Source organism: Pinus tabuliformis, chromosome 1_1, assembly GCF_031772625.1.
Source record: "Pinus tabuliformis cultivar Carrire ecotype Pingquan chromosome 1_1, CPIR1, whole genome shotgun sequence".
Taxonomy (NCBI): domain Eukaryota; kingdom Viridiplantae; phylum Streptophyta; class Pinopsida; order Pinales; family Pinaceae; genus Pinus; species Pinus tabuliformis.
This window is the reverse complement of record NC_142297.1, coordinates 705,248,498-705,392,676: the sequence shown is the minus strand read 5'-3', so window position 1 is coordinate 705,392,676 and position 144,179 is coordinate 705,248,498. Positions and strand designations below refer to the sequence as shown.

Sequence of the window (144,179 nt, the reverse complement as noted above, 5' to 3'; positions counted from 1 at the left end):
CTCTATCTCACTCAGCTATGGAATTCCGCCCTAGGCCTCTGTGCACTCAGCTATAGAGCCTCTACCTATGCTAAGACTTGAGAACACTTAGACTCCCCCACTCTACATTGCTACTTTCTTTCTTTCTTCTTAACTCTTAGAGCTTACTTACTTAGCTCCCTTTTATACAATCCCATGGTTCGTGGACCATGGTTGGATCGTTACAGTTGAATTGAAACTTTACAAAATATGGGCAGACAACCCTTTATGAATCTTGACACCTTCACACTCTACGACCACAAAATGCAGAGACTTTACAAATTTATTACGAAATTATCCCAAAACATGGGATTTTGGCCCTAAAACTTCTCTTGGGGGAACCTGTTCGCAACAACCATATAGGGAGCACTAGTATTTCCGAAAGAAGGAAAAGGATTAGGATTCATGTCAAAGGGGATTCCTTGACTAGTAGACTCAGGAAATGTTGCCATTGGTATCAACCTAAGATCTACTAACGATTACTTCCACAGGAAGTATGTTATTCCGTGGATAATTAATTTTAAAATTTGAAACAAAAACTTTGCCTTTTCATTTTTTAAGAGTCAATAAAAGGATGAAAAGGTGACTCTAGTCACTTCTGTAGGTTTAGCGAGCTTGAAAGGATAATTTGATCGATGATCTTACCAAATTTAAAGAGTCATAAAATATTGAAATGACTGCTCAGGTGAATATAGGTAAAAGGAATACCAAGTAACCGTGAATTGAAATATACACTTGATCTGAAAATGAGATCTTAGACTAATATTAAGGTATTACAGATTCATGTGCATGGATTTTCCTATATCACTTAGTGCAACGGATCGAAAATATTGTGAATAATATAGACAATGAGCAGTTAGAGGAACATAATAGACATACACACATAACATAGCAAAATAATCAAGGAGTTCACCCAAATCTCCTGGGATATGTCTCCTCGTCCAATCTTCAGTGGTGAACTCTCTATTGTGTCTTCGAGAGTAGAGTTTTTACAAAATTTAGTTCAATTTGAGTCTCAACACAATAGATACAAAACAACAGGAGTTTACTTGAATCCCCCAAGTCTCTCTGAGTACACAAACTCTCCCTCTCACTCTTTGTCCCTGTTTTCTCTTTGTCTCAACACTGCTTGCCTCTATCTCTATCATTCTATGGCTTTTAAGCCAGTCGGCATTGGTTTGTTCATTTTCCCTTTCGGGCTCTCTAGCTTCTGGCCTCTATCTTCTCAAATCCCCTCTGAGTGTTAAATAATCACTGTTAAACATCCTTGGGTATGGTGGCCACCTGTTTTGTAATGGAAGGGACCATTAGTGCCTTTGAAATACCCAAAATAGTTGTTCTCTATTTACACAAAGAAATACACAAAAACACGGGAAAGTCTGCCAAACTGTCGTTTATCTAACCTGAAATATCATTAATTCTGCCCTATAATCCTTTTGGAACCATCTTTAGGTGCTACCATAAGTGATCATTGATCCAACAATTTCTATTGATTTCAGGTGGCTTATGTGCATGGGGATTACCCACCCAAAAAGGTGGTTTTCTCTCTCCAGCGCCGAGCCACATGGTGGCTAGTGTATGGGCTCGGGTGGAGCCCATCCAATACCACTTACTGCCTGAGGCCTGCCCAAAATCCCACTCATTACAAAACTCAAAATATATATTGCTGCATGTGTAAACCATTTCGGGTCCATTTTATCGCTCCATTCACATTTCCTTTGATTTTCATTTATTTAACAAAAATGTGAATTTACATAGGAAAACCGCCTTTTATGGAACTCAAAATATATATATTTCTACGCATAATACCCGTCAGGTTTGGCTTTATCGCAAGTCACATATGTATTGGCCCTGCTCCTTTGCATTGTCGCGATGTGATTTTGTGATGCAATATATCGCAATCGCATATCACAAAGTCCTCGGGCCATAGTAATCCTTCTTTGTGTGTATTGGCCATGCGATCACGCGAGTTGATCTACACCGTTGTTCTACACACATGGATCAATGGCTCTCATTTAATTGCACCAATCGCTATTGTGATTTCCCATAAGGGTGCTTCCAGTGGACTCCGCTTGCCACCGCCGACTGCGCTATGCTAATTAGATCTGGACCGTTGATCGGCTAGATCCAGTGGCTCCTGTGTGAAGTTACTTAAGCCTCTGATAGACTCTTTTTCACCATTTCTTCTTGCTTTTCCTTCCCGATAGTGTTTTCCACCATTTTTAAAGGTTTTTCTCATGCGATAGTTTTTTTTATTTTTGAAGACTTAGAGGGTTTTTAGGATCCTTTTTGGATCACACCTTCACACTGAAAAGGCTTTTGGACCACCAAAAGTTGGTGTTTAAGAATTGATCAAGTGAGGATACAACTTCCTCACTTTTCCAATTTCTATCCATCTTGCACTGCTTACTTTTGAACCTTTGAGTCCGATTCTCAGGTACTCAACATCCCCTTTGTGTGTAGTTCTCACCTTCTTGTTCGGACTGTGTCTTCTCGCAACTCATTGAGATATTCAGGCAACAGATCATCAACAGAAGGCAAATGAGTTTTCTCTTCGAGATCTTCAATCAATGAAGTTTCATATAGTCTCAAGTTCTCTATAATAATGACTGAATAGATATGTATATAAGCTGTCAAATCAAGGCAAAAATCGTTTTCATCAATTTTGACAAGTATCTTTAAAGACCCATACCTTATTTGTTTCAGCTTCTTACCTTCACTGTGCATTCTATCTTTGCTGACGTACAGCCAGACTTGATCACGAACTTGGAAGCTATGCTCAATTCAATGCTTGTCATGCTTTGCCTTGTACTTGGCTTGGCTTCTTTCCAACTGTTCCTGCACTGCCTAGTGAATTTCTTGGATTTGTTCAATGAAATTCATTGCTTTGTCCACATCACTATATCCATCAACTGCTATGTCTTTACTAAAGACAAAATCCAAAGGAGACTTTGGTGTAAAACCAAAACAAGTCTCAAAAGGAGATCTCTATGTAGAAGAGTGCTTGGCATGGTTGTAAGCATGTTGAACATAACATAAATATTCATACCAAAGCTTAGGATGGTTATTGCAATAGCCCCTAAGCAACTGGATCATTGTCCTATTGACGACCTCTGTTTGACCATCTGTTTATCAATGAAATGTTGTGCTCTTCTTCATTCTGGTGTCCATCAACTCCCATAGACTTGACCAAAACATCCCAACAAATTGGGAATCTCGATCAGATACAATAGAAGTGGGTAACCCAAAATGAACCCATACATGCTAAAAGAACAACTTTGCTATTTTTTCAGATTAATCTTCTTGTTAAAAGGTATTAAAATACACATTTTGCTAAACCTATCCACAATAACATATAAATAATCATGGCCTTTTCTAGATTTTGGAAATCCCCCAACAAAGTCCATGGAAACACTTTCCTAAGGACGAGAAGGAACTGGAAGTTGAGTGTACAAGCCTAATCTTCTATTACTAGGCTTGGTTGTAGCACACATGGTACACCCATTAATATATCTAGAAATTGTTTCATGCATCCTTGGCCAATAGCAGAACCTTTGCAGCTGTTTTACTTACACCAAAATGACCTGATATTAGAGAAGTATGTGCTTCTTGGATTATGTTAACTCTTTCAATTGAGGAATGCATAACTTTGCCAAATGATATAAGAGTTGGTCCTTAACATGATAATCCAATTCTTCTACTTGTTTTCCATGTCTTAAAGTTGCATATACATCTTTAAAATCTACATCTTGAGCATATTGTTCAATGTAGCTTTCATGCAATAGTAAGTTATGCTTAAGTATAATAGATGCATTTATGATTGGTCTTGATAGCATATCTGCAACCTTATTGCGTATTCCCTTCTTATATATGATGACAAGATGAAGCTAATGTAGAAAACCCATCCATCTATAGTGTCTTGATTACTGCAACGTAGTTTGTGAGTGTAAATATTCAAGTGGTTGATGATCTATATGTATAATTGTTTCTTTTCCCACTAGGTAATGTTTCCACTTTTTCACACTCTGTACTAATGCATACAATTCTTTATCATATGTCAGATAATTAACTACTGCAGAAGTAAATGTCTCAGAATGATAACATATGGGTTTACTTTGTTGCATCAACGCTGCTCCCATGGCATAGTCACTGGCATATGTTTCAATCTCAAATGGTCGTTGAATATCTGGCAGTGCTAGTACTGGTGTTGTAATATTTTTTTCTTTTAAGGTGTTGAAGGCTTTCTATTGTTTGCCTCCCCACTAAAACACCCTATTCAATCCTGTTAAAGCATGTAAGGGAGCTGCAATCAAGGAAAAGTTCACAATAAAATTTCTCCAATATTATGCTGCTCCTAGGAAACTCCTAACTTCTGTAGTAGATTTGGGTTTAGGCTAATTCATAATGACTTCAACCTTAGAGGGATCTATATTCAGTTCACCACCCCCTACAATATGACCCAAATAATTTAAATATGTTTTGCCAAATTCACATTCTGATAACTTCACATAGATATTTTCTCTTTTCAAAACATCTAAAGTCTATTTTACATGCTTCAAATGTTCTTCCCATGTTTTATTGAAAACAAGAATGTCATCTAAATATACAATTACAAAATCATCAATAAAAGGTTGGAGTACATCATTCATAACTCTCATGAAAGTGGCAGGAGCATAATTTAAGCCAAAAGGCATAACCAACCATTCATATAGCCCTTGCTTTGTTTTGAAAGCAGTCTTCTATGCATCTTCCTCTGTGACTCTGACCTGATGATAGCCACTATGCAAGTCCAACTTGGAAAAGTAAACTGCTTCTTTCAGTTGATCTAATTGATCATCAATGTGAGGCAAAGGATAACGATTCTTGATCGTTATTTTATTCAGTGGTCTGTAATCAATGCACATCCTCCACGAACCATCTTTCTTTCTCACTAGTACGATTGGAGATCCACATGGTGATGTGCTTGGTCTTATAAACCATTTATCGAGTAGCTCCTATACCTACTTCTTGATCTCTGCATTCTCTAAAGCAGATAACCTATACATTCTGATGTTAGGCAATGGAGCATCTTGCTGCAAATGAATATCATGTACTATTCCCCTTTTGGGTGGCAGACCTTTAGGTTCTTGAAATAGGATATCACATTCTGAAAAAACTTTATCGAAATCAACTTTCTGTTTAGCATCACAAACTTCAAATACATTGGTCTTATCAGGGTTCTTTTCCTTTACAACCATTAGTAAAAATTGTGTGCATGAATTTACAAGTATTTTTGAGTAGCAGTTGTAGTCTTCTTCTTATTACCACCGAAATTCTTAGGTTTCACCTCCATATGCAAAGACCAGTAGTTTTCATCATTGTGTCCATCCTTCTTGCAATGAGTGCATGAAGGTCTGTCTTTCTATACAACATTTGTCTTCCTCTCCTTCCATTTCTGCATCTTCTTTTCCTTGTTCTTACTTGTAGAGGGTTTTGATGATCCCCCAATCTTTGGGTTTGCATTCTTGCCTCTAGCCTCTAGATGTGTAGCCTAAACTGATACATCATCTAGGCTAGTGGGATTAAAAATGAGAATGGCATGCCTCAAATAGCTATGCAGACCACCTATATAATTCAACAAAGTTTCAGGTGAGTCTAGTGAAATGCCTAGAGTTAAAACTCTTTTTCTGAATTCCTGGGTATAACTTTGTACACTTTGGCCCTTTAATTGGTGAAGAGTTTGCCAACTCATCATGGCTTGCTACATATAAGCTAGTGGATAGAATTGTTTTCTAATGGTAGAAACAAATCCATTCCAGGTAGAAAGAATTTTACCATGCTTCTTCAAAACAGCTTGTATCTTGCCTTCCCACCACACTAGTGCAGTTCCTCCAACAGGAAGGCTAGCCAGCTGAATCTTTCTCCTCTCTGAATCAATGTTTTGCACCTTGCAATATACATCAATCTATCTAATCTAGAATCTAGCTTTTCTTTATTTAATTCTCCATCATAGAGTGGCAAATCAAATTTCACATCTAATTTAATCAAAGATGTTTTCTTCTTATTCTTTTCAGGGCTACGAGATGGGGATGATGGAGGTGATGGTGGAAGAGATGATGGAGGAGGCTTTTCCCCTTTCACTTTTCCCTCTAGGGGGGCATCTAGAGAAGGTTCCTCTGCTCCTTTGTCTTGTTTGGGTGTCGAAGTACTTTCACCTTGACCCTTCTTGAATTCTCGATACATCTCTTCCACCATGGATCGCATGGCCATAAAAATGTCCATGAATTGAGATTCTGATTCCAATGGGACTTCTCCAACCATTCTCCTCTGAGAATAGACTCTTCCAATCTTTGGGTTAGTCTCAACAAGTTCTCCTTCTCCTAGTTTGAGTTTTGACCTAGTTAGCATTCAAGAATCCAACACAAGATTGTCTAACATTAGCAAACCTAAAGCTCTAATACCACTTGATTTGAAAATGAGATCTTAGACTAATATTAAGGTATTACAGACTCATGTGCATGAATTTTCCTATATCACTTAGTGCAACGGATCAAAAAGATTGTGAATAATATAGACAATGAGCAGTTAGAGAAACATAATAGACATACACACATAACATAGCAAAATAATCAAGGAGTTCACCAAAAACTCCTAGGCTACGTCTTCTGGTCCAGCCTTTAGTGGTGACCTCTCTATTATGTCTTCAAGATTTGAATTTTTACAAAAGTGAGCTCAATTTGAGTCTCAACACAACAGATACAAAACAACATGAGTTTACTTGAATCCCTCAAGTCTCTCTGAGTACACAGACTCTCCCTCTCACTCTCTGTCCCTGTTTTCTCTCTGTCTCTACATTTCTTGCCTCTCTCTCTATCATGTTGTGGCTTTTAAGCCAATCGGTGCTAATCTGTTCATTTTCCCTTTCAGGCTCTCTGGCTTCCGACCTCTGTCTGCTCAAATCCCCTCTGAGCGTTAAACAATCACTGTTAAAAATCTTTGGGTATGGTGGCCACCTGTTTTGTAACAGAAGGGACCATCGACACCTTTGAAATCCCAAAAATAGTCGTTCTTTGCTTACATAGAAAAATACACAAAAACACAGGAAAATCCCCCAAACTACCATTTATCGGACCTAAAATATCATTAATTCTGCCCTATAATCCTTTCAGATCCGTCTTCAGGTGCTATCGTAAGTGATTGTTGATCCAATGGTTTCTATTGATTTCGGGTGGCTTATGTACATGGGGATTACCCGCCCAAAAAGGTGATTTTCTCTCTCTAGTGCTGAGCCACGTGGCGGCCAGTGTATGGGCTCAGACAGAGCCCATCCAATACCGCTTACTGCCTGAGGCCTGCTCGAAATCCCGTTCGTTACGAAACTCAAAATATATATTGCTTCATGTATAAACCCTTTCGGGTCCGTTTTGTTGCTCCATTTGCACATGTCCTTTGATTTTTTATTTAACAAAAATGCGAATTTACATAGGAAAAAACCATTTTACAGAACTCAAAAGATATATATTTCTACCCATAAGACCCGTCGAGCCTGGCTTGATCACAAGTCACATATGTATTGGCCCGCATTCCTCTGTATTGTCGTGATGCGATATATCACAATTGCATATCACATAGTCCACGGGCCCCGGTAGTCCTTCTATGCGTGTATTGGTGATGCGATGGCACGAGTAGATCTGAACCATTGATTTGTGCATATAGATCAACGTCTCTCGTTTAATCACGCTAATTGCTATCACAATTTCCCATAAGGCTACTTCTGATGGACTTCGCTTGCCACCGCTAACTGCTATATTCCAATTAGATCTAAACCATTGATGGGCCAGATCCGACGTCTCTAGCGCAAAGTTGCTTAAGCCACCAATAGACTCAGTTTTCACCATTTCTTCTTGTTTTTCTATCCGATAGCGTTTTCCACAATTTTTAAAGGTTTTTCTCATGTGATAGCTTTTTAATTTTGAAGACTTAAAGGGTTTTTAGGATCCATTTTGGATCAACACCTCAGCAAATAACTTTATCACGGACTTGATGGATGTGCACGCAATCTCCCCGAATGTTGTGTTCAATGTATCACGTTTATAGGGTGGAAGACTTAGTTTCCTACGGATAAAGGTTTGCAACCTATGGGGGTATCCCTTTATATGCACGATGACATGGGGAGCACAAGTCCATTATAGCACTCTCTAATGTCAAATCAAATGACAACTGCTAAGTTTTAAAGAATATGAACATTAATGTTTCAAATGATTTTTATATTAATTGATAGATTTTAAATTTGATATTGAAATTATGTTTTGATTTCAAGGCCTTAACGATATTACCTAAACACCTAAGATGTAGCTATATGAGAAAATAAAAACTTTCGTTTCAATGAAATCTAGACTAATCAAGGGAAGTAATTTCAATCAATAATGCATCAAACAAAATGCATCATGCAAAATGTTTTCCAGTGAATTTCACTTTCATCTTCCAAATGAAAAATGTGAAAATAGAATCTAATCTTTCATTTCACTAAATGAAATGCCAAAAGTAAAAAATATTTTCACTTTTCACTATCCTAAATGCAACTTTTCGAAAGAAAAATGATTTTGACTTTACTAAGATGAATTTATATGAATTTTTCCTTTCTTTTTGTTTTGAATGATTTGATGCACCTAAAATAGTTTTTTAGCTTTCAATCATTTAAAATGTGATCTATTTTCAATGATGAATCTCAAAAAATAACTTTTCAATGCAACTAATCTAATGCATTTTCATGAAAAGAAAATTTCGATACAAGCTAAAACAAATGCAAAATGATGTTTTCAATGATTTCCACATAAAACAGACTGAATCAATCATCAAAATAAGAATCTCAATGACACCAACATGGCGTAAGCAATGACCAATGACTAGAAACCCTAAAACTCAGTTAGATTTCACTTCGAAGCGAATGAGACAATTTTGCAAATTAATCAAGGCAATGAATCAAAACATTGACAAATCTAAGCATATGGGTTAGGAAAACACCTTAGGGGCCAAGACACACTGGATTCTTAGGAAGAAACCTAAAAATTCTCTTATTCAAGGATCATCGTTACTTTACATATCCAAACACGTGATTATCGCTACTTTGCATAGGCAAACTCGTGATGGCATCACTACTTTGTATAGAAAAAGTATTGATGATTTCAGCATGATCAAAAACTGAAGAATTTTTTTTGCATCGTGACTATAAAGGTAAAAACTGCAATCATCGCAATTGTAAAGGTAAAAACCATGACACCATCATGATTATAAATGGTAAACCCGTAGTGGGCGAGGAATATGGGAAAAAACTAAAAATATTCCAAGAAACAATCTAGACTTAACACTCTAAGGCAATAACCAGTGATGGTATAAGCCCAGACTGATACAGACAAGCCGAAAAAGAAACGGTTGGTCAAACTAGTCAAAAGATCAGGGTGAAAGATTGGATGGAAAGGGTCGTAGGCTCCCCAATGGAGTCACCATTTTGTTGACAAGGTTAATCCTCTTTGTGGATAGAGACGATCTATCTATCCCAATGAGTGGGTCTAGTAACTGAAGTGACAATAAACTAGACATCTTCCTAGATTATAATTGAAAAGAAAAACGAGAGAGATGACCTACCTCACTCTGATGCTATTCCGATTTTCTTTGTTAATATCCTTGAACCACTTGTGTCACAGACTTGTTCCTACTTCTTTCAGCACTTATGTACCTTCATAAGTGATCAAGAGACAACAAACCATGCCGAATCTAATAGCAATTCCAATAATAACCTACTTAGCTTATCAAGGAATGACAAGCTAATACATCCATGAACATATATATTTTGGGAAGATGAACCAACAGTGCATATTATTTAAAGAATAAAGGGAAGCTTACAACCATAGCCTTGATGTTGAAAGGATCTCTTTTAGTGGTAATTCATGTCCAAGCCAAGAAACTCTCTAAACACTCCTCCAAATCTAATGAATAGCCTCTAAGCACAAACTCAGCATAGGGGTGCAAATGGACATAGTCCAACCATTTTGGAATGGGAGAGGAGGAATTTATAGGTTGGGAGAGGGAGTTAGGACTCCTCCAAAGATATTGTTAGGCCCACATCTCAATTAGGTATCTCATAGGTATGATACCAAGAGGACAAATTAGGAGGATTCGACGTCATCTATGTGAAACCACCTCCATATCGCCGCTCTAGGAGCTTCTAGATCATGAAGTTGCTCATCTTGTTTGAGAAAACTTAATTTTTGAGACCATCATGGGTATGCAAGAGAACATAGTGATGTCATCGTTGGCCTAACACAGTGCAAGAGGCGATCCTCGCAGTTTTGAGCTTCATAAGGGCGATGACCCTCATTTTAGGGTTTTAAGAGCTATTTATTTAGGGAAAGATCCAAAGATTTTCCAAGAAAATTTAAATGAGGGTCCTGAGCTGTATACATGGATGAGTATACTATATAATGATCATGTTTTGAGAAATTCAAAGTATGTCACAGGGAAGTGCAGGAGGTGTGACAAAATATTTTGTAACAAGGAGTATGAGTTTCATTGTACATCAGGTATAGGTGTACGAGTTTTGTTGTATACTAGGTGTATGTGTATGCATTTTGTGTTTTCACACATTGTGTGTGGATGTATGTCTTACGATGTACATTGTGCACATATAAGTACACTGGGTGTAGGTGTATGTGTTGTATGTTAGGTATAGGTGCATGTGTTGCATGGTGTTGTATGGTACGTGTGGTTGTATGTGGGTGATACACACTATGCATATGTGCACCTGGTGGAGGAGAAGGCACTGGGTGTTTTTTGCATGTGGAAACTAATCTGATGTGTGTACAGAAAGATCCAAGGCAGATGTAAGGATTGATGAAGGATGAGTATCGGTATGGTATTTCAATTTTAGTATGAATGTGATTTATGATTATGGTCTATGATGATTACATGTGATCTATGCTTTTGATTTATGATGGTTACATGTCATTTATGATTTTGATGGTTATATTTTGAGCTAACCTCATGTGAAATTTTTATATATGTTGATTTGGTCATTTATATTAGTTTGACTTGTTGTGACAGGAAGTGAACATGATTGCAAATGTACCTTATTGACGAGCTACCAATGAGGTATGTTGTGAATTTATTTCAATTCATTTCAAAAATAATGGAAGTTATGTGTTTGGTATATGAATGCATGAAATTCTTAGTTGGGTGATTAAAATTGACTACAAGAATTGGCAGCAACAACAAAAGAAATTGGAACATACAACAACATGTTGGTAAAGTATTCAGGAGTAGGGCCATTGTGGGACACTGGTACCCATGAGAATGCTATGACTGGTATAATAGTTTTAAGGTAGGGATATGCCTTGGTTGTTGTATCTTATGATGCGAGGAAGCCTTGCCAAGGGATGGAATACCTAGGATTAGGGTGCCAACAGAACTTGGAAGGTGAGGGACTACACAGAAGGGGTGATAAAATTCACGAGGGACTGTGTAACAGAGAAGGGAAGGTCCCAGGTGGATTTTTTTTTGGTCATTAGCATTGCTAGATGGAATTAGATGCACATTGGGAGTGCGCCCTAGAACAATGAGTCAATAATTGTTTGCTGAAAGGACAAGTGGTGTAGGGTTATAGCACTGGACGTTGGATGTAGATTTGACATTGCAGTGGATTCTGGACTTCTTGGGAAGGAGGTGAATCCTAGTATTACTTTGAGGATGGAGGTGTGAGCCTCTCAATTCCATTTTTTATTGATACAAACATAGTATCCTTTATTTGTTGGTTAAGAAAATTTGTATATGTGTATATGTCTATATAATTATAAATATTGTAATGGGTTGTGTTATAAAGCTTCAATATGCAGTATAGTTTTTAGCTGGTCATGTTGTCATCATATTTTGTTTTTCAGCTGGTCATTCATTGTAAATACTGCAACAAGCTATGTTATAAGGCTCCATGGGCATTATGTTTTATTTTGAGCAGTCATGTTGGTTATAAGTGTCATTGAACACCGAGGATGGTGTTCCCCCAAGGGGGAGGGTTATGTAACAACCTTGGTGAAAATTCCATGTAAAAATATATAAATACCACAAATGATGGGACACATATTCCAAGATGCATGGTGTGTCGAATATCACAGTGGGTGTTCATTTGGTTGTTTATGGTTAAGGAAATTGGCAAAGGTAATGGCTAGGGAATTAAAGAGGAAAAAATGTATTTTGGCACATTTATTTATGAAAATCATAGGAGAAACTGAGGTGAAAGGTCATAGGTTGCATGTGAGGAGGAAAATGAAGGAAAATAATGGAAAATGAAGAAAATAGAGGCCTCATTAATAAAAAGGCTTATGAGGATCAGTTGACAAGCTTGTTCCTTTCAGAGTGAACTTTTTGTCAGTTCAGTTTTGGAGCTCTCTCATTATTCTGTCTCTCTCTCATATTATTGGAGACTTAGAGTTTTCTTGGATCACTTGTGGTGGTTGTGGCATACTTGGATTCTTGGAGCAAGAAGGAAAAGGAAGAGAAGGAAAGGGAAATAAGGCATCGACATCAGCAACTACATCACATTTTCTTGTAGGTACCAATTTGTATGTATGTTTCTTCACTATTTTGGCATGCATGGCACATGCATGTGGCTCCTTCGTTATGATCTGTCATTGGCATGGAGGATTGTCTGGATCGATAGTGGATTGTGTAGCCTTTCCATTTCCTGTATAGCCATGGTGATTGTGGGTTTACTTTCATTATGTTGTTTTGGTTGGTTCTCATTTTTCCTTAGCTTGAGTTGAGTTATTAGTCTTGGAAGCCCTGGTTGAACAAATGCTCTGGAAGCCCTGTAACAACTTGGGTTGAGTTACTAGTCCTGGAAGCCCTACTTGAAAAAACACTCTTGAAGCCCTTAGTGGGTTGAGTTACTAGTCTTGGAGGCCTTGGTTGGACAAATACTCTGGAAGCCATGAATAAGCTATGGGTTGTGTTACTAGTTCTCGAAGCCTTGGTTGGACAAACGCTTTGGAAGCCATGGAAGGGTTTGATGGAGACCAATCTAATGATCGTTATTGTTTGGTGATGTTTGACCATGAGCTGGAATCATTGTTTTATGGGTTGAGGTGGATGGCTTTTAAAAGCCCTGGATGAGTTTTGATTGATGTGTTCTATGAGATCCCACATTTATGCTTGGAATATGACATGGGGGTGAATAGATGAAGAGATACTTGGCTCAACCATTCTACGATTGGGTGGAACGTGGTAGTCGCATCGTCGGTTGGTCCATTGCATTCATTAATGAGAAATCCATTTCCTTCGTTTACATGTGTAAAAGTATTTATGTATTTATGGATTTGATGGCTGATATGTTTATTATATTCCTGTTCCGATTATGCTGGTTATATGAAAATTTTATGATAGCAAGTATGTATAGCTCTTACCATGTTTTTACTTGTATGTGAATGGATAATGTGTCTATGAATTAATGGAGGACAATGAAGAAAATGGCATCAGGGAAAAATGGTTCATAATGATTCTCGGATAAGTATGAGATCCCTACACTTAATTATGTTATTTACACCTGTAGATTACACATCGATGATATATTTGACGAAATGCCTGTCATGGCTAATGGGGTTCTAATTATGATCATGTTCAATTTATTTCTTTTTCAAGTCCATTTCCTTAAAGTCACCAAGGAGGTGGAATCTTATCCATAGTGGCATCTCATTGCATGTTTACCCCGGCTAGCCAGTTGCTTGGGTAGATATGGGAGGAGGTTGTTACATCATCCAAACCCATATCCATTAGGATCAATAAATAAGGATGCACAACTAAAAGTAATAAAACAGTGAAAAATTAGATTTGCTATTAGTGCTGATTTTATTGATCAAGTAGATCTGGATGTTGTTTCGATTAATGTTTATGGAGTCATGTTTGGGAGTCCATATATGTACATGCATGATGCAATATTCATGAGGAGAGATAACCAATACCCACTCATCAAGGATGGAAGATCATTGATCATCAACGTGCACAAAGGCATGTAAAAAATTTCATTGGTAAAAAGTGTCAACCAAGTCAAAAAACTAATCCCTGGAAGGGTTTTATAAGAAACAAAAAAAATGATTGGAGGAGTTTTTATAAGAATGCAAGGATGTGTTCTAAGAGTCTAAAGGGTTACCACCTAAGAGAGAAGTGAAGCAAAAGATCCAGGTATTTCTAGACTCCCCATTGCTAAGTATTGGGTTGTACAAGCAGTCCTTTATAGAAGCAAGTGAGGTGAAGAAACAATTGTAAAAACAATTGGAATAGGGTGTCATTCGACCGAGTACATCACCAAGTGTGTCACCCATCATCATTTTTCCAAAGAAAGATGGGACTTGGCATAACTATATAGATTACAAGGTGTTGAATAAAATCACACTCAAGAACAGATACCCCTTGCCCAAGATAGATGATCTCCTATATTAGTTGCAGCAAGAAAAGTACTTCACCAAGCTGAACTTGAAGTCTAGATATCACCAGGTTCGAGTCAAAGAAGAAGATACATGTAAGACTGCCTTGAAAACTAAACAAGGTTTGTATGAGTGGTTAGATATGCCATTTTTCCTATGTAATGCATTAGCTACATTTATGACATTAATGAATGCTATACTGCACAATTTTATAGATTCATTTGTAATTGTCTATCTAGATGATACACTAGTATATAGTGCTACCTGGTAGTAGCATATTTCACATTTGACACAGGTGTTGGAAACCTTAAAGATGCACCAACTACTAGAAAATCTCAAGAAGTGTGATTTTGCGCAACAGTCTTTGGTGCATCACGGGTATGTGATTGGTGGAAGAGACATGACGATAAGTCCTTCCAAGATGGAGGCCATCATGAAATTCTCAGTGCCTACTAATGTTTCTTAGGTCAAGAGTTTCATTAGAGTAGCACACTACCTGAGGAAATTCATAGCCTCGTTTTCAATAGTAGTAGCACCACTCTGTGCCATAACAAAAAGTGGCAAGAGTTTTCAGTGGGGAAAAGGTCAGCAAAGGTATTTCAAGGATTTAAAGTAGAAGATCATTCAAGCACCAATTATGGAATTACCAAACTTGCAGTGACCTTTCTAAGTGGAGACAAAGTCAAGTGGGTATGCTATGGGAGTTGTCTTGATGTAGGGAGGAAGGCATGTATGCTACCATTCTGAAGTATTTCATGGGGTAATTCTTAACTACCCTACCTATGATAAGGAGCTTTATTCCATGGTGCAAGTTGTGAAGAAGTGAAAGTAATATCTGATGAAAGGGAGACAATAATCCACAAAGATCACCAATCATTACTGTACCTGTAGGCCTAGAGTAAGATACAATAGACCATGCATTACAAGTGGATGGGGGTTTTACAACAATTTCATTTGGTGATAAAGTATCAGAAGGGAAACACAAATAAGTTTTCCAATATTATTTAAATTCCACTCACATCAAAGATTATAACTTCGGGGACTCTTATGCACATGGATCCATTCACTCATGATGCATACAGAGAGGCATATTCAGAGGATGAGGACTTCAAGGAGGTGTATCAATAGTTACAAAGTCGAGGTGATGTACACGATGGTGGAAACACCATTGACTACCATCTCCAGGATGGGTTACTCTATAGGCTAGATAAGCTATATGTTCCTAAAAGTGAGCATTTGTAGCCAATTAGAGAGGCTCATAACTCTAAGATTGCAGGGAACTTTAGTGTAGGGAAGATTTTGGCTAACTTGAAAAGGTATGTGTATTGGCCCAAGATGCAAGAACATGTATGTAGGTTCATAAGAGGGTTCATGCTTTGTTGTACCAACAAGACTAACAACATGAAACATGTTCTATATCATCCCTTACCTGTACCTACTCATCCTTGGGAAAGCATTTCCATGGACTTTGTGGGAGGTTTACTGACAACCAGGAAGGGACATGAATACTTGATCATGGTAGTGGACAGGTTCAACAAGAAATGTTTTATGATGCCCTATAAAAAGACCATCAATAAACAAGAATTAGTGAACTTGTTCTTTGGACGGGTCTGGGTGCACTTTGGGATACCAAGGAGCATCATTTTAGACCGAGAAACAAGATTTCTCAGTGCATTTTGGACTACATTGTGGGAGAAGATGGAAACAAAGTTGAAGAGATCTGCAACATTACACCCACAGTCAGATGGGTAGACTGAAGTAGTCAACAGGGATTTCGTGCAGCTGCTAAGGGGATATAACCAGAAGCATCCAAATACCTGGGATGGAAATTTGGTATATATGTAACATTATTATAATAGAGGAGCCCAAACTTCTATAGGAAAGTCCCCATTTGAGATATATTTTTGATATTTTCCACTTTAGCTTTATATATTACATATGGGCAACAAGGAGGAGTGACGAAAGATCTTACAGGAGATGATTTGAGGGATGAAACATTATAGAGAAGATTAGGTAGAACCATCTATAGGTACATGAAACACTACAAAATTCGCAGGAGAAGTATAAGGCTAGGCATGATCAACATAGAACAAAGAAATCATTGAAGGTGGGAGACATAGTATGGCTATAGTTGAACAAGTTGAGGCTGTAGGGGCCTAATAAAAAAATCAAGGCTCTAAGTTATGGTCCCTTTGAGATACTGGAAAAGGTGGGTGATAATTCCTATCGAATTAGTTTACCACCATATATGATAATTTATTCAGTTGTGAATGTAGATAATTTGAAACTCTATTAGCCTTCCTTAATAGATCACGAAGAGGAACAAGTCTTACCTTCCATGGAGGATTTGGCACGAGATGCTCAAGCTAAGTTGACAGAAGAAGCAGTTTTACAGAACAGGTTCAGAACTATAAGACAGGGTTAGCATGACCTTTGGCTGATTGGATTGAAGGGAAAACTTGTAGGAAAAGGAAAATGGTACACTAGAGAGAAGGTGGAGGAAAAATCTCGTCACCTCATTCAGTAAAAGCTTTTGGGGACATAAATCCTCCCAAAATGGGGAGGTATGATCTGGATTGGATCATTATATTGTTTTTCATCCATTTCAATGTATCTGTAGTGGAAAAAGTGGAGGAATCAACTCACGAGACTGTTTTTACCAGCGGAACCCAGTTTGGTGAAACAAGGTCTAAAACATTCTAAGAGTGTTTTGAGGCATCAAAAAAAGTCTTTTGGGGGTAAAAGTTTTCCACTTTAGCATTGTATCTTTTCATGTTATTCTACACACAAAGGCATTTCCAACAACGCAAGAAGTGCATCAATGAGAGTCATATGCGAAAGTTATGCCACTGAGAAGTTGACCTTCCCGATTTCACACCAATAGTTCGGGAGGATGTTGTGTCAACCCCCATTATTTATGGAAAAGGGGCTAGGCATGTGTTTTTGAGGTAAAATAATCTAGAAGAGACTATATTGTAATTTTAGTTAAGAGTTGATGTAGTCAAAATTAACCACTAATAGGCTATCCAACTGTGTTATAACTGGGAAACTATGAGGAAGAGGAATTCCATTCTTTCGAGAGAATTTTGTTTCATAGATGAGAAAATATAGCTAGGAGAAATAGGAGTTAGGGAACCATAGCATGAGCCAAAGGCATTACAAAGGAAAATTTTAGGGGCTAATATTCGTAGGTGGGCTAATTTTCCATGATTTTTGAAGAAAAAGGATTTTCAGATTTAAATTTTTTTCTAAAATTATTCGCTAAAATTTTAGATTACACCATTATTTAACCTTAAAAATTGCGAAAATATTATATCATCTAATATAAAATCATTGGAAGTCTAAATATTTCTACAAAAATATCAACAAAATTTTTACAATTTGCAAATTAGCGACTAGTTAGACTCGCCAAGGTTTATAAGCGTCCATCCTTAAAATTTTCCATGGGCATTACTTATTTGTAACTGTAACCATATTTATAGATAGAGAAAGAGAGTGAGGGAACCTCTCCTTCCAGCTAGGTTTTCTCCCGAAAGGGTTTCCTAGAGAGCATATCTTGTGTCTCGTGTGTGTGGTTATTTTGTCATTCTCTATTTTTTTGCATAATTTCCATTCACATGCATGCACTAATTACAGTTAAATCCACAGATAGTAAAGTTTAATAAACTATAATAGTGTAGAATTTTCAGAGTTTTATATAATATTATTAGATCTGTTATGAAAAACTACCTAATGCAATATCCAAGACAATTTACGGATAAGAAAGCCCTCCATATTACAGAGATATTGGCTCTTGGCTTATGAAAACTTCTTATCCAATCTTCCATTGAGCTTGGACAAATGTAGTTTTGAGAAACTAATGATGTCCATAAGATATGCAATGAGATCAAACTCCATCCACATTTGGTAGCTAGGGAATTTTCTAATAAGAAAATTTTCTTTAGGCCCCATCCACATAGAAATTTGGGTATGGAAATCTTGTCCCATTTGACCCAAGGAAACACCCCTAGTTCTTGCTTCCTTTCCCAAATAAAGTTTGAGCAAAGCATTTTGATTTTTTCCAATACACATTTAGGGATTAATGCTAGAGATGTATTTATCATTTTTTTTATTCATAGAAAATTATGAAATTAAAATATATTACTTTTAAATTTCATTTTCATTAACATTTTAATTATCATTGCTTAGAGACACGTTTTATAGTGTATTATGAAGAAGATGTATTCAATCTTTAGTTGACATGTGTCCCTTTTAATATGAAAATAAGATATTTTCTAAATAAAAGAACAATGTTTGACTATTAAAAAGTATACAAATAAATATATACATATTTGGTTATTTTTAATTAAGAAATTAAATGGTTGGAAAATGTCCATAGGCTTAGAAACACTCAACTCATAATGCTTCTCATCTTGCCAAGATTAAAAATAATAATAAAAATTAATTAAAATGTAATAATAAGAATAATAAATATAAAAATTAATATATGAGTTATCTCTCTCTCTTTAAAAGAAATACAAATAAAGATAAACATATTTGATTATTTTTAATTAAGAAATTAAATGGCTGGAAAATGCCCATAGGCTTAAAAAAAACTATAATGCTTCTCATCTTGCCAAGATTAAAAATAATAATAAAAGTAAACTAAAATGTAATAATAAGAATAATAAAAATAAAAATTAACATATGAGTTATATATCTATATAACAAAATTTTTAACCTCTATGGAAGTACCATGACTTACTAATAACACATATTAAAAAACCATAACTCATGTTCATATAACATTTTCTATGAATAATTATAGTCTAGCTAGTTCTTAATATTATACTCCAATATGAAGGAGACGTGGTAAACACATTTCATACTTACTCTCAACCATACAATAAAGTATTTTGATGTAACATTATCCATAACTCATGTTCATATAATATTTTATATGAATAATTATACTCTAGCTAGTTCTTGATATTAGAGTCCAAGATGAAGGAGATGTGGTAAAAATATTTCACTCTTACTCTCAACCATATAATAAAGTATTTTGATGTAACATTATTGCACCTAGAGGGCCAGTATAGGGGATATGTGCCAATATGAATGAGATGTGGTAAAAATATTCCACTCTTACTCTTAACCATATAATAAAGTAATTTGATATAACATAATTGCAACAAGAGGGCTAATATAGGGGAGAATAGGAGAGATGTGTACGGGTTAGATGTTAGACACATGTAAACAATTCTTAACCATGAATATTCACCCCCATATTACATGGATATTATTAATTTCTAAATATGCTTTGTTACAATACCATGGGCTAATACAATGGAATATCAATAAAAATGCCCAAAAACCATAACTCATTTAAAAAAAAAGTTTATTTAATTTGATAACATTTAAAAAGTTAAAACTTAATACTTACAATAAACTTATAATATAACAAGATTCTTAACCATGTATATTCACCCCCATTTTACCATGGATATTATCAATGTTAAATAGAGTTTGTGACAATACCATGGTAGAGTACCATGCTTATTAATACCACATTATGGAAAACCATAACTCATTTCAAAATGAAAATAATTTATAAATACTTTATTTTATAACATCTTTTAAATCAAATTTAAAAGATAAATTTATGAAGAGATGTTGTAGTGGTGTAAATGTTGGTTAACATTTCAATAAAAAAAAACCAATGTATATCCATCTTAACTATGGATCCACCAAGTGCTCAAATATATTTTCACTCTAAAAGAGATTTAAATCTCAAGAGATTTGGTCCCTCTTGGTAGATCCAGAATTAATATGGATCTAGGTTGGTTTAATTTATTCCTTTAAATAGGCTATATTCCACCAGAATACCATAGGTCAATGCTATGTGTTCTCATAAACTTGAAGCTCAAAAGCTCAAATACATTTTCACTCTAAAAGAGATCTAAATCTCAAGAGACATGATTCATCTTGGTAGAAGATGGATGTCGGTTGGCTTAATTTCTTCCTTTAAATAGGTTATATTCCACATGAATACCATAGGTGAATACTATGAGTTATCATAAACCTGAAGCTCGAAAACCACAGTAACTTGACAAATTCAAGTTTACCTTATTATTTTAGTTTAAAGTTAATTTTGTTTTAATGAGTTATATTTATTTTTTTCTCTATTTTATTTTTCACCGAGTAAAATTTTTAACATAGTGTTATTTTTATTTTTATGGTATTTGACCAAGTAAAATGTTTACATAACATAACATGATAGGACAAAATATCTTCAACGCCTGTTGGCACAATAATAAATTGTTAAAAGTAATTACTGGTTAAAAGTAGTTTCTTGTAGAGACACTCTCTTATGTAGTATGTAGAGATGTTTTAATATCCTGTAAAATTTTTGACTTAGTCCAAAAAGAATACAATTATAATAAATAATAATCTCCCTAGATTTTCTTTTGAACCTTCGTTCTTTAGCCTTTTGGAGAAAGGTTTAAATTTTTCCCTTGTTCCTAGAAAAATCCATATGGATGATATCAATTTTGACATTGAATATGGAATTAGAGACTTACCGAATTTCACTAAATATATCATCGGACAAGACAATATTGTGATGTTGTCCTCAGAAGCCTTTGAAGAACACACCCTCAGAAGACTTTGAAGAACACATCCCCAAACCTGAGTTTGATGATCTCAAGGCATTGAACAATAACAATGATGTTGTGGTTCTTAAAGCCATCAAGGGTGGTGCGATATTATTGATAGATAATATTACCTTAGTAAGATGTAGGAATTTACAGGGTAAGTTCCTTAGAAAGAACACCAAAAGGACACCGCTCACAACCAGATCTCAAATCAATACACCAATATTTTTGACGTGGTTAAAACCCTCAAAGTGCAAGGAGGGAAACAGTCCATGGCTTGTCCCAACGTGGGTACTACAGGAAATTTATTAATCAAAGAATGAAAATTTACATAAGCTTCTCTCATGCACGGATTGCCCGAACAATGACCCTCCATGCGCTTTAAATAGAACTCATGGACCAATCGGGTGTCAAGCCACGGATCAAGTGTCGGTAATACCGAGGTGAGAGTGAACCGTCGGATCAATACATATCGTGACCGTCGGATTGTAAGTTACAAAATGTACAACGGTAAAGAAACACACTTTACCTAACTCTAACCTAACTCTATACTAGACCAAGTTGAACTTAACTATATCCTATGTGTCGGAATATCCTAACATCCCCCCTTAAGAACAACTTGGGATAGGATTGAAGGATTTACAAATATGACACAATAGGAGAAGGAAGGAGGCACTAGAGCCTATCCCCCCTTAGTGACAACTTCCTGAACTCCAAGCATATATCGAAGTTTAGTGAACTTCGCCTCTGTGAGAGCCTTTGTGAAGATGTCTGCAACCTGATCATCTGTTGGACAATATTGCACTTCAAGAACATGGTCATGAATGAGCTTTCTGATGAAGTGCATGTGTAGTTCAATGTGTTTGCTGCGCTGATGCTGGACTGGATCTTTGCATAGCTGAATGGCACTTTGATTATCACACCAAAGTGTGGTTGGATGCTGCTGCTCAAAGCCAAACTCTGATAGGATCTGACGAAGCCACAAGGCTTCCTTACTAGCTTCCACGGCACCACGATACTCTGCTTCTGCTGACGAAAGAGAAATTGCAGCCTGTTTCTTACAAGCCCATGTAATAGGTCCTGAACCAAGAGTGAAGACATAACCGACAGTAGACTTCCGATCATCAGGGTCACCAGCCCAATCAGAATCAGTGAAACCAACTAATAGAGGAGCTGCTTTGGCACTGTAATGAATCCCAAACTGTACTGTACCTCGAACATAACGAAGTATTCTTTTAGCTGCTTTCCAATGACTTTCACGGGGGTTTTGCATAAAACGAGCAACAAGGCCAACAACAAAGGAAAGATCAGGACGAGTATGGGTTAAATACAAGAGTTTTCCGACAAGTTGACGGTATAAGGTAGCATCAACTTCAGGAGAAGTACAAGAGACTGAAAGTTTGACTCCAGACTGAAAGGGAGAAGGGGCTGGCTTACAGTCTTCCATGTGAAAATGACGAAGAATATCACAAGCATACTTGGACTGGGAAAGGAAAATACCCTCCTGGGATTGCAAGACTTGAAGACCGAGAAAATAGTGTAAGTGTCCTAAGTCTGTCATTTCAAATTTCTTTTTAAGGCTAGACTTCACATGGTTTATAAGGTTGGGATCACTACCAGTAAGAATAAGATCATCAACATAAAGAACAAGGATGATAAGAGAGTTGCCCACTTTCTTGGTGTAGACAGTATTGTCAGAATGACACCTAGAAAAGCCAGATTCTAAAAGAAAGCTATCCATTTTGGCATACCAAGCTCGAGGAGCTTGCTTGAGGCCATAAAGGGATTTCTTAAGTCGACAAACAAGGCTGGAGTCTGTTTGTATGAAGCCAATGGGTTGTTCCATATAGATTTCTTCCTGCAAGTCCCCATGCAAGAAGGCAGATTTAACATCCATCTGATGGACTTCCCATTTTAAAGAGGCAGCAAGGGAAAGAACAAGGCGGATAGAGTTCATTTTGGCAACAGGGGAGAAGGTTTCAGTGTAGTCAATGCCTTCAACCTGTGAAAAGCCCTTAGCAACGAGACGAGCTTTATGTTTATCAACTTTCCCATCTGGTCCATACTTGGTTCTGTAAACCCATTTACATCTAACAAGTTTGCGTCCCTTTGGTAGAGGAACAAGATCCCATGTATCATTTGTCATCAATGAATGATATTCTTCATTCATAGCTGCTTCCCAATGTGGATGGCCTGAAGCTTCTGCAAAAGTGTCAGGATCATGATTTACTGGAGCTTGAGCCAGTAAAGAAGAGGCTCTTTCAAACTGAGAACGTGTACGTCGCTGATCTGTAGGATCACCGGCAAGATCACCTGCTGCATCCCGAGTAGCACGGACCCATCGTGGAAGTTGAGGATCCTGAGAAGGTGGGGGAGGATTATCATCCTCGCTTTTTTTCATCTGAAGCAGAAATGTTTTCAAAAGTAGAAGAGATAGGAAGAGGTGGCACATCTGCCGGACTAGGCTCGCAGGCCGATTTATTTTCATCAAACTTTACATCTCTTCTAATGATAACATTTTTGGACTTAAATGGAATAAGTCTATATCCTTTTACATCTTCAGAATATCCAACAAAAGTACATTTCTCACTCTTAGGTTCTAAAGCTTTATGCTTTTCATCTGGAATATGGGCCCATGCTTCACTTCCAAACACACGAAAGTGACTTACATCTGGTTTAATGGAACTCCAAGCTTCTTCTGGAGTGATATTCTCTAGAACCTTAGTAGGAGTGCGATTGATTATATAATTTGCACAATTAATTGCTTCGGCCCAAAAACTAAGACTGAGTCCTTTAGATTGCAGCATACAATTAGCCATTTCCTTTAAGGTGCGATTTTTCCTTTCAGCTACACCATTTTGTTGTGGAGTGTATGGAACAGTATGTTGCATTTGAATTCCATTTTCGGTGCAAAAGTTGATGAATGTGTTTTTAACATATTCTCCACCATTATCAGTTCTTAGCTTAAGAATTTGATGTCCAGATTGTTTTTCAACAAAGGCTTTGAAGGCCAAAAAGGTGTTAAATACTTCGCTCTTGAGTTTTAAGAAGTATACCCAAGTGCGTCTGGAGAAATCATCAATGAAAGTTAAGAAGTACTTGCAGCCAGAGAATGAAGCAACAGGAAGAGGACCACATAAATCACTGTGCACAAGCTGTAAAGGGGATGAGGCGTGCCAAGAGGCACGTTTGTCAAAACTGTCCCGATGATGTTTTCCGAGTACACATCCGGAACAAACACCATCTCTGCAAGATACCATAGGAAGACCTGTCACCATATTTTCTTTACATAGATGCTGAAGGGAGCGATAGTTTAAGTGACCAAATCGCTCATGCCAAAGTTTGCTCACTTCATCATTATGAGCAACAAATACTGAGGGAAGATTTGATGACCCAAAGTTGTGAAACTTATACAACCTTTTGGAATCATCAGCAAGACCAGTAGCTAGAATCTGTTTAGGATCTTTTAGATCCTTGATTACAACATCATGAGGTGAAAATTCAACAATTTTACCTTCACCTGAATGAGTTATCTGATAGACAGATAGAAGGTTGCAGGATAAGGTTGGAACACATAATACATCATTAAACTGACCATTGTCTAGATGAACAGTTCCAGTCCCTACAACATTAAGAGATCTATCATCACCAACATATATATTTTTGGTGTTACAATCATTTAAAGAAGAAAACATGGCTTGGTTTTTGGCCATGTGACAAGAGGCTCCAGAATCAATGAGCCACTCATGAGAATGAGAAGAAGAAGAAGATACATTTAATGCATAACCAGACTGAGATGATTGACAATGACATGCAGAAAGTGCCATTCCGGAAGTTGAAGTTGAAGTAGGCTCCACATGGATGTTATGTTTCTTCATTGCGGCTTCCAAGGCTTCCATCTTCTTAAAGCATTTAGATTCTAAGTGGCCATCTCGATTACAAAAGTTACAATGTCTATCAGTCTTCTTCCATTTGTTTTTATTGGTCTTATCATTTTGCTGAAATGATCTTTCATTTTGAGGCTGAGATGGTTTAGGACCATTCTTTCGAGGATATGACTTCTTAGGATTCTTTGAATTTGGTTGCTGCTGGGCGGCTAACGCTTTCGTGGAAGAGTTTCCAAGATTAAGAAGACCAAGGTGTAAGAGTTTTTCTTGTTCTCTTATTAAGGAATCACAAAAGGAGTCAAAGGAAGGGGCCTTGTAGTCTTTTCCTTGACAAATGAAAGCTTCCCTTGTAGAATGGAAAGTGGAAACAAATACAGAGTAGGCTGGTCCCAACTTAGTAAGGATGGAATAAATAAGGTTACCATCTTCTTTCTTAACTTTAACACCTTCCAAGAGATATCTAAGGGTCTTGAATTTGGACAAGAAATCTTCAATGCAAGAAAAATTATTAGGATCCAAAGTAAGCAGCTCATTTTCAAGTTGATGGGCTCTAATTTCATTTTTAATCCCAAAAACTTTAGCGAGTTTTTCTAATGCTTCATGAGGAGTCTCAAGGTCTGCAATGTGGAATCTAAGATCAGGAGAAATAGACATCCCTATCAAACCACGTGCTTGATCTTGTCTATTTTCCCATTTTGCAACCTTGTCTTCATCTTTTGGTTTCTTCTCTTGGTCTGTGGCTATTCTGAAGAGACCTTTACTTCTAAGTAAATCTTCCATGTAGGCTACCCATTGGAAGTAGTTAGTGCTGTCAAGAATGACTTGGCATGGACTTTCCATTTTAAAAAAAAACTCAAGCTGAAGATGTTGAAAGTAAGTGTTCCAATGGATAGATCTCGAAAAAATAGGCGGTTTTAAAAAAAACGGCTCTAAAAAAGGCTTCCGGATGAAGAAGTTATGGCTTTTTGAAAAAAAATTGTTGAAGTTGTCGGCAAAGTGCGCGAATGTGCGGGAATGAAAAAATCCGCCCCCACAAAATGGAGACTTGAACCCAAGACCTCTACTCTCTTAAAATAGCTTTGAACCAATTGATCTATATAAAAAATTTGAGAGAGAGAGAGAGAGAGAGAGAGAGAGAGGGGGGGGGGGGGGCGGCCTTGGTTTGCGTGCTTGCCTTGAGAAAGCTCTTTTTCCCTACAAAACACAAAACACAAAACCCAACACGAATATGCAAAGAAAAACGAACCTTGCGGCTCAAAGTTAGCTTTAGCCAAAAAACTAGAAATTTTAAAAAAAATCTCAAAGTTAGCTTTACCCGGAAAACTAAATATTTTTCTCAATGTTTCTGATTTTCCGAGATCACACTAAGGTGCAGGGAAAAGAGCATACGCATAAGAAAAATCCTTCCTTTCTGTTTCTGATTTGCCCAGATCACACAGAGTCGCAGGGCAAAGAGCATACGCAGAAATGAAAGGTATAGATTCGGTTAAAAAAAAGGGCTAAATAAACCGAAACCGAAATAAGCAGAGAGAAAATAACAGTAAACTGCAAAAAAACACTTTATACCTCCCGATATGAAAAATGACGCAGCTAGGGCTACCGGAAACCTTTTCGCGTGAAACGAAAGGGGTTCCTCACTGGAACAGATGCTCCAAACGCAACAGAGCAGTCCTCTCAGCCCGAAAGTAGTCAGAAACAGCAGATCTAGGAAACGACAGCCGCATGCAGTTCTACCGGCTTCAGATTTGGATCACCAACAGACGCGGCCCTCAAATAGCTCCGATACCATGTAGGAATTTACAGGGTAAGTTCCTCAGAAAGAACACCAAAAGGACACCGCTCACAACCAGACCTCAAATCAATACACCGGTATTTTTGACGTGGTTAAAACCCTCAAAGTGCAAGGAGGGAAACAGTCCACGACCTGTCCCAACATGGGTACTACAGGCAATTTATTAATCAAAGAATGAAAATTTACATAAGCTTCTCTCATGCATGGATTGCCCGAACAATGACCCTCCATGCGCTTTAAATAGAACTCATGGACCAATCGCGTGTCAACCCATGGATCAAGTGTCGGTAATACCGAGGTGAGAGTGAACTGTCGGATCACTACATATCGTGACCGTCAGATTGTAAGTTACAAAATGTACAACGGTAAAGAAACACACTTTACCTAACTCTAACCTAACTCTATACTAGACCAAGTTGAACTTAACTATATCCTATGTGTCGGAATATCCTAACATAAGATGTTGGACCACCTCTGTAATACCAGGGGCTACATAAAAATTAATAAGGATCCTTTGAAAAAGATTTCCAAAAGTGTGGCTCTTGTTATAAAATCCAGTAGCTCGATTAGCTCATTCAATCATAATCTTATTAAGAGTAGCCCACTTACCCCCATAATCTATGACCTTCTAAAGATTCATAAGGACATGGCTCCTCTGAGACCCATTGTCAACACAATAGGAGGGCCGACCTACCTTATTGCTAAATGTTTAACCCTAAAGCTTAAGCCTCTTGTTGGCCAAACAAAATCCTTTATCAAGGACTCTACTACATTTTTCAATGAGTTAAAGGCTTTAAGCTTGATCCCAATGACATGCTTATGAGTTTCGATGTGGTCTCCCTCTACAATAATATACGTATCAATGAGGCCATTGAAGTCATCAAGCATATTATGGATCCTGATATGGTTAGATTACTTAATATATGTTTCACCTCTACTTCCTTCTCTTTTGATGGAGAATTCTATGAGCAAACTTGTCGTGCCGCCATGGGTCCCCCCCTCCTGTGGTAGCTAATCTATTCATGGAGGATTTTGAATCAAAATCCTTAAGCTCTTCTCATCTTCTTCCTAAGTTGTGGAAGAGGTTTATGGATGGAACTTGTGTCATCTCGTCCCATGGTAAGGAAGAGTTGGACCATTTCGTCCTTTATCTTAACAACCAGTCTAGTTCAATAAAGTTCACCATGTAATATGAAAGCAATTGTAGTCTGCCCTTTCTTGACATCCTCCTTTCAACGAAGGATGATGACTCTTTTTCTCGTCAAGTATATTGGAAGAAAAATCACACAAAGCGATATCTTCATGCTAAATCTCACCCTTTCCCAACTCAAAAGCTCGATGTTCTCAACACTTTAGCAACTAGATCTTTCATAATTTCTGATGACAACCATCTCAATGATGAGAAAGCACACCTCCTGAAGGTTTTCTTTAATAATCGGTACAATAGACATCAATACACTAAGGATTTTCTCAAAGATGAAAAAGGTCCTAGAGCTAAGAAAGAACCCAAGGATTGATTTTTTGGAGTACATCTCCCTTTTATCCAAGGGACCACTGACAAGATTGCAAAGATCTTAAGGAATCATAAGGTTCCTTCAACTTTTAGGCCTCTAAATACCATTCAGAGTTCCCTAAGATTTGTCAAAGACCCGATGGACCCTAAAAATATGAAATGTGTTTACGTTATTCCTTGCTCTTGTGGGACTCCCTACATAGGTGAGACTGATCGCTCGATTAGTCAAATGATTCATGCACACCACTGACATCAAGCATGGTAGAACCCACTCCTAGTCTTTGGAAGAACATGCAGATAAATCTAAGCATCACATCTACATTGAGGATGCCCAAGTAATTTCCAGAATTAGCCATTTCCATCATCAAAAAGTAATGGAGGCACTAGAAATCAAAAGAAGGCCCAATAACGGGATGATGGTTGGAATATTAGCAGAAGTTAGGTCCCTGCCTTGTCTTCTTAATTATTTAATAAAACAAATTAATTTTTAAAGATTTTCTTTGTTTTTCTTTGTATGTTTCTTATTTATATCATTTGATTTTTACCTATTTTCCATGTTTTCCTTTATTAAGTTTTTATGATTGGTTTTTCATTAATTAAGTTTTTATCATCTTGGTCATTCTTAGCTTTGGAAGTATTTTTTTCATCTTATCTTTCTTTGCTCCTCTAATCTTTTATTTAACCTTGTTTATTTTTATTAATTCCTTGAATTATTTGTAGGGCCTTCACCCCCTCATTTTATGGTTGTCCTTGATTTTTGAGTTCTTTTAATATTATTTTTGGTTTGAAATTTATTAATTTATATTTTGTTTCTAAAAAAAAAATTTTGTTTATTAATAGTGTCTTTGACTCCATTATTTATTAATAGGGTTCTCACTCTTTTTGTTATTATTTTTTTGACTTCCTCTTTTTTTGAAGTTTGACTTTGAAAGATGGATTTTTTTCTAAATTTATTTAATTTATTTTAGATTAGTTTGATCCTAAGGATTAATGTTAAAAATAAAAATTATTATTTATAAACTAGCCGTTTATTATAGAAATTATAAAATATATTATTTATAAACTAGTGGTTTATTATAGCCATTAATTGAACCAAGGGTCCGTACATTTCTTTATATTTAAACTTTTTCTATGATATTCCTCTTCATCTTTAAGCTTTTGCTATGATTTTCCTCTTCATCTTGTCTTGAAGAGGAACCACACTAGATGATTCAAAATGACTCGCAAAATATTCTACTCTTGTGATTCACTAGATGATTCAAAAAGTGTCCCAAAATATTATACTCTTTGATTTCTACACAAATGATTTCTACACAAAATATTCTACTATGTGATTTCTACATGAAAGTTTTTTACTTAATTCATTATGGATTACAGAAGCCTAAAGTCAGAAAATAATGATAATTATGATTAAAGTAATTTGACTTGGTCAAATATAAAATAAAATATAAAATTATTAATTATATTTATAGTTGTTATTATTATTATTATTATTATTATTATTATTATTATTATTATTATTATTATTATTTATAATTAATAATAAACCCGTCTAGATCCATCTTAACTTTGTATTACAGAGGTCCATCTTAACTTTGTATTACAGAGGTCCATCTTAACTTTGTATTATAGAGGTCAGGAGGGATCAAATCTTTTGAGATGCCAACCCGTTTTAGAATGAGAAGATATTTTTAGATCTAGAGTTAAGATAGATCTAAGCTAATTTTATAAGAGATAAAGTAATTAAAAATAAAAAAGTCTTATATGTAAGCAACTTTTATAAGAGATAAATTAATTAAAAATAAAAAATCTTATATTTTCAATTTTGATTGTGGGAAACAAATTCTTATATTTTTAAAAACATTTCAATACAACACTTATTTGAATATTCATGTTAACTAATCTATTTTAATATCAACTTCATATATTTGTGTATAGATGGAAAGAGTGAAAAAAATTATTTTAATGTTGAGCACATTAAAATGAAAATAAAAAATTCAGTGATTTCCTATTGAAAATAATAATAAGGCAATGTGTAATTCATTCAACACATAATACTATATATATATATATATATATATATAATTTAAAAATAAACATAATAAAAAATTCACCTTGAATCATAAATAGAAGTACAATAATAAATAATATTAATATACATTTAAAATTATATTAATATGTTGACAATGTAGTCCATAAATAAAATATTAATGTATTTGAAATAGCTTATTTAATTATATTTGTTTTAAGGAAGAAAAAAACTATGTATATAATATATAAAGCAATTGAAAAATAAATTTTTTTATGGTTAAAATTTTTTAAATATTTTTATTATTCTACATTTTAACTATTTTTCCTGTAATTTTTTTGATAATTTTGTCTAAAATCTAATAAAAATTGATTAGAATGGAAAATTTAACAGATATACTTTATTCAATTCATGTTTCAAAAAATATTTTTCAAAAATTAAATCTATTTATGCATTCAAAATTAACATCAATACACCTTAAAAAAAAAAAAACTATTTACTCTCCTAACTCTACTTAGCATAGGTATGAGAGAAACATGATGCATTTTTACAGAAATACATACTACCCGCAGATATATAAATATGTTCACGAGTACAATATATGGTTACATGTGTTAACATCCCGAGGTTATATCAATTCATAAGGGCACAAGCCTCTAAAATATGTTTAATGCTTTGATTATATTTGATGTGATCACCCATAGCGGAAATGAGTGCCAACCGTTCTACACACCTGGCTACAGTCGGTAATAGGGTTTTCAAATCACGAGCCGAAACAATTGTAACAAGATCCACCGTTGATGTGTTCATTGTTTACAAAATCCCTAGATGAGGCATCTGTGGCATGACCCGCCGTCGCTATTTTTACCAGGTTCTTTTATTCTGGAATGTGTTTATTGTTCAAATTCGAGTTTTGGCTCTGTGAACTTAGACTAGTTTGCCTGGAACTAAACTGGTTCTTGCTCTGTTTATCTTATGGCTATTTCTCACTCGAGGTTCACCCAGTTCTTGCAAAGTTTATCTAGTAGTTTTAAGAACTTAATTAATTTGCTTGTTTTCATAATACAAATTGTTATTTTTCAAGGCTAGAGCTAATCAGCTATATATTGGTTATTTAATGCATGCAGAGCAGCCCACAACTTAGTCTAATAACATGGCAGCGGCAAATATTATTTAATGCCGAATTTACCCGCTCCCGCTCGTGTTATGGCGTTAAGTCGCGTGCTGATCTGACGGCATTAAATACCCAATATATGACTGGTTAGCTCTTACCATTTTTCAGCATTTTTATTGAGAATCTTTTTGTTTATATCTACTCAGTACCGTACCAAAATTTTTCTTTATTATTTTCCTTACAGTTAATTAAAATGATTAAAATCATAGTATTTTAAAGAATTGACACACATTACAAAGTCATCCATCGCATGTACCGAAATACAATAACATAATTATATTACAACAATCTTTTCCTTATCGGATAATTACCTTACAGTAAGAAAACTCTCAAGTATTTCTATTAAAAGAATAACTACAACTCACTAATAAATCAACTAGCCTATTCTTTCAGAAATTGTAACCTGTAGTTCCTAATAATTACTGTAATTTTCTTGTAGGGTTACTTCTAACTTTCAACAATTTGGAAATTTATTTCAAAATACCACACCTCCCAACCTCGAGACTCGCAATTACCTCTTGTCCCCTGAGCCTTTTTCCTCACCTAACAGTTTGAAGAAATAAATTCCAAATTGAGGTAACCTGTATCTGTCACGACGAAAATTCCAAATTGAGGTAACCTGTATCTGGACCTCAGGACGACAACTCCAGTCCAGTATTGTCCGCAAAGGTCCTGGGGACGACAACACCAATCCCGTATTGTACTCACACGAATGAATGAATCAGTTTGAGGGTTCCACTGACTTCCAAGTTTAGCTCAGCGATACCTCTATGAAGCAGAATACTACTCTGTGACAAGTTCTGGTTTTTCTTTCTTTACTACTACTATGACAAGTTCTGTTTTTTCTTTCTTTACTACTACTATAACAAGCTCTGGCTTTTCTTTCTTTCTCCATATGCTCCAGCTTTCTCTTTTCTTGACATCCGAGGATTGCTCTGGCTTTTCTTTCTTTCTCCACATTCTCCAGTTTTCTCTTTTCTTGACATCCCCTGATTTCCACCGAGATAAGCTTTTTAGGGTTTTTTTCTATCTCTAGGAGAGGAGAAGAAAAACCAATAATTGATTCTAACTATTTTCTGGACATCCCAAGATTTCTACCGAGATAGGGTTTTTTCCATGTCTAGGAAAGGAGAAGAAAAATCAATAACTGATTCTAACTTTTTAGGGTTTTTTTCTATCTCTAGGAGAGGAGAAGAAAAACCAATAATTGATTCTAACTATTTTCTTGGCATCCCAAGGTTTCTACCGAGATAGGGGTTTTTTCCATCTCTAGGAAAGGAGAAGAAAAATCAATAACTGATTCTAACTGTTTGAGAAAAATAAAAATACGTTTTCTTAAATTCTTCTTTATTTTTATTTAGTATTCTTTGTTGCAAGTCATAATATCATTTTCTTCATTCTTGATTTTCATACATTTATCTTAATGCAAAGTTTTTCCTTACCACATTTTTAGCAACAAATCATAAATTACTAAGTTATACAAAGTAGAAGTAATTAGTTCTTAATACGATTAGGGTATTACAAAAATAAATGCAATTTAAATAATAAAACATTATATATATATATATATATATATATATATATATATATAACCATAGATTTATTAAGTGTCTAGAGGATGTTGGAAGTTTGACAACGAATTATGTAAAATTGTGTAAAAATGTAACTAGTTAGTTCTCTACCGAAATAGCAGTTATTTGGTATAAAAATTTGGTATAAAACTAGTGAATGCTCGAGAAATGTAATCGTGGAGAATCATTGTTGAATTAATAGAGATCTTGTTAGGGTTCAAGAGAAATAAATATAACAATCAAAAAATACACATTCAAACGATGTAAACCATGATTATTGGGGGAAAAATCAACCAACAATAGATATGTTATTGTCCTTGGCTAAAACACAGCCAAGCCAGTGGAGAATCATTGTTGAATTAATAGAGATCTTGTTAGGGTTCAAGAGAAATAAATATAACAATCAAAAAATACACATTCAAACGATGTAAACCATGATTATTGGGGGAAAAATCAACCAACAATAGATATGTTATTGTCCTTGGCTAAAACACAGCCAAGCCAGCCAACAACCCGAGCTTTCACCACTCAACCATGGCTACCTACAATGGAGAATATACAAGCCTTTTAAGGGCTTCAACTATATGTAATACCATGGGCTCAATACCATGAGTCACCAATACTAGGTGCCCAAAACCACAATTGTTAACCATAAGTGTTGACATAACCTCAACTCCACCATAAGGTCAATTTTATGTAATAATCCCCCCTTTAAACTTAACTTTGGGTTTTCCTTGGCCAAATCTAGCCAAATCTGCCAAGTGAGCCAACCACCACTCACCTTCAGGCCCTACCCAATCAATGTTAGGATATTTGATAATCTCACAAGTTGTCCTAGTTTAGCATGCTTTATCATACCACCACATGCATCCCCATATCACCTAAGTGGACATTAAGACTTTACCAGTGATTTACTGGGGTACGCAGTTTTACAGTCATACACCCATTTATTTTTATTTTGTTGCTATCTTGACCGACACACAACTTGAACCACTACAAGTTTAATCATGCATTTCACCCTATAAGACTCCTATCCCACTATTTAACCCTTCTCTTATAACTGAATTTTTATTTAAGATTTCTGTTACTATTTCAGAATAGAAATTTTTCTTTAACCATAAAAGCTCTACAACTAGTTTCTTAAAAAAAAAGAATTACCCGACTTTCTTGATTTTTTAAATTTCCAAAAAATATTCCGAGGGCTTGCATTTTCTTCTTGCTCCTCATCGAACGAGGTCTTGGCAAAGCCTTCAGACTTCATTTTATTCTTGCTCCTTATTGAACCATCACTCAATGGACATTGCTGGTTGTGCAACGAGCTATTGCTTCAACCAGCACCACCACTTCGTCGATGGGAACATTTCAAACAACTATCGAAGGCCCTTGACAACCAGAGCTCTGATACCACTCGTTAGGGTTCAAGAGAAATAAATATAACAATCAAGAAATACACATTCAAACCATGTACACCATGATTATCTGGAAAACTTCAATTGGGGGAAAAACCATCCAACAATATATCTATTATTGTCCTTGGCTAAAACACAACCAAGCCGGCCAACAACCTGAGCTTTCACCGCTCAACCATGGCTACCTACAATGGAGAATACACAAGCCTTTTAAGGGCTTCAACTACATGTAATACCATGGACTCAATACCATGAGTCACCAATAATGGGTTCCCAAAACCACAACTGTTAACCATAACTGTTGACATAACCTCAAATCCACCATATGGTCAAGTTTATCTAACTTAATGGTATCACAGTGTGTATTTTGTGCTGCGTGAAGGTTTTTCTATGAGGAGAGTCTGTTGAAGAGTCAATGTCTGCATTGAGGAGGCTTGGTGTGAAGGACAAAGTCTGCATATAGAGATAAAGGGGGCAATGTGTGTGGAAAATCGTGAGAGGGCGCTGCGAAACCAGCGTGAGAAGCGTGGAGCAGTTGCAAAAGCATGGAGCAATCCAAACCCTCTGCATGCTATCCCCTCTATGTGTTGGCTATGTGAGAAGCATGGAGCAGTTGCGTGCAACATAAAACCCTGCTTGTTTTTCTCCTGCTGCTAGAGCTTGAAGATTGCCACCCTCTGCGTGTGAAGACCAGAGCAATCTGCTCTCTGCGTGGACCAGAGCACTTTGCGTTGGACTAGAGGTGAAGACCAGAGCGTTGCGTTGCTGCAAGAAGCCCATTTGTTTGCGTGCTGCCTGCATGATTTTTATGCCTTCTACCTGCTAGAACCAAGCAGAGTCTGCATAAGGAGGACTCCACATGTAAGAAAGGAAGGGAGGTCATGAAAACTAGAGCCAGAAACCCTCTGCGTATCAGTGGAAGTGCATTGAACTGGGCGTTGGAGTGCCCGCCGCTGTGTGTGCTAGCGGAGAGAGGAAGACCAAACCCGACATGGTAGAGCAGAGAGGGAGCAGAGAGGGAGTTGTTGCCAGAGCCATCTGCTATCTGAATCCTAGTATTTTTTGAAAGAAATTTTATCTAAGAAATTTTTTTTCAGAAAGTTGTGAAAATAAAGATTTATGTAAATTGAAGAAATTCTGAAGATAAAGGGGTGTATGTGTGAAATTGAAGAAATAAAAGACAGTTATTTTTTTTTTCTATTTAAAAGGAAAGGAGAAAAAGTTTTTTTCAAAAGGGTTTTCTCTATTTAAATTGATTTTTTTTTTATTTTTTTGGAGAAATAAGGAAACATACAACCTAGTTGAAGAAAAAAAACTTTCATTGGAAAAATAAGGAAATATAAACCCTAGCTGAAAAGACTGAAACCCTAAGAGAAGAACAAAATGGCCAAGATGTCGAATGCGAAATTCAAGGTGGAGAAATCCACTGGAAAGAGCAATTTTACTCTTTGGAAACTGAAGGTTAGGGATCTGCTTGTGCAACAAGGGTTGCACAAGGCATTAGATGGGGCAACTAAGAAATCTGCAACCATGACTACTTCAGAATGGGAGGACTTGGATGCCTGAGCTCTTACTACCATCCGATTATGCCTGGCGGATGAAATTCTCTTCAATATTGTTGAAGAGACTACAAATTCAAGATTGTGGGGAAAACTGGAAAAACTCTATATGGCAAAGTGATTAACCAACATAATTTATCTGAAAAGACAATTATATAGTCTTCGAATGAAAGAAGATTTGAACGTTGTAGAACATTTGAATGTTTTTAATACACTTATATGTCAATTAACAAATATGGAAGTTAAAATTCAGGAAGAAGATAAAGCCATAACCTTGATGTGTTCTCTGCCCGAATCATGGGATCACTTTGTAACTTCAATTAGCTTCAGCACTGCTGATTCTTTGAAGTTTGAATCAGTCATGGGAGCTCTCCTTTTTGAAGAAGTACAAAGGAAAACTAGTACTGAAACAACTGCATCAGAAGCCATGGTAGCTAGCGGACACTCAAAGGAAAGAGGAGAAAAACCAAGGGGTCCTTCGAGATCGAAATCAAAGGGAAAGAATTGTAAGGAAAAATGTTGGCACTACAATAAAATTGGACACTTGAAGAAAGACTGTTGGAAACGAAAGGAATCCGATAACCCGAAGAAGGAGTCGAATTAGGTCGATTCAGATATGATAGAAGAAGTTTTATCTGCTGAAGAATTATGTATGATAGATGAAACTTCACCTGAATGTAATGTCTCTCAGGGTTTAGATAGCTGGCTATTAGACTCTGGTGCTCCTCATCACATGTGCCCACATAGAAATTGGTTTACTTCGTATGAAAATGTAAATAGTAGTTCTGTGTTTATGGGTAATAATGTGTCATGTCAGAATGTTAGGATGGGAAATACTAGGATTAAGATGTATGATAACATAGTTAGAACATTAACTAGTGTTAGACATGTACCTAATCTGAAAAAAATAAAAAAAATTGATTTCTTTGGGAGTGCTGGATTCAGATAGTTATAAGTTTAGAGGTGAGGATGGCGTCTTGAAGGTCTCTAAAGGAGCCCTAGTGGTTATGAAAGCAGAAAAGGTCAGAAATATTTATAGGTGAAAAGGAAGTACTCAGGTCAATGAAGTAGTGGTTGCGTCAGAAAAGGAAGAAGCAGGTACTTGTCTATGGCATCAGCGATTTGGTCATATGAGCGAGAAAGGTCTTCAGATACTGATGAAACATAAATCTCTTCCCGATTTGAAATCCTTGAAGTTAGATTTCTATAAACATTGTGAGTATGGAAAACAATGTAAACAGAGATTTAAAGTTGGAAATCATAATAGTAAAGATATTTTAGACTATATTCATTCTAATATGTGGGGACCATCCCCTGTTCTGTCATATGGAGGTGCTCTATATTTTTTAACATTTATTGATGATTTCTACCGTAAAGTTTGCGTCTTTATCCTAAAAAAGAAAGCTGATGTATTTAGTGTCTTTAAACAATTTAAAGCAATGGTAGAGAAAAGAATAGGCAAATCTATTAAATGTTTAAGAACTGACAGTGGTGGTGAGTTCACTTCAATTGAATTTGAACAATACTGTAAGGATGAGGGAATTATTAGACACAAAACTGCTGTTTATACTCCTCAAAAAAATGGTGTCACTGAGCGTACGAATCAGACTCTTATGGAAAGATCTAGAAGCATGTTCAGTGATGCTAACTTGCAAAAGGAGTTGTGGGAAGAAGCAATATCTACTACTTGTTATTTAGTTAACAGATCACCTTCGGTAGCAATTAATTGTAAAATTCCTGAAGAAGTTTGGACAGGTCAGTCTTGTGATTATTCACATTTGAGGATATTTGGTTGTGATGCTTATTCTCTTATTTCAAAAAATAAGCGTTCAAAATTAGATCCAAAGTTGAAATGTTATGTCTTTTTTGGGTATGACTATGCAGTGAAAGGATATAGGTTGTGGGATCCTACATTGCGGAAGATAGTCCTTAGTAGAGATGTAACATTTGATGAATCTTCTCTTTTAAAATCAAATGTTGAAAGAATTGAACAGGAACAGGTATCGCCAAATCAACGAGTTCAGTTGGAGGCTAGACCTTTCAGTGATAGTCGAAAGGAAGGAGAGACTTCTGGAGAAAAAGGTGTTGAAGACACAAAGGAAGCCGTTGAAGTTTCTGAACCAGTTCAAGTTTCTAAACCAGTTTAGCAACCAGTTGCTCTAAGAAGGTCTACAAGGGAAAGAAAAACTCCCAAAAGGTATGAAGATTCTACTTTATCTTTTGCTTTGATTACTGAAGATGGGGAACCTTCTTGTTATCAAGAAGCAGTAGACGATACAGATAGCGAAAAATGGAAAATAGCTATGGAAGAAGAAATGGATTCCTTAGCCAAGAATAATACCTGGGATCTTGTAGAGCTTCCTGAAGGGAGAAGTGTTGTTGGATGGAAGTGGGTCTTCAAACTGAAAAAGAAAGTTGATGGAAGTATCAAAAGGTATAAGGCAAGACTGGTAGCAAAAGGATATTCTCAGGTTGAAGGTATAGACTTTCATGAGATTTTTTCTTCAGTTGTAAGACTTATTTCTATTTGTACTGTGTTGGCACTAACTGCGTTACTTAATCTTGAGTTAGAACAGTTAGATGTTAAAACAACTTTTCTACATGGTGATTTCAATGAAGAGATATATGGAACAACCAGAAGGTTTTGTACAAGGTCGCAGCAGAAGATTAGCTTGCAAGCTTAGGAAATCATTGTATGGTCTGAGGCAGTCTCACAGACAATGATACAAGAAGTTTGATTCCTTCATGGTGAGCCAGAAATTTATAAGAAGTGAGTATGATCATTGTGTATACTTCAAAAGTTTTAATGGGATATTCATTATCTTAGCTTTATATGTTGATGATATGCTTATTGCAAGCAAAAGCATGGAAGAGATCAACAGGTTAAAGGCTCAACTCTCTAGGACGTTTGGTATGAAGGATCTTGGAGCAGCAAAACATATCTTGGGCATGGAGGTACATAGAGATAGGAGAAATGGTAAGCTTTGGTTATCACAGCAGAATTATGTGGAGAAATTACTTGAAAAGTTCTCTATGAACAATGTGAAACCTGTTAATGTTCCACTAGCTTCCCATTTTAAGCTTTCTTCGGTTTTGAGTCCTAGAGCTCATGAAGAAAAGGAGTATATGTCTCATGTACCAAATGAAAATGCTGTAGGAAAATTAATGTATGCGATGGTATCTACAAGACCTGACATTTCACATGCAGTTGGAGTTGTCAGCAAGTTCATGGCAAACCCAGGTAAAGAAAATTGGCAAGCAGTGAAATGGGTGCTTCGATATCTAAGAGGCACAAGTGACCATTGCATCGTCTTTAATGGTAGTGAAGGATCAGTCTGCGGATATGTAGATGCTGACTATGCATGTGATTTGGACAAAAGAAGATCTACTACAGGTTATGTCTTTACTCTTGCAGGTGGAGAAATTAGTTGGATGTCAAAGCTTCAAGAAACAGCTGCGTTGTCCACTATCGAAGCTGAATATATAGCTGCCTCAGATGCCAGTAAAGAAGCAATCTCGTTAAAGGGTCTGCTTGATGAGATTGGAAGGACGCAGGAGAAAGTGAATGTACTTTGTGATAGTCAAAGTGCTATTCACTTGGCTACAAATCCTACTTATCACAGCAGAACCAAGCACATTGATGTAAGGTATCATTTTCTGAGACATGTGATCGATGGCGGAAAAGTAGCTCTTCAAAAGGTCCATACACGAGAGAATTGTGCAGACATATTCACAAAGCCAGTTACAGTAGAGAAGCTGCGATGGTGTTTAGCTTCTCTTGGCTTATAGAAAAGATGATGAATGGGCATGGGCAAGGGATTAGGAAAATTGTTATCAAGGTGGAGTTTGTTGGAAGTTTGACAGCAAATTATGTAAAATTGTGTAAAAATGTAACTAGTTAGTTCTATACCGAAATAGTAGTTATGTAACGGAGGAGGCTGGTATAAAACTGGTGAATGCTCGAGAAATGTAATCGTGGAGAATCATTATTGAATCAATAGAGATTCCAATCCCTTGCCCCGTGGATGTTTCCTTGACACCCTGTCAAGGTTTTACCATGTAAATCCCGTGCGTTTATGCGTGTGTTTGAATTCAGTTTTTCAAATTTGTTATATGCTTTTCTTAGTCAATTTTATAACTAAATGTGTGTAGTTTCCTTCTTCATTATTTCCCCTATTCAAACAACTATGTTTGGTGCTATGTGAAGGTTTTTCTTTGAGGAGAGGCTGTTGAAGAGCCAACGTCTGCATTGAGGAGGCTCTATGTGAAGGACAAAGCCTACGTATAGAGATAAAGGGGGAAATCTGTGTGGAAAATCGTGATAGGACGCTACCAAACCAACGTGAGGCCACGTGTGTGAGTGTGTTTCCTGCGTGGAAGATTTGCCAAACGCTCTGCCGCGTATTGTCTTTGCGTGTTGGCTATGGGAGAAGCATGGAGCAGTTGCAGAAGCATGGGGCAATCCAAACCCTCTGCGTGTTGGCTGTGTGAGAAGTGTGGAGCCGTTGCGTGCCGCATAAAACCCTGCGTGTTTTTCTCCTACCGCCGGAGCTTGAAGATTGCCGCCCTCTGCATATGAAGACCAGAGAAATGTGCTCTCTGCGTGGACCAGAGCACTTTGCGTTGGACCAGAGGTGAAGACCAAAGCTTTTTGTGGTTGTAAGAAGCCCATTTTTCTGCGTGTTGCCTGCATGATTTGCCTGCATGCTGCCTGCTAGAACCAGGCAGAGTTTGCGTAAGGTGGACTGCACGTGTAAGAAAGGAAGGGAGGCCATGAAGACTAGAGGCAGAAACCCTCTGTGTATCAGTGGAAGTGCGTTGAACTAGGTGCTGGAGTGCCTGCCACTGTGTGTGTTGGAGCAGAGAGAAGGACCAGACCCTGCGTGGTAGAGAAGAGAGGGAGTTGCTGCCAGAGCCATCCGCTATCTGAATCCTAGTATTTTTTGAAAGAAATTTTGTCTCAGAATTTTTTTATTCAAAAAGTTGTGAAAATAAAGATTTATGTAAATTGAAGAAATTCTGAAGATAAAGGGGTGGATGTGTGAAATTGAAGGAAAAAAGACAATTTTTTTTCTATTTAAAAGGAAAGGGGAAAAAGTTTTTTTTCAAAGGGCTTTTTCTATTTAAATAGATTTTTTTATTCTTATTTTGGAGAAATAAGGAAATATACACCCTAGTTGAAGGAAAAAAAAACTTTCATTGGAAAAAATAAGGAAATATAAACCCTAGCTGAAAGGATTGAAACCCTAGGAGAATAACAAAATGGCCAAGATGTCGAATGCGAAATTCGAGGTGGAGAAATTCATCGGAAAGAGCAATTTTGGTCTTTGGAAACTGAAGGTTAGGGATCTTCTTGTGCAACAAAGGTTGCATAAGCCATTGGATGGGGCAAATAAGAAACCTACAACCATGACTATTTCAGACTGGGAGGACTTGGATGCTCGAGCTCTTAGTTCCATCTGGTTATGCCTGGCGGTTGAAGTTCTCTTCAATATTGTTGAAGAGACTACAGCTTCAAGATTATGGGGAAAAATGGATAAACTCTATATGACAAAGTCATTAACCAACATAATTTATCAGAAAAGACAGTTATACAGTCTTCAAATGAAATAAGGTTCAAACGTTGCAGAACATTTGAATGTTTTTAATACACTTATATGTTAATTAACATATATGGAAGTTGAAATTCAGGAAAAAGATAAAGCCATAACCTTGTTGTGTTCTCTGTCCGAATCATGGGATCACTTCGTAATTTCAATAAGCTTGAGCACTGCTGATTCTTTGAAGTTTGAATCAGTCGTGGGAGCTCTCCTGTCTGAAGAAGTACGAAGGAAATCTAGTACTGAAATGGCTGCATCAGAAGCCATGGTAGCTAGAGGACGCTCAAAGGAAAGAGGAGAAAAACGAAGGGGGGTCTTCTAGATCGAAATCGAAGGGAAAGAAGTGTAAAACAAAATGTTGGCACTGCAATAAAATTGGACACTTGAAGAAAGACTGTTGGAAACGAAAGGAATCCGATAACCTAAAGAAGGAAGCGAATCAGGTAGATTCAGGTATGCTAGACGAAGTTTTATCTGCAGAAGAATTATGTATGATAGATGAAACTTCACCTGAATGTAATGTCTCTCAGGGTTTAGATAGCTGGCTGTTAGACTCCAGTGCTTCTCATCACATGTGCTCACATATAAATTGGTTTACCTCGTATGAAAATGTAAACAATATTTCTATGTTTATGGGTAATAATGTGTCATGTCAAACTGTAGGGATGGGAAATATCAAGATTAAGATGTATGATAACACAGTTAGAACATTAACTAGTGTTAGACATGTACTTGATCTGAAGAAAAATTTGATTTTTTTGAGAGTGTTGTATTCAAATGGTTAGAAGTTTACAGGTCAGGATGGTGTCTTGAAGGTATCTAAAGGAACCTTAGTGGTTATGAAAGCAGAAAAGGTCGGAAATCTTTACAGGTTAAAAGGAAGTACTCAGGTCAGTGAAGCAGCGGTTGCATTAGAAAAGGAAGAAGCAAGTACTCGTCTATGGCATCAACGATTAGGTCATATGAGCGAGAAAGGTCTTCGGATACTGACGAAATGTAAATCTCTTCCCAATCTAAAACCCTTGAAGTTAGATTTCTGTAAACGTTGTGTGTATGGAAAACAATGTAAACAGAGATTTAAAGATGGAAATCATAATAGTAAAGATATTTTAGACTATATTCATTCTGATCTATGGGTACCATCCCCTGTTGTGTCATATGGAGGTGCTCTATATTTTTTAACGTTTATTGATGATTTCTCCTGTAAAGTTTGGGTCTTTATGCTAAAAAAGAAAGCTAATGTATTCAATGTCTTTAAACAATTTAAAGCAATGGTAGAGAAAAGCACAGGCAAATCTTTTAAATGTTTAAGAACTGACAATGGTGGTGAGTTCACTTCAATTGAATTTGAACAATACTAGAAGGATGAGGGAATTATTAAACACAAAACTGCTGTTTATGCTCCTCAGAAAAATGGTGTTGCTGAGCGTATGAATCAGACTCTTATGGAAAGAGCCAGAAGCATGATCAGCAATGCTAACTTGCTAAAGGAGTTGGGGGTAGAAGCAGTATCTACTGCTTGTTATTTAGTTAACAGATCACCTTCAGTAGCAATTAATTGTAAAATTCCTGAAGAAGTTTGGACACGTCAGTCTTGTGATTATTCACATTTGAGGATATTTGGCTGTGATGCTTATACTCTTATTCCAAAAAATTAGCGTTCAAAATTAGATCCAAAGTCGAAATGTTATGTCTTTGTTGGGTATGACTAATGCAGTGAAAGGATATAGGTTGTGGGATCCTAAATTGCAAAAGATAGTCGTTAGTATAGATGTAACATTTGATGAATCTTCTCTTTTAAAATCAAATGTTGAAAGAATTGAATAAGAACACGTATTGCCAGATCAACGAGTTTAGTTGGAGGCTAGACCTTTCAGTGATAGTCAAAAGGAAGGAGAGACTTCTGGAGAAAAAGGTGTTGAAGACAAAAAAGGAAGCTGTTGAAGTTTATGAACTAGTTCAACAACGAGTCGCTCTAAGAAGGTCTACAAGGGAAAGAAAAACTCCCAAAAGGTATGAAGATTCTGCTTCATCTTTTGCTTTGATTACTGAAGATGGGGAACCTTCTTGTTATCGGGAAGCAGTAGATGATACAAATAGCGAAAAATGGAAAATGACTATGGAAGAAGAAATGGATTCCTTAGCCAAGAACAATATCTGGGATCTTGTAGAGCTTGTTTAAGGGAGAAGTGTTGTTGGATGCAAGTGGGTCTTCAAACTGAAATGGAAAGTTGATAGAAGTATCGAAAGGTATAAAGCGAGACTGGTAGCAAAAGGATATTCTCAGGTTGAAGGTACAGACTTTCATGAGATTTTTTCTCCAGTTGTAAAACTTGTTTCTATTCGTATTGTGTTGGCACTAATTGCGTTACTTAATCTTGAGTTAGAATAGTTAGATGTTAAAACAACTTTTCTACATGGTGATTTGAATGAAGAGATATATATGGAACAACCACAAGGTTTTGTACAAGGTCGCAGCAGAATATTAGTTTGCAAGCTCAAGAAATCATTGTATGGTCTGAGGTAGTCTTCTAGACAATGGTACAAGAAGTTTGATTCCTTCATAGTGAGCCAGAACTTTATAAGAAGTGAGTATGATCATTGTGTATACTTCAAAAGTTTCAATGGCATATTCATTATCTTAGCTTTGTATGTTGTAAATATGCTTATTGCAAGCAAAAGCATGGAAGAGATCAACAGGTTAAAGGCTCAACTCTCTAGGACGTTTGGTATGAAGGATCTTGAAGTAGCAAAACATATCTTGGGCATGGAGATACATAGAGACAGGAAAAATGGTAAGCTTTGGTTATCACAATAGAAGTATGTGGAGAAAGTACTTGAAAAGTTCTCTATGAACAATGTGAAACCTGTTAATGTTCCACTAGCTTCCCATTTTAAGATTTCTTCGGTTTTGAGTCCTAGAGTTGATGAAGAAAAGCAGTATATCTCTCATGTACCATATGCAAATGCTGCAGGCAACTTAATGTATGCGATGGTATCTACAAGACCTGACATTTCACATGCAGTTGGAGTTGTCAGTAGGTTCATGGAAAATCTAGGTAAAGAACATTGACAAGCACTGAAATGGGTGCTCCGATATCTAAGAGGCACAAGTGACCATTGCATCGTCTTTAATGGTAGTGAAGGATTAGTCTGCGGATATGTAGATGCTGACTATGCTGGTGATTTGGACAAAAGAAGATCTACTACAGGTTATGTCTTTACTCTTGCAGGTGGAGCAATTAGTTGGATGTCAAAGCTTCAAGAAACAGTTGTGTTGTCCACTACCAAAGCTGAATATATAGCTGCTTCAGATGCCAGTAAAGAAGCAATCTTGTTAAAGGGTCTGCTCGATGAGATTGGAAGGACACAGAAGAAAGTGAATGTACTTTGTGACAGTGAAAGTGCTATTAACTTGGCTAGAAATCCTGCTTATCATAGCAGAACCAAGCACATTGATGTAAGCCATCATTTTTTGAGACATGTGATTGATGGCGGAAAAGTAGCTCTTCAAAAGGTCTATACGTGAGAGAATTGTGCAGACATATTCACAAATCCAAGTTACAGTAGAGAAGCTGTGATGGTTTTTAACTTCTCTTGGCTTACAGAAAAGATGATGAATGGGCATGGGCAAGGGATTAGGAAAATTGTTGTCAAGGTAGAGTTTGTTGGAAGTTTGACAACAAATTATGTAAAATTGTGTAAACATGTAACTAGTTAGTTCTATATCGAAATAGCAGTTATGTAACGGAGGAGGTTGGTATAAAACTAGTGAATGCCCAAGAAATGTAATCGTGGAGAATCATTGTGACACTCTGTCAAGGTTTTACCACGTAAATCCTGTGCGTTTATGCGTTTGTTTGAATTTAGTTTTTCAAATTATATGCTTTTCTTGGTCAATTTTTTAACTGAATGTATGTAGTTTCTTTCTTCATTATTTCCCCTATTCAAACAACATAGGATTGAAAATTTTAAGTTGTAATTTCCCTTTTTTTCATTATTAAATAAATGATTTAACAAATTATGTTTAATATTGAATCTATATCGAATATAAAAATAAAATCACAACCTAGATTATATATATATATATATATATATATATATATATATATATATATATATATAATTATAGAAAATAACTTTTAAAGTGTTTAGATAATCTTCGGCAAAATCACATAACCAATCTTTTGTCGACGCGTTTCGAACCAACCAGTGTGGTTCATGTCAGGACAAGTTGACAATGCTCACGATGAACCACACTGGTTAGTTCGAAACGCGTCGACAAAAGATTGGTTATGTGATTTTGCCGAAGATTATCTAAACTTTTAAAGTTTTTAAATTTACAGCCATCTACACATTTATATTTTTTCCATCTTTCTCGAAAAATACATATATTTTCAACAATTTTAAAAAATCATATAAAAATAGTAAACAAAATTCAAATAAAATCATTTTAATTGTAATATATAAAATTATAATTAACAACGTCGTTATGAAATTTCAACTTCAACATTTTTATTATATATACATATATCCTCTGGATCAAATTAACTGCTATTATAACTTAGCCACTTCCAAAATAAAATGGTCTGGAATTCGAGTTTTGAAGTGCATATCGTTCTCTCACCACCTTCCGGATTTCCCAAAGACAATTTTTATTTAAATAATAAAGTATCATAAACACGTTTTTTATTTTATATAAATTTGAAAAATAACATCAAATTGAATATTCCCATCAACAATTTTTTCTTTCCCTAAGAAGTGGAACCATAAGGGTGGGGACCGTCTGAAGCAATATACTTGACAACACCGCGATTGAAAAACCAATCACCAACAGCTTCTGCAATGGTCTGTCACAAAACAAAAACATACACACATCTATATCAACTTGAACTGTGAACATAACTTGTTTAGAACATTTATCTAGAAAAAGTCAAATAACGATGTACCTTCGAATTCAATTTTGGAGAATTCGCTGAGTGCCACAAATCTTGTACTTTTGTTTGACAATGTGAATAACATGAATCGATAAACAACCCTCCGTCGCATGAGTCAAACATGGGTGTTAATGCACTGATCGTCTTGTCCCTGTATCCTGTGATTGCTAACAGTATGTTAGCGCACTGATTATAACATTCCTTAGTCCTGTGACTGATAACAGTATCCAAAAATATATGAATAATCCCTTCACAAAGTTGGGTTCTTGAAAGAAAAAATGGGTAGTGTTACTGGAAAGAAAAGCCGTAGGTTTAGGTTTCGGTCATGATGGATAGCCTAGTTGGTTAAAGCCATATGGGTTTGGGCCGGGTAGACCAGTTAATTGAAACCCACAAAATCATTGGCCCTTTATGAAACTCTCAATGATTAATTCATTAGAATCAAACTCTCAATGATAAAGCTGGCTAGGCGGGTGTCATTACACCCGTAAGTGTTTCAATAGAGGAAAAGAAAAACTCTGGGTATTTATGCAGAAAGTAACCTTTCATTGTTTTCAATTGCCAGGGAGCGCAGGCCGTGATATTCGCCTTGCACTTGTCCCAAATACCATGGGGATCTGCTGAAACAGGCACCCAAATATTTGCAACCTGTAGAAAACAAATTGACAGCCATAGAATATACGAAATCGCATTCGATTGTTCTATGATGTATAATAAACAGTGAAAAACTTTCCAACTATTTTATCTACCTGTGCCGGATCATATGCAGAGTTTACAACAAAAAGTGGTGGTTTGATGAACGGTAAAAGATATTGGGGAAACCGACACTGCCAATATGTATAATCACGGTTAGTAACAACTCTTATAGGTAATTTCTATTCTAACTTAATTTAGAATGGAAATAATTGGTATTATGTTTATTGCAGATTTGTAGAATATTTAAGAATCTGATTATCAAAACAAAAGTGAATTGATTAACTTCTTCTAATAGTCATATTCCAAAATATTTGGGCAATTATCACAATTGTTATACTGAATAGAAAATAACTATTAAACATCAGAGTACCAGACTTCCAGGATGCATTTTCGATGTGCAGGCAGCTGGCAAGTGTTTTAAAGAACCCTGAAATACAATATCATATTCAATAAAACCATGACAATGAAAAATATATATCATGGAAGCAAACATGAGAAATAGAGATGAGGAAAACCAAGAAAACAATTCAATTAGCTTAGAATATCAATATATGTAGAAAAAATGGAAATGAAAACATTCAATTAGCTTAGAATATATACGTAGAAAATAGTCGAGGTATATACCTGAAATCTGACTTCTTCATTAGTGTCAAGTCTAAATAGATTTCGACCTGCTACGTCCTCTCTGCAATGCAACAGACGTATGTAATCGAATTATCAAAATATGCATTAAACTATGGAATACAGACAAAATATCCGTGTACATAAAATATATTTTAAAATATTAGAAGATATGCAGGTAGGTTGTAGATTAAGGCATAGATCCAGTTTACAATACTAAACTTGTGTAATTTTCAATTATAAATCCCACGGTTCCTTTTATAAAAAGATAAATAATTCCTTTCAAATAAATGATAAACAGAAATCATTTTAACATATTCTAAGTAATTGTCAGTGAACATACAAATCCATGAAAAATCCAGCATCGGCCATGCATTTGACATGAACACTCTTTGGAAGAAGATCACGAAATTCATTGCAGTGAATAAATGTTGCGACCCGGCCTGCTGAGCAGCCAGTGAGTAGGACCTGCCCTATAAAATTTTATTACATTTTCTCATTTCAACCATGTTAATTTAATATTAAAATCCCCAATAGACCCACATAATGAATTTAATATACCAACTGTAAATGTTTAAGAATATTATACTAGAAGTACAAACAAAATGAGCACATAAAAATAAAACACTATTTGCTGACAATGAAGAACCGTGATATTGCATCCCTTGAGAGGCTTGTGTTCATAGAAAGTCCTTGACCCAATCAATTAATCATAATGTAACTCAATGTAAAGTTTCTTCATTTATACTACCCCAAACATAGGATTGCATTTACTACAGAAATTGCATTGAATAACTAAAATAAATCAAGGAATCCAAGCAATGATCATAAGAAATGCCTGACATTTTCCTCTTCTTTATATGAGAAGGAAAGAAAAATTGTTGGGCAGTGGATCCGCCCACGCCATGTTTTTGGGGGTTAAAGCCTTAGTTTTGATCAATATAATGTCTAGGATGAATTATAAGGTTGTCCATCCTAAGAATTATAAAATGATGTAAAGTTGTATCGGCCTACCCTTGGTTTGAAGACCATGGGATTGTATAAATAGAGTGAGGCTCTAAGTGTAAATATAGTTTTTTGGGAAAATAAGAAATAAATAGATGCGAAGGCATGGTTAGAGGATAGGAGTGGATCTCAAGTGTATTAGGTTGTAGTAGTCGGAAATGTTGAAAATATAATTTCAATTGTGCAACAGTTGACCCATGCGGCAACATGAGGACAATAAACCATGCCTATCACCAAGGATGGGGAGAAAAATCGCTTCAAAAATAAATTTGCAGGCTTAAAGATCCGCTTTAACCTCAGCCGTCAGATCTAACTTATCAACGGTCTAGATCATATCGGCGTATCGGCAAGTCGGCATATCGGCGGGATCGGAGGCACGTAGCGGAACCGATATGAAATATCGCCGATGAGTGATCGCGGCGAAGTTGCAGCGGAGGAATTACAAAATGGTTTTGTTATTGTGCGATGATCGATCGCCGATATCGCATCGGCACATCGCTATTGGCAATGTCATAGGGTCGGGGCTTTTAACATGAGTAATGTTGCGATGCGATGGAGCGGACCCGACAACATTACAAATAGTCTTTGATAAACTTACAAGTCTACGCTCAGAGCATTTTCAATGTATTTTATGTATGTTTTCAAATATATGGAGAAACAGAGAATTGGTGCGGAGGCAGTTAAAGTGAGCATGGAACAGTACAACATAGCAGGTAAAAGCTTTCAATTTACAACATGGTTGAGAAGGAAGCAGGTTGCGTTCAAGCTCCTGCACATTGAATTTCCAGCGACCACAGTCAATGCTCAATTCAGCCGAGGATGAGAAGGACAACCTCGAGCAGTTCCCAGTATGGGACTCCATTTTTGTTCATTAAAACTATTCTGATTTTGTATGTAAGTTAGGTGTGTGCATTGTAGTTTTTAGTTGTAATAGTGTGTGACACACGTGTAGCGCAACAGCGCAAGTGAATGTTTTACGCAGCAGGACTGTAATGTAGGGTGTGTGTTTTTCTTTTGGTGAATTCCTCTGAGCAGAAGAGGAAGAATATTGTATCAGGCTTTTCATTTTTTTATGAATACAGATCCCTGTTTATGCATGTTATACTCTGTTCTCAGAAACAATCTTTAAAAAAAAAAAACTTCTTCCGCTGTGTTAAAGATCCTGTGTGTGAAGAACAGAGCATTGTTCTCTCTTCTGTGATTTTATATTGTGTTTTTGGGATTTTGACAGAAAAATCCCCAACAGTGGTATCGGAGCTAATCTAGGCTCTTTGAAGGGTTCAAAGAAGCTGAAGGAAGGATTCTTATTGCAACAACTTCTCCAACAGTGTCAAGGCTTAGGCAAAAGAATCCAAGTAAAGTATTTGAAGCATAGTCAAGTAGTGCAAGAATGGCTAGCACGAGCACCAGCAATAGCATGGGTATGAAGATCCCATTATTTGATGGTAAAAATTACAACTATTGGGCAATAACAATGAAAGCCTTGTTTGCTTCCCAAGACTTATGGGAAATAGTTGAGGATGGTTTTGAACAACCAGCAGATGAAAATGAGTTTAATGCATTAACTCAGGGAGAGAAGGATCTGTTAAAGATCCACAAGAAGAAGGACTCAAAAGTCCTCTTCTTCCTGTATCAGGCAGTGCATGGAAGCGTGTTTCCAAGGTTAGCAGCAGCTAAGACATCCAAAGAAGCATGGCAGACTCTCAAGACAGCCTATCAAGGCATGGAGAAAGTGAAGACAGCAAAACTACAGTTGCTGAGGAAAGATTTTGAGAATCTGTGCATGAAGGAGTCAGACAATATTGACTTATTCTTCACTCATGTAATTAGCCTGGTCACACAAATAAGATCTCATGGAGAGATACTTGAAGAAAGGAGGATTGTGGAGAAACTATTGAGGTGCCTACCCTCAAGGTTCCATGTGATTGTCACCACCATAGAAGAGACAAAGGATCTCTCAAACTTTTCAGTTGATGAGCTTCATGCATCACTGATCACACATGAGCAGAAGTTGAGTAGAAATGAAAACTCATCTCTAGAGCAAGCCTTTAAGACCCAGATGTCCTTTGGAAGAGGAAGAGGTCAAGGCAGAGGAAACAAGAGAGGAAGAGGTGGAAGGAACAGTCCAGCAAATGCTCAAGGAAGAGGCAGCAATCCAAATCAGAACCAAGGCCAAGGCAGCAGCCAGCAAGGAGGACAACATCATGCTCAAGGACAAAGGTATGAAAAATCCAATGTCCAATGTTATTATTGTAAAAAATATGGGAATTATGCCAGTGAATGTAGAAAGAAGTAGCATGATGTGAGTAATAGCTCTAGTGCAAATATTACTAGAGAAAATGTCAGCCAAGATAATGTGTTGTTAGCTTGTAACATGGCTGAAACAAATAGTGAATATATATGGTTTCTAGACTCCGGTTGCAGCAACCATATGACAGGAAACATAGCTTTGCTTTCTGCTTTAGATCAAAGTGTGAAGTCACAAGTCACACTTGGGACTGATAGCAAAATTTCTTTTATGGGTAAAGGAGAAGTTAAAATATTTACAAAGCAAGGTGAAAAGAAAACCATAACATATGTCTATTATGTTCCTGGAATGAGATGTAACCTCTTAAGTACTGGACAGCTTGTACAAAAGGGTTACAATGTTTTCTTTGAGAATGATGTATGCACCATCATGGATATTCCACCTAGTAAGCGATGCATTGTTGAAGTGAGGATGACGAGGAACAGAATGTTCCCTCTCAGAATAAGGGCAGATTTGAAAAACAAATATGCAATGGCAGCAGTTACCCAAGAGGCTCTCCAAAGTGTGCCAAAGGATGAAAATTGTTTGTGGCACTTGAGATTTGGACATCTCAACTTTGGAGGTCTTAACTTGTTGAGCAGAAAAGGAATGGTAAGAGGATTACCATTGATAGAAAAACCGGACAGCCTTTGTGAAGGCTGCATATTAGGAAAACAACACAGAGAAAGTTTTCCAAGCGGGAAAAGCATAAGGGCAAAAGCACCCTTAGAGATTGTCCACTCAGAGTTATATGGGCCGATGCAAAGTTCATCTTTAGCAGGCAACCCGCATTTCCTAACATTTATTGATGATTTTACAAGGAAGACTTGGGTTTATTTCTTGAAGAACAAATCGGAAGTGTTTGAAAAATTCTGAAATTTCAAAGCACTTGTGGAAAATCAAAGTCGGCTGCGTATTAAAGTTTTGAGAACAGACAGAGGAGGTGAGTATATCTCCAAAGAATTTTTATGTTTTTGCAGAGAAAATGGAATACATAAGCAGTTTACAGCAAGGTACACCCCACAGCAAAATGGAGTTGCTGAAAGGAAGAACATAACCATTATGGATATGGCGAGGAGCATGTTGAAGGCAAAGCATTTGCCAAATGATTATTGGGCTGAAGCCGTAAATTGTGTTGTATATATTTTGAATAGGTGTCCTACAAAAGCTGTGATGAACAAAGTGCCGGAAGAAACATGGAGTGGGAGAAAGCAAGGAGTCACCCACATGAAAGTTTTTGGATGTGTGGCCTATGCACACATTCCCGATCAGCTAAGGAGGAAGTTGGACAGCAAAGGGGAGAAATGTATCTTCATTGGATACAGTGAAGAATCCAAGGCTTACAGGTTGTATATCCCATCCACCAAGAAATTCTTTGTGAGCAGAGATGTTCAGTTTATTGAGGAGGAAGCTTGGGATGGAAGCATAGAGAAAACAGTTAATGTTAAAAACTGTTTGTCTCATGATGAAGATGATGAGGAAATGGTAGAAATACATCCCCAAACAGCAGCGCCAACACAAGGACAACAAGGAACACCCTTGAGGAGAAATGAGAGTGCTTCTCCAAGCACACCACAAGGAGGAAATTCAAGTGCATCTTCAAGCACTTGCACACCAAGTGAAAGAGGTAAGAAATTCAGAAACTTGAGTGACATTTATAATGAAGGAATGAATTCCTTATTTGCCTTGTATTGTCATGTTGATCATCCTATTCATTTTGAAGATGCAATTAAAGATAAGAAATGGATAGAAGCTATGGATGAGGAGATGAATGCCATAGAAAGGAACAAGACATGGGATTTGGCTGAGCTACCAAAAGGTAAAGAAGTCATTGGAGTCAAAGGGGTTTACAAGACTAAGAGCAATGCTGAAGGTAAAATAGAAAGACACAAGGTAAGGTTGGTTGTCAAAGGGTACAAGCAGCAGTATGGAAGAGATTATGAGGAGACTTTCGCACCGGTTGCAAGAATGGAAACCGTGAGAGAAGTGTTGTCCATAGCAGCACAAAACAAATGGAAAGTCTACCAAATGGATGTGAAGTCGGCATTCCTAAATGGAGTGTTAAAGGAAGAGGTCTACATTGAGCAGCCTCTAGGCTATGAGAAGAAAGGCCAAGAACACAAGGTTTGCAAATTGAAGAAAGCTCTTTATGGGCTGAAGCAAGCGCCAAGAGCGTGGTACAGCAGGATAGATTCTTATCTATTGGATAATGAATTTGACAAGTGTGAAGGAGAACCCATCGTCTACATCAAAGAAAAGGATGGTAAAATTTTAATTGTTGTCTTGTATGTTGATGATGTAATTTTTACAGGTAATGATGACTACCTCATTGAAAACTTCAAATCAATCATGAAAGAGGAATTTGAGATGACTGACATGGGTTTCTTGAGATACTTCTTAGGCATAGAAGTAGATCAAAATGAAAAAGGAATCTTTATCTCACAAGCTAGATATGTAAATCAAGTATTAAGCAGATTTAACATGCAAGAGTGCAAGGCAGCAATCACTCCCACAGTAATGGGATTAAAACTCAGCAGAGAGGACAGCAACAAGGATTTTGATCCTAGTTTGTAAAAGAGCATAGTTGGCAGCCTTATGTATTTAACTGCAACTAGGCCTGACATAATGTTTGTTGTTAGTTTGATTTCCAGATTCATGGAGAAGCCAAAAGAGGCACATTTGCAAGCAGCAAAAAGAATTCTGAGGTATGTCAAAGGTACAAAAAGATTTGGCATTTTCTATACTTTTTCAAAAAGCTCAGAGTTAGTTGGCTACATCGATAGCGATTGGGTTGGAAGTGTGGATGATCGGAAAAGCACATCCGGTTATGTCTTTCACATGGGTTCAGGAGCAATTTCATGGTCTTCCAAGAAACAACCCATTGTGGCGTTGTCTACAGCAGAAGCAGAGTACGTGGCAGCTACAGCAGCAGCATGTCAAGCAGTGTGGATGAGAAGAATGTTGAGGAGCTTAGGCCAAGAGCAGGCAACAACAACAATGATTTTCTGCGACAATAGCTCAGCTATTGCATTGTCCAAGAATTCTGTGTTTCACAAGCGAACAAAACACATTGATACAAGGTTCCATTACATCAGAGAATTGGTAAGCAATGGAGAAATTAATTTGCAACATTGCAGGACTCAGGAACAGGTAGCAGATATTTTGACAAAGCCTTTGGATCAGAAAAGCTTCGAATTTTTGAGGAAGTGTTTGGGTAAGATTGAATGCCCAACAATTTAAATTAAAGGGGAGTGTTGAAAATATAATTTCAATTGTGCAACAGTTGAGCCATGCGGCAGCATGAGGACAATAAACCATGCGTATCACCAAGGATCGGGAGAAAAATCGCTTCAAAAATAAATTTGCAGGCTTAAAGATCCGCTTTAACCTCAGCCGTCAGATCTAACTGATCAACGGTTTAGATCGTATCGGCGTATCGGCAAGTCGGCATATCGGCAGGTTGGAGCATCGGAGGCAGGCAGCGGCAGCGATATGAAATATCGCTGATGAGCGATCGCCGATATCACATCGGCGAAGTCGCAGCGGAGGACTTACAAAGTGGTTTTGTTATTGTGCGATGAGCGATCACCGATATCGCATCGGCACATCGCTATCGGCAATGTCATAGGGTCGGGGCTTTTAACATGAGTAATGTTGCGATGCGATGGAGCGGACCCGACAACATTACAAATAGTCTTTGATAAACTTACAAGTCTGCGCTCAGAGCATTTTCAATGTACTTTATGTATGTTTTCAAATATATGGAGAAACAGAGAATTGGCGCGGAGGCAGTTAAAGTGAGCATGGAACAGTACATCATAGCAGGCAGAAGCTTTCAATTTACAACATGGCTGAGAAGGAAGCAGGTTGCGTTCAAGCTCCTGCACATTGAATTTCCAGCGACCACAGTTAATGCTCAATTCAGCCGAGGACGAGAAGGACAACCTCGAGCAGTTCCTAGTACGGGACTCCAATTTTGTTCATTAAAACTATTCAGATTTTGTATGTAAGTTAGGTTTGTGCATTGTAGTTTTTAGTTGTAATAGTGTGTGACACAGGTGTAGCGCAACAGCGCAAGTGAATGTTTTACGCAGCAGCGTAGACTGTAATGTAGGGTGTGTGTTTTTCTTTTGGTGAATCCCTCTGAGCAGAAGAGGAAGAATATTGTATCAGGCTTTTCATTTTTTTATGAATACAGATCCCTGTTTATGCATGTTATACTCTTTTCTCAGAAACAATCTTTTAAAAAAAAAAACTTCCGCTGTGTTAAAGATCTTGCGTGTGAAGAACAGAGCATTGTTCTCTGTTCTGTGATTTTATATTGTGTTTTTTGGATTTTGACAAAAAAATCGCCAACAGGAAAAGGCTCTGCAGTTGAGTGCACAGATGCCTAGTAGAGTCTGCAGTTGAGTGTGCGGACCCCTATAGTTGAGTGTGCAGGACGGAGTCGGGTCTATAATTAAAATAAACTTGAAAAGGTTTATTAATAAAGATAAGTTTGATTTGGAATATTGTGCATCTACGGTTTTGTTTATCTCTATGCGTTTATATTGTTTTTGATTATGCACATTTACTTGAAAGTTGAATAAGCAATAAGAGTATTGGGCCCACACAAACTAAGTCAAAGAACTAATATAATAGCATAGTAAGGATTGAGATCAAGATAGTACTATATTCATGCCCACACGCTGCGCAGAATAGTGCAAGCACCCAAGTTCAGATTGCGAACCTCAAGAACCTTTATCAAGACATGCCTAGGGTGTGGAAACATGGTTACAACACCCTCCCATACTACTTTGGGTGAGATCTCAGTCCACGCTTCACGGACTGTTACTGAAAAAGGCCAGTAGTACCAGGATTTTCTTGGCTAAATCACTTATGAGCCTGGGTGAGGCCCCACGTAACCAACAAATGGTTCCATTGCAGGGACCAAGATCTGCCTAAGGGATGTCAGATGTCGTGCCACTGGAACCCAATAAAGAATGAAATTTAAGAGTGGTTGGAAAAAAAGATTCACGAGTTCGCGACACAAGAAAACAGAACTCCACAAGTCTTTGAGAAAAAGTGGCTGGATTGCTATGTGTATATGGAAATCCATAATATTTTCTTTGCATCCTTTCCTTCTGAACTGTATGAGTGGATCGCAAGGTTAGCTGACAACCAGGGAAGGTGTAGGCTTGACCAACCGATAGTGTTGACTCTGGAATTAGTGTGCAGACTAGAGGCATCCGAAGATAAGCTCGTGTGAGCAGTGGACCATTGGCTCTACTAATAGGGTGATTTATCACTGAGTTTGCAACAGCCACAACAGTGAGCTACAGTGAAGCAGAACGACGCTTTCTCAAACGACCTTGGGGTAAGTATATTAAGTCTTTGAATACTTGGATTAAGATGCTATTGTGTGAAAAAGGGGTCATGGGAATACATTAATGTTTGTGACAACGCAGAGCAGGAAGATCTATGAAAATAGTGAAGAATTAGAAAACAATCCCTTAATTTCACCTTCGCGAGAGAGAAAGGAAGAGCTCGCTAAGGTCTCTCCGAGAATCGTGGTTAGTTTGATAAGGCAGCGCATTCCGCGGCTACCACCCCCACCCACACCACTACCCGCTTCACCTCCCTCACCTCCATCTCCACCCACTCCACCTCCACCACCTCCACAGTTCAGTATGGCGAGCGCGATCAAACTACCAGTATTCATAGGAGTAGGGAATGAAGAATTAGACCAATTTTGGTTCATGGTAAGAGAAGTATGGGAAGTGCAAGGTGTCACGGACGACAATATTAAGAAGGCTACGTTGGTGAGTGCACTGCAGGATCATGCGTTGACATGGTATATCAAGCACTCTAACAACCACCCAAATGCAGTGATAGCAGAGATCCAAAATGTGTTGAACAGAGAACTTAGCAGGCCGAAATCAGAGACACAGTTAATCATCGAGTTTAAAGAGATCACCATGCTCCTAGGTGAGACTCCCTGGGATCTAGATCAACGAATGAAGAGTATGATCTGCGAAGCCAATATGACGCTGACAGATGGACAACATCGTGCATGGTTTATGGCATCTCTAACACCACACTTGATGACGGCGTTGTCACAACAGAAGCTTTCCACCAAGGTCGAAGCATTGGAAATGGCGATGAGGTTTCATGAGATCCTGATACAAGAACCTGGGTTGGGATTTTGACAAATCCATGTGCAACTATAGAATCTATGCCTAGAAATGCAAAGTTTGAAGTAAGATAGGGCACTATGGCCAGAGGCATGTGAGAAAGTATGGTGCATAAAATTCAAAGGTCAGGGCCATGACAAGGATCACTGTCTAGTGTTCGCGAACTACTTAGCAGGAGGGGGCCAATTCTGTTGAGACCAGAGGCACAGGCACGGCCGAGTACAACACCCACGTTATGGTGTGTGATCTGTCAGATAGGAGGAAAACACACGACGGATAATTTCCATTTGTTATAGAAGTACACACAAAATCCTAGTAGTTGTTTTGTAATTTTTGCAGGTCAGTAGGTCACGACTAGAACATGTGTCACGGCTACGAGCTAATGATGCATCAGACCCTAACATAAAGGATGCAGACATAAACATGAGCCATCGACCTAGCTACAGAGCTGGCGCATGTTGGATTTCAGGGGCGAGGTCGAGGACGAGGAGGAATGGGACCAGGAAGGAGCCGCAACAGTTAATTTGCTACAATTACGGAGGACCAAGGCACTATGCCTACAATTGTACCAACCTAACGAGGATATCCTATTCGTATTGTGATCAGTTTGATCATGAAACAATAAATTGTCCTACATTGATCACACAAATGCACGAAAAAGGGGTATTCCAGCTTCCTCCAACTCAATATACAAATGATGACGTCTGAACTGTGCGAAGAAGACCAATTGTGAACGTGATGCTCAGAAGTGGTGCGACCATGGGAGAGGATAAGGGGAAGCAACCAAAGGAAGATAGCTGGGTTCACAAGGCTCCTGCAAAGGAACCTGATTTTGACTTAGAACACGCAAAGGAGATGTTCATGGATGCTAAGAAGAGCTTCACAGAGGCCTCCACTTTAGGTAGTAAGGATCAACTAGATCCAAGAATGGATCCTTCAATGCTTACTACCTTTTTGGAGACATGCATGAAACTACTGCATGATAACAAGGTGGTTAAAGGACTACAAGAACTGATCACTAGGTGCACGGGGTAACGGAAACTGCACGTCATCCAAAAGTTGGGGAAGCATGCATTGCGTACTAGAAGAGAAATGAGGTTGAATGCACAGATTGAGAATATGAAATGAATCAGGTAATCCTAGATTTGGGTTCAGATGCAAATGTATTACCAAATAAAACATGGGAATGTATGGGTAGGAAAATGTTATAGTGGTCCCCTATTCAATTACAAATAGCAAACCAACATAAAATTTTGCTCATGGGAAGGTTGCAAGGAGTAACAGTTGATATTGAAGGCGCGATCACTTAGACGGATTTTGAAGTGACAGAGATTGTCAATGACAAAAATCCATATCCCACATTGTTAGGAATAGACTGAGGCACCGATATGAATGCAGTCATGAACCTAAAGAAGCGAAAGATGATATTTGAGAAAAAATCACTACGCGTAGTAGTCCCACTAGACCCAGCCGAAGGAGCATGCTACACTGAACTAGTGCGTGATGATGAGCTGGATTGTATTTACAAGATAACTGCACGAGACCAGGATTGGGTGAGTCTGACTGCAGATGGGAGAATCTCGTGGGAGCGCGAAAGCTCCTGCACTTCGAATTCAGATGAAGAAGTAGAGCATTGGTAGAATCAGTTGCACAAAGTGACAATGCTGAATTACAACATGATGATAAGATCACTGTGTTGCGTGACAATAAAGGTTGATAGTGGTGGATGAATTCTTGAGAAAATTTGAAAGCACAGTACCGGAATAGCAGTCGTTTGATGCATTAAAGTGGGCACTGCGCGTAACACCCGCACAATGGTGGGGTACACATCAGGAAAACATTAAACACTGGTGTGGATATAGAAGGATGATGCACCTACAGTTTGGAAGCCCCTAGCTTCGAATGAAAGTCAAGCAGCCAGGATGAATCAGCCTGCACGCCCACCTATGTTGATGGGTACAAATGTGTGTTGTGCATTCCACACAAACACACCCAAAACTACGGATAAAAAATTGGAACAGGACGCAGCAACAGGAAAAGTGACACGCACCACAAACATTCCATGTAGAAGCATTCAAGAAGATATTCAGAATCCATAACAGGGTTCACCAGGCGATACGAACTAATTGAGACCTACACGTACCAGTGGTCTGATGGGCCTATAGGGCCATGTGCAAAGCCCTGAGCTAGGAGATGATTCTAAAGCTAAATTTCAAAGAGGAGACCATAATTTTGGAGGAAAGGAACCCTTACGCATTATCCCCCACAAATGGGATAGCACGCGAGGACTAGGACGAAGGAATTATGTAGTTACAGGAAGCCATTCGATGAGGGAACCTTAAACTTCACGAAATCAAAAAAGATCAGGTACAGTTCAGGAAGAAAAGCATGTTAATGGCCACAAAAATCCACAAACTGGGAACCGACATCGCACAAGCATGTTGTGTTGAGAAAATAAGAATGAAAAGACAAGATATGGGCAGCCATACTACTACATTAGAAGATGGCCACCGAGAATTTGTGGCTCTGCTACCGTGGCTGTGACTGCACCTCACTAGGCAAAGTAACCAGGGGAGCACAACACATAAGGAAGAATTCTAGGCACTAACTGTCGTGAGGGTAATTGAGGAGTACCTGTGGACCAGGCTGGAAAGTGAATTGGAGCCTCGCACAGGTAGTGCAACCAATTGCCTATCTGTACGAAGCACAGTCTCAACGCTCCAAGAAGTTGAAAGAGAGAGTGAGACTATAAAAGAGTATGTATGGGAGCTTCACAATAAGGAGGTTGCATTAGTATGTCACAGGGGTTGTGCCTATGAATAGAGAGCTGCTGTACTTTGTGGGTAGGCTAGGAGGTGACTGTTGGTGTCACTGTTCATGACAAGATGTCCAATTTAAGGCAAAAAGGAGTAGGTGGTGGGCAATTAAGACACGAATTAAGAGCTAGATTTGGGATGATGTGCCACCTAGAAGGAATTAATGGCTCAGAAGTGGAGAAAATGGTCGAATTCAAATTCAAACGATACTAAAAAATCCCTAGGGTTAACATCAAGGTAACACTTGGTTGTGTGAGAATTGAGTAGTTACAGAGCAGTGAGAACCACGTACTCTTACCAACTTTGACTATAGACATGATGACTGCTACTAGAAAAAGAGTGTGATTCGCCGAAGATAGTACGGAGCCCCATATGACCCATGAGGAGCTTGGAGAGCCATCTGTTGCACCAGAATTTCCAAAACCACCACGAACGCCATGACCGCAGAAAGATAATCAGACTATGGGGCCAGTCCATGTATCCCGAAGAAACCCATGGTTTGGCAAATTGTCAATGACAGAAAAGGGAAAAGCTGTCACCGTTGAATCAAAGGAGGAGGAGGAAGACTTTCTAGCTCTAATTGCTCAAATTGATGAGCAAGACGATGAGGAAGAGGATGTATCACCAATGCCTTCCACAACAAAGATACCTCTGTACATCCCCCCATGGAAAGGGAAAGCAGAGATAGCGAAAGACCTGGAGGCCACGAAAAGTACGATCTGGAGCCCGCTCCTCCCCAATGGTATAATGTTTGAAGGTCCACCTTTAGGACGAAAACAGACCATGATGTTTGAGGATTGGGACCTCATAGACAGCGTGAAGTTCCCACACCTGGCCACAGAAAGGTTAATGAAGTAGAAATGGTTGCGCGGTGTGGAGAAGGTTGGGTTACTTCATCTACGATGGATACCCCACTACCACCACATGCCCATCACCATTTTCATCATCAAGCAGCTGCTATGCATGGTGCATGATGAGTATCTCTAGCTGGAGGAGCCTATTCCCATCACAACCAACCTAATCCATAGAATTTCTCGACTGCCCTTCAAAGGACATGACCGTAGGGCCATAACAGGAAAAAGCAGCGACTTGGCCCTTGCAGAAGCCATGAAGGCCAAGTATAAACTAGAGAAGAAAAAGCAGGGGTACGTAATAGCAAGCATTAAGGACAAAGGGGTGCGCATAGCCACCCAGCTGCTAGCCAGGAAGATAATGAGGAAACATTGCGCCGATGAAGTACCAATGTCTGTGATTACGTTGGAAGAGCAGTGTGCAGATGGGGTACAGTTCACCTGGGCGTAGTTCCTCTGCGAGGAGTTTCTGATGAACTACAAGGAGGCCTAAGACAGGGTAAGACTTTTGACTACGTGTGGTTTCTCATATCCATCTTACTAGTTGCAGGGGAATTGTCAGAGGATAACTAGTTTCCCAATATTGCGGGTGATCTGCCTGAAGCCGCGAGGTGCACCTCGCTTTGGGCTACAAAAGACGCGAAGATGATTCGCAAGACGAAGGTGTCAAGGGTGTTCATGGAGGAGAGCATCAGAATGTGGATCAATTGAAGGCCATGCCTGTCTCCTATGGTTCATAACAACTTGTAGAGCATGGAAGAGTTCAAGGCGGATACGCATAACCTATATATCTAGGCGCACAAGGATCCAGCACAGAAATGGGTGAAGCTTCCGTTCATCGTAATGGATGATGCGATCTTCGCAGTAATGGAGGCATGGTCTTTGGAGTGGCGCACCCTGGACTTGGCAGAAATAGAGAAGGCCGCAACCCAGCAAAGAAAAAAGGACACTAAGTTGCACATCACACAACTAGCTGAAAAGAGGCGCAAGGGACATGAAGTAGCCATATAGTAGAAGACGACTGATGCAGCAACAATGGCATAGATGGTAGAAACCACAACAACACCAACAAGAGAGCCTGATGAAGGCCAGGAGATGCCCACAGGGCAGTAGACTGGGGAAGTGGATAGGACAGAAGAACACATAGACCCTGGTTCAGCATCCACCCAACTCAGGTGGCCATGCAGCCTTGAGAAAACAGCTCCCACGAAGAAGGTAAAAAAGACAAAGATGTTTGTCAAGCCGATCACACTCACAGAAGGTGATCTGTTTGACATTGGTGAAACGATTCGCGAGGTCATGAAGGACACACTCCAGGAACTGTGGATGGAGAAAAACATTGTGTTGAGGGCACTCAGTGCACAGCTACAAGGCATACAGGTACAATGTTGCCAAATAGGCACAATGGCTTTGTACGTCACATTAGGAACCGCGGATGCTGAAAAGACGTTGTGTACCCATAAGGACAACCCTTTCGTGTTGCTCGAAGGCGCCCTAGTAGTAGCAAGCAAGGTTGATCAGGCTACGATGAGCAGCATGTGAGGTGTTGGCTTAAGCTTGGCAGCCCTATCGCTTGAAACCCTATACCAGTTACAGGATGGGGTTATCGCCGAGCTCCGCGCTAGGGAAGGCCGTGCAATCCAAGTCTTGAACAAGCAAAAACTAAACATGGATCATCTCAACCTCTATCACGATGAGCTGGTTGCGCAGGCTCATGGACTGGAGCAGGCAGTAGAGGATGCATGTAGGAGCATCCCAAAGTTGTCTGTGCCAGCATAACTAGCAGCAGCAGAGCAGGTCCATAGATTGGCGGCCAGAGTTTGTGAGGCTAGGGAGGAAATGAGAAAGGTTCAGTTGGAATTGAACCTGCAGATCGCCAAGCTACGACTGAAGGCACGACCCTCCACGCCCCCAGAAGTTAGAGAGCAACGTTCCCATGCTATCTAGATGGGGCTGGAGAAAATTGGCCAGGCGACACAGGATTGTACCAGGATGCTAGAGTAAGAACTAACCATGCTTACGCACCTGTAGGAAGACCCAAACCTATAGCGCCTAGAGACAGAGGCGCACGAGTTGTAATAGGAGTATGATAGTGTCCGAGCCACCATGCAAATGGCTGTCCTTACTCAACAACTCGCCAGACTACAACAGGCAAGGGCACTGAAGGACCAATTAGACGTCGTGTGCTAAAACGAACCCCTGCTTGAAGCACGCATCCAACCATGGATCGATGAAGCTTTCACAATTACAGCTACCATTGAAGGGAAGCTGGAACAAATGCAGGAGCTTTATGCAGTTAGATAGGAATGTGACCCCACTCACGAAGGTTAAGAGATACGTGTGCAACAAGTACGACAGACATTGGAATAGTGTGTTGCAGACACCCAAGCTCTGCGAGACTTGCTAGATGGACTTCACACAAAGATTGCCACACCAGCAGAGTGACTCAGGATGAGTCACAATGAATGTGTTGGGGGGCTGTTGGGTAGTAGATCCCCCCAAAGCATGTTTTTGAGGCTTATAGCCCAATTTTTGGTCAATGCAATGTAAAGACTCTATGAAGTACGGGCGTGGAGTATGGAAGTTTAGGATGAGTCATAGGGTTGTCCACCCTAAGAATTTTAAAATAATGTAAAGTTGTGTCAGCCTACCCATGGTCCGCGAGCCATGGGATTGTATAAATAGAGCGAGGATCTAAGTGTAAAGACAGCTTTTTGGGAAAAGAAGAAATAGATAGATGCAAAGGTAAGGTTAGAGGATAGGAGTGGGTATGAAGTGTATTAGGTTGTAGTAGTCAGAAGAGGCTCTACAACTAAGTGCGTAGAGGCTTAGTAGAGTCCGCAGCTGAGTGCGCGGACCTCTACAGCTAAGTGCGCAGGGCAGAGTCAGCTCTGTAATTGAACTGAAATTGAAAAGTATTATTAATAGAGATAACTTTGATTCAGAATATTGTGCATCTATGGTTCTGCTTATCTTTATGCATTTATATTGTTTTTTATTATGTACACTTACCTGAAAGTTGAATAAATAATAAGAATATTAGGCCCACACAAGCTAAGTCAAAGCACTAATATAATAGCGTAGTAAGGATTGAGATTAGGATAGTATTGTATTCGTGCCCCTTACAGAGGTGCGCACAGGCTGATGCGCAGAACAATGCAAGCGCGTAGGTTCGGACCGCGAACCTCTAGAACCTTCATTACGACATCCCTACGGTGCATAAACCTAGTTCCAACACCCTCCCATACTACTTCGGGTGAGACCTCAGTCCTTGCTTCGCAGACTGTTGCTGAAAAGGGCTAGTAATACAAAGATTTTCTTGGCTAAATCACTTATGAACCTAGGTCAGGCCCCACGTAGTGAACAAAAACCAAGATTCACTTTATTAGGAGCTAGGGAAAATATGACACCTTTAAGTAGGATTAAAACAATCACATGGATAATAAATGCATGAATGTAATGTACTAAAAAAATTAGTGGTTCTTAATGGAATTGGTAATAAAACCACTCTAAAATAGACTATCAACAAATCACCACCTCTCTAGATTAATATGGTACTTTCTCTTGTACGAGGAGCTATCGAACTAGGTGGTGATGCATGAGTGTTTTGTATCCAATGGGAAAAGATAGGTTGTAGTTGTATAATATGAGAACATATCTTTAGGAGGTCCCAGAGAACTCATAGTCTCATTATGAATATACTAACCAAAACCATGGAAGCCTAGAAATAAAAGTATCAGTTGAGGTGTGAAACAATTTCATCACAATGTTTAAGAATGAGATCTAATAAATTGTTGTATTGAGTAATTGTGTCTCTTGCCATAAAAATCATTGCATGTGTAAGGATGCCAACTATGATAAACCCACCAATCCACATATGATGGGTGAACAAAGAAAGTTGGGTACCATAGTCAATAACTACTTATGGATGGGGGGGCATTAAATGCATGTGGTGATCTATGATGATGTAGGAGCATGAGGCTTGAAGGAAAAAGGCTTCGAATTTATTCCAAAAACACAAAAAGAAGGTTACAAGCAAAAGAGTGGGATCCTTTAGCTATCACTCTACAAAGCTTTCTAGGTTTGAGCTAGAATTAAGAGATTTGAGTTATCTTGTAATTAATTCAAGTAGTTAGGATTAGTTGAGATTCTTGAGGATAATATCATGCAGAGTAGATATTATCTAGGATTAAGCAGATTCGATCCATTGATTGAGGATCTGATTATTGTATGTAATGGTATCTACGTAAGTTTTGAATTAGTGTAATGGGATTTGGTTGGATTTTACTGAGGAGTATTTGACTGTAAAAATTGAAATATCTGTGTGTCTCTGTGTATTATGTGTATGAATGGTCAATCGCAGAGGTTTTAATGTCCATCGAAATATTTTGAGTTGTTGATTTCCAGTTTGGCCCTTAGAATTATAATTTTGTATAATCTTGTGTTATCACGTTTAAATATTCATTCCCTGTGTATTCCAATAATTTGAATGTATTTCGAACCGACAAAGTTTAGTTAGCGATATCCTCAATATAACACAGAGATGGACAAAAATTCGCAGAAGGGAAAATACTTGGCGGAATGGAGGAAACCCCGAAAAAAGTTGTAAGAAGTCGAGGAGAAGATCTAAACCATTTGATCGACACGCAACATATCTAACGGTGATTGCATGATAATAAGCGCAGACGATAATTCCAAAAACAGACGCGATATATTATAAATCTGAGTTATCACTTAGTTAATCATGACCGTCCACTTGAAGGGTTTAGATCCAACGGTAAACGAGTGGATAAAAAGCACGGGGTTTAATCCAGGAAATAGACATGATGGTTTATGGAATGTGATTTAGTCTAGCTGAGTTCCGGGTCGATCATAGATATTTGCTATGAGGTGACGAAGTTCGACGGATATCACGTCAAAAGGTGCAAAGGTTTTATTATAAATTTTGGACCGAGAAGTTTATGAACTGCAGTGTTATTTCCTTTGATTTCCGTGGTAAGTGAAGTTCTACCATATTTTGAGTAAAATAAATAGCTCTGCTATTTTATCAGAATTTCCAAAACTAGAGGTTGATGACTGATAATCCAAAGGAAATACGAGAAGAGGTGCCACCCACGCTTGAAGAGATTGTTTTTGGTTTTGAACAATTATCCCTTACACCTGCAACTAGCCACCATTAGTGGTATCAGATCAGCCTACTGACACTGAATAGGATCTCAAAGATTAGAAGACAAATCCAACATGGATTTCAGAGTTGGAAGATGACGTGGTAGAAGAGGAGAACTGGTTGCAAATGTTGAAGTGTTGGAAGCTATGCAACAGATGTAAGCTAGATTAGAAGCAGTGGAAATGGGAAGAGATGCAGATGTTGGAGATGTCAGTGAGACTGAAATTGAAGCTGTAGAAGAAGAGAAACCTGCAGATGTTATTCCTGAAATGAGATTCTTTAAATCAGTGTTGAGATCCACATCTAAACCCAGACTTGAGCTTTTAGTTTATATAGGGGGTTTAAACCCTGAGGAGTTGATAGACAAGATTAATGACATGGAAAAAATATTTGATTATGAATAAATAGAAGAAGGAAAGAGAGTGAAATTTGATGTCACAAAATTGAAAGGACATGCAACACTTTGGTGGGATGGAGTGTAGGTAGAAAGAAGGAGAATTGGTAAGTAGCCAATTAAAAATTGGAACAGGATGGTGGAAAAGTTGATAGGTAAGTTTTTTCCAAGTGATTATCAATAGACATTATTTAGAAAGATCTATAATCTTAGACATAGGTCTTTGATAGTGAAAGAATACATAGAGGAATTCTACAAAGTGAGCATAAGCGCTTGACAAATTCAAGATACATATGACAAGGTTGCAAGATATGTAAATGGTCTCAGAATGGAGATTCAAGATGAGATAAGTGTGATGTCTCCTAAAACAGTAGAAGAGGGTTATGAAATGGTATTGAAGGCTGAAGAAAAACTCATGAGGAAGAAATCTACCAGAAATAGAGGTACTTTCTAAGGAAGAGGAAGTCAAGGTGGTAGAGGAAGAACTACAACACCTAGAGATGGAGCTAGCAATAACTCGAGTCAACATACACCCACAGGAGGTGATGAAAGTGGCAGAGGGAGCTCTTTTAGAGGAAGAGGAGGTAGAGGTAGAGGAAGAGAAATTAGATGTTACAGATGTAACAAGCTGGGACATAGAGCCTATGAGTGCCCAAAAAACATAGGGACAAATCAAAGAAATGTGATTATTGCTTAGACTGAAGAGGAAGTAGCAAAGGTGACAAAAGAAGAAAATGTACCAAAGAAAGGGGAATCTTTGGTAGTTAACAAATTTTTGATAAAGCCAACAAAGGAAGTTGTTGAACCAGCACCAAGAAAGACTTTTCAGGACTGTGTGCAAGGTTCAAGGAAAATGTTGTCAAATGATAATTGATAGTTGCAACAATCATAATTTGGTCTCTACTGAAGTGGTGGAGAAGTTGAAATTGAAGACAAAAAAAACATCCAACACCTTGTAAGGTGTCATGGATTCAAAAAGGACATCAATTGTTAGTGAATGAAAAGTGTGAAGTGGAGTTGCAAATGGGTAGATACAAAGACAAAATTCTATGTGATGTGATGCTTACGGATGTGTGTCACATATTGCAGGGAAGACCTTGGCAGTAAGAGAAGTTATGCATGATGGGAAAAAGAACACATATAACTTTGGTAAAGATGGTGTTAATCAGACATTGCTGCCAATGGAAGAAGAGGATGCATCAAGGAAGTCTGATCCAAAGACTCTATTACTGAGTCGAAAAGAATACTTGCATCAGATTAGAGAGGATGAGGTAAATTTTGCAATGATTTGCAAACCCAAGGTAATAATTACTTCCACTAAAATTTCTGGTTTTCCAACTGAAATTCAAGAGATGCTGGAAAATTATTGTAATATCATGTAGATGATTTTCCTAATGAGTTACCACCCATTAGAAAAATGAATCATCATATAGGTTTGATTCCAGGGAAAAATATGCAAAATAAAGTAGATTATAGGATGGATCCCATAGAGAATGAAGATATTAGAAAATGGATTCAGGAATTGTTAGATAAAGGATTGATTATAGAGAGTTTGATTCCTTGTGCAATGCCAACAATGTTGAGTTGAAAGAAAGATGGAGGCTAGAGAATGTGCACCGATTCAAGAGAAACAAACAAAATAACAATGAGGTATATATTTCCTTTACCTAGAATTGAAGATTTGATGGATATTTTAAGTGGATCAAGATATTTTACAAAACTAGATTTAAAAAGTGGTTATCATCAAATAAGGATTAGAGAAGGAGATGAATGGAAAACTACTTTTAAAATAAATGAAGGACTATATGAATGGATGGTAATGCCTTTTGGGTTATCAAATGCTCCTAGTACATTTATGAGGCTTATGAATGAAGTTCTAAAATAATTTATTGGTAAATCTGTAATATCATATTTGGATGATATATTAGTTTACAACAGATCTAAAGAGGAACATATGAGACACCTGAATTATGTCTTACAGAAGCTACAACAAGAAAAGTTACTGTTAAATTTAAAGAAATGTTCATTTATGAAGGAAGAACTAGTATATTTGGGATTTGTTGTTTCTGCTGATAGATTAAATATGGATCCAGAGAAGATAAAGAAAATCATAGAGTGGTCTTCACCAAAAAGTGTTTTTGAGCTAAGAAGTTTTCATGGTCTTGCTAGTTTTTATAGGAAATTCATAAGGAATTTTAGTAATATCAATGCTTCTATTATTGACACTATAAAGAAGGATAAGTAGCTATTTAAATGGACTATTGAAGTAGAAAAGAACTTCCAGCTGTTGAAAAGAAAGATCAATAAAAAACCTATTTTAATTTTTCTTAATTTTAATAAAAATTTTCAAGTGAAATGTGATGCCAGTGGAGAAGTTACTAGCATTGTTTAAGTCAGGAGGAAAAACCTGTAGCTTATTTCAGTGAAAAACTGAATGAATCAAAGAAGAAATATTCTTCTTAAGGTTAGGAATTTTATGCAGTGGTGCAGTCATTGAAAAAGTGGAGACATTACTTGATGTCTAAGGAGTTTATACTTTATTCAGACAATCATGAATTGCAATACATTAGGCAACAACCAAAGCTTAGTTAGAACCATGTAAAATGGGTAGAATATCTTCAAGGTTTTAATTTTGTATTGAAGCATATAACTGGCCAATCAAAGAAGGTGGCAGATGCCTTAAGTAGGAAAAGCATTTTAGTTCAAGAAAGTCAAATTCAAGTGTTGGGTTTTGATTTTCTCAAGGAATTATATGATGAAAATTTAGATTTTAAAGACGCATTTGAAGCTTGTAAAAATCTTGTTTTTTAGATAGAAGTAAGTGGTTGGACTTTTTCTTGCAAGAAGGCTTGTTGCTTAAAAGAAATCAACTATGCATACCAAATTGCTCTATGAGGGAAAATTTGACGGAGGAGAAACATAGTGGTGGACTTGGAGGAAATTTTGGTGTAGACAAGGCTTATGAGCAGTTGAACCGGTTTTATTTCTGGCCAAATATGGGATCTGAAGTGGAGAAGTAAGTGAAAAAATGTAAAGTTTGTCAATATGCAAAGGGAAGGAGCCAAAGCATAGGTTTGTATGTTCTATTACCTATTCTAGATAGTCCTTGGGATATGGTAAGTATGGATTTTGTTTTGGGTTTACCAAAAACACAAAGAGGAAATGATCCAATTTATGTTGTGGTTGACAGATTTTCTAAAATGGCACATTTTATTCCATGTTATAAAACTAGTGATGCTACTCATATTGCTAATATGTTTTTTAAAGAGATTGTAAGGTTACATGGGTTACCTAAGAGCGTTGTTTCAGATGGAGATGCCAGATTTGTTGGTCATTTCTGGAGGACCTTGTGGAAGAAACTTGGTACTAAACAGAGTTTCAGTTTAGCTTATCATCATGAGACTGGTGGACAGACTGAAGTTGTAAACAAAAGCTTGGGTAATCTTCATAGAAGTGTTGCAGGTGAAAATCCAAAACAATGGGATCAAATTTTGGAACAAGATGAATATGCTTATAATGATTCTCTTAACAGGAGTACAGGAAAAAGTCCATTCCATATAGTTTATGGGATGCACCCGAGAGGAGTTTCTGAATTAAGGGACTTGGGAAAAGATAAAATGAGAAGTGATAAAGGAGAATATTTTGCTTCAAATATTCGAGCAATACATGAAAAGGTAAAACACCTGTTACAACATAGCAACATAAAGTACAAGAGCAACGCAGATTTGAAGAAGGGAGAAGTTAACTTTGAGGTTTTAGATTTGGTTTTAGCACACCTGAGGAAGGAAATAATTCCAAAAAGTGAGTATAACAAGTTACTTTAATAAAATTGGACCATGCAGAGCCTTGAGCAAATTTTCTGCAAATGCACATGAAATTGAATTACCCCCTGATATTGGAATATCTCCAATTTTCAATGTTGCTGATTTGTATAGGTATGAAAGTGGAAATGCAAAGGATAAAAAAAAAGCTAAATAAGAACAAGAGGTTGATTGGGTAAAACAGTTACATACAGGAAAGGCATTGCAGCCAGAAAGGATTTTAGACAAGAGATTGTTTAAAAAGACAAGGGGACAGGAGTATTTTCAGTATTTGGTCAAGTGGAAGGATCAACCAATTGCTGATGCTACCTGGATGATATATGCCATGCTACAGAAGTTGGGAATTTTTGTAGAAGATCTCGTGCACAGGATCCCATGAAGAATTTTGTCCTCATGAGTTTGATGCAAGAGCATGAGGCTTGAAGGAAAAAGGCTTCGAATTTATTCCAAAAATACAAAAAAAAGTTACAAGAAAAGGAGTGGGATCCTTTAGCTGTCACTTTGAAAAGCTTTCTAGATAGAGTTTGAGCTAGAATTCAGAGATTTGAGTTATCTTGTAATCAAGTCAGTTAGTTAGGCTTAGTTGAGATCCTTGAGGAGAATATCATGCAGAGTAGATATTGTCCAGGATTAGTCAGATTCGATCCATTGATTGAGGATCTGATTTTTGTAAGTAAAGGTATTTATGTAAGTTTTGAATTAGTGTAATGGGATTTGGCTAGATTTGGCTGAGGAGGATTTTACTGTAAAAAATGAAATATCTTTGTGTCTCTGCGTATTATGTGTATGAATGATCAATCCTAGAGGTTTTAATGTCCTTCAAAATATTCTGAGTTGTCAATTTCTAGGTTGGCCCTTAGAATTAGAGTTTTGTATAATCCTATGTTACCACGTTGAAATATTCATTCCCTGTGTATTTAAATAATTTGAATGTATTTCGAACCCACAAAGTTTAGTTAGAAATATCCTGAATATAATGCAGAGAAGGACTAAACTTGGCAGAAGGGCAAATACTTTGTGGAACATAGGATACCCCAACAAAATTCATAAGAAGCCCAGGAGAAGATCTGAGCTGTCTGATCGACAGGAAACAAATATAAGGATGATCTTGTGCTAATAAGTGTGGACAATAATTACAAAAACAGACGCGATATATTATAAAACTGAGTTAATTGCTCAGTTAATCGTGACCATCTGCTTAAAGGGTTTAGATTTGACAGTAATCACATGGTTAAAAAGCACAAGTTTTAATCCAGGAAACATACACGATGGTTTATGGAATGTGATTTAGTCCAATTGAGTTCCCGGTCGATCATAGCCATTCACTATGAATTGACGAGATCTGATGGATATCGCGTCAAAAGGTGCATAGGTTTTATTATTTATTTTAGACCCAAGAAGTTTATGAGCTGCCGTGTTATTTCCTTTCGATTCCATGGTAAGTGAAGTTCTACCATATTTCAGGTAAAATAAATAGTTCTTCTATTTTAGTAGAATTTCCAAAAATGGACGTTGATGATTGATAATCTAAGGGAAATCCAAGAAGACGTCCCACCCGCACCTGAAGAGATCATTTCTGGTTTGGAACAATTATCCCTTACACTTGCAACCAACCACCATATGATAATAGTTAAATATCCTAATATAACTAGGTTAATAGCTGATTAAGCTTGTCATGAGGTAGTTACTATCTAATAAAGGCCTTTATGCCCCTCCCCATAAATTGACCTTTATAAGCTTCTAAAATTCCCTTGAGGTTATAACCAATGATCTAGCTGGTCTTATACATATGAATGAATATAAGAAAAGATCTACAATAGCCAAATGATGAAGAACTGCAATAGTGAAATGATGATGAGTAGTCTTGATCAACCATATTAGATGTAATCATCCACTAAAGGTCAAGAAGTATGAGTATTCTAACCAATTTAGGGTGAAAAATATGCTCAATCCCTCAACAAAACGGGTATAAACTTGAGCGAAAACATTCTGAATCAAAATAAATTCAAAAGGAAGTGGTGTATCTTTAGGATCCACTCCAGCTTGTATAAGTTGGTTAATGGGTAGAAGGACATGTGCCTGATGTGTTACCCAAGATAGAGACACAAGTCCTAGTAACCCTAGTAAATGATGGTTCAACATGGATTCTACATCCTAAAACCAAGCCAATTTTGGGGTAGCCTTCTCTTAATGGAAATAACTAGAAAGAAACACTAAATTTGTAAATATCAATACACCAATTACAGTTTAGTAAAGTTATAATTCACTAGTTATTCCAAATGCTATCCAAATGTGGAATAACCTAGAGGTTATTTATATCCCTTGAAAACCTCTACCTACATCCCCATTCGATATTTATTGGCCTACTATTGTAAAAAATACTTAGGCATTGGGCTTGATGTGAGTGGGATCAACCAACCATGCTTCATAATTAAACAAACAAGTGTTGTGAAAGTACATTGAACCGAGCCATATAAATATGATGTCTAGATGACCAAAATGATTGCTACATAATTTGTGAGACATATTTTCCAAATCATTAGTATTACTATAAAAACTGTGAGCATGAACATGTAAATTCTAGATCCAAGTGGAAGTATTATGGCCTCTAGCTAGAATCTTTAAGAAATGCCTAGGTTTGGCTTATTTCTAAAAAATATTTTTATAGAATCTCTCTCTATTGTGATCTTTACTTTTGAATTCTACACTTTCAAGAAAGGGCATTAATAAGAACAAAACCTTCGAAAAATAATTACATAACTTCCTAGAGATATATCAAAACTTGTTTCCCCCCTTATTTTCCATTTTATGACAAGAGTGACTATGATACTAGACCTAATGCAAGGCAGGTGTTCAATTTTGTTATCACATATCCCCTAGGTGCTCAATGGACTGTGGACTATTAACAATTAGAAAAAAAGTATTTCTAAATGTGATGGAAAACACATTTTCAATTATTATTATACCACACACACACACACACACACACACATATATAAGGAGGAAGAGAGAGAGAGAGAGAGAGATCCATCTATTCATACTCCTCTATATGTCCCATATCAAAGGCCATTCATTATAAATCATTATTCGTACACCATTAATGAAAGGTATATTTGGACGGATTTTACCCCTATTAAGAAGATCCATTAACAATCAAGATGTTAAGTAAACTTGACTCAGGATAGAGTCAAAGTTGACCAGGTTAAACAGTGATGGTTTTAGGGCACATGGTATTGTGCACCCATAGTATTCTACCCGTGGTATTATATGTAATGGAGCTTATAAAAGGCTGGAAGGACTTAATTGTAATGTAATACCTGGAGGTGAGTGGTGAAGGCTCACTTGGTCGGATTGGCCAGGGTTTTGGCCAAGGATAATGAAATTTCATTATGGTTGGGTTTTTCCCCGGATTTGGGGTTTTCCGAGATAAACATTTGTGTTTATGTCTTTATGGTTGTTGCTGGTTATTTTCTTATATATATTCCTCCCGGTAATTATTTGTGTTCTCGAGTAAATTTCTTAAAAAATGGTATCAGAGCTAGATATTGGCTTCAAAGGGATTCTTTGATGCCAGGGGTTTATAGTGCCTGATGAGATCAATGCAGCCTTTCTTTTACAGATTTGGGTCTAAAAATAATGGTGGAACAATCTTACGTAGAAGAACCTCAAGGAGAATGTGCGCAAGATAGTGCCGGCTAGGGATCGCAGTGCATTTGCGATATTTACTGGTGCTGGAATCTACGAGGGCTCGCAGTTGGAACAATTTGATAGAAGTTTCTGAGAAAATCAAATTGAGAGAGGATGGATCAGAATTGCAGCAGCAATAAACAAAAAATAATTAATGAAGTCAAAATTATTGCATGTAAATGGGCATACTACTGTAAGACCTGGTAAGGTATGTGTACCTCTGGGTGATCACTGGTAAAGTCTGGATTAGACCTAGGTGATAGGGGGGATGTTGGGTTAACAATAGCCCAAGTAAAAACTCTGAAGGGGCTAAGAGCTAGAGTGAGTGGGATTGTCTCACTTAGCAGGTTTGGCTGGAGTTAGTCAAGGAACCCCAAGTCAAGTTTAAGGGGGGAATTGTTAGGTAAACTTGACTCAGGATAGAGTCAAAGTTGACTAGGTTAAACAATCATGGTTTTATGGCACATGGTATTGTGCACCCATAGTATTCTGCCTGTGGTATTATATGTAATGGAGCTTATAAAAGGCTGGAAGGACTTCATTGTAATGTAAGACTTGGAGGTAAGCGATGAAGGCTCACTTGGTCGGATTGGCCAGGGTTTTGGCCAAGGATAATGAAATTTCATTATGGTTTGGTTTTTCCCCGGATTTGGGGTTTTCCTAGATAAACATTTGTGTTTATGTCTTTATGGTTGTTGCAGGTTATATTCTTATATATATTCCTCTCGGTAATTATTTGTGTTCTCGAGTAAATTTCTTAACACTAGAATCATAAAATATATTATTTTCTATATTTTCAATATATTCCTATTAGATGTCGATAGAATAGAATTTAAATTTGGGGAATATTAAAGAATAATTCCATTGATTATGAGAAAAATAGATATTCAATAATTAAAATGATTTCCCCATAACATAAATTTTCATTCTCCAAGCATGCTATAACATTTATCCAAAATTGTGCTTCAATGTAATTTATTGTAGCAAGTGCTATCTCTTTTTCCCAATACTCAACAATTTGATTAAACTAAGCCTCTTTACTTTCAAGATCTTCCTGTAGAATGATATGTTCTCCTCGGTCATGATAGGTCAACTTGGAAATGTTTTCATTCCCTCATAAACTTACTTGAGTGTTTCCCACTTAATGTGGCTCAAACAACTATTCTTTAGTTCTCTACCAAAATTTCCAAAATATTCCTGAATTAGAGATGATTCACGAGGGGTTTAGATTAACCAAAGGGCCAAAAATGTTCAATGACATGAGTTTCTGATTTCACTTCTAATAAATTCAATGATTAGGTTCTATTTTTTATCCGACCCTAAAAAAGATGAAGTATAAAAGAGATATACTTCAAATTGATTGTCCAAATGAAAGTAATTTTGAAAGATAATTAACTCATTTCTATAAAGAATTTTTGGTGAGTACTTACTAGTTGGAGTGCCTCACACCTTTAGGATCTAACGATGCACTTCTGCTCAATAGCTTAGTAGATCAACTCTATTACAAAAGTTGCTTTATATTTTGGTTAATGAGAGAATTTGATCATGTCCGAACCTTTCTTCAATAATTTATCTTTATGGTTCTTTCGTAATCAATTATATTTCTTATCCATGGAATATTTAGGCTCTATCTATTCATATTCAATGTCCTATGAGAGATGTTTTTCTTTTTGTTCACTCTTGCTGATAAAACCATTATTTGGGATGATGGATACGTAGAAATAATTTTCTTTTTTCCTTACTTGTATTAGTTCTTAACTATGTTATTCTATGATACAGATAGTTGCACTTAATGATAGATCAATACCATATTATTAAGACCTTGTGGTAATGATGGGTTTCTTTCTAATTCATCAAAGTAATAGTCCAAAGCCTTGGTATCTTCCCCATTACTTGTATGCACAAGACCTATATTATACAACATATAACTTTGATCATAATGGTTAGCTTTTAGTCACATAAATTCATAATAATTTTTTAAATCTTCCACATATTTCCCTTCCAATTCAGTTGAAAGCCATTATGGGTGTTCATTCCACTGAAATGATTTTTTCTTAAAAAATAGACATGATACTACCAACTGACAGTGCTTCTCTTTTCTTTATATTAGATAATAGGAGAATGATTTGTGGAGAAGAAAAAAAAAATTATGACCCAATATTATGCATTAATAGAGCCTATTGTATTTCCAGTGAATCTCTAGCTATCCTTCTTGCAAAGATTCTTTTCTCAATACAAGGATCTTAGTACTAGGAATGGAACCTCTAACAATTTCCTTGTCCTTAATGCTTGTTGGTAAAATTATTTGTTTGTTAAAATCAATTCATTCACTCTAACATAAAATTTCAACCAAGGTTTTCATAACCTTCGAGACGCTACACTATATGTGCAGAGTTCAAGGCAATGAAAAGCTTTTAAATCCTATTCCTATATTATTACTATAGAATGGAAACCAAAGTAGGAAACTCATAGCTATCAAAAGGAATTAATGTGGAAAGTAAATGAGCCATGTGCTAATTAAATCACTCAACAATCAAAAATTTCATTAAAGATAAATCCTCAACAATGCATATCTAGTAGCTCCAGTGATCAACAATCTCTTCATTATAGAGAGGTGAATGATCTAGCAATCCTAGTTACTCTGTCTACATTTGGAAACATCCCTATTACTCTACTACAACCTTTTTCTTTAACTAAATTACTAAATAACTATTCTCCTATACTTTTACCATTTGCTTTTTACAATGAAGCAAGGGGCAAATTAGAACCGACTCCCCTAAATTTGGTTTGTCAAAGCTATGGACATATTACAAAATGTTGTATTTACTTGTTTTTGGTAGATCTCAGTGAGAGAAAAACTCAATATATGATAACATACTATCCATATAACATAAAATCAACTAATAATAGGTTTGATTCAATTCATTTTCTAACTAGTCAGACTGTGTGGATTGTAGTTTGCCAACAACCACAACAAGAAATATCTACATGAAATAAAAACGAAGTTCTCTCAAATAACATATTATTTGGAGAACTAGTCACATGTCACTTATTTAGGTATGTTCTAAAAAAACTCATGTTGTGGAATTTTCATATTCATAATTTTTTCTAGAAATCACGCTTGACTTTAGCTACCGAGTTGTTCCTAGCACGAGTTATTTGAACTGTATGTCATGCATTGGAGTCTTACGGAGTCTACCTGGGTATGAATTAAGTAACATAAAATGATGTCAAAGTCCCTAGAAACAGAACTCATGTTATTAAATTTATCTTAGATATTTGTAGATATGTCGACGATGGAGGCTGGTTACAGTAACTGCCTAGGAGCCACAAGAACAACACTAGGAAAACCATCATTAGTCAAACCAACAATAATCATTTATAATTCATCAATAATACATTTAAATAAAAATAATTACCTACTTTAACATTCGTAATATTATTGTGGCACATTCGTGAAGAAACAAAGAAAGACATTTAATAGATGGCCAAATTATTGTAATAAAATGACTAAAATTAGGTGTTTAGAATTGTGAAAAAGGTGATAATTCGATGACTCAACAACTCTCCATGACTAAAAATTTTCATTTCCTCATAAGAAAAAGATAGATTTGACAATAGATAACTAACTAAATTTTCAAAATTTTCAAATGCGCCTAACTTGCACGGTTATACCAGACATCTCACTCAATGCAAGTGCAGTGGAATGCAATTTTCTATCTTACTCTATTTTGGTTAGTTTCATAAACACCATCTGCCATGGAACTCTCACCATTTTTCATTCTACCCCTAGAAGAGATTTTTGTTCAAGTTTCTTTAGGACTACTAGCTAGGAATGCATCAAACTTTCCTATTTATTGCAAAGATTGCCACTTTGATGCAACCCAATACCTATACCAATACTTTCCCTTTACCTTAAATGACTTTCTTGTTTTTTTTGCACTATCCTTCCAAAAAATATTCCATCGAAATAATTCTAATGACCATTTATCATTTCTCTTATGCTCACAATACGTTCTCGTGGAGCAACTTTCACTTTCATATCCAATGTCGGTTCTTGTGTGGCAACATTGATTCATTTTGTGCTATGTTCAACAATATTTCTTGTGTGGTAGTGTTGATGTTGCCTTGGGAATCAACTACATTTGTTGGGTATACATACATGCTATTATAATTGCATTCTTGTGTTGATCTATAATTTCCCTCATAAGATACAATGTGTTGAGCACAAAGGTTAAGAATGGTTGATGTTTACACTTTTTAATGCATAACAACCAATGCCACTTGTTAACACCTTTATTCTTACTTTAATAATAAAAAAGAAATTTTGCGTAATAACACCTTGAAACTTTTTTGAACAATGGTTATCCCATTTTTTCAAAATTGTATTTCTCATAAAAAGGCATTCTTACAACACAACCTTCATTATCCAAACATGAATTAAAGCAAGTGATTTAACTTACGATATTTAAATCCATAGTTACCTAGATCAACCTATCAGTCTTATGTTCAATTCCCACTACCATCATGCCTCTAAAAGTAGCCTTTGAACAATTCTAGTGGGGTTATAAATCTGAATGGTAGCAATTTGTGCATGGAGTTGCAACAGATTCAAAAAAATTGACATTTCATGGAAACAACACTTCAAATTGAGGTGATTTTTGTGGGAATGTTTAACCATTTAATGTCCATATATACAAAAAATTACAACAAAGCTTTTCATAGATCTTGATATATAAAAAATAAGTTTCTGTAAGAATTATAACCAATTGTTATAGGTGTAGCAACAAATTCTTATAGATGTCGCAACAAACCTTGTTAACCAATTTCTCACAAAGTACAAACTAGATTTCGTTGAAATTTTGTGAGAAGTTTTATACTATTTTAATGCGTCTCCACACAAAAAATTAGATCCATCCAATCCATATATATGTAAATATAACAAATAAGGTGCTACCATTGTTGTAGCAAACTGCTACAAGTATAGCAACAAACTTTGTTAACCAATTTCTCATAGAGTACGAAGTGGATTTCGATGATTTTTTTTTTGTGGTTTTTTAATATTTTGATTCTTATCCAAAACAAAAATTAGAGCCATCTGATGCACATATATCAAGATATAAGAAAAATGATTGTACATTATGATGCTCAATTTCTAAAAAATTATAAAGCAATTTTTCTTGAAATTTTGCAAATTTTTTGATCTTACCTTCATGCTCCCTCATCCAAATTTTGTGGCCATCTCACACATGGTTTGGAAGATATCTTCAAGTCAATTTTTTCATAATGTGAAATTACCAAAATTATTTTTCTTTTCCTTGAGAACTTGATCTAGAACTCTAACTTTCTCTTAACCTTCTTCATCTTAGATTTGTTTTCAGCATACCAAGCTAGAGTAGGAGCATACTCTATATTTTGCAAGCATTCTCACCCATGCCTATACTTTTAAATGTCCTCATCCATACAATGTGGAGTTGTCAACATGAGAGTTGACTAACCTACACACCCCTATTCCATCGTCCATGCCTAACACATGCTTAGATTGCCATCATTACCAATCCTCCATGTAGAGGTGTACCCACAAATGCTAAAAGCCTTGTACAAGTCAGAATGTTGCCACCAAAGTTTACCTAAGTACTAGCTTCAATTTCCTTCCCATGTATTTTTATCATTATGGCATAAACGTTTGTTGTAGTAGCTAACAAGTGACCATTCAACAACTACTATAAAATTATGAGTTGCTACTCAAAGTTTTTTTGTTGTAACTGTTGTCAATTTTCACACATGGCCCTCTGCATAAGTCAAACTGTGAAAAATCATTGTACATATATATTTCTGATAGTGGTTAATTTTTTATATCTTCATACATCTTTCTTTAAAAAGAACCAATTGTTATTAACACCAATAATTGTAGCCTCAAAGGTATTAATCAGTCCCTAAAACATAGTAAGGGAATAAAATCTTTCCTAGCTCCTTGGCACAGATTTTTGTGCCTTCAACTATAACATTTCTCAATAACGCTTACTCCACTAATAATCACTTCATGTCGATCAATTACATTGCCAAAAAAATTTGAATGAGTGATGCATACCAATAGGTTAAGGAAATGGTAGGAGATGAGGGTTGAAATAGATTTGAAAGGGAGAGACAAGATGAAAAAAATATAATGCCAAGATTAAAGTAGTATATTATCACTATTCCCTAAAGTTTCAACAAATCAAAAAGTTCGAAGGTAGTTTTACCTTAAGTTTTACCCCTTGAAGTTACTAGGCATGTTGTTGAGGAGAATTGTTTCTAAGACTTATGTTCTATTAAATTGATCCAAAATAGAGTGATGATTTATTTCAAATGTTGTTTTGAGATTCCAGTGACTATTGACTATTGACTCCTAACTGTTGAGTTGGATTTGAGACAAAAATGACGAAGAATACTAATAAATATTATTTTGTGGGGTATATTTGAATAAGTGCATTGTTGATAAACCTACAATAGCACTTGGAAACGATGAAGTAACAACACATGCGGAGTAACAACACATGAAGAGTAACAACAATTGAGGACTAACAATATTTGAAGAGTAACAACACCTGCAAAGTAACAACATCTATAAATGGTTATTGAAACTTTTGCGAACATGAAGGCTAAACTTGCTACTTCCTTGGGTGTTCATCCATCAACCTACCTTTATTATTTAAAAATTAAAGGGTCACAACTATTGTTGAGTTATTTTAGAGGACCAAAAACATAATACAAATATTATTGATAATTTTGTCAACCAATAACCTGGTTTTCAAGAAGAGTCCTTGTCTAACTATGCTAGTGTCCTAGTTTTCACCGTTAGGCTTTTTTTTACTTTTACTATTTTTATTATTTATTTATTTAATTATTTATACCATTTATTTAGACTTATTTTTATATTTCCAATGAAGCCATGTGCACAACAAAGTTAAAAATATACTCGTACCAAATTTGGAAGATATGCTTTGATGAATACCAAAATAAGAGGATATGGCTACTTTGGATGATATGATCCTAGGGGATGATGGATGATGGAGGAATTTTGTGTTCTATGAATCATTTAGAACCAATATTCAATGTAATTTATCTATCCTTGACTATCTGCTTCACTAGCAATTGTTGGCATGTCCTCCTTTATCATGCTAAGAATATCTTCTGAGGCTTGTTTATTCCCATTTTAAATGCATAGAGGATCTAGTGATATGCATGAAATAAATTTGTCGATATTAGGTTCCATTATATGCCCTACCTTGATGGTTTCTTATGACCCTTTGGTTTCTTCCATAGTCTGGCAAGGACGATCAAGGAAAATTCATAAATATTCTCCTTGATATTTCATGAACTTCAAGATTTTATTCTTGTTGTTGTTCATGAACTCCTTGCTCTACTCTTCCTCCCTGAGATAAAAATATATTTCCAATCACAACCAGCACTTGTTCCACCTAAGAAGCGGGTAGGTATTTGATTGCAGTTACAATTTGCTCCACTTGAGATATAGGTAGGTATATACTTGTTGCCAAGACTTAAGATACTTCTTGGAGTGCCATTTCTTCCTTTGACCAATAAAATCCTTCTACTAGCTAGTAGGATCTATTATCATATAGATTAATGCATGCGGGAATAAAAACTTTTCTACTTTGAACAGAATTTTCTAGAGCAAAAACTATCAAAAACCTTATCTATTTAAACACCTCCTTGACATTGACGCAAAAATGTTGGGAAAATTAATTGTCTATTAAAAATAATTCATTCACTTTAACATAAATTGCTAACCACGGTGTTTGTAAACTTTGCAATGCTACATTATACATGTGGAATTCAAGTAATTGATAGTATTCCTATCCTATTACTACATAATGGAAACCCAAGTAGGAAACACATAGTTTTCTAAGGAAACTCATGTAGAAAGTAAATCACTCATGCATAAATTAGATGCACACCAATCCAAGTAAAAGGTAGGGGAAAGGGATAGGAGCTTAAATCTATTCACACAAAACCATAAAATTGTAAGCATTGAAAGGAAATTAAACTAAACTATTCTACATTTTGAGAAGGACAATAAAATGCATCGTTCCACCCATGACTTGTAAATAACAACAATCAATAATTTCATTATATATAAATCTTCAGCAATACATACCTAAGAGCTGGAATGGTCAACAATCTCTTCATTGGAGAGAGATGAATGCTCCAACAATATTAGATACTCTCTCTAAAATATTTGTAAACGTCTCTGCTAGTCTACTCTAACCCTTCCCTCTATTGACTTACCAACTACTCTCCTCTATTCTTCCCATTCATTTTACACAAATAAATAAGGGGTGAATTTGAACCAATTGTCCAATATATTATAAAATATTGTATTTACTTATTTTTGGTAGATCTAGGTCAGAGAAAAAATCAAGATCTAATTACATGTAATCCATCTAACATACAATCAACTAAGAATATATTTGACTCAGTTTATTTCTAACTTATCAATACGTTTGGATTGTAGTTTGATAACAATCACAACAAGAAATACATATATATGAAAGGAACCTCCAGGAGCTCTCAAATCATGCACTTTTTGGAGAAACCATTTATAGATTATATGGAAAATACCCATGTCATGGATTTTCTAGGTTCTTCTTCTTTTTATCCAGAAATAATACCCAAATTTCAGTACCTAATTCTGACTGGCACAAGTTTTCCAAATTGTATATCATGAGTTGGAGACTCATAGAGTCAACCTAGGTATGAATTAGGTAACATAATTCCATGTCAACATTTTTAAATCTTCTAATACCAACCCAAATTTATTTCCTCATGATAATTATTTATTCGCAACAATTTATTTAATTAACCAAATAAATTTTGAATTAAGGAAAAATAAAATCATTGGTAGTTTAACTTCTAAAAATATATGCAGTAGAAAATAAAATTTTGGAGAGGTACATCACACATTACAACAAATAAATACCCATAACAATGCTTCATCATTCATTAACATGAAAAATTAGGGTTTTCAACCCATAAAGTATTATAAGAAAAAGTACAATTGTTGGAACTTATAACTTGGCCCCCACTGCATGAATTTGGCCGAAGGAAATTCAACCTCCTTGATACGCACTCAAATCCTTTTATAATATTTCTCCTTTGCACTTTAGTATTTTTAACCATTTGGACTAAAGAAATTTTCTTTCTCTTGTTGTGTCTCCTCTCTTGTGTCTTCACCTCTTCCTTAGGTTTCTTTTTATAATATTCATTAAGCCCAAATTCCTAACCCTAATCTCCTTTTTAGAATATTTTTGAGATCAATGGTTGACATAATTCCTAAGTCACTTAAATAATTAGATTATTTATCCTTAGAAAATTATTTAACAGTCCACAATAACTAACTGACTTTAATTATTGTACTTTTCATAAGTTATATTTAGAAAAGAGGACATACATCACCTACTCCACCAAACATACACCTAAAGCAGAAATAATTCATCTTCCACATGCTAAGACAGGAAGCCTATGCATAAGACCTTTTGAATCTACTATAAGCTTCATCACTCCCTCATATGAAAGAAGGGATTCTCCACAACCCGTAAGTTATCTCAGTACTTGAAAGCCTCCCTTTCATTAGAGGCTTAGTGAGAATATCTAGCACCTTCTCCTCTGTCGAAATGTACTGCAATCTCACAGCACCTCTTTGGACCTTGTCTTTGATGAAGTTATATCTAATCTCAATATGCTTGGACCTGTCATGAAACAAATGATTCTCAGAGAGATTAATGCAACATTGATTATCACAGTGAATCACTTATGACCCCATCTCAAGATAAAATACTCCTAAAAGAATATTATGAATCCATACTACCTCAAAACTTACCATACTTGCTACCATATACTCTACCTTTTTTGAGCTAAGTGCCATTGATTGTTACTTTCTACTATACCATGAGATCATGGTTGATCCCAAGCTGAAACAACATCCAAATGTCAATTTTCTATCCATAAAATTCCCATCCCAATCATAATTTGTGTACCCATACAATTTGAATCCATCAAATCTGACATATCTCAATCCAAAGTCCATCATAACTAGTAGGTACCATCATACTTGTGTACCATGCATGTGGAGCCTGTTTCAACCCATAAATGGCCTTCTTCAATCTACATACATGAGATTCTCTCCCATGCACTTCAAAGCCCTGAGGATGCTCAATATACAGCTCTTCCTCAATCACCCCATTGAGGAAAGCAATATTTACATCCATATAATGTATCCTCCACCTCATCTTGGAAGCAACATATATAACTACTCTAATGGATGCATATTTAATTATAGGTGTGAATGTCTCCTCTTATTTCACTCCCTCCTGCTAAGAGAACCCTCTCACCATGAATCTCTCTTTGTACTTCTTGACACTAAAATAAATTGCATGTTTGATCTTGTAGATCCATCAAGAAGTGATCATTGAATTTCCCTTCAGCTTCAATACTATGCCAACTACATCATTCCTAATGATGGAGCTATACTACTCCACCATGGCATCCCTCTAGACCTACTCATCTTCAACCTCCTCATAAGTCGAAGGCTTAGAATCACTGATGTTATTCTCCTCAATGTCCTTAAAGGTATGCTTAGCCTAACTTGGCCTTCTCTTTGCAGATCTCAAAGGAATATCTCACTCCTCCTCGAGATCTATAGGTTGTTTTCCTACTACTAGTGTTGCTAGTCCCTACCTAGCCTTAGGAGCCTCTCACTCCTAATCGTCTACCCCTGTTGGATCTTTACCATGATCCTCCTAAAGGTCCTACACTCATTGAGCTTAGCATATCGACTAACTATTGTTTTCCTCGATCATGGAATGTAGACTTAGTAGGCCTTTGAGACCTCACAGTAACCCAAAAATACACTCCTTTCTAAAAATGGATCCAGTTTATTCCTCTTCTTAGTGGGAACATGGAAATATATTTGACTATCAAAGATGTGCAAATGTATCACATCTAGTTTCAATCTTGTAAACATCTCCTCGGGAGTCACATCCTCCAATATCCTCTGGGGACTCCTGTTTTGCACATTTAATAATGTATTACAAGTCTCTTCCCACAAAAACATAGGAAATTCTAGATTTTATGTAATTTCCCTTGATGGCTCCATTATGATCTTATTATTCCCCTTAGAAATTCCATTCTGTTGAGGATAGTAAGGTATTGTGAGCTTCTTATTGATCCATACTAGTCTACAAAAATATTGGAACTCATTAGAGGTATATTGAACCCCATTATCTGATATCAACACCTTAATCTTCTTCCTAGTCTAGTTCTCTACAAGAGCTTTGAACTTTTGAAACCAACCAAAGACCTCACCCTTTGTCTTTAGGAAGTAGACCCAAGTCTTCCAGGAAAAATCATCTATGAATGTAACAAAGTACAGAGAAACTGTAATCAACTCCACAAACATAGAACCACAAATATATGAGTACACCAAGTGAAGAACTCACTTAGACCTAGTCTCATTGTGAGGAAATGTATCCTTGTCTAGATTTCCAAGCACACACCCTTTACATATTCCATCCTTCTCCCCCCTTACCTCCAAAAAATATTTAACCATTCTTTGTAACATAGGAAGAGCCCTATAGTGTAGCTGTCCCATCATCCTATACTATACCTCACTCTAGCTATCACTGTCATGTATGAGAGCCTTCACTAGTTTTCCTCTTAATAGATATATATTTTTCTCCCTTCTCCCAAATTCTAATTACTCACGTCTTGCTAGGATTAATTACTTTTGGCCTAACAAATGTGTAACCTCCTATGAAGGTAACTTCTATTCCTCTATCTTATATGGTAGAAAATAAAAGAATATTCTTCACTAAACCAAGCACAAATAACACTCCATTCACCTCTATAATACCACCCGAGTCCATATAAAACTCAATGCCACCAATTCCTTCTACTTCATACTTGGAATTATCACCAAGCTCTACATGTATATCCCTAGGCTCGATGGTCATGCTAGTGAAAATGTCAGAAGATCTCATCATGTGGTAAGATGCTTCATTGTCCACAAACTAGACACCTCACATGACAATTCTTTAAAATCATAAGTTATTCTCAAAATTTTCAACCATCTCATCTATCTATGCAATGGTTGTTATGGATATATTTCCCTTTCCTTCGTTCCTATTTAGACTCTGAATAGAAAAATTGCTTAAGTTGTGACATGAAAAACACTTCACATTGCTCATGTCCTTCTCCTTTTTACTTTGTGAAGGTCCACCTCCACTTTGGTTCTTCTTGGCCTTCACTTTTCCCTTTATTTCTTGTGTAACATGACCAGATAATTTTCCTCCTCACTCTCTTTTCATTATCCTTCGGTCAATGAGTTCTCCCATATATCCTTCTAGATAAAGTCATCCCACAAATGACCCCAATTACGAATATATTCCTATCAAGTATCCCATCCACAAAGGTGGTCTAATGTTTAACACATCCTTTAGAGAAACCTTCACAAGCTCTAAATAAATCACAGTTCCCCCAATAGTTGCAAGCTCATCAATAGCATGTTGGATCCTTGTAAGATAAGATGTTATGTTATCAAATATGTTAATCCTAATGTTGTTTAATTTCTCTTGGATCACCATATTCCTATTTAAATGTTTGATCTAATAAATATCAGTTAGGACTACCCACATATGATTTCTTGTGTCCCTCCTTGATATGTGCGGAATTATGGGATCCCTCACACCATCCAAAATTATACACCTCACTTTCATATTCTTGAGATTATGATCTACTACAAGGTATGGATTTAAAGGAATTTGAATGTATCTATTCAAAAGTTCCCATAAATCATACATTTTTATAATCATAGTACTTTTCTTATTCCAGGGACTAAAGTTAATGGCTCCATCCAAATTGTCTTCATATCACAAACTACTCAGTGATGCCATCTTCAAAAATCAACCTTAGCCATAAAGCCCTGGTTGTAAAATTAGAAATAATTTTGTTGTCGTAAAAGAAGAAACTCATTGTTGCAAACCCTAGCAATCTCTCCCTCTCAGATTTATCTAAAATGTTATGATACCATCTTAAATATCCTAATGCCAACATATATTTATTTTTTCATGATAACTATTTATTCTAAACAATTTATTTAACTAACCAAATAAATTTTGATTTACCGAAAAATAAAATCACTTGTATTTTAACTCCTAGAAATATATGTAGCAAAAAATTATCCAGAGAGATCAATCACACATTACAATAAATAAATACCCACAACAATTCTCTTTCATTCATTAATGTGGAAAATCAAGGTTTTCGACCCACAAAGTATTACAATGAAGAATACAATTGTTGTAGCATGTAACTCGGCCCCCACTAGATGAATTCAACCTGCTAGATACACACTTGAATCCTCATATAGTCTTCCTTCTCTATGCTTCAATATTATAAGCCACTAGCACTAAATTGTTTTCTCTTATTGTGTCTCCTCTGTTATGTCTTCACCTCTTCTAATCCAAAATTAAACAAAAACGAAACAAATTATAGATATAACAATAAATACAAAGATGGACCAGAAATTACACTTCATATCATTAATATAAAATACTAAAATATTCTTACAAACAGAATGGAAATAAACTAGCTTGAGCGATGGTAGCTTATCTCTGAGAAGAGATGTGGTGGCTACATGTCTCTGAACCATGTTACAATGAGGATCGAAGGTATATTTATTATTGAGAAATAATGGAAAACCATAAACATCAAAAAACCTAACCCTAGGAGATGAAGCACCAAAATTATGGGCCCCGTTTGGGTAATTTGGCACATCAACTTCCATGGGTCGTAACTTTGGCATACGATCTCTATTTGACGTGCACAATACCTCGTTAGAAAGATCAATCTAATGAATAAAAATTTCTAATGAAAACATATATCATAGCCTCATATTTTCCCATTTTTTCACAAAAAAAAAATCGTTTAGGGCCTCAAAATAGCTCTGGAAGTTCAAGACCCGAAAAACTGCCAAAAATAGCAAACTATGCTACAATTAAGGAAACTGAAACCCTGAAAGAGACAATGGTTGGGGTCCAAGTGGAATAGGTGGGTGGAAAAAATATCCATATGGATTAGTCCTCTCCCCTTAGAAGGCAATGGTCCCCATTGCATTGAGTGTCTCCATGAGATGGGGAAACTTATGTTGAACTTGGTCCCCAATGAGCCACTTGCCTTGGTGTAGGAGTTAGCCACCTTTGACAATCTGACATAGTTGGATCTTTTGATGAAGAGTGTTATTGATTTGTGTGTCCATGATCCAATCAGTTGTGGCATGTTCCATGCAGTTTGGGTTTAACTCTATTAGTGTCACATGTTCTGCAATGTCTGATGTGTCCAATAATGGTGGAAAGTATGGCCGAAGGCGGTCTACATTGAAAAATGGGTGCAAACCAAGGAAAGGTAGAATTTTTAGCTCAAAGGAATTCTCCCCTAGAACCTTGATGATGGTTTATAGCCCATAAAGGAGCATGAGATGATTTTGGTGGGGTTCAACGAGACAATCCTACAAATTTATCCAAACTTTGTCACCCACCTGGAACTTGTGTGGAAACTCATGTTGATCATGGAATTTCTTGTACTTAGCATTGGTTTTGTCCAATATATCATAGACCTACTAGCATATGTGTTGAATGCTCTCAATGAAGTTGTTATCCCTATCAACTTTGAACTAGACGCGGGACAAATATTCATGAGTAGCTGCAAATAGTATGGCCACATCAATGGGATATAATGGCTGAAATTCCATCCCTACTTGAAAGAGGCTATGGCCCATTAAGCTATGGATAACTCTGTTGTAGTTGTGCTAGACATAGGTGAGGCTTTCATCCCAAGTGTGTGGATTCTTCGCATTGTACATGCACAGAATGTGTACGATCATGTTGTTCACAACCTATGATTCGCCATCAATTTGGGGGTAGAAATTCATGGACTTAGTATGTTTGGTATCCATCATCGACCACAGACTTGACCAAAATGCACTTAGGAATTTGTTGTCTTGATCAGAGACAATAAAGTGTGGGATCCAAAAGTGTACCCACACTCTCTCAAAGAAGAGCCTAGCAGTGGCCTCTACTATGATACTCTTCTTGTAGGTCACCATAATGGCCATCTTAGAGAATTTTTCGATGACCAAAAAAACACAGTCATTGTTCTTCTTAGTAGAAGGAAGGACCGAAATGTAATCCATGGAGATGGATTACCTAGGTTGACTAGGAGTAGACAAAGGAGTATATAGTCCTTACTTCTTGATGGTTGGTTTGAGAATGGCGTGGGGAGTGCAGGATCTAATTTACTTCCCAACATCTTGACGAAGCTTCAACCAATAAAAATACTTCTCCAATACTGTCACTTTTTTCTCTACTCCAAAATGTCCAATGGCTCAACTATAGTGCGCCTCCCAAATCATCTTGGCATGCTTGCTTGAAGGAACATAGATGTGTCCTAGGTGGCATAAAAATGCATCTTGAGGGTGAAAATTTGGAACCTACTTACCTTCCAAGAGTGTCTAGTATGTGCTCTCGAATTCTAGATCGCTGTTGTAAATATGTCACCACCTTGACGTCTCGTTCCCATAAGAGTCGATCATAGTGATCGGCGCCATGACTCGTGGTTGCAGGTCTCGTAATGTGACCATTGGTACAGAACAGAGTTGATGCTTCAACTCATCAAATTCCTTCTATTTGGTTTCAAACCATTTTTTTTTTTCAGTCTGACCTTGGTGATTTGACTTAAAGGCCAAGTGATGTGAGAGAACCCCCACACGAACCTGTGGCAGAAATTGGCAGGACCTAGAAAGATGCAAAGCTTTATTAGAGTGGTTGGGGCTAAACAATCCTGAATGACTTGTATCTTGATTGGGTCCACATGCAAACCCTTGTCATCAATGATGCACCCCATATTTTGAACCAGGGTCATGCCAAAAGTGAATTTCTCAAAATTGGCACACAACTTGTATTGTCGCTGGGTTTAGAGAACTTGTCAAATATGGTGGAGGTTCTCTTCCCAACTCTGACTAAAGATAAATAATTCATCTAAATAAACCACCATAGATGCATTGGTGAAGGGTTGCAAGATTTCTTTCATCAATATCATGAAGGTTGTGGGGGCATTCGTCAACCCAAAATGCATGACCAACCATTCGAAAAGGACTTCCTTGGATTTGAATGCAGTCTTCCACAGATCATAAGGTTTGATAGGAACCTAGTGATAACTGGACTTCAAGTCAATCTTACTAAAATATCTTTCCCCTTGAGCTGGTCCAGAAGGTCATTAATCAATGGGATTGGGTATCTATTCCAGACAGTGATCTTGTTCAGCACCTGATAGCTAATACAAAGTCTCCAGGTCCCACCCTAGTTCTGTATGAATACAATCGAGCTCTCGTAGAGTGATGAGCTTGGCATGATGTGCCCTTTCTGCGACAAATCCTCAATCTGCCTCTTAATCTCATCATTCTCCCAAACAAAGAATCGATATATCAGTCCATAGGGTAGGAGTGCACATGGAGCGAGATCGATGGAGTTATTGAACTAATGGTCAATAGGTAACCCCATAGGTGAGGTGAAAATGTCCCTGTACACCTCCACAACCTTCTCCATTTGCTACTGTTCTATGGAGGATCCTTATCTATAAGTTGTGGCCACAATCTTCTTCTTTCTCTTAGGGCGAATCATAATGAAAATAAATTTCCTAGTCTGTGAAATGATCCTATTGCATTTCTTTGAAGAGATCAAAGAGATGGCAGTGAGCGGGGCTACCTATGGTAATCTATACAACTTAGTTCCTAAAGTAATAATCGTAGAGTGGGGTTTAGACTCGTTTACAACGTGCCACTTCCACAAGTATGGTTGTTATAATAATACATTACAAACTTCAAGAGGAGCAACATCAAACAATACCTCATCTGTGAAGGGCTTCATGTTGTAGGGAAGGAAACATTGTTGGCTAACGTGGAGATTCCGTCCTTGGTGAAGCCACCTAATGGTGTATGGATGCAGATGCATTGTATCTGGTAGGCTCATTTGCTTCACGACCTCTACTAAAATGAGGTTCTTTCGGCTCCCACTGTCGGCACTGAACTACAACAGAGAACCCTTCACCCATATCTATGAGTGGGAGAGTTGCCCCCCCTCATCTAGATCTTCAGGCTCACTAGGCTCCACATCAATGATCTTTTTCCCTTTTTCATTTCCCTTGTTGGGTTCTGATTCAAAGTCGGAGCATGCATCTGATTTGGAAGCCTTCAACTCGGTGACTAGTGAGTACTTAGCATGACACTCAATTGCGTTGTGAGTGGAGCTCTTATGGAACTCACAACATTTTCCCGTGTCGTTCTTTATCTTCTTGGTGTCTTTCTTTGCTTGTGGCTTTCATGGGTTGTCCTAGGTTACTCCGCCTTGCCTTTTTCCATTACTCTATAGTTTTTGGGCACCTTTCCGTTTCTTTGGATTCATAGATGTGAAGTCTCGCTTCTTCTATTTAGAGTTTTGCTCAATGTTGGCAGTAAATTGATACATCGTGTAGAGGGAGGAGATGTCCAGGAATTCCATCTCGTCCTAGGTGTACCTATGTAAACAACCATGGTACTAGAGTACCAAAAGTCGCTTATAATCCTTAATACCTAAGTTCATGTGAAGGGTATGAAAAACATTGGTAAACTCTAACATGTTTGATCCCTTCCCTGCTGCAGCATGGGCCACTTTGTGTATTTATCCTCGTAGATTCCTACAGGGTAGTACTACTCCTTCACGGCATCCCAGAGTGAATTCCAAGTGGGTTTTTTTTTCCTAAAAATAGTTAGGGTGTACTTTCATCGTTCTTCTCATAGTAGGTTTCCCACATGTCCTTGAAGTGGGGGCGCCTTTGAGAAGTGAAAAGGTAATATTTTCCCAGCTCGAAAAATCATGAGCCAAAAAATATCCTTCTAGTAGATTTAACCATATATCTATGGCGTTCACATCTATCTGAACTTCAAATATGGGGATGTAAAAGTTAACCTGTACCTTAAAGGGTGTGGCACTTCCAAAGTGGCTGTTGGAAGGATATGCGTCACCTTTGGGCAGCCACTGAAGGACCTAGGCTAATTTGTCCATCATCGTGTTCCACTATCACTTGAAGGCTTCTTTGAGCAATATTTATAAAGGAGCTCCTACACCCTCGTCTTTCTTCTCTTCTGCCATGGGAGGTCGTTGGGATTTGTGAGGCTATTCTTGCAAAGTTTTGACTAGTTTGCGCCCTAACTCCTTATATCCCAACCTTGTTGGGTAGATGCAAAGAAAAACAAAGAAAGAGCATACCAATCTGATACCATTGATCCAAACTTAAATATAAATGAAAAAAATTATAGATATAACCATAAATACAGATATGCAGTTGAAATAACACTTCATTTAATTAATATCAAATATCGAGATATGCTTACAAACAAAAAGGAAATAAATGAGCTCAGGCAGTTGTAGCTTATCTCAAAGAAGAGATGCACACACAATACCTAGTTATAAATATCTCTATGATTACTACAATTTCAAATTCAAACTTTAAACAAAGGCTTATGTTTTCATGTTTTTCCCAAAATACGTCATTTAGGGCCTCAAAACTGCTTCGGAAGTTCACGGCCCGAAAAACTGCCAAAAATAGTAAATTGTGCTACAATTAAGGAAACTGAAAAACTAAAAGAGATAATGTTTGGTGTCCAAGTGGAATAGGTGGGTGGCCACTAATATCTACCTAGGTCATCTTCCTTAAAATTCTATTTATAATCTTCATGCAGCCGAAATCCCTAACGCTAATCCCCCTTCTATAAGATCTTGGAGATCAATGTTCGATATTTATGATTACTTAAATAGTTAAATTATTTATTGTTATAAATGACTTAATATTCCACAATATTTAACTCTCTTTAATTATTGTACTTTTCATGAATTAGATTTAGGAAAGAAGACACCAAAACCTACTCTAGCAAGAAAGCACCTAATGCTGAAATAAGTCATCTTCCACATGATAAGACACCAAGGCTATGCAAAAAATATTTTGAAGCTACTATAAACTTCAACAAACATCCTTAGGAACAAAACCCATGTTCTATAATTTGTCTTCGATCTACGCATATTTTCCAACCATGGAGGCTAGTTACACTAACTAAATAAGAGCCACACGAACAACACTAGGTGGACCATCATTAGTAAACCAAAAAAATAGTTCTTTCTAACTCATAAAGAGTAAGAGAAAATAAGGATAATTAAATACTTTAACATTCATAATCTTATTTTTGAACCTTCATGAAGAAACACCACAATATGGGTAAAAGATAGACAAACAATTGTGACAAATGACTGAAAATGGGTGTTTAAATTGGTGAACAATGTGGAAATTTGGTGACTTAACAACACATTGTATTTTTCAATGACCTATCACTTCAAAATTGTTCAATGGTTTCTTGATAGGGATAGTCAAAGTACACACGAGATGGATGTTGGTTGTCCCAACCATTCTCAGTAGTCTTCAAAAAAGGGTAATGCATATGGGATATAATGAAGCTTTTGTGTTGTTGATTTCCATATGTAGTGCTTTCTCCCCTCATGCATGCCTACCAAATAGGTTCAACCACTTAAGAAAAACCTAATGCATAGGTATAACTTTTGGCTCGGTACTAAAACCCTCCTGAGATGAGACCATTTAAGGGTGCATTGACTAGGGTTACATGCGTGAGGGAATTGTTTTATCTCTACAACTCACCTTCACTGAGTGTAAGTTCTATTTTACCTAATTTGTATTCCCAATTACATTTTTTTCCCAAAAAATATATACGAAAGGATTATCAAATCACACCATCTATGTAATAGGTAAACACTTCTTTCTCGCTCAAAACATTGGGATTATTCACAATTTCTGCTGAAATTGTGAAGGTATTATCAATAAAATTGTCATTTCTCTAAGATCTAAGCATAGTAGATTACATATTTGATAATTCCATTCATTCCATTATGAAAATGGTTCCATGAATGAATTTTTTTTGGTGCACAATACCATAAAATGGATTTCCTTACAGTCATATAATATGTTCTCATTCTATCAATTTCAAAAGATTCTTTAAAATGGGAATATATAAGGAATTTTTCGAATAGTTTTTTATTATTAATATAATTAAAAATGGAAAAAAGATTATATTAAAAGTATACTATATTAGGTACACTCAAGATATCCATTTTGATCACGATTTAGACAAAGAAATAGTTAAACAATCAAGTATTACATAATGAAAATGAGATTGCCACCCAACAATTATGTGCTTTATCCATATAGATAAAGGAATATTAGGAAAAGTATAGTTATCATCACATAAGATCATTTTCCAAAGAATTACTTCTTATATAATTGACAAGATGATCAATACATATCCATATGTGATCATAATATGGAATGCATCAATTAGTCTAGCTTAAATTATCGATTACGAGATTTTAATACATATGATAAACGTGGATTATTGAGGATTTCATAAAATGAGAGGAAGTTGGAGAAAAGGTCATTTTGTCCTTCCTAGGGGTATTGAATCATTACCTTATTTAATATCTATTTGTTTCTAAAATATTGAATTTTTCGTGCCCGAACAAAAGGAATTTGTTAGGAAGTTTGTACTGAGTAATTTGGTTAATTAGAACTAAGAGATATCATAAAAAAGATGGCCAAGCAGTTCAAGGCATAACATTGGAATTGCTATGTATGATTCCTCTTACTAAGCCTTCAAAGACCTCTCTTTCTATATCTCCGCACTACTATATTTTTCTCATCCATTATTTTTCAAATCTATTTAATCCCAATATGACAAGTTCCTAATTTGGAATCAATCTCCCTCTATTTGTCATAGATAAACTAGAATGAACATTGGTTTGTAGTATGTGAAGGGAAAGACTAATTTAAGAAGTAATAAAAGAAAAGTATCATAGATAACAAGTAATGCATAAAAGGATTATAAAATGTCCCTTTTTGGGAGGGGAAAAGGAAGGGAGAAGAAAACAATTTCCAGATGCCTAACAACCAACACCTCTTTTTCGTTCATTCTTAATTCAAGATTGATGGGAATAATACTCTATGATCATCAATTATTTAATATACAAATTGATCCATCTAGTAAAGCTATTATTTGATTGATGAATCCTTTATATTGTAAATAATGAAGAGTCAAATGATTTATCCCTCCGAAACACACACACACACACACACATATATTCTTCTTAATAATTTCTCTCAATCTTTATTGATCTCTTATAGTAATCACACCTTGATATTTTCAAGGGTAACTTGGTATATCTGCCATATGGTCATTGACTCAAATATGTCCATGATTAACTAATTGTCTAGCTCTAGAAATGGTGGGAGCCATACCCAATCAAAAAAGAATATTATTCAAATATATTTAAAGTAATTTCAACCAAACATGGTCATTAATCCTTTAATGACTCTTCTATCAATGAGAACAAATTTCAGTAATTGTCACTCTGTTAGTACATAGTGAGAACATAATTCTATTTTTCTTCTAGTTGGATACAATATTTAGAGATTTTCTTGGAATAATATTGGTTCATATAATCCTTTTTGTTTTTGGGTGTTCTACTAAGGAGCTGTGGTAAAATTTTCGAATGACATACTATTTTTAAATAAGGCCCCAATAACGAGACATAGAAACTCCTTATTCAATTAAAAAAACTCATTGAAAAGAAGAAAGAATAACATAACCCATATGAGTAATACTAGAATCTTTTATGTAGATAACTAAGATCTTTCTCCAGAATTTGTTATAGATCTTAATAGCTCCAATCATTTCAGTCATTCCATTTGTAGTTGGTAGTAAGTGATGATGGCATGAAAAACGTGACAAATAATCATAAAAGTATTCCCCATTCCATCTTGATCCTAACAAAAATGTGTGGATTATTGAAATGACAGGAATGGAAGAGAACAGGCTATCAAGATTAAATCGATGGCCATTGCATTACAACTATGATGCTCTAACCTCTAAGCTAAGTAGGCTAGATGGAATATAACTCCTCATTCATTGGTGTGAGATCCATAGATTATTTTGGAATCTCAATGATCATAGTGCATATTAGATTTAATGACATAATCTAGATTACAATTACAAGGGAACATTTCGTGAATTTAGGTTCCTTCAAGGGAAAGAAAAGGGAAGTAAGGGTCAATTGATATGGACCATTCTACTTAGCCTTCCAAATAAAATAGGGGAGGATAAAAACAGTTTTTTTCAAATGGAGAAATAAGATAATGATTCCCCTTAATATTCTATTGGGATAGATATAATCATGACGAGAGAAGGGGAGTAAGCGGGATATTTCTCCCACCTAATGGTGAACAATTATCTAATCAATGACGTTAATGGATATGACATAATAGGATTAGATCAAGGTATGATATCATTCTTTGAGAATGGTATATTGTGGAATTGGTGGATGCTACACACTTGATCAAATTGAGCCTAGGTACGGAAACCTACAGAGCTATAACTTACGAATCGAGGGAATCTTAGGATAATTTTAATGGTTATTGTTTAGCCAAATCTGGTTCATGGAGACAACATTTCTTCTCCTAAGATATAAATGGGACATGTGTAGAGACTCAATGGAAACAATTCTAAGTAATGAATCTCATTTGGTCCATGTTGTATTTATAGAGCACTTTGTTTACTCCTCAAAAGTTGGAAAGTTATATAATATATGAAACTAGTGATCAAAACTTCAATTGTTCCAAGAATTTTATTCATAAGATAGATCCAAGATTTGAGAAAAAATTGATTTGACATTAAGTAATACAATTATGAACTTGATTACTCTAGATAGATAATTGAATTAGTTTTTGAAATAAATGGTTGAATGAGGATAAAGATAGAGTGCAATTTTAGGTGTTTAGCTCAATAAAAATGAAAATTACAATAGGAAAAAAATCCATTGGATTTGTAAACCATGAGGGTTAAGTACCTTTATCCCTATGGATGTTCATTCCTAAAGGGGCTCATTTATTTTCTCTAATGCCATCATTTTTAGTCCATTCTCATTTTCCAAGTCTTTTACCTAGCTATTTTTTTATGAAGAAAAGAAATTAGAATATGAATCTTTTGACCCATATAGTGACAAATTGAGTTGATTAGTTAATCATTTGATCATATGATTAATTCATTTTCTGATATATGATCTACATAGATTAGATCATTTGGAAATTATTAGATTGGAATCCATTTTTTCTCATATTAATGACTTCGAGATAAAAAATAATAAAGATCTTTTTGAAAACTAGAGAAAATCTCTTTTTTCCTTATTTTTAGTTAACACAAGTTAAAAACATGTACCAAGATGATCCACAAAGAAGAGCTAGGATAACTTATTTGGTAGAGAATAGGATTGAAAATCCTTATGCCACCAATTCAAATAAGAGCTAGAATAACTCATTTTGTGGAGCTAGGATAACTCATTTGGTAGATAAGAATAGGATTGAAAGTCCTTATGTCACCAATTCAAATAAGAGCTAGAATAACTCATTTGGTGGAGCTAGGATAACTCATTTGGTAGAGAATAAGGCTGAGAACAACTCATTCCGTAGAGCTAGGATAACTCGTTTGGTAGAGAATAAGAGTGAAAATCCTTATGCTACCAGTTCAAATATGGCTCTCGAAAGATGCCAATATTCATGTCTCCATATCCATCTATCTAAATCTTCATCTATATAAATCTATTTGATCTAGATAAATATAGATACATGAATATATACATATACCTATATATATATAAGGACACCCTAATGAAATAGATAAATCAACTTATCTATTCCCCCTCTTCATGTAAAAAAAACAACAAATAGCAAATAAAATTAAATAATAAATTAAAATACTCTAATTAAATAATATATAATTTTTTTTAACAAACAAAGAAACAAAGCAAACTTTTATAACCTTTTTTAAATACTAAATATTCTATTCGAATTACACTTCTTAACCAATTTACCAATATACTTTACATGGTAAGTCAGATATCCAAAATGGCAGGGCATTTAAATATATACTTCAAGAAAAAAGTGAATTTGGAAAACGTACATGTTCTGCTTTATCCATTTCCTGAGACAAAAGATCTTCCATTACAGCTTCCCATATCCTTTGTCCTCTCGAATAAAGTTTTTTACCCTGAAATACTGTTCATTAGATACAAGAGTTTCCGTTGGTATAGGATTATGAGAATTATAATTCCTTTTACCTGTGTATTGAAATTAACATACCGGCTCTAGTACTTCCACATCTCCGGTGAATGAAGACCCATCACAGTATCGAACCATAACGCGGTTCCAACTATAAAAATCTGTTCAATCAGTTTTCTCTAGTTTCAATAAATCCTTGGAAAAGCCTATTTATCATCACATTGCTTTAGAATATAAACTTGAAATACCCGGATTTTGTGATTCAACATCACTTAAAATGCCTGTAAATGCTATTGATTTCCCCATGTACAGAGATGAACTTAGAGCAGGATGGTATGTCGATACACCTTCCTCCACCCTGCATAATAATTTGCACTGTAAGACAGATGGGTTGTAAACCAGAAGTTAAGGTATATAATTGCCTTACTAATCAAGTTACTAATCAAATTGCAGACAAATATGTTATAGTATCAAATTACAGAAAAACATGCTCTAGCATGAAATTTTAATCAAGGAAGACAATAAATTACAAATATATTATAAGATTAAATTACAGACAAACGTGTTATGGCATGAAATTCCAATCATAGTGAAGAGGAAGAGAACAAATTATCCCCACAACACAACCTACACTAGCTTGACTAACAGAAAATATCAATGTTAATGTGACAATAACAACCTCAATAAATAAATAAATAAATATAAAAAGAACGCGAGCTTACCTCCATGAAAACAAGGCAGTTGTTTCCTCCAGATCCAAATCCTCGGTCTAAATGGTAAGCTGGGGGGCTTCCATCTAAACAGACTGCAATAAGCAATGACCGTTTTTATTAGTTCTTTTCAGAAATCAACTTAAAATTTTGAGACAAACAAATACACTTACCAGCTCCTTTGGCTACAGCATTCTCCAACACAGTGATGTTTACAAAGGGCGTCAAATTGGACGAATCGGCAAGTGACAACTCTTCTTTTGTCACAAATTCCCCACCATGGAGTTTGTCTGCATCCATTCTTGGTGCCATTGCCATGACAAATACTGCAAGAAAAAACTTTGGATTTTTGATAGATCCCTCATTTGCAGGCCGTCTGTTAACCATCTTGGATAGCGAAATATGTTACAGTAAGCCAAATATGATCATATAGCGCTGTGGGAAAGTTCAGTGGATGCTTCTTAAAAGCTTAAACCAACACGAATTTTGTTGTTATTGTTGTTTTTTTTTTAAATCTTGGACGTGCACAATCATTTCATCATGGACGTGCACAATCATAAACATTTTCCTCCATGCCTAATATGTTATTGGTTCCCAATCACGACTTAGTCGCTGTATTAGTTTTTTGATATCAACGTGTTCTTCTCCTAGAATAATAATGCAACATGTTCGAATTTTCAAATTTGTCGCAGCTGTGGAGTTTACCTTCCATGAAGGTTATTCATTTTTTGAGTCCATCATTTAGATTCATGAGTGTTGAAATTATTTCTTCCAAGCGACATCTCATATTCAGTTATATTGCTTGGGGATTTGCCATGAATTTCTGATAATTAAAAATTTCCAATTTGAAATCCTGCAATTAGGAAAACTGTGGTGTGAGGAGCAAATTAAATATAGATTGACATGTAAAAATGGAATATAAAGAATTAATTAAATACAGTTTAAAATTTATGTTTAAAAAATCTAGATTGATATCTGAAAGTGTTAGATGTGAGATTAAATTGAAATATATAATATTTTAATTTTTCAATGTCATTTAAATGTTTTGGAAGCAGTTAAAATTTTAGGTTATTTTGGATAGAGGGTGTTCATAATTCATGGTTAGTTATTATAATTGTGACAAAGCCAATTTATAAGTTAAGAATGATCTATAAAAAAAAATGATTGTGTGTACCATGAAAGTGAGTGGATGTATGTATTTTGGTTTGTTCATTTATTATCTTAAATTTTATTTTTACTTCATATTTATTTTTGATTTTATTTTTTAATTTTATTTAGTCTTATTTTTCCAAGTGTTAGGTTTTCCATGTAAATCTATTTTATTGTGATAAATTTTATATTTACTTCTTATTTATTTTTAAGCTTATTTATATCATTTGATGTTTTGTTATTAACAACAATATGAGAGCTTTGTGAAGCAATATGAAGACCACTATAGGGACTTCAAAAAATATTATTTTACTTACTATTTTAGTAGAAGAAGTATTTTCATATATTGGTTACTTGGTTAGATGTGAGACTAAATCAAATTAAATATGTGTTGCATTATGATAGCTACAGCCTTATTCATTTAGGCAAAAAAAACCATCATATCATTTTAAGAAAATAATATTGATGTGAGATAACATTGGATTCATGAAGTCTTAGATAATTGACTACTATAGTTTGAGAAAATACACAGTAAAGATCATCTGAATGATATGTTAACAAATATTTTACTACAGGTAAAGGAGTTTTGCAAAACTTTGGTTGGGTAATGTAAATGTGATGAAAGACATCTTGAGAAATGATTAGTAGAAGGAAATAGAAGCAATAGTAAAAATATTCAATCAAGCTTTTGTTTGGTATCAAGTAGATTGTGAGATATGAGACACAATCAAATCAAATTGAAGTATATAATATTTTAACTTTTTCATGCTTCTAGAATGTCATACAATAAGTAAAATATAATAAGTAAAATGAATTACCATTATTTTGGGCACATAATGTTGATAATCCATAGTATTAGCTCATGATATTGTAACAAAACCTATTTACTGACTAGGAATCATTTAAGGTAAAATAGGTGTGTGTGAGCCATAAGTGAGTGGATGTATGTATTTTCATCTGTAGATTAAATAAAGTTCTAATCCTTTCCTTGTGATTTTTCTATTACTAGCCCATGGATTTCTCTTTGCGAAGTTTTCCATATGAATGTGTATTGTGGTAGATTTTAATTTTTACTATTTATTTATTTTTAAATTTATTTTTCTCATTTATTATTGAAAAAAAGATTTGTCATTATTATTCAAGAGATGTTTCTCCATTTTCTTGGTAGCAGTTGATGAACAAATCCTACGAATAGAAGAAGTCGCCAAGAAGATAGTAGGCCATCCTCATGGACAACTCATTGCTATCCCGAGAAAAAATTCTTAGCTAATGTGAGGAGAGAAGAGTTGTTTGGTCATTTTTTTATTATTATACATACAACTAGATACTTAATGAACTACCATTAATAGATGGGAATTATCTTTGTTTCTTTCAAACGTTAGCTTTTTTTGGCGATGCAAATTCAATTCAAGCCTCATGTCAAACCTATTAGAATTAATCAATGGTAAAGAGCTAACTCTTGCTTCCTCTATTCACAGTGAATGAATGGCTCTCAACTGAATTCAATTCCAGCCTCATGTCAAACCTGGTTAAGAGTTAGTCAATGGTAAAGGGTTAACTCTTGCTTCCTCTATTCATAGTGAACGAATGGCTCTCAACTGAATCGATGGTAAACTCACAACTTTGAAAAAAAGTGGGCTGCTCATTGCTATCCCGAGAAAAATTTCTTAGCTAATGTCAGGAGAGGAGAGTTGTTTGGTCATTTTTTTATTATTATACATACAACTAGATACTTAATGAACTACCATTAATAGATGGGAATTATCATGTTTCTTTCGAACTTTAGGTTTCTTTGGCGATGCAAATTCAATTCAAGCCTCATGTCAAACCTATTAGAATTAATCAGTGGTAAAGAGCTAACTCTCGCTTCCTCTATTCACAGTGAACGAATGGCTCTCAACTGAATCGATGGTAAATTCACAACTTTGAAAAGAGGTGGGCTGATTTCTCAACGACTATCATACTTTCCTTTTTGCTCATTCACAATTTTCATCAAAAAAGTGAGATAATTACTCAACCACTGTGGTACCTTGCTTTTTGCTCATTCTATCTGAGACAATTAATCCATTAAGTCATAGCAATGATGATGTAGAATAGTGAATGTCTAAATTGTAAGAGTTGAGTCATAAAAAAAAAGAAAGGAGGAAATGACTTATGGTAAAAGTGAGAGGAGATTTTTTTTATACGAACTTACAAGTACATTATCGATGAATTCAATTCAACCTACCTACTCACAACGAACCATTAAAATTTACAGCAATTAATTTAAATATGTACAAATCCAATTTATAACATAGATTTTCGTTTACCGGCTGGATTGCAACCCTCAATACCAACATAATAATGAAACATATAATTAACAAAACAAAGTACATTTTATTAATAATAATACCGCATCACAACCTCCTAAATAAATGTAAAAAAACACATCATATCGTGCTGAATAGATATAGGAAAACAGATCACCTCCTGCTGATAAACAATTAGAAATTCAATTAATATTAGTCTAGAACTGCATTAATCTCGTGTTTGTTATGGATAAATATAAGACACGGCATCATGTCGTGCATAACATGCTTTCATAAAATACAAAGCAGAAAATTTAGAAAATTTCGCAATGCGTTGTTCTTAGCGACCTGTCGAGAAGTTAAATGGAATTGTTGGTCTTACTTTAATATCTGAGTATTGGAATCGTTTAAATCTTCATTATTTATCATAAATTTTAATGCATTATGAAAATTTTAATGTTTTTCTATGAGTCCCAATGAAGTAAGTGGGCAAACTTTGCTGTCGTGCCTTCTCCCATAAATTTTAATGCATTTTGAAATTTTTTAGTATTTTTCTACGAGTCCCAATGAAGACATGCGTTTTCACTTACAAGTAATCAGACATAATACGACCTTTGGGATAATACCGTGTTTTAGGTCGTTGCAGTTTCAATACTTTTAAAGTTTATTTTTATTTCGAAAGCTTTATTTAGAAAGTGAAGTGGTGGGGATATTTTCTGTCCTGCCTTCTCACATTAAAAAAAAATCATGCAAAATATGACTTTTGTGATAATATGAATGTGATTTCATGTTTGTTAATCCTTCCGAGTTTTATTTTCAATGGGGAGATTTTATGATAAGAAAGTGGAAGCTGTAATCTAGATAATACTAAGTATTATGTAAGGTTTGGATGAGAAAATGTATAGATTGTGCATTAGAATTTGACCATTGAGGGGTATTTTTTTTAAATAGTTATTACTAACAGAAATTTGGCGGATTTTATTGGTGTATATGTTTAGGTTATTAAATTGAATTTTGTTGTTTGGCTATTTAAACAATGAGTCAATTTTAGATGTATTTTTAAATTAAGCTTAGAGTTAAGCGCAACGATAAATATGAAATAAGTCTAAATGATACTAATAGTGATTTACTCAAAATTTCACCATTCATGAATGGATTGGGCTAGATGTACTTTTGAGTTAAGTCCAGAGTTAAGCAAAAAAATAAGTATGAAATAAGTCTAAGAAAAATTTCTCACTAGAGGAGAGCCACCAATAGTGGTCTAGCCAAAATTTTACCATTCACTATTGAATTGGGCATATTCATGAATTAATATAGCATATGGAAAGAACCTCATCATTCAAAGACTATGTGTATGTTAGTGTAGCATTCAATGCACATTGAGTAGCATCATGGAGGGTGTCTTGCAATTGTTTTGTTGAAGTGTCTCCTTATCTCATTCATTTTCTATTGAGCCCAAAAGTGGAGCATTCTCTCCACCTTGAAGTGGGTTGACCCTAACCCATTAAATACTCATAAGTTGTTTATCATTCAACTTAGTGTGGTTTCTTATTTGGACAGACTCCATTTGGTGCTAACTTTTGCATTTCCTAGAGCATTTCCAATTGGTGAAAGCTCACTCCCTCACTCTTGGGTTGATTTGAAGATCAAAAATAGGCTCAGAAACAAAAGTACTTGGAATCTCCCAAACCAATGTCAAATCATAGTGTTCATCATCTTGATTCCAACGTTTCTTGAATCACCTCAATTTGGCATCGTATGAATAAGTTATGACGTTGTGAAGTTTTGGCCAAACATAAAAAAAGTCAACCTGTAGGGTTGACTAGAATGTTGATTGGGTAGATCGTACAACTGACGTCATCAGTTGACTGTACAAGGTGCAGATGATGGTAGACCAATCTGGGCTTCACATGTGGCCCAGTTATACAAGTGTAGGTGGCGTGATTTGGTTGGTTGAAGGGTTTGAAGTGGCCTAATGAGAGGGTTCCACGTGGTCCTCTATAATTAGATTAAAAATTTATAAGCAACCCAAGGACCTTGATGGGGTTTGACCCCTCGACCTCTAGTAGACCAACCTCCAACCTTATTTCTATGCCACCACATTAGTTCTTAACTAATATGGGACCCCGATTCTATTTAAATTTCAAAAGGTTTCAGCATTGAGGGTAGGGGCAGGCGCTTGGCCCCAACCCCCGATTTTTGTTGCCACCATATGACCCCTCGTAGAAAGCAGAGGCGCTACGATAGAGAGGGTGGGGCACTTGGCCCTAGCCCTAGTCACTTGGCTCACAATACGATCCGCAACGAAAGGGAGTGGGTGGGGTGGATAAGAACCAACCCCCAATTCTCGGTGATAATTGTGACCATGGCAAAGATTCCGACGGAGGGGGTGGGAAGTTGGCCTCGGTCCTCAATCCTAGTAATTGCCACATGACCATTCTGAATGTTATAAAGGACTAAACATGTGGGGGCATGTAGTTAGCTCTGACCCCTTGCCACATGGTGCACTGCGTGATCCTCACTTGGAGCTTAGGGATTATGACACATTTTGATGAGGCGAAAATTTACCCTTTTTGTGTTGGGAATCTTGTCGACAGCAAGAAAATTTGTCGCTTTCTGAACTTTTGTAAAGCGAAAATTCATTGCACAGTTAGCAAGTTTTGCCAATTTTTAGGACAAATAACACAACCTGGTTCCAAGAGGCACATCTTGCTCAATTTTTAACCTTTTCGAGCTGAAGAAGAGCCCAAATAGGGGTTTTTGAGTGTCTAAAATCAATGACAACTTCAAATTTCTGATTTGAGCATTATATGATGTAATTTTTGCAGATTCAAGTCCTTTAGTGCTAAAGACAAAGAGAGTTTTTAGACTCTAGCCTTCCAGTTTCATTTGCAGTAGTTTTTACTTCAGTAGAGAAACTATTTTCAGTATTTTCTCAGTGTGCTTATGAGATAAGCCCTTTTCAACACTTCACTGTGAAGTAGTTATATGTTTATGCTTCTTGATTTCAGGTGGAGTATAAGGACCTGTTGTGAGAGAGTGCTTTTTTTGTTGGAAGTAATGACTTGCTGTAGGGAGACATATTTTTTAGTGAGAATTATTTGTAGCAGAATGTTTCTTTGTAGGAGAAATAAGCCACTCCAGAGTCGACAAGTTGTAATGTTCTTATTTTCTATTGAAAACAATAAAGAAACCAAGCCTTTGGAGCAGGGCCTAGAGATGTAACCAGGAGGGGTGAACTTCGTTATCACTTGTTTGTTTCTTCTCTTCATGTTTATCATATTGAGTTTCATATGAATTATTTCAATTTTAAGTTCATGTGAAAACTTAAGTCATCATCTTTGAAGAGGTTATGAAATCGATTTTATATTTAAATACCTAACATTAACAAGATTGCAAAGTGTCAGAGGACGATCAAAGTTTTTTTTCCATTTCCATATCATGGGTAATCCTCTATTGGGTAAGACAATCTTTTGTTTTAGCCTTCCATTTGACTTAATAATAAAATAACGATCTATGGTATAGAATCATTTGCTATGAACAACCAATGGACTTTGTGAGATGGATCTTCTCATCCCCTATCAAAAAAATGAAGGTAAGGTGAAACCATGGAGGATTTGATTGTATTGTTTTCAATTTTCTTCAAGTTTTTATTCATTATTATTGTGAGATAATGAAATTGTATTTGACAATTGGATGTAGTCTGTAGCATGCCATGTTTATTAAAAATTAAAATGTATGTTTATAACCAAATTAAAGATAAAGAATGACAATATATAGAAGTTTATATATAATTTCTTTGTTATGGTGTCGTCATTCTATTTAGCTCCCAATTCATTAGATTACCTTATTGAGATGGGGTTATCAAACTTCCTTTTCTTTTAATCACCTTAAAATTCCTTTATGAGATCACCATCGTCTTGTGCTCATCAAGAGATTTATAATTATATAAATGTTTCTTTGGACATACGGTCATGGTCCTCAAAAGCTTTCACATCCTAAGCCATGTTAGCATATGATTCCATTGACACATGAAAGCTTGGTCCACTTGTTACCACAACATACTATGATATATGTAAGCTTGACACCTCAATGTGCCATGTCATATTTGGATTCAATTCTTTTTCCTTGTGACATTTTCTATTTTTTTTTTCGAATTCATTTGGATCCAAATAAGGTGTTCAATCAATGAATCAACCTTATGAAAATATTGATCTCCAAATATATGGAAAATATTGAAAGTCCATTTCATTAGAAGAGCTAGACTTAGATATCTATATTTCTAAGTATCTAAAACTTTCTCTTATTGAACTTTCATAAAATACTATTTAAATAAAATAATAGACTTCCAAACTCCTAGATTCCATGTCACCTCTTGCATGGCATGCACCACAATTGTGGCTATGTCATCTCTTTTGCGCACATGTTCCATGTTATCATGCCACATTATTAGTGACACATCGAAAACCACATCAATTGCCATATAACATGCCACCTCACACTCCATGTTACATGCGGTTCATCCAACATGGATCCTTGTATCCACCACTTATTCTATCCTGGTAGAATCCACATCCAAGAATTTTCCAAAAGAGATGGTTTAAAAAGGTTCCAAATTCTCAGGCTTTTGGATTTGAATAATCAAAGATTTGTTGGATCCTCTAGATGTCTTAATTCTATCAAAGGACAAGAAGAATCTTGACCATTCACGAAAAGGTAAATTCTTGAATTATAGATCTTCCAAATATCTATATTTTGTCATATGATTGGGAAATTATCAGCAATCGATGGAAAAGTAACTATCAAAATTTCAAAGGACCTATATGTCTAGATACCTAGATACTCTAAGTATCCATGACATATACACATTGTGTCCTCCCTTTATTCCCTTTCAACTAATCCTATGGCCACAACCCCCCTGTAGGCACTCATGTTTGCTAAATTCAGTTATCATCATTTTATTAACTGCAAAAGTAGAAGAACTTAAAATGCTTACAACACTATGGTATATCTACCTCATGGTGACTAGCATAACAGAAAATAAAAATATCCATTTATAGTTTTAGACAAATTTAGTTACAAATTTTCCAAGGGGATAAATTAGGATGTTACATAATCCCATGTTGCTTCCATTGCTATCGTGGTAGGGACTCCATGGAGTGTTTTCTCAAGAAAATGTGAGGAGACTATGTATTATGGTGAAGAAATCATATGAAATCCTACAACACTATGAAGCTTTTTTCAACAGATTCAACTCCTCATGGAAATTTATTTGACACTTTTCTTCATGCCCATTTTTTTGCATTCAAGTTTAAAAAACTATGGGTTTTTAAAGTTGGGGTTTTCTTTCATGCTATTACTTGAGGTCATGCCTCTCTCCAATCTAAATCAACCAAAATAAAATCTAGGGATTTCAATTGTAATTTTCATTCATGGTTGAACTATCATTTAGGTTTGGTTGTGATGATGCCTCTATCTAGTCCTAAAGTACCTAAATCAATATCCACTGTGAAGCTTGCATTTTTCCTTTCACGTATATTCTAAAATTACTCATTTTACTATCTCATAATACTCCTAATAAATGTGATGAGGAGGCTATGCAATTGAAACAATGATGGTACAAAGTGCTCTCAAATGGAGGAAGTAGATGGAAAGGTCTTTTTCCATTAATAGTAATCAGTTTTTTCCTCTCAATTAATTGGGACCTATTATGTCAAAATCTATGAGAAAATGTGATTTAGGATTATATATAGGTCCAAGGTCAAAAATATCCCAAGAATTAGATATCCCCTCTTGAAATATTATAGATGGTGAAAAATATGGAGGTAGAGATGTTGGAAACTAGTGATATTTGTTATGCAATTTTGATTTTTTTTGGAGTATTTTAATTTGGGTTTTGTTTTTTGTGCTCATTTTATATCAACCTTAAAAAAACTCAATATGAGAATTTCTATTACTCTAAAAAACCTCAATTAGATAAAAGGAAATGTGTTTAATTCAATGGTGACATTTTTTATATGTTTTCCATAATTTACAGATGGTTTGCCTAATGCTACAACTTCCATATTCGCTTAGGCTGCTTCATCATCTAATTAAGTAGCACTAACATTCTCACCGTTGTAACTTAATGGATATAAGTTTCTTTAAGGGGGACTAAACATGTTCATCATAGAATATATATCTTCCTCACTATGCGTCTCAAAAGATTGGCTACAATCCATATCACTGATAAGGGAATCATAATGTTGTCGCTAGATTTGAGTTTTCTTAAATCCAACCCTGATATGTGAGGGTGAGAGCCTTTCAAAAAGTTGTATTGTAATTTTTTTCTAATTCAAACCTTTTAATCTCTATCCATGTCTTCTTTACCACCTGTAATTCTCTCCTATACATAAAATCATTCTTAAATGGTGCACACACACTCACATCTAAGGGTTGCAACCTATGAATAGTGTGTGTAGAAAAAGTCAACAAGTCCTTCCCATTTTGTTTTCCTCATGTATGGTTTTTGAATTTATGCACCTTCCATGGCGATAAAAAATCAACAAGTGTTTGTTCATGGGTGAGGCACCAACAAGTACAGGTATAACAAAATGATGAATCCAATTCATAAAAAAATCATTAGTCATCCAAGCATTAGAATGAGTATCCATGCATGCTCATAGCTCCTAATTTATATTATAATTCATGAGATGAATACTTCACTTCGTAAATATAATGAAGGGACTGATAGGCCACTTGCATTTTCACAACGCAATATAGTTATCCACTCCCTCCTCTTGGGAAACACTTAGCATATTCTAATTTCCTCTCATGGAAATTACCTACATACCATAACTTGCCATCTTCTAAAATAGTCTCATCACAATGTTATATATGTTATGGATTATAGAAAAAAAAAATATATTCATTGGATAGAGTGTCATAAAATTTGGTCACAACCACTAGGCATAAGTTCCAAGCTCTATCTCTATCTAGGAGCTTCAATTTTTATAATAAAAAATTTGGATTTTTTTTATTAAATCCTACCCACTATGATTTCCTAAATGAGGCATCTTTGAATGGGCTTGATATCCACAAATAGATTTGGACAACATTGGCATTCATTTGTATCAACTCTAGTCCATGGCATATTTTAGTCATTTATTTACACCAACCAACTACTTATTGATCCTCTTATTCAATTATCACTCTAAGGAGCCCTGTCTTCTTTGTATGTGTACTGATACCACTCAGAAATAATGCTATCGTGTTTGTGCAATTGCATTTTTTTCTTGTACTATCTCTTACTGATTATCCATCAAATTCAAAATCATGAATTTTCTACAACATATCCTATTTTATCTATCCTCTAGTGGCATTGATCCTTTTGGTTGAACTTGCAACTTGCAATATAGTTGATGGTGAAGTAGTTTCTTTAACCTTTATGTCATAATGCTCTTCAACATTTTCATTTATATTATCTTCATCAACAACTTGGTTTACATCGTCATTTGAGGCATGTTATTCCTATTCTTGGGTACGGGCTATATTCTTTGATGAATACCCCCATATGAAATGTGTTGCATCAAGCCACAATAGGGTGGATATGAAAGGGTCGCATCAAGTATTTTTTTCCCCATGCATGAGGGTTTAGGTGAAATGTTCCCGAAAAAAAGTATCTTCATTTCTTTTTCATTTAGTTTTAGCATTTTTTAACACATATTTTTTTCTTTTCGGGGTTCCATGGTCCATGGTGGTTAGTCCCATGGTTTTCTTATCCAGGTTTAGAAGCTACAATTGTATTCTAATCCAAGGTAAATGGATTAGTATTCAATGGATGCCACTAAATATAAATATTGTATTGTAATACTACAAACAAAATATATACTGAAAAATATTTCTGGTTTTCTCAGTTTGGGTTTCCATTGGTAAAATATGTATGTTAATGTGTCTATTTGTGCCAATTCATGTTTTCTATTTTCATTAACAATTCCTTTGTAGAAATTAACAATACAATGTTAAAACCTACATTTGGTATCACGTAAATTTTGAGTTCAAGAGGATGTTTTTATGCCTAAGAATTTTTTTGGGGGTTGTGGTATGCCCTATTATTGTGGGATGTCTGCAAAATCAACTCTTGTGGTGACAGGAAATGACGAGCAGTTCGGGTTTAGAGATTGGGAAATTAATGGGTAGAGTTTTGAATTGTGGAAGTTCAAAATGGAAGATATGTTAGTGGATAAAGATCAATGGATTGTTTTGGACTTAGGTTTTACATCGATTGAACTATATTGGATCATTATTTTAATTTTCATCTATATTGATGCTTTTAGATTAGAAAAATTGGAGGAATAAGGTCACAAGATTGGTTTTACTAGTGGGTCCCATTTTAGCAAATTGGGGTCTCAAACCTTCTTGAAGCATTTTGAGGCATTAAATGGATTCTTTTGGGGGTAAATTTTTTCTTTCTAAGTACTCCATCCATTAGTGCACTTATACACATAAATACCTTCCTAGTAACATAAGAAACACCTCAAATAAAGTTCATATGCAAAAGTTATGCCATTCGAATGTTGACCCTCTTGGTTTGAACACCATGATTCTAGAGGATGCCATGTCAGTCCCATTACTCATGAAAAATGGGCTAATCACATTACCATGAGGAATAAAAATCTAGAAGGGTCAATATTGTAACTCCAGTTAAGAGTTGTAGGAGTTTGAATTAACCACTAGTTGACTATCAATTTGTGTTATAATTGGGACACTAAGAGGAAAAGGAGTTCCATTTTATTGGAGTGTATTTTTTTCATAGATGAGAGTGGATAAAGAGAGAGAAAATTGAGAGGGTTGTCTATTTTAGTATCCCATGGGCCACAGGTCTCACTCTTTTGTACTTGCATCCATTTCCATTTAGAGAAAGAGAGGGCAAATCAACCTCACCTTCAAACTAGGTTTTCTCTCAAAAGGATTTCCCAAAGAATATACTGTGTCATTAAAGTTTTTGAGTGCTTATTTGCATTGTTCAATGTTTTCCATATTTCATATATTGCATGCATAAGAAGAAAAATAATTTAATTAATCCATGAACTTAAGGAACATTAACTGTCATAATATACAATTCAAATTTCATGTATATCTATCAAAGCTATTTTGACAAAATATCTAGTGGATATCCATGGAATTTAATGGATCATATTGGTATCATAGAAAGTGCCTTTGGAAAATCTGTGAAATTTTTCAAGGGATCCAAATCCTTCTAAGAAGAAACTCATGTAACCCTAGAAATGGCTCACAAATCTATTAATAACCCTCGATACTTGATAGAGGCGAGATTCTCAAGGTTAGAAAAGAAAGTAACATATATAATATGTGATATGAACCTCCTTATGATCTGTCTGGTGAATAAGCTTGTAATTGAAGAAGAAGGAGGTTCGAACTTAGAGGTCATATTAGTGGGAAAATTGTGTAGATTCAAAACTGCTCATGAAATTTTCTAAATCACAAGACTAGAAGCTACTCTACTGATCTGTGGAGGTAAATTAATGATAGAAAACACAAAATATTAACATGCATCAATATTCAACACATAGACACAGAGATTTATCTAGGGGAAAGAAACTGTTCAAAACCACTTACTATTTGTATTACATTAATCAATGAATATGGATGAATATAATATGCTTTGCTCAATATTGAGCTCAACCTATTCATGTATCTTCTATCCTTTGCTTGACTGAATGGACTTGGCCAATACTTAACCAATTTTCAATCCCTCCAAGCTCCTAATTCTTTGCATTGTTCCTATGGGAATTAGGTTCCTATTAATTAGGAAACTCCCTCATCTAGATTGCACAATTATTCTAGGTCCTTCCTCTAACTACATCCACCATCTATACACATCAGAATATGCTACAACTGATAGTACACAGCCTCAGAATCTCCATCTCAACTTGGTAAATCAAATTCTCTCTATGGATGAGCTAATTTAGGTTGATTTATTAGTTATCTGGTTGATCGCTGAGTGTGGTTGAATTCCACTTCCACAACTTGACCTTCCACTAGTTCCTCTAACAGTTATAACTAGTTTAACTGGCCATAACTCAATTTAACCGAGTTTAATTGTTATAAATAAAATTAACTCAACCTATGCTCCTAAAATTTAGGAACCCACTACACAAAATTGAAATTCATGCCCCTAACTCAAATTAACTAAGCTAAATGAGTGATAAAAACCATCTCACCTCAGTTAAATCATCCAAACTATTTGTTGATATGGAATTTCAAAATTCCTCAATTTAATTAAGGAAGAAATCAAATTGAGATTTTTTTTATTGCATTTTCAACACTCCCTCTCGGCAAGAAAGGGATTTGTAGCTACCCTGATATAGAACCTTTGAAATGTACTTCATGCAACAACTCTCATTATTTTTGCTTCTCCTACAACACTTGCAACTAAGAAGCATCCAAAAGAAATAAACCCAATCAACTATGTGTGTAATTGTCTATTAGAAAAAATGTGTTACTACTGATTATGCTACTGAGCCTCCTACTTTGTTATCAACACTCCTCTTCACTCCTCAGTTTATGACTGACACAAGTCCTTCTGCTATTGAATACTATGGGCACATGTAGTAAGGTAATTATCCATGAGGAGAACATCTCAATGGACCATGCCCAAATTTCTACAACTCTTCAACTAGGGATCTACATTGATCCACCTTGCTCCTGGAGGTGTAGTTACATGAATGGTGAAATATGATATACTCATATTGTTGTTGTTTTGTTTCTTCTACACTGTTGTTGTAACCACTACAATGATGAGTCTGATCTCCCCTTAGTTTGAATTCTGACACTGACTTCTACATTGAATGGTCCTATATGGTGTTATTATCATTGATCTAGATCATGAAGATAGGAACATATCGTTGTGCTAACTATTATCCACTTGCCCATATGTCTTATTCCTCAGCTAGAGTTTTGGAACCTGTCAAACCTTTGAATTTGTTGCAAAATCAATCATTAGCTGTAGAATTGGTGCAATTCAGTAGGTCATGCAAATATTAAGTTAAATAATAAAGAAAAATGAAACTTATGAAAAAAAAATATGTTTAAGTACCTGCTATTTCCATGAACATTGTAGACTGATGCTCAATTAGAGTTATTGGAGTCAAAAAGTAGGATGGAGTGTAAGAAGGTGGTGAAAAAGCGACAATTTTTGGCTTCAACTTTCCCACACATAGAAGACATTGGATGTCCTCATGCACACAATTTCAAAATTTTTAATATTTCTTTGTCACTGAGCATCTTCAGAAATTTGAAAAAGAACATCTAAGTTAGTCTTTCTTTCTTTCCTGACACTGACTACTGCCATACTTGGTTTCTTCATCAATATTATGTTTTGCATACTTGTGACCTTTTCTTAAGAAATTGTTTTTTAGCTTTTATTTTCTTATTTTTATCATACCATAAACCAATATGTAACAATATGTTATCATTTTGAGCTCTCTAGATTTCATTTTGGGCCTTTACGGTTTCATGTTGTTGCGCCAAATGTCTATTTAGCACCTCCAATTCATATATTTCCTACTTTATAGTGTTTACAACTTGGGTTTCTTCCGTAGGATCAAAACGAATAATTTCTTCCTGGTTTGAAGATGGTTCAACAATTTTTCCCGTAGCTCTTTGTTCCAAAGACTCTATTTAGTCGTATATTTCTTGCTAGACAGGATCAATTTCTGGAGTTCTCCTAGTTGAACCTGCAATTGGTGATGAAACTCTTGGTTCCTCTTCTTCTTCTATATTGACAAATTCTCTAGATTGTTGAGACTATGCATGTATTGGTTTATTAAGCCTTTCACTTCTTCTTACAGTTGATTGTGCATTTTTAGTAGTACGAGCACACTTTTCAACTTCTTCTTGTTATGTTTCTCCTTTTGATGTACTTTCCCTTTTATTGATGGCTATCTTTCCTCTAACATTTTTCTTCTTAAGGGTTTCCAACACATTTATAAGTGTTTTTTCATCATTAGAATACTGATCTTGTTGTGTTTCTTGTGCAGGTAAGTTTTCCTTGAGGTTTGAGGGAAATTTTCTTCTACTATTTCTAGTCTTATCACTAGGCTCTTCTTGTTTAACTTCTTTAAAATGATTTCTATTCAGAAAATCCTCCTAGTCATCCCCTTTTCTTTTCAGATGGGCTTCAACTAAAATTTTCACTAACCCACGATGGTATAAGTAATTATCTACAGATTGTATCTTCTTTTGAATATTTCCAGCCATTTTTCTTGAACTATTAAGCAGGAAGTAGGGTAGGTTGATTTCATTATCATCAAGAAAATTCATCATAATGCAAGCATGGTAAAAGGAAATGTTTCCAAACCTACCTTCACAAGTTATGATTTTTTGAATAATCAACAAAAAATTCCTTCATTTATTCTTTAAGGCTATGACTCAATTCTCTTCCTAAAAATAGAGATATCCATGCCTAGGATTTTAAGGAAGACTTCCCACTCTTTCTCCTTAATCTTTTAGTTTTTGAACCAACTTTCCTTAATTATTGGTAATCTGGTAGCTTTTGATACAAATGAATTTGTTAAAACCAATCTAATGTCTGCAATCTATGCTTATATACCATCATATTCCTTAGAGAATTATGTTGTCACTTCTTTCTCATGCCCATCAAATTTTTCCACAAACACTAACCACTGCACTTGCTATAGTTGTTATTTCACCTTTCGGTATCCTTCAAGGAATTTAGCCCCATTCAGCTCTCAATGTACAATGACTCCCATGTTGAAGAATTATTAGCCCTTAATTCCTCTCTTTGATAGGGTTATGGAAGGAATTTGGTTATGGAGGATGAAATTTGGGTAATATGTGAGGTGTTTTCAGCAACGAAATAGGGTCCTATGGAATATATATGATTCAAGAAACTATGATGATATGCGAAGGAAGTGGAATGTTATACGGAAGGAAGGGAGCGACTTTAAATGATATCAAGTTTTCGTAGCAGAGCTCAACCTTTTGAAAAGATAGTTTCAGTAGAACTAAAGTTATATCGTAATGAAATTAATCATTACTCAAAATGGCAGTAGAAAAAGGCATACATTTGTTTAATTTCATAATTCAATGCTTTTTCCATTTGTTTTTTAATTAATATTTACATACATTTTGTTTTTCCTTACTGATTTTGGATTTGTCCTTTTGCAGGTTGTACTCATGTTTCTTTAGCTGTAATCTCCATCCAATTTGTTTTTTCCATGATCTTCATTTTCCTAGGTTGCAATCTATCAAGTCAGTTGCAGAATTCCATAAGAGATGCAGATTATTGAAAATTTTGTAGTTGTCTTATTTTAGAAAAGACGAAAAAAGAAATGGGACAAGAATAGGGAATTCAAAAGAAAATCCATGATGCCAATGGTTCTTGGTTTTCATCTTAGATTTTTTGTATAAACATGCTAACAATGTTGGTTTTCATGTTTATACAAAACTTTATTTTCATTTTGTTATTATTATTATTATTATTATTGAAAGAGAAAGTAGAAGGCTAATTTGGAGCGGAAGAAGAATCTTCCTTGACCAACTTCAAATCAGGATTATCTTGCATATTTATTATGAACTCTTCCTTTGTTAATGGTTTATGATATATTCGTAATCTATGACCATTTGCAAGGAAAGTTACTTTTTCTTCATCAATGGTTTTGATTCTAACCACTCTATTATCAAAGGTAGTTTCAATCTTATAAGGAATAAGCCAATGATTTTGAATTTTTCCTTGAAAATCTTTAAAATTTGAATAAAAAAACAATGCCCAATCACCAGGCTGGAATTGTCTTTCTTTGATAAACTTATCATGCCACCTGGATCTTTATTGTTGGACTATATCGGTTCTATGAATATCATGTTTTTGTATCTCATAAAACTCGTTCAATTGCCTCATTCTTTGTGTTTTGGCTTTTGATAGATCAAGACCCAATTTGGATGTTGTTTTAAATGTCGTTATCTAGAACTCAATAGGAAATAGGAATTGCTTTCCATAAACAAATTCGTAAGGAGCGTGTCATGTTGTGTTTCTCCATGTGATATGATATGCCCATAAATATCCTAGAAGATTTTCTACCAAATCCCTTCTATGAAAATGCACATTCTTGGTAAGAATTGCTTCAACTACTTTATTGGTAGATTCAACTTGTCCATTGGCTTGTTGATGATATGGAGTAGACTTCTGATGTTTGATTTTGTACTCCTCCATTATCTTTTGTACCAACTTGGATGTAAATTGAGTACCTTGATGTGTCATAATTTCTCTTGGGAAACCAAAACTAGTAAAAATATCCTCAAAAAGAAATGAAACTACAACATTTTCAGTAGCAAAAGGAAGTGCTTTAGCTTCTACCCATTTTGTGACATAATTTGTACAAACAAGAATCTACCTTTTTTGTCTTGACGGTGGTTGTTTGGACCAACAAAATCCAAAGACCATTTCTCAAAAGGTTCAATAAGTACCTGAGGTTGTAGAGGAATTTCTTATCAAGGAACATGTTTCCCCATTCTTTGACAATTGTCGCATCTCTTAACATATTCCTTGGCATCCTTAAAAATAGAAGGCCAATAATATCCTAAGAGAAGGACTTTATAGGAAGTTTTTTTATCAGCAAACTGTCCTCCACAAGGTTCATCATGACAAGCTTTTAATATCTTTGATACTTCATTTTATATAACACACCTTCGAATGATTAAGTCAGGTCATGTCTTTCACAATTCTTCATTTATCCATGAATAAGATGCACTAGTTTGAAAAATCTTCATTTTCTCTCGAGGAGACAAGTATGATGATAACTTCCTTGTAGCAAAATAATTAGAAATACCTGAAAACCAAGGAGATTTAATAGATACTACAAAAAAATATTCATCAGCAAAATTATCTTCTACAAGAGCATCATTATTATCATTTTAGATTCAAGACAAAAAATCAGCAATTGTGTTTTTCTTCCTAGGTCTATCCAAAATAGTAATATTGAATTCTTGTAATAACAATAGACATCTTGTAATTCTTCCATTATTAATTGATTTACTCATTAAATATCTAATTCCGAAATGATCTGTGTGAATGAAGGTTTCATAACCAATGGTATAATGTCTAAATTTATTGATGCAATGCATAAGAGCTAAAAACTCCTTTTCTGTTATTGTGTAATTTAACTTTGCAGGGGTCAAATTTTGTTTGTGTAATAAATGACATAAGGATTTAAATATTTCTATCTTAATATAGCTCCTAAATTTGTATTTGAGGCATCAGTCAAAATGTGAAAAGGTAGTTTCCTGTTGGTCCTCTTAAAATGGGTGCTTTAAAAATATTTTCTTTCAATGTTTCAAAATTTTTTTGGCAGTCAAAATTCCAGATGAATTCACAATATTTTGTAAGAAATTTGAGAAGTGGAGAGGTTATCTTTGTAAAGTTTTCTATAAATCTTCTGTAATAGCCAACAAAGGCAAGAAAAATTCTAACATCTCTTTGACAAGTTGGAACTGAAAGTTTAGAAATGACTTCTACCTTAGATGCATCCACTTTAATTCCATTTTCTAAAATATGGTAGTCTAAAATAATTCCCTCAGTGAACATCATAAAAAAATTTCATGGCTTAATGAGATATTTTCTTCCTTACACCTAATGAGAATTTTTTCCAAATTTTTTAGAGCTTCTTTAAAATATTTTCAATAGACAAAAAAATCATCCATGTAAACTTCCACACAATCATGAATTAGATCAGAAAAAATGCCTAAAATTTCCCTTTTGGAATGTTGTAGGTGCATTACATAATCCAAAAGGAAGTACTCAATAAGTATAATTTCCCCATGGAAAGGTAAATGTTATTTTATCTTGATCTTCTGAAGCTACTTGGATTTGGTTATATACATTAAAACTATCCAGGAATGAAAAATACTTTTTCCCAGCCAATGTATCAAGGACTTGATCTATAAAAGGAAATGGAAAATGATATTTTAAAGAAGTTTTATTCAATTCCATATAATCAATACATACTCTCCATTTTCCATTTTTTTTGGAACAATTACCAATGGTGAAACCCGCTGGTTGTGTTGGGTCTTGAAATTGTCATTCATTTCCATTACACTTTCATTATCATGTCCATTATATCACCTCCATTTCACCTTCATTTCACTAACATGTCACTACATTCATCTCACTTTCATCATTATTGGGTCACATTTATGTTTTTCCAAACTTTATTGATTCTTAGCATTTTTAAGTGAATTTGTGGTTAAAAATTAGAAAATAATGTGCATATGCTTATACCTAACAAGTGGGATGAGATTGTTGACATGTGTTGGTCAAAAGGAAGCTTCTAGAAGACCTTTATGTGGCATCTTAAGGCCAAATTCGAATTTGAGTGGAGAGGATCATGGGATCATGAGGATATGTGTTACATTTCCTATTTGTATTGAAACTCCAAGAAAACATGTGTCTTATCGTCTCCTATTTTGATTATAACTCTAGAGGTATAGGTAGAGATTCATGGACTCTCGCTAATGAGATGACTTCTCATCTTTTTTGTATAAATAGGAGATCTCTCTCCTTCATTTGAAAGCTTGGTAAACTTTGTTAGCTCATCTTGTCATTTATTTGTACTTTGTAATTTTGAAGAATTTGATTAAAGCTTTGAAGTTCCCAACATGGAAGGATATGTGAAGTGGATGCCATGGAGCATATTAGAATGCAAGATAGAGTATATTTTCTTTTGTAGTTTTGCTTTGATTTCATTCAAGTATGTCTTTTGATTGTTTTCAAGTTTAATAGTTTAGATTTTCCATTCATGCAAGTTTAATTCATGCAGGTGTGTTCAACCAGTTGATTGTAGATCTATCTAACTATGTAAGCTATGCTTAGAAAAATAGTCCAAGAAAGTATTTTCCAATTGGTGCTTGGAGCATTAGAGCACACAGTAGATTAGTTTTCCTTTACATGTTTTATATTTTCTTTCCATTTCAAATTAGCATAACTTATTGTGTCTTTCTTTGCATTTTTTTATGTTTTCCTTTTCTTAGAACAATGAAGTATTGGATCTCTCCAAATGCTATCACAAGGAGGTAGTTCTCCCAAAATTGTGTAGCAAAGTGATAAAACACTTCATTTAGCTGTTATAGTAGATTAGATACAATTTCACGTTTATTCTTAGTCTTTCATTTAAAACTCATTTTTAGTTTTAGAATAATGAAGTATTGAGTCTCTCAAGTCTCTCAAAATGCTATCACAAGGAGGTAGTTCTCCCAAAATTGTGTAGAAAAGTGATAAAACACTTCATTTAGCTGTTATAGTAGATTAAATGCAATTTCACATTCAGTCTTAGTATTTCATTTAAACCTGATTTTCAATTTTAGAACAATGAAGTATGGAGTCTCTCAAGTCTCTCAAAATGCTATCACAAGGAGGTAGTTCTCCCAAAATTGTGTATCAACGTGATAAAACACTTCATTTAGATGTTATCATTTTTTCTTTTATTTCATAGACATTTTGCCGACTTAGATTAATCTAACTATTCACAGTTTTGATTTGTTTGTATCTAATGTTCATTTCCTTTTCTCCCTTCTTTATAAATTAGATTTTAACATTAAAAGTCATTAGATTTAGTTGACCATTAATATTTAGAGATTTTCTTTCTTAGATTAATTCACTTAAGCATAAGAAACAAAACCCCAAAAAACAACATAAACTATAAAACAAAGAAGTAAGAAAAAGGTTAACTAAGCACATAGTGCACCACACTTCATCAGTTTACAATACCCGGATTGATAATTTATGTAGAGAAATTTAGAACACTAAATTGACTAGACATTTTGGCACCGTTGCCAGAGAAGTGTAATTAGGAGACCTTATTTCTTACATCTAAAAAAATTAATAATTTCTCAAGTATGCTCTCCTCCTGCACTTTCTGTGATCTAGAGGATTAGAAAAAAGAATTTTTTATGTTAAAAAAAAAAAAAAAATCGTTATTTCATTTGATTGAATGAAAAAAAAAAAAACAAAAAAAAATCCAACTTCTTTGATAGTTTCAGCTATCCAGATTGACTGGTTATGGTTTGAAGTGACCCTCAAAACACTATGTCATGTTTAATAAGATTTTACAAATTAACTATGAAACGCAGTCCTGTTCTGCAGCTAACTATGTGTTCCATAACTATTTCCAAGGTTTAGTAGGTTACAGGTGCCAAATGAAGAAACCGACCACATAGGCATATCTAGAATCGTCTCGACATGAATTCTATCGTAGTCACCAAACCCAGATTGATAAAAAAATCAGCTTAAGACCATAGTCAAAGTCTTGTTTTTAGGGTGTAGAACATTCATTTTGAAGCCTTAGTTGCCTAAAATTAAGAACCAGTAATCATTTCTATAAAAATTCACAATCTAAAAAAAAAACCAACGGCTATCTCCAATCCTAGTTTCTACTGCAGCCTTAATAGAAAACCTGCATTCCTATTTCCACTTTGGCCTTGAAGAAAACCTAAAAATAAAACATATATCGATGAGATTTCAGGCTTGGCTCACTGATATTTTCGATTTTCCAGTCAATATTGTGCCAAGGGATGATTTGAAGGAGGATCAGTTTATCAATCTTGGAACCCCTACAACCTCTCTCTCAGTTGGAAGTAGCAGTTCTAATGCTGGTAGTCTTAATTCTTTCCCTTTTTATTATCTACCCAACCAGCATTCTGTACCCCATGGATTCATTGTTCAGAAACCTATGGATCCCGCTATTTATATGCAAAATCCACGGTCTCCTGTGGCCCATATGCGCAATATGTTGCAGCGGGGATACATGCACATAGACAAATCAAAATCACCCAACTCTGGATCATGATTTGGTTGAGGGTTGCATCTTCATTTTATCTTCCTTTTGGCCTTTCTCTTCTCTGTATGTCTTCAATATTACCATGGATTTTAGAACACACCACTGGCTGGTTCATGTCTGTGTTGTAATTACATCTGATGTTAAATTCGAAATTGATTTTACAGAAGACACATTTTCCAGAAAAACCCAGAACTGAAAAAATGTCAAATTGTAAATGCACATTTCGACCAAATTAAAATGAATTAGGAAAACAAAAAACATGGGTTTTTTCGGGGACAGGGTCAATTAGATAACCCAGAAATGGTTTGGATAATTTCGTAATGGTTTGGGAGATTTTTTTGGTTCTCTGAAGCTCCATTTAGCATGTTTCGTGAGAAAAAACAAATTTTATTAAATGAACAGAGTGTTGTTTGAACATGGCACGCTTCAGGAAAAATGTTTGAACATGGCACGTTTGAGGAAGAAAAATTTGGTTTGAAAACTAAGCATGCTATGGCATTCAATTTAAAGAGTCCAATTCGATTCAGACTGATTATGCTATGCCTCCCATATTTAATGCCAAACGGTCTCATGATGAATGATGAATATCTGTTTTTGACTCAACCGAACTTCTCCAACACACCTATCAAACAATTTCCCTTGCATACACTCTGTTACCTCATACTAACACTCATTCTGTTTTCATAATCTTGTGTATAACAGTTACTCTGTTTTCCACATATTTTACGCGTACAACCATTCCTTATACACCCTAAAATACACTCTCTTTCCATGAATTTGATGCATATATCTACTCCATTTTTTTTATATACCTTAAATGTACAACCACTCTGTCTCATAGTCATTTTACTTCCATTTCACAGTCATTTTTGTTTCTATTGCTGTATACACAATTGTCTTTATCTCAGACAATGAAGAAATTTTTTAAAATTAGCAGAGAACAGAGGCTCATGAATGATTGATCTAAGTGCACCATCTATGGTCTTGGACTTTCTTCCTAGCACTTGGTTGCATAAAATTTCTTTTCCAATAACTTATATTAAAAAACTGATGGCTTGGTTGTCTTTTAACTACGGAATGCAGCCTTGTTCCGCAACTAAATCCACACTCTTGCAAGTTCCACGTGTCAAGAGAGGAAAAGGACTACATGGGTAGCTTGGAAAACATTAGGGCACGGATCATATCCTATTCATCTGGCTTAGATCGATGAAGAAGACCCTGGTTAAGAGAAAGTCAAACAAAGAAACCTATGGCAAACAGGACTCTGTTCTGCACATGTTTCTCAGAGATAGGGATCCGAAAAGGTTTCCTGAGGGCACAAATTTTATCTGCCACCTACACAAATATAATCCAACAGACACTACTATAAGATTTATGTTTCCAAGCAACCGAGGACAAGAAAAAAAGAAAAAAAATAATAATTAAAAAAATGAATCAATGAAATGAGTAGATTATTTGCTCACTTTTTTGGAAGGTATTGATTAATTTTTTACTCATGATGAAAAATAAATAGCTAACTTTCTATTCAAGATTTTTAGCTACAGAAACTATCAAGAATGTAGAAATTTTCCAAAAGATATAACAATTAACTTGAGGCACTAATTCCGAAGTAGGTATAAATTATTTTGGGTTTCGTTTGTAAACTTGTTTCATTAATACAAATTCTTAGTTTCGTGTGTAAATATCATAACTAGAGAGATTGCTCACCTCTCCCTTTTGATAGTCTTACATTCCATTGCAGAAGAAGTATTAGTTTTTTTCAGGTTCCAGGAGGAAGGACAAATGACTACAAGTGAATAGTGTCTCTCTAAGAGACCAACTTGTTGCATAAGAGGATGATCAGCAACAAAGAAGAAACATGCTAATGCAAAATCAGATCCAAACACTTGCAAAACTTTCAGATACTACTATCTCCATTACATCCATACTTCATAATAAACCATTCACGTCGTTTCCCTTAATATTTTCCATTTACATTCACATACACTTTCCATTTACTTTTTGTCCACTCCTAACCCACAAATAAAAGCAAGAGGCTCAGTCAAATGCTTATTTCCCATTGCCATTACTAATTTCCATTGCCATCTTCCATTTTCATTTTCCCTTTCCTATCATTTTGATTTCGCAAATAAACCCTGCTTCAATGCAAATTATTGAGTCCATATTTATTTGGGTCTAAATTCCTTGGAAAAACACCTTGAGGCTTGCATGCCTTAATGGCAAGTCCTCATGCTGATGAACAATGGGAAACATTAATGTCCCTTGTTCATTCGATCTTCTGGGTGACTCGACATCATCAAATTTATTCATACCTAGCAATATGTGTTTGGGCATCTTGGCTCTCATTGTCATCAATGGTGAGAGTTCTTGTGCTGACTAGTGGCATCCATTAATGGCCACTAAATCAACAATTTCCTGCTATGTTTGACATCGGAATATCTATTCACATAGTAGGAATTGTGCCAATGAGTTTTTGAGACATGAAGACTATTATTTTCAGCATTTTGGAGTAGATTCAACAAGTTTTAGTAGAAGCAATAAAAAGTCATCTTGACTCTTTTATCCATGACTCTTTTTGTCCAACCACTCGAAGAATATTATGATTAGAATTTTGTAGCCACCACACATACAACTCATCCATTTCTAAAGGGTAAATTAAGGTACATCATTTTTTAACTTTTTACCATAGAATTCCGTAAAAATCTAGAATGATAATTGTTCGAAAAACATTTCTCTTCCTCATTTCATAAAATTGCCAATACCATCAGTTTGGGGGGGGGGATACATTCATATTCATATCTTTCCATGTTCATATCATATTCAGAACCCCGCATACTTCCAAAATATACTAACTATTACATTATTATTATGAGCATACAATGGCTTTTCAAAAGTGTTTAAAGGATATAATTGAATAAAAACACAATCATGGTTGTCACACAAGAACCAACCATGATGCAATTCAATAAAGATATATTTTGCAACAATAATAAAATTATCATTATGCAAAGCTCAAAGATCAAAATATAATGCAACAACAAAATATGGTTGTAACAAAAAAACCAACCATGTTTCAATTCAAGTAAAACACTTTGCAGAAGTATGAAGTTATCAAATGATATCATGCAAAGTTAAGCCAAAGCTCAAGGATCAAAAGAATTCGTGTAATATATATTGCATGAGGACATGCAATGGCTTCAGTTGGGGGGTATGTTGGGTCTTGAAATTGTCATTCACTTCCATTACACTTTCACTATCATGTCCATTATATCATCTCCATTTCACCTTCATTTCACTACCATGTCACTACATTCATCTCACTTTCATCATTATTGGGTCACATTTATGTTTTTCCAAGCTTTATTAATTCTTAGCATTTTTAAGTGAATTTGTGGTTAATAATTAGGAAATAATATTCATATGCTTATACCTAACAAGTGGGATGAGATTGTTGACATGTGTAGGTCAAAAGGAAGCTTTTAGAAGACCTTTATGTGGCATCCTAAGGCCAAATTCGAATTTAAGTGGAGAGGATCATGTGATCATGAGGATATGTGTCACATTTCCTATTTGTATTGAAACTCTAAGAAGACATGTGTCTTATCATCTCCTATTTTGATTATAACTCTAGATGTATAGGGAGAGATTCATGGACTCTCATTAATGAGATGACTTCTCATCTTTTTTGTATAAATAGGAGATCTCTCTCCTTCAATTGGAAGATTGGTAAACTTTGTTAGCTCATCTTTTCATTTCATTGTACTTTGTAATTTTGAAGAATTTGAATAAATCTTTGAGGTTCTCAACATGGAAGGAGATGTGAAGTAGATGTCATGGAGCATATTAGAATTTAAGATAGAGTAGATTTTATTTTCTAGTTTTGCTTTGATTTCATTCATGTCATTTATTGTTTTCAAATTTTCAAGTTTAGATTTTCCATTCATTCATGTTTAATTCATGCAAGTGTGTTCAATTGGTTGATTGTAGATCTATCTAATTGTGTAATCTATGCTTAGCAAAATATTCCAAGAAAGTACTTTCCAATTGGTGCTTAGAGCATTAGAGCACATAGTAGATTAGTTTTCCTTTACATGTTTTGTATTTGCTTTCCATTTCAAATTAGAATAACTTATTGTGTCTTTCTCTGCATTTTTTTATGTTTACATTCTCTTAGAACAAGAAGCATGGGATCTCTCCAAATGTTATCACAAGAAGGTAGCTCTCCCAAAATTGTGTAGCAAAGTGATAAAACACTTCATTTAGCTGTTATAGTAGATTAGTTGCAATTTCACTTGTAGTCTTAGTCTTTCACTTAAATCTAATTTTCAGTTTTAGAAAAATGAAGTATGGAGTCTCTCAAAATACTATCACAAGGAGGTAGTTCTCCTAAAATTGTGTAGAAAAGTGATAAAACACTTCATTTAGCTGTTATCATTTTTTCTTTCATTTCATAGACATCTTGTCGGCTTAGATTAATCTAACTGTTCAAAGTTTTGATTTGTTTTTATCTAATGTTCATTTCCTTTTCTCCCTTCTTTAGAAATTAGATTTTAACATTAAAAGTCATTAGATTTAGTTGACTAGTAACATTTAGAGAATTTCGTCTAGAAGCATATTTTTTCTTCCTTAGATTAATTTCCTTAAGCATAAGAAACAAAACCCCCCCAAAAAACATAAACTATAAGAGAACGAAGTACGAAAAAGGTTAACTAAGCACATATAGTGCACCACACTTCATTAGTTTACGATACCCAGATTCATAATTTATGTAGAGCAATTATAACACTAAATTGACTAGACAGGTTGTCTGATATTGGATAAATGAAATTCACATTTAACAATTTTTGTAATTCCTTATTAAAAATTTCCCGTAGATTTGGATTCATCCTTCTCTAGGGTTGTCGAATTGGTCTAGAATTTTCTTCAATATAGATATGATGCATACAAGTGTTAGGATCAATTCCTTTCATATTGGTATATTTCCATGCATAAACATAGGAATGTTCTTGTAACATCTTCGCTAAGTTTTTATTTTCATATTCTTCCAAATTATCATTAATATTTAACGTTTTCCCTCGAAAAAATTCTATTAAAGAATTTCCAAATTTATCCATAGTATATAAAGCCATTTGACGAGATGATAGATATTCAATATTAAATTGTTCTTGAAAATTTTGATATTTTTCACAATATGAGGAAGATTCATTATTTTCCATTAAATTCAAAATATGATCTTCTTCATCTATTTTTGAAGTAGAAAAATTGATCGTATATCAAAGTTTTCATTGTCATCATCTATCCATGCTTCAATTTCTACTTCTATCATTTTTTTTGCAGGAGGATATAATGTGAATTTATTTGTTGAACTTCCATCAGATAAAAACATATCACCAGATCTACAACTTATAAAAGAATAAGCTCTAGCTAAACATGATCTACCTAAAATCAATGGGTGTCCTCCTAGATTATTTTCGGGTGTTAACATCATGAAGTCAACAGGATATTCCCAATAATATAAGGATACAAATACATCTTCTAACACACCATCAGGTTTAATAACATATCTATCTTCTAATTTCAATAGTGTAGGTGTATATTGAAGATTATGAAGTTTCAATTGATTCATAGTTTGTTTACTCATGATATTTATGGTTGCTCATAAATCAATCAGTGTATTTCGAATCTCAACAACATTAATGTGTTCTTTCACAATGGGACTTTCTGGATCTAGATATTTTTGAATTGTTGTTTTTCCCATCATGATATCTGCAATTTTCCCAACTAACTTGATTCTTTTAACTTCTTTCCTTTTTCCTCCCATGTTTTTAATAATTAAATCCCTGGTTGCCTTTGCAAATATTGGTATTTATTTAATAGATTGTAACAAAGGAATTTTTATACAAACTTTCTTCAATTCATCTATCATGTCATAATCAGGAAACACAATCTAATTTTCTACCCTTTTGTAAATTTTCAATATTTCAGGAAAAGGTGGATTTTGAACTGAAATTAAAGGCTTCTCTATAATGGGAGTTGATTTTATTGGAGTATAATCAAAATGTACATGGGTGGTTTGTTTTTTAGGATTTTACTCTTGATGAAGAGATGTCTCTTTCTCAGAGAGGTCATCCTTTCCAAACTCCTAGATAAAAATGGATGGTGACTTATTTTCCAATACTCTACGAGATCTAAGTTGGCCATTGTTTAGATCTAATGGATTTATCATGTAAGTTTGGAAATTATGCCCTTCCATGTTGTAAACAAGCTGTGATTTTTTATTATTGGGATTTGGAAGTGGCTAAGAAGGAAGTTGATTTGGCTTTTGTGGAAATGGTAGTGAAAGTTGTGGGTTTGGATTTTGAGGTTGAGAGGGTTGAATAGGCTGAGGGAAATATTGTGCTGGAAAAACATGTAAAGATTGTTGAAATTAAGGATATTGAGGATACTTTCGATAAGGATTTTTCCATTCTTGTGCCCAAGGTTGAGGCCAAGGTTGCCAAGGCATGGGTGCATTAAAATTACTTTGTGATGGTTGTCAATATGCTTGAGTGTTGAAACCTTGAGTCGTATTCGATTGTGGATCTTTCCATTGTCTCTTGCTAATAAAACAAACAGGTTCTACTTGATTTTGCATTAGTTTCTCTTGATGGACAACTTTAAGACCTGGTATTTAAGGAAATTCCTTTGAATCATTATTTTCTACACATATAACATAGGCTTCTACACCTTTTAAGTCAAGAGGGCATTCTCTCAAGGCATGCTTCGGTCTACATTTTGGACAAAAGATAGATAATGCATCATTTTCAACCTTTTTCTTACTTTTTACTTTAACGATATCTATTTGTTCACTATGACTCCCCAAAATATATTTTTTAAATTTATCAAGAAAAATTCCTATTTCAGCCCTACTTACTGTCCCAACTGTAGATTTATTAATCCTAGACATAGCAGGATCTCTTGGATTTTTCCCAGTTCTTGCCTTTCCTCTTGAAATGTGTATGCATAAATCACAAATATCTCCAAATGGTAGCTGATAAATATCTCCTTTACCATAAAATTGAGAATATCTATCCACTCTCTAATAGATTTCAGTAAGATATATTTCAAAGTTTCTTCATCTAGATTATGCATTTTAGCCCTTTTCACATTATAAACAAATATTTCAGTGAAATCTTCAAGATTTTCATCCTATTTTTGCATCATTTTAAGTAATTCATATTTAAGGTTATTGGGCATACAATAATCCTTATATTTTTCTAAGAATGTAGTTTTCATTTGTTCCCACGTTCTTATAGAATGTACTCCTAAGCCCGTAAACCATTTTATTGTTGCATCCTTAATAGTGGCTGGAAACGATTTCAACTTCTGAGTATCAAGCAAGTAGTCACAGTATCTACACAAGACTTCAAACACAAAGATAAATGTTTCTATATCCTCATTTCTTATTTGATGGAAATTAGGTAGGATAGAGGGTGAGATATTTTTCATTGTGGATGTGGTATCTTCATCAAAGATGGGAAATCCAGAAGGCTTTGGATCTCCATTACCACGTCCTCTTCCTCTTCCTCCACGTCTTCCGCCTCCTCTATTTCTTCCTCTTCAATTTCCAATCCTAGGTTATTCACCATTCACATTATGTAGTTCTCCTTCACCTTCTCCTACCATTGTACATTCCTCAGAGCTAATGTAAGGTTTCGAAATTGGGTTTTCTAGTTCCTCCTCTAGCTCATCTAGTTCTTCTATCAATGGAATATTAAAATAGGTTTCTTCTTATTCCTCTTCATTGGGATCTCCATTTCTTGTCCTAGAAGTTGTTCTCTAATTGAAGAAAGAAAAATACTCCTTTTGTTGGGGATGTAGGATCTTCCATTAGGGGACTTTTGAGGTCTAAAATGGGCCTCCTAAGAAAAGTGTACAACCAAAATAAAATTTATAAGAAACAATAGGATTCAAGATGATGACGTCAATCGTGGGGAATGATTCACCATTTTTTGAGTGAAAAAGTAAAAATATTAAAAAAATAATAAAATATTAAAACTAGTTTTTCAACTCTTATTTTTAACTTATCTCCCTATGGTTTTGCCCAAACTTTGAGCAGGAGTACTCGCTGGATGAAAAATTTAATTCCTCATCCAAAGAGTTCCCATGTTGCATACTTTTGATAGACCCCGCTACATGAAAAATGAGAAATACATGAAACAACGTGATTGCAATCACGTTTTTCATTTATTTCTCATTTTTCGTGTAGTAGTGATCCAAAATGGATCTTAAAACCCTCTAAGTCTAATTCCTCATATATATAATACTATTGGAAAACACTATTGCAGAAGAAAAACCACAAAGAACGGTGGAAAACAGAATAAAGTGAAGGTTGATGTATCATTGAATCAGATCCGTTGGATCGGACCGATCAACAGTCCAGATCAAATTGGCGATATTGCATCGGTGGGATATATTAGAGGCGGCCCTATGGAAATTGCGATAGTGATCAACGTGATTTAACGAGGACCGCTGATTGAGTGTGTAGATCGACAGTCCAGATTAACTCGCAATATCATATTGCTATAACACAAAGGAAGGACTTACTGTTATGCGATCGCCAATCACGATATCGCATCGGAGCAATACAAAGGATTGGGGCCTTTACGATATGCGACATGCGATAAAGCCGGACCCAGAAGGTTTATAGATGCGACACTATATAATTTGAGTTCTGATAAAGTGTTTTTGTTAGATTTTTCAGTGTATTCTATGTATTTCTTGAATTTCTGTTATAAGCTGAAATACAAAGGAAACCACGGCATATGGGCATTTCCGATTTGCGATAGTGATATAACAATGGACCTGATATGATTATAGGTCAGACTTGATATCTTTTGAAGTCCGGCTTGGTCATATTTTCCTATGTTTTAGTGTTTTCTTGGTATTTCTCTATGTAAACAAAGAAGAGTGTTTTCTGGGATTTTCACCCACGCCTGGTCCTTTCCGTTTGAAAACAGGTGGCCACCATACTTCAGAGCATTTTACAATGAGTGTGTAACATTCAAAAGGGAAACGAACGGACAGGACAAGAACCAGAGAGCCTGAAGAGGGAGACGAACAGACGAGCATTGATAGGGCTTAAAATCCATCCCATATCAGAACAAATGAGGTAGTTGCTAAGACAAAGAGAGAGCAAGAGAAGGAAAAAGACAGAGAGCAAGAGGGAGAGTCTATGTACTCTTGTAGACTTGAGGATTTCAAGTAATTCCCTATTTTTTTCATCACTTTTGTGTTGAGACTCGGTTTGAGCTCACACTTGTAATAATCTGCTCTTGAAGACATAATATAGAGGTCAACACTGAAATCTAAACCAGGAGACGTAACCAAGAAGTCTGGTGAACTCCTTGATTATTTTTTGTGTTGATATGTGTGTTTATTATGTTTTATAACTGTTCATTGTCTATATTATTTGCAATCTTTTCAATCTGTTGCACTAAACAATATAGGCATTCCTGCACATGAGCCTGTAATACCTTAATATTGATTTAAGGTCTCATTATCAGATCAAGTAGGGTCCATCAAAAGTATGCAACATGGGTAATCCTTGGATGAGGAATCAAAATTTTCATCCAGCGAGTGTTTCCACTCGAAATTTGAGTAAACCCATAGGGGGATAAGTTGAAAATACAAGTTAAAAAAAATAGTTTTTTTCCTTTTTCCCTCTAAAATTTGATGATGTAATGTAATATTATTTTATTATTTCCACTATTATTTTATAATTTCCTTAGGAGGCCCATTTTAGACCTCAAAATTCCCCTAATTTTATTATATTACCACTTCAATAGAGGAATTTGGTGAATCTTTAGCTTGGATTTCAGATCTAAGTACCTCAGGAAGTCTATTTCTACCTCCAATTGATGGAACATGAGTTTCGATGGATGGTGTGGCACTACGAGGTCATGATGGGGTGATTGATGATGTTGGAATAAAAACTCCTACCTCTACTTATAAATCTACCTCTAGAATCTCTTTCCCTATGCATATCATTTTTATTTTTTATTTTTAATGAAAAGAAAAAGAAAATGACTCCTATATACACCTCCCCAAAAATGACACAAAAATGTTTGGTAATTTAATTGATGTTAAATTACTACATAGATTATCCACCAGGGCTAGTATACTGATGAAGTGTATATGTATTCTATGTGCTAGAAGCCTTGATTATTCAATAAATTCCTAGATTAAATTGAGATATCGAGATGCAAATGTTTTCATCATTCTTACATGAAATTAAATACATCACTTTGTTGATGGTGCTGGACCCACCATGTCAAGGGATCTCCCCGATAAGAAGTCCCAAATAGACCTCAGACCATTTGGAATAGGAGTCCCAGCAGTGGGTAGTACAGTAGTGCCTTGATTGCGGTAGCGAGTAGAGGTAAGTAAGATAACATTTTCATAAGCAAGTGTGTGACCTTGCAGCAAGTCAAGAGAGATTCATGGGGTTTATAACACATAGAGGGGAAAAGGAAGTGTGTCCCTTCTAATCCTATAATAGTACATAGCCTAAAAGGAACACATGAGTAGAATCACATCATGGGCTGGAAGTGGAGTAGTCCATAATCCAAGGTGATCGGTTAAACCAACAACACGTCTCAAACAATATTCATAAAATCATATACAAAATAGTTCATACATGAATGTGCAAGTTAAATAACATACATTGCTAAAGCAACTAGAATAGTCCAACTATAATAACAACATATGCATGAAAATGTCTTGACTATGTTATATTATATAAAGTAAAAGTTCCATCCATACATACACAATGACATCCATTAGCCCCAATAGTGGAACATTACAGTCAACACCACATGCTCCTCCAAAGAGATGTACTTGCTCTGCACTATGGAGAAGCCACGGTTCATCACAATACTCTCCAAGCCCTCTCTTTGATCCTAATTGGATCCTTAAACTCTCTTAAAGCTACCCGAACTCTATAAAAACTCATACCGAAGTTTAAAGTCTTGTGGATGTTGAAGCCTATCAGAAATAACCTCTGAACAACGAAAATTTTTGGTCAGCATGGAGCAACGAGGACCCTCGGTCAAAGTGTGCAAACCGTTGGCCCATGGAGACTGCGCAGTGGCGCAAACTAGCAATTGGGAAGCTCAGATCATAAAATAGAGGTCATTTCTGATGCGTGATTATTGGGAAAAACCCTCGAGAAGGAAAAGCCCTGAGCACTCGGTCAAAAGGGAAGGCAAGAAACCATGGGAAAAAGACTAAAGTGACAGGTGGGTCCCGCGCTCCAAAACCGGCAGAATATTGGAGGTGTTTCAAGCGATAAGCGGATTTGTCAGGAGAACGAGTGATTCCATACGTTGAATGACATGTGTCTGATGAATGAGAGAGAAAACCACTCTCATCATAGGCTAATGTTCTAGAAAGTCAACCGCACGATAAGAGTGATAACCATAGGATTTGGAGGCCCCACATCTAACGGCGGAGATTGCGCTTGATGGGAAACCGGATTTGGAGGGAGAATTAGGCTATGGCATATAAAGACTTGAATTCTGACATGACTGTTGACCTGGCGGATCAATCATTTTGCGAAATAACTGAAAATAACGAACCATCGAGGAAACTTGGTGCTTAGTTTGTGAGGAGACAAGTGGCCACCTCTCTGTGAAGCGTTACAGTGATGATGATGCAAAGCAGGGGATTCCAACGGATAGAGGCAGGAGATCCAGAGAGCTGGGAAATGGAAATGAACAGTTAGGGAGTGGATTAGCTTTAAGCTACAAAAAGATAGAGAGCAAAAGAGCTACTACGCAGGGCTGCTAAATTGTTGATGGTGGCCAAGTTGCTAAGGCGTAGAAGCCAAGGAGGAAGTGTTGAGACAGCATAGAAGAAAAAGAGCAGCTGAGGAAGCCTTTGGGGTAACTTGAAGTTCAAGTGAAAATCCAGAGAGTTAAAGGTTGCAGAAGGCAGAAAGAAGCTAGAGCAGAGAGCCAGAGAGCTAGAGTCAGGGCCAAGAGCCCAAACCAGAGCCAAAGAGCCAGAGTCAAAGCTAAGACCTGGAACCAAGAGCCCAAGAGCCAAAAGCTAGAGCTTCAAGAGGCAAGGGGATTAAATGGTGTTCGAACCCACTGTTTTATGTAGAATATCAGTAGTTCAGCCAAAGAGCTTGTAAAAATACTTACACCATAATCCCAGAGAGCCTAGTTGAATTAAATAGAGCTCACGGAGATGTAGCCCAGGAGTTGTGGGTGAAATCCAAATTAATATTGTTGTTTCTGTGTGTGCTTTATTGTTACATTATCTTTGCTGCTTTATTTACTGTTATATGCATTTATATATCAGTTTTAGCACATTAATTTACATCACATAGTCAGTTTAAAACAAATACAATCATACACCTATGTTTTCAAGCTTTTCTTAATTCTGCATTGGTTAATCATTAAAGAATTGGGAATATTCAAGCTTTGGAAGTGGGCGAGGTTCTTGTAAGCTAGACAAGAAGCCTAAGAGCCCCATTTTCAGATCAGGTGGTATCGGAGCTTAAGATTGATTAACCCCACCTTCAAAGAAGGTTGTATGAGAATGCTTGATTGACAGGGAAAAGATTGCTTGTCTAAAAGGTGTTTGGACAGTCAAGGATTGATTCCCTCATCAATTGTATGCTTGGTTGCAGATTGACTATTGTTTGAGTTTGCAGAGGTGAAGGGAAAGCTACCAATAGCTCAGTCCAGGAAGGACAAGAAGGAAGAGGAGCTGAAGGCATTCTTCTATCCCAATGGACCTCAGGGCAATCCTCAAAGCACAAAAGATTGTTGTAATAGGTTACTAGATAAGCTCTTTAATAATCTTGTTTGAAGTTCTTTTATGCATTTAGAAAATGGCAAATTCTACAAGTGAGTTCTCAAATTCTTCTTGCTACTGAAGTTCCTTTGATGGAGGCATGAAGCAAGACTTGTCAACCATGATGGATATGGTGAGAGAAATGTATGAGGATGGAAGGAAGAGCAACATACTTAGAGAGTAGTTGAATTCTGTGGAGGAAGAGAAGTAGATGCTTTCTGGCAAATTGCAGGAAATGGAGAGGCAACTTCATATTGCAAATATGAACCTGAAATGGATGCATGAGTTGGAGTCACAACTCTTTGTTGCAAAAGAATCCTTGGCCAAGTATCAACTTGAAGAAGAGGTAAACCATTCCTATTTGTCTTCAAACTCTTCTAAGAATGCTTATATTGGTTCTTTTGAAAAACATACCAGAGGAATAGGTTCCAAGCTAATGTCCAAGATGGGCTGTGAAGGAAAAGGATTGGGAAAACATGCACAAGGTATTGTTGAGCCAATAATGGTTGAGAAAAGGCCTAAGTATTTGGGTCTTGGCTATGGACATTCTTATGGAGAGAGTTCCAAAGTTGTCGTGAAGGCCATTGAAACAGTTCCAAAAAGGAGTTTCAATGCAGGTCCTCTACCTCAGAAGTGTGAGGATTTTATGAAGAAGGAATGCAATAGCTCGAAACATCATTCGCATGATGCAGGTGTTTAGAAGCACATACTTGAACCAGAGGGTTATGGAAACTCTGACAACCATGAGGAAAGTGATAGTGTTCCAAAGGGAGCTACTTCTTCATTTGTCTCACCTCCTCATGAATGTAATAACGGTGAAAGAGGTAGGTATAAATCTAGTTCTAAACACATTCCTTTTGATTTTGTAAAGCATGGAAAAATAATTGCATGTTCCTTTTGTGGTTTGGATAACCATTATGTTTCTAGATGTTGGAAGAGGATGGCCACATATAGGAAACTTTGAAGGAAAAGAAGCAAGCAACCAAAGGTCCATAGGACAAGGCAAATCATGTTGTCAAAAGGATGCACATGTGTTGCACTCAGTGCCATAAGCAAGGGCATCTTATTGAAAGGTGTTGGACATTGAATCCAGCACTGCTTCCACCAAAGCTGAACGAGAAGGTGGAAAAAGAAAATGGCAGGGATGGAAATAAAGATTCCAAGATTGATGTGGTTAAGGATGATTCACGTATTGATGCTGATGTGCAAACAAAGGAGGGAGCTTTGAAATGGATTGGTAAGAAATTGTTAGAATTCTTATCCAATCAAGGCTGCATGTCTATTGATGCATCTGTTTGCATTTCTTTGTGGAATAAATTAAAGTTGTAGGATCTTACCAAAATGGTAAATAGAAAGAAGTTGAGTAGGAAACTCACTTTATTGCTGCAATAGTATGTTCATTTCAGCTTCTAAAGTACAATGTACTTAAGCGAAAGTTGAAAGATGGAATGCATGCCTGAGCATGAGATGCATGTGATGCTGGCTTGGGAGAAGTTAACTTGGTTTCTAAAATGGAGATAAGGATGAAGTGTTTCATCTTTTGGAAAAGAGTCCTAAAGGTCTTTTTCCTACATGCTTGACTTGAAGGGTAATTTGTTGTAAGGGCATGTTTTATTGGCTTGTTATCTAGTTAATAATTTGTATGTAGATATAAGAAATGGAAGGATTCACAAGATGTGAAATATGTTTCTTTGTTGAAGCAGGAGTTAGCCCATGCAATTGTTGTCTGTATGTCTGCTATTGTTAATAGTTGTTGTTAGCATCTTTTCAAACATGTACAAACGAAAGTTTTGTCGAGCAGATGTACTTCACATTTGTTTGAGCCACCTTCAATCAAGGATCAAGGCAAAAAATTTGAAACTACCTTCTGTAAACTTCACAGCATAAGTTTTGCATGAAGTCAAGAAGGAAAATAGTTCTTCCCGAGACGACCAACCCATCCAAGAAGGGAAGTGGTCAGAGACTTTGGTTTAGAGGCACTATGCAAAGGCAAGTGTAGGGAGGCTAAAAGAAGAGGGTTTTATTACTCTCATTTACTGCTCAGATCAATATATCAGTCTTTTGGTGGACCAAAATTTCTTTTAGTGGGAAGGCATGATCCGAATTGGATCCTTAAACTCTCTTAAAGCTACTTGAACTCTGTAAAAACTCATACCAAAGTTTAAAGTCTTGTGGATGTCGAAGCCTATCAGAAATAACCTCTGAACAACAACAATTTGTGGTCAGCACAGAGCAACAAGGACCCTCGGTCAAAGCACGCAGATCGTCGGCCCATGGAGACCACGCTGTGGCACAAACTAGCAATTGGGAAGCTCAGATAAAAAAACAGAGGTCATTTCTGATGCGCATGCTTTACTGGGCAAAACCCCTCCAGAAGGAAAATCCCCGAGCACTCGGTCACAAGGGAAGCCAAGAAACTATGGGAAAAGCGCTAAAGTGACAGGCGGGTCCCACGCTCCAAAACTGGCAGAATATCAGAGGCGTTTCAGGCGGTAAGTAGATTTGTCAAGAGAACGAGTGATTCCATACGTTGAATGATGCATGTCCAGCAGATGAGAGAGAAAACCAATCTCATCGCAGGCGAACATTCGAGCAAGTCAACCGTGTGATAAGAGCGATAACCATAGGATCTGGAGGCCCTAGATCTAATGACAGAGATTGCGCCCAATGGGAAACCAGAATCGAAGGGAGAATTAAACTACGACATATAAAGACTTGAAGTCCGACATGACCGCTGACCTAGCGGATGAATCATTTTGTGAAATAACCGAAAATAACGAACCCTCGAGGAAAGTTGATGCTCAATTCATGAGGAGACAAGTGGCCACCTCTCTGTGAAGCGTTACAGTGATGATGGCGCAGAGCAAAGGATTCCAATGGACAGAGGCAGGAGATCCAGAGAGCTGGGAAGTGGAAATGAACAATTGGGGAGTAGATTGGCTTTAAGCCACGAATAGATAGAGAGCAAAAGAGTTACTATGCAGGGCTGCTAAATTGTCGATGGTGGCTGAGTTGTTGAAGCGTAGAAGCCAAGGAGACAACATTGAAAAAGCGCAGAAGAAAAAGAACAGCTGAGGGAGCCTTTGCGGTCACTTGAAGTTCAAGTGAAAAGCCAGAGAGTTGAAGGTTACAGAAGGTAGAAAGAAGCCAGAGTAGAGAGCTAGAGAGCTAGAGTCAAAGCCAAGAGCCCGAACCAGAGCCAAAGAGCCAGAGTCAGAGCCAAGAGCTAGAACCAAGAGCCCAAGAGCCAAGAGCTAAGAGCCAAAATCCAGAGCTTCAAGAGCTAAGGGGATTAAATGGTGTCTGAACCCACTTTTTTGTGTAGAACAGAAGGAGTTGAGCTAGAGAGCTTGTAGAAAGACCTACACCATAATCCCAAAGATCCTAGTTGAATTAACTAGAGCTCACAGAGACGTAGTCCAAGAGTTGTGGCTGAACTCCAAATTAATATTTTTGTTTCTTTGTGTGCTTTATTGCTACATTATCTCTGCTGCTTTATTTACTGTTATATGCATTTATATATCAGTTTCAACACATTAATTTACAACACATAATCTGTTTAAAAAAAATACAAGCATACACCTATGTTTTCAAGCTTTTCTTAATTCTGCATTGGTTAATCATTAAATACTTGGGAATATTCAAGATTTGGAAGTGGGAGAGGTTCTTGTAAGCTAGACAATAAGCCTAAGAGCCCCATTTTCAGATCACTCTAAGTAAAGACTAGCAAAGTCTTGGCTCCCAAAAGCCTGGTCTATGAGTTCTGAGGTTCTATATATAGAAAATGATGAGGTGACCCTTGACATTCCCTTTTCACTCTTGGACTACCCTTGTGACTCTTAAACTTCATTACATATAACTAATTACATTATATAATGACTATTTTCATTCCCATAATGACACCTGGAATTTCACTTTACATTACATTTGACTACAATATACATGGCTCATAGTAGTGAGGTGGCTGAGACAACTAATGACACAACTCAACATGACACTATTGACATGTACTCGTTGATTGTGATATCCATGTCAAGTTGTTGTGCTCTTAAGTGATGGTTGTGTTCTTGGATGTGCTTTGTCTTCACCTTTGCATAGCTTGGTGTTGTGGGGTGATCAATGGTCTTGGTATTTGCAAGATGGTTCCATGCATGTGTTTCTTTCGTTTGTTGCTTGATGTGAATTGTTTGTTCATCCAGCTACAAGTACATCTTCAAGCATGTGCACTTCTTCTTCATCTCATTCATCATCTCTCCATGATCCATCAATGTACTTGTTCCTGCAATTCACTCATGACAGGATGACATCAAATCCAAAACCTCCTAGTTTTTAGTGTTTAGGTGACAGGGAGGGAGGACTAGTCACTGAGGTAACATAGAGAATAGCTTAGGCTAGCATGAGGAACTCTGGGTGGACAACTTTCTCTTTCAGGAAAAGCTACGTAGTGGCCACTGGGAGGAAAAATTGTGTAGTGAAGGACACGAGTCGAAGCTGGAAGGTGGGAACCCACTAATGAGTTCTATGTAGTTTTTAAAGGGATGGCAAGACATGGTTGTGGGGTGTAGCATAAAAACTATGCTGAAGTAGGAAAACTGATAGCTTGAGATTTAATTTAAAAAAATACACAAGAGGTATTTTAATAATAATTTATTAACATATAAAAATGTATGAGATGATTTTGAATGTACAATGAGGCCTTGCTTTTATATCTCAGCAGGTGACCTTTCCTTAATGAGCATGTCTTCTAGACATGCCTTTTCACTTAATTTAATGACTAATTAACCCAAATAATATTTAATTATTTAATATTAATATTTATTTTATTTAGCTAACTGTTATGAATTATATTCATAACATAGCCTCTCCCTTCAGAAACTTTGTCCTCAAAGCTTTAATATTGGGGTTTTCTTCACTTACTCGTTGTCAATGTATATGATTTGGTCATTGATTCGCTTATCAGTACTATTTCCTTGGAATTTTATTTTATTTTTTTGTTTATATATATATATTTAACTATAATTTTTTTTAAATAATATTAATTAAATACTTGGAAACTATATATTAATTATAATATATCATATAATTATATAATTAAACTCTCTCTCTATATATATAGTTTCGTATTTTTTTTTATTTACTTAAGGTACGAGGCGACGGTTGACCGGAGGTACAACGATTATCATCATCACTGTGATTGCGAAGATATCTTGCTGTCATTTCTTCATTCTAGTTACACACTAAAAAGACTGTATAACGCGGGTAGGCTCAAACCCCATGGATGTGAGGCGCTCAATTGCCTCACATTCCTCTGGACTTAGATCAGTGGCTTCATCCATTTTAACATTTTCTTGATTAGCGGGTCTGATTCGAAGTCCCAGTCACAGATGGCGAGGGAAAGGAGGTGGCAGGAATCAAACCTGAGACCGCGAGGGAGGAATTGTTGTTCACTGTCGCTCAATTTGTAGAGGTGTATGACAATGTCGATGACAAGTCAGAGTACTTCGGCTTGCAGGTCAGGTGTGGGATTCGACCTCTTGCCGTTCCAACGCAGGGCATCGAGAAAAATTCCATGGTCGTTTGAATTAACGAAACGCTGCTGGTTGGGGTTTCAGTATTGGCATTCCATTCCGAGCGTTCGCAACATTTTGGTCACTTCCTGGGTTGCTGCGTCGTCTATAGGGGGGTTTAGGGTTATCAGGTTTTTCATTTGTTGTAGCCTATGTTGCATCTCGGATTTCATTATGGGTTTTCTGTAAAAACTTATGATTCCCTCGGGCGGTATGTTGGGGTTGTTTCTGTGGCGGAAAACTCCTTTTTCTGCTTTTTTTCACAGACTCCAGTTGGGATGAATGTGATTTATGTCGAATGTGCCGTTGGTTCTAGGCTGGAAAGCAATTGGGTATACTGCATCCTTGAATTTTACCATCCATGACCATGAGTCTTCCAGACAGTGGTCCACGTGACTAGAATATATGCCCTGTAGAGCAATATCTTCAAATGTATTACAAAACAAATTTGTCCCTGTAGATACTGCTTGCCGAGCAACAGCTGGAGTATCATATTTTAAAAATGCAATCAAGACTGGAACCATATCAGGCAAGTATTCCAGGTATTTCAAACCAAGTTCTTTAATCATCTCGGCTAAGAATTTGCAAATGGGACTGGAATGCTCGCCCTGAAGTTCTAGCAAATAAGGCACAAACTCTGGAAGCAAAGAAGGTCCCTGTGTAATAGTATCTCCTTCAATTGCCTTAAAGGCTCCATCTTAGAGGCCGTATCAACATTATACTTGTGTGTATTGAGGAGTCTCACTGCTTCCTCACGCAGTCTCCCCTATGCCCTTTTAATCATGGTTTCTCCCTTTGATGAACAATTTGATGGTACTGAACAATCTTTGGTAGACAAAGAACTATTGCTTGCAGATTTGATTGAAACACCTTCGTTTCCAAGTTCATGGTGAATAGTTGAATTAGATACAGAGGTGTGCTCTGTAGACACCTTAGATGAAAGATTAGATAAATCTTCGCTAAAGGAAGACCATGATTCAATTGGCTTTAAGGTTGTAGGACATGTGGCCACATCCATAGTCGATGCAAGGACTTGCTATAGGTACAACACTACCATCAAATATAGAGAATAGGATCCCAAACCTACATAATATACATTATTCAAGCTTTTATGATGAAAATATGATTTAAGTACGAAAACCACAGGAGCCAAAGGTGGGAGCTGATGCAAATTCTTAAAAATGAACTCCCTTGCATCTGCACCACTATGAGTATGTTGTTCAGCCTTGGGCCTTTCATCCCACTGGCCATCACTTTCAGTCTTAGTAGATTGGTCTCTTCTTCCTTGAAATGTAATATCAATGGCAACAACTTCCAAAGGAGATACTTTGTCTTCAGATGCCGCTGCTAGCTTGCATTTAAGTCTAATTACTGGTATATGTGCAGATTCTACTGTAGTAAGCCCTTCACACCAGCTGAATTCTCTCAAACGCTCAGCAAGTACTCTAATCAATGATGCTGGTCCTTTTTCGGCGGTAGGAATTTCCACTTTAGAGATTGGAGCTTCATATGACTTGTCAATCACAACCAAATCAACATCACTGTGAGAAAGGCAGATTCCCGTTGCAAAGGAGCCAAATACCTCAATATCTTTCTCATCTTTGTTCTCACTGCCTGAAGCCATATTTTCCACTAATTTCTGACCAGCAACCTCATCAGGTTGTATAGTTTTGGCTACTGAAGGTTCATGCTTCGAATCTTGAATCGATATTCCCATTTTAACTGACTTCGTTCCTTCTGTATTTTCAACATTATAATTTTTTTAATCTATATCAGCTTCATCAGGAAACTTACCTTGGTCTAGATAATCCTCATTCTCATCAATATCAGCTTTATTTGAATCCTCATATAGACCATCAATTTCCTTTCGACATTCTTTAACTTTTGTAAATGATTTTTCTAATTGTTGAAATGCTTCTTCAATTTCACTAAAATGTTTGATTCTTTCACGATGTGAATGTAATGGCACATTGTGCAGCGAACTGCTTTCAAAGGCCCGCATGATTATATCGTGTGCCATGGCTCTAATACCACTGTAGCATAAAAACTATGCTGAAGTAGGAAAACTCATAGCTTGAGATTTATTTTAAAAAAAATACACGAGAGGTATTTTAATAATAATTTATTAATATATAAAAATGTATGAGATAATTTTGAATGTACAACAAGGCCCTGCTTTTAAATCTCAGCAGGTGACCTTTCATGAATGGGCATGTCTTTTAGACATGCCTTTTCACTTAATTTAATGACTAATTAACCTAAATAATATTTTATTATTTGATATTAATATTTATTTTATTTAGCTAATTGTTATGAATTATATTCATAACATGGGGGAATTTCTGGGCAGTTCTATAAAGTTTGTAGGAACAATGCATGAGAGGGCTGCAGGGGAACTGTTGATCATTACTACACAGTTTTGGGAAATAGCACATGACAGGCTACAGTGGATTTGTTGGGAATTTCTGCACAGTTTTCAGGAATAGTGCATGATAGGGTTGTAGGGGAACTACTAATCATGACTGAACAATTTTGGGGAATAGTGGAAGATAGGCAACAGGGAGCCATGTTGGGGCATGTTTGTGTAGTTTTCTAGGATAGTGCAAGACATGCAACAGGGGCACTACTAGACATGACTACATAGTTTTTGGAGGCAATGTAGAGAAAGGTAGTAGGAGGACTACTAGACATGAATGCGCAGTTTCTAGAGGCAGTGTAGAGCAGGCAGAAGGGGGATCAGCTGGGCATTCTGCACAGTTTTGTAGAGAGTGTAGACTTGTGTCCCAGTGCAGTGTAGGGTTTCAACGGACTAGAAGGAGGCTTGATGATTATTCTTGCAAAATTTGTAGTTTAGTTTGGATGTGGAGGCATTTTTTGCATAGTTTTGGAAGGCAGATAGGCTGCACATCTATGGGATTACACAATGCAGTTGAATTGGAAGAAAACCTCAAGGACTGTGTAGTTCTAGGTAGCATAGTGTCGAGCAGTAAAAATGGTCTTTTTCACCTCTATTTACCCTACATTAATTATCAATCTAGGTATGATTTGTTATCTCAAAGAGTGTACTCAGTTTGAGGCAGTCACTTGTCAAGAGTAATGTTAGTAGTATAGTGCTTTTGCAAAAGGAAGTAAATGCTGGAAACACACTCTAGATGTAATGGAAAAAACTTGAAATTCTTTGTAACTAAATCATTCATTAAAGAGACTACAACACTTCATCAATCAAGGGTGCAGTAATGATAACTCTTCCCTTTGTAAACTGGTGCAATTGAAAAGCAATCAAGGAGAGGATCATCAATCTGGGAACTGGATAGCAATAGTCAATGTTCACTACAGTTTCAGATCGTTCAGTTCACATCGAAGAAATTACTTGAAATGATAATTCAATTAACAGGAAAGGGAACAACAACTAATCTATTTTAAAAAGATTGAACATCAAAGCTTTAACCTATAGAAATGAATTAAGTAGTAATTGTAATCTAAAGGAATTAAGAAGCAATCTTTACCTCAGAAATGATTTGAATAGAAAACTGAAAATGGAACAACAAACTAAAGTGAGTTACAAAATATTGAACAACAACCTGAACCAAATGTAAACGCACAATAAACTAAATCGATTCTTACACAAAGCGCATATATACTGAGGGAAGCAGTAATTAGAGTTTCTTCATAACAAATATTAATCACGATTATGAAGAAACAAGAATTGCGGTTACCATGGAACAACAATCCCAATGAACAACAATCACTCTTAGAGGTAAATCGTAGATAAATAGACAATAGTATTGATCTGTAAATACACAGCCTTGTTACTCTGTAAACGAACAGTAATGGTAATCTGTGAAGGAACATCAATGTTATATAATAATATTAATCTGTAAAGGAACAACAATGCGATATAAATTCAGAATGAATAGCATAACATTTCAGTTGCAGAGGATAACCTTACTATTCAAATATGAATGAAATATAACAGAGCCAATACATGAAATGATAAGGAACAACAGATTACTAAATGAAGCAAATAAAAGAAATCAAACCACACACAACTTGGAATTGGAAAATAATGGTACAGGAAGCAAGTGATCCACTAGGGTCAGATCCTTAGCCTCCAGGGACGCACTGTTGTGATTACTCCAGAATCAAAGACAGAACAACAATAGAGTTTATGTATTAATCATGAAAACAGAGTTACAGTGATCGCTCTTTAAAGGGAGTCGATGATCAAAGTTTAAGTTACAACAGTGAATTCTATAAAGCAACAATATTCCTCGCCTTGGGCTAGCAACATTGTCCCTTTTTATAGCAGCGAGGCGGAAATACCAAAGATACAGATATTCTTTAAGGTAGTGATCCCTCAAGATTGAAGGATCCTAAGGGATTCACCATATCATTATTTCTCAGTTATCTCTTTGTTCTCTTGT

At 35.9% G+C, this 144,179-nt stretch overlaps 1 pseudogene; it reads right to left on the bottom strand.

Annotated features, from left to right (window-relative positions):
- Positions 1 to 46,385: 46,385 nt before the first annotated feature.
- Positions 46,386 to 99,441, bottom strand: LOC149215468 (pectin acetylesterase 8-like; annotated as a pseudogene).
- Between the last annotated feature and the right edge of the window lie 44,738 nt (positions 99,442 to 144,179).